Genomic DNA, 104,335 nt, shown 5'->3' with positions numbered 1-104,335 from the left:
GCCCGATGCGGGGACTTGATCCCAGGACCCCAGGATCATGACCTGAGCCGAAAGCAGTCGCTTAACCAACTGAGCCACCCAGGTGCCTGGAACAGTCCTGATTTTTTTTTTTTTTAAGATTTTATTTATTTATTTATTTGACAGAGAGAGACACAGCGAGAGAGGGAACACAAGCAGGGGGAGTGGGAGAGGAAGAGGCAGGCTTCCCAAGGAGCAGGGAGCCCGTTGTGGGGCTTGATCCGATCGACCTGAGCGGAAGGCAGACGCTTAACTACTGAGCCACCCAGGCACCCCCAGCCCTGATTTTGATGGTGCTTCCTAGTCCTATTTTTTAGTGTAAAGTCATCAGTTTCCAAAGATATTTGAAGCCACACTCCTTTTCCTCTAGCCGGTATTTAATTCCTATTCCTTCTTTCCATACCTACCGTAATCAGACTTGTATCCCTAGAGCCATTTATCATCATCATTTCCTAGTACCTACCGGAATTCCTGGGACATAGTAGAGCTTGATAAATAGTTGTTGAGTTAATGACCCTATCTGCTCTACCCACCATTAAACTTTTCCAAAAACTCCACCAAAATAGGGTTTCCTCGTTTCTTTTTTTTTTTTTTTTTAAGATTTTATTTATTTGTTGGACAGAGAGAGACAGCGAGAGAGGGAACACAAGCAGGGGGAAGGGGAGAGAGAGAAGCAGGCTTCCTGCTGAGCACGGAGCCCCCTGGGATCAAGACCTGAGCCAAAGGCAGATGCTTAACTTAACGACTGAGCCATCCAGGCGCCCCAGGGTTTCCTCTTTTCTACTTACCCATTGCTCTTACTGCCTCTTGTACATTTGCACAGTTGGTCACATTTTGTGTAGTCCTTTTTTTTTGTACACCGTCCTGCCTATTCTCTGTTATGTGTATAATTTCCTGGTTTTAAGTCTACGCTCCCCAAATGGATGCTTTAAATTTTTCTTGTGTCCTCCCCACCCCCAAGCAATTGCCAACCCAGTGCTCCCCACAACACCAAATGTTTGCTGCCTCAACTCTGTGGAGGCTGGTGATGGATGTTCAAGGAAGAAACTACTCATCCATCTTAATTCAGTACTTACACTGCTTGTTCTTCAATTGCACATCATCACTTGATTCAAAAGCAGTGATTATTCATTCATGGAGCATTTACTGAGCTTTCACTATGAGCAAGTCACTTTGCTAGGTACTCTAGGGGATATACAAAGATGTATAAGACGCCTCCTCTGATTTCTTTAGGAATTACTGGTGTACGATTCATTCAGCAATTAATCATGTACTGCCTTGTGATGTCTCTTAGACTGGCTATAAAGTATTGTGCAAATCCTCTATGCAGTTTGACTATTCACTTATTAATGTCTTCCTTCATTCACTGAGCAAATAGTTTGAATGTCTATGATGTGATGAACGCTATTCCAGCAGCTGGGACAGATACAAAGATGAACAAATGATAGTCCTTGCCATCATAAAAGGTCAGAATGTAGGGGCGCCTAGCTGGCTCAGTCGGTTGAGTGTCTGCCTTCGGCTCAGGTCATGATCCTAGGGTCCTGGGATGGAGCGCCCACATCGGGTTCTCTGCTCAGAGGGGAGCCTGCTTCTCCCTCTCGCTCTTCCGCTCCCCCTGCTTGTACTCTCTCTCTCAGATAATAAAATCTTTTAAAAAACAATAAATACACGTCCCTGAAAACTCTACTGGATTAATAATTGTTGAAGTTTGTTTGTTTGTACTACATTCTGTCCTAAAAAATAGGATTATTTTAAAATAGGACAGAATGTAGTACAGAAGAGGAGATGAAAAGTGGTAACTGTGGCATGACATACTGAATGCTTTTGGAACCCCAAAGAAGGGATGTTCAACTTCCTGTTTCACAGAAGAGGTGATAATTCACTTAGGCCTGGAAGGAGAGTATCTAATAGTTGTCCGCTTATTTGCATTCTAGGCAAAGGCACACAAGTATAAAAAACATGGTATATTTGGGAAATATAGGGATGGAGCCAGGACGAAGAGATTGGTGGGAGGTAAAGCTGGAGTCTGATAAATTGGGGTCTGATCGTGCAGCTGCCTGTTAACAGGGCTGTCCTTTAGCAAGAAACTTTGCCCCCTGATTACATACATAGCACATGGTCATTGTAAAAAACATCCAAATATTTACAGGTATGTACAAAGAAGAAACTTACCTGGTGTTAATGGTTTGCATCATAATCTTTCAGATTGTTTTCTCTGGGTAGACTAATATAGGACCATTTTAAAGGGGATTATATTCCAGGCACCAGGTGGCTCAGTCGGTTAAGCATCTGACTCTTGATTTCGGCTCAGGTAGTGATCTCAGGGTCTTGAGATCAAGTCCTGCATCGGGCTCCATACTCAGCATGGAGTCTGCTTCAGATTCTCTCTCTTTCCCTCTGCCCCTCCCCCTGCTCATGTTTTCTCTCTCTCTCTCTCAAAATAAGTAAATAAAAATCTTAAAAAAAATAAAATGTTATTATATTCTATTTTGTCAGCATTTTTCATTTAAAAGTATCTTTTACTTTTGGGGCACCTGGGTGGACAGTTAGTGTCTGACTCTTGGTTTAGGCTCAGGTCATGATCTCAGGGTCGTTTGGAGCCCCGAGTTGGGCTCCGTGCTCAGCACAGAATCTGCTTCAGATTCTCTCTCCCTCTCCCTCTCTTGTTCATGCACATGCTCTCTCTCTCAAATAATCTTAAAAAAAAAAAATTATCTCTTAATATCACTGCATGCCAGTACATATAAGTCTATTTCATTTTAAAAAATGGTTGTACAGATGGAGGTCCATTTAGTAGTAAGAAAGACTGATTTTGGAACCAGACTGCTTGGGACTGACTTCTCTTTCAGCAAGCCACTTAACCTCTCTGTGCTTTAGTTATCATACCTGTAAAATGAACATACATAGGGTTTTTGTGAGGATTGAATGAGTCAACAGGTGTAAAGGGCTCAGAATAGTGCTTGGCAGATGAAAATCTTAGCTGTGATTCCATGACTTATTTAAACAAAATTCAAGGAATTGTTTTTAAAATAATTTTAAAATAATTTTTAAATTTTATTTAATTTTAATTAATTTAATTTTATTTATTTAATTTTATTTTAAATTTTAAAATAATTTTTAAAAAGATTTGTTTATTTATTTATTGAGAGAGGGAGAGGGTGCACGAGCAGTGGGAGGGGCAGAGGCAGAGGGAGAGAATCTCCAGTAGACTCCCCCGGATCGAGGAGCTGGATGCCGGCTGAATCCCACCACCCTCAGATTATGACCCCAGATGAAATCAAGAGTAGGATGCTTAACCGACTGAGCCACCCAGCCACCCTCAAGGAGTGTTTTAAACAAGGGAGTGATATAACCAGGTTTCTTTTTAGAAAGATCATTCACACAGTTGTTGGGGAGGATAAACAGGGAAGATTGGTGGCAGGGAAGACTGTTTCAGTATGTAGTGAGATGGAGACTGTTACTGGCAGAAGAGAGGAAAAATAAATTTTTGAGGCATTTCTAAGTGACCAAATGCAACCACTTGTCGACTGCTCATGGTTGAAAGAGACCGTCCGACTGCAAGTTCCAGCTTTTTGGCTTAGAGGACTGTGTAGATGGTGGTGCCATATTTACACGACGAGCATTTTTTAAGTTCCTACTACGGGCCTGGCACTGTTCTAGGCACAGGAAATAATGGCAGTGCAAAGGATCTCTGCTTAGGAGGGGAGCTCAGATTCCAAGAGGTGTTTATGTCTGTGGACAGGAGACCAACAATATAATTGAACAGATAAATGAATAAGAATTTCAACAAGATCGACTAGTAGGGGCCCGATAAATAGTCAAGTGACTCTAAAACACAACCACTCCAGTACGGGTCTAACCAATCTCCCATGATCAGAGGCGCGCGTGACTGATTCATGGCGGTGGCCGGGAGCCTGCAAAGGGTTATCTGATCTGATTCCCCACGCTCCAGAGGCTGCAGGTCCCACCCCATTTCACAGCCGAGGAAAATGAGGCCAGGAAAACTTAAACGGTTTGGCCAAGGTCACACAGCTCCCAGCGCCCGGACGCGGCCCGAAGCGCGCACAGGTCAGGCACCCGCGCAAGGCTCCAGGCCGAGGCCGTGGGTGCGCGCCGCCGCTCCCGAGGCCCAGGGGCGGCCGGCCGGGAGGCCCCAGCGGGCCAGGCGGGCGACCGGGCGGCGCGTGGGGCGGCCGGAGCAGAGCCCCTCGGCGGCCACGGCTCGCGGCTCCCGGGTGGGGCGGCCGGCGGCCGTTGCGGCCCCGCGTCGCGAGGCACTTCCGGCGTGTGCCGGGGTGGCGGGATGACGTGGCTGAGTCAGAGGAAGAGGCTGAGAGGCGCCGGGGGGCGGGGGAGGCTCGGGAGCGGGCGGTGACGGCGGCGGCGCGGAGGAGCCAGCGGCTGGGCCCGGGCCCCGTGCGTCTGTCCGTGCCCCGTGGATGCGAATCAGCCGCGGCGGCGGCGGCGGCGGCGGCGGAGGAGGAGGAGGAGTCGGTGGGCCGGCGCCGTGCCGGTGGGAGCGCGGAGGATGAGGCCGCTGCCGGGCGCTCCTGGCGTGGCGGCGGCCGCCGCGCTGTTGCTGCTGGTGCTGCCCCGGGCCCGGGCGGACGAGCACGAGCACACGGTGAGAGGCACCCCCCGGCCGGCGCGGCCGCCCGCGGCCCGCCGCCCGGTCCGGCACGGTGCGGCCTGGAGGGCTGGGCGGCCCGGCGGAGCCCCGCGGCCGCCGTGGACGCCTTCCGGTTGGGCCTGGCGGAGCAGGAACCCCGGGAGCTGGGAGGAGGCGTTTGTGTGCGCTCCGGGGGCAGGACTCCGCTCCCGAGCGCCTGGGCCTCCTTGTCCAACCCGCACCTAAATGGCGCCACGCTCCAAGGGCTGGGGGGCCGGGGCGGGAGCGTGGTGAGGGTCGGCGCTCACTCCCCCCGGGAGGGGCCGCGGGCAGCCGGGCTTGGGGCTGATGCCCCCAGGGAGGAGAGCTGCCCTCTGGCAACTGGGGGCTGCGACACAGCGGAAGATGGATGCATCACGATTACCCGTCATACACTAACCAGGAAATATCCGCCACTTCTTGGTCCTCACCGGCCTTTATTGTCTGTCCTGCCCAAACCGGATCAAACCCCTGGCGTGGGGACAGCATTGATAAACTTGGGGTGAAGAGCAGGTTACACGTGTACATGCATGCACTCAGTCTACACGCACTCAGTTCTGGGCCTTTCTTGTAACTTTCTGCTCACCCTTTCTAGCCCTTAGATGAGGCTCCCATCCCAGTGGTCTCCGTGCATCTTCTGGCTGTAAGGGGTCTTGAGGTTCCCAGTATTTCTGTAGACCGAGAACAGTCCCTTTTGCGTTTGGCTTAAAATTGATTGGCTGTTTATTTAATTGGCATTTTCACATCAAAGCGTGGATGTTAACGACTCTTCAGTGTTTTTCATTTAGGGCTGTAACTCGATGGTTTTCGGAGTGGTAGATGTGAGCCAGGCAGGGAAGTCTTGTAAATTGAGATGTTGCTTAGCGAGTAATTTTTTTTTTTTAATATCGTAACTCATTAATGACGTGATTTTTCGTGAGAGATTGTGTACGTACTAGATCTGAAAGATTTGGGGGAGTCTTCTGTAATTCCTGATAGGTGAGGAATTGAAGCGATCGTCCTTATTTATTCAGTGGACCCTACTTTAGATTTTATTTGTAATTAACCAGACTTCTTTTCTCTAATTCTGGGTTGGCTGGGCTTTTATTTTAGCTAATGGAGCTCTAAGCTTTTGGCTATTTTACCTTCAGTCACAGCCAGAAACTTCTTCCGTGTGTGTGTGTGTGTATGTGTGTGTGTGTGTGTGTGTGTGTGTATTTGGAGACACGAATCTGAAATCAGTGACATGTTTTTGTGCTGTATTTGTGACTTCACCTTAAGATAATTTTGTTCACAGTTTAAACAGTTAAATTAAAAAAACTCTTTCCTGTTGTTTTCTCTGACAGGTAAAATCTAAAAGTGTAAGAACTGTTCATTTGCAGTGCGCATCCTTTTAGTCAGTTGTATTGTCACTAATATTTTTCCAGTTTTTTGAATACTTAGGGAAAGTAACAAAACTCATAGCTCTCTCTTACCATACAGGCATACAAATTTAAGATTAATATTCTTTTTGATCTTGTGTTTTATATAAACTGCTATAGGTAGGGAAAACTATTAATATTTCACAAATTGGAGGTATATAAAAAGGCCTGAGTTTAATTTATAGATTAACAATGTAAATACAGATTTCACTGAAATTTTATTGCCGGGAACATTTCAATTTTTTATACCAGTAATAGAATGTAAAATATATGAGAAACGCTTTTTGAGAGGATGTAGTAGTGTGTGGGGGGTAATTGCTGGGCAGAAAGATTTAGAATCCATTTCATTTTATTCATGTCTACATTGAACTGGTCTCAGCTTGGTTACCTGTTATTAATATACATTATTTAAAAAGCAAAACGTTATAGGAAGAATAACATTAAGCCGTAAGTATAAAATTTAAATGTGTCATTTTTTTTTTTTTTGGCTATTAGCCAAAATTTTTACTTTCCCCAAGTTTTTAAAAAATATTTCTTGAAAACTGGGCACTTACCTTAGCCAGATAAAAGTACTGAAAAGGTTATGGTCAAGTGAATTTTTTTCCTACCAAGAGGATGGAAATAGCTAGTGAAGAGAGAATGATACTGAAGGAGGAGAAAAATTGCCAAGGGAAGGGTGTTGAGTAGGTGTGTAATAAAAACCTGTAGGATTGAATTATTAATTAAAGAACAATTTTCAGAAGTTAGTTTGCCCTTTAGATTAACTTTCTGTGAAGAGAGTTTCCAGATAGAAATAATAACTAATATGACTTTTGTTGGCAACATGTGCTAGGCACTGTTCTAAGTACTTTACATATATTAACTCTTATTTTAAATATAAATAACCTTGTGAGGGAGATAATATTATACCTTTTTATAGATGAGGAAACCAGTGCTACAGAGGTTGTTACTTGTCTGAGGCCACACAGCCAGTGGGGATGAGGTAGGATTTGAGCTCAGACAGTCTGAATTAATAGTCTTTTACACTTTCATAGGATACGCTCTACAGCCCTTTATTCTAAAAATAGGACAGTAAAACACTTAGTATTAAATTGAGTAGTTCTCTGTATTGATATTCTCTTTTATGTGCTTAAAGAAATTTTTGGTTAAGTCTAACTCCATTAATGGGTTGTTACTGAGGAGATGTTTGGATTTGCATTAAAGAGGGATAGGGCCCACTTAATGGGCATTTGACCTGTGCAGTCACACAATGTGTGCAAGCATGTGGATACTGTGTTTGTTTTGATGCTCTGCTGTCACCATCTAGAAATTTTTAATAAGTTTTCTTTTTTTTTAAGCTCTACATCCATCGTGGGCCTTGAACTTATGACCCTGAGATCAAGAGTTGCATGCTCCCCTGTTTGAGCCAGCCAGGAACCCCTTAATAAGTTTTGAACAAGGAGACCTGCATTTTTATTTTGGACTGGGTCCCACAACTTATATAGCTGGTCTTAAGAAGGGATAACTAGTTTATGTAGTTTCACAAAGCCCCTTATTTCTCTTATTTTACCTACTGAATTAGGATTCAGCTGACCATTTGACATGGTATTTTTTATGCTTTTTTTTTTTTTTTAAGATTTTATTTATTTGTCAGACAGAGAGAGAGCACAAGCAGGGGCAGTGGCAGGCAGAGGGAGAAGCAGGCTCCCTGCTGAGCAAGGAGCCCAATGAGGGACTCTATCCCAGGACCCCGAGATCGTGACCTGAGCCGAAGGCAGATGCTTAACCAACTGAGCCACCCAAGGGTCCCTTTTATGTGCTTTTAAATGCAGAGCTCTTTTAATATTCTCATAAGGATAAATGAGAAGGAAATACGCTGTTGACTTCTAGAGTATATACTCTATATAGGGTATATATCTAGAATATATAAAGATATGTCCTTTCACCTTTCTAAGGTTGAATCAGACATGGATTGCAGGACATACTGTTTGGAATAAAAAAAAATAGCCCTTTTATGAAAGACAAGCCCTTAATATGTGATTAAGGGTCATAAAAAAGACATTTTAGAGTGAGTGAAGGATATAGAAGGTGTGGTTTATGCTTATTTGGTTTTCTGAAACTCAGAGAACTTGGAAACATCTATAGTTAGATTACCATGTCTCCCAAGATTCCAAAGGACTCTGTTAAAAAGATTTCAAATTGAGAATCAGAATTTTAGAACTCGGAAGTCTTGAGATCATTTAATCCAACACACTCATTTTCCTAATGACCTGAAGAGGCCTAGTGACTCTCTGGTCCTTGCTTTTTCTAACTTGTCTTGTAGGTATCATTTCCATAGTAATACTATGTAAAGATGTCAGCACCAAAAACCAGTAATGAAGGGCACCAGAATCTTAATACATTTTATAGTTTGTACTTGAAGTTTTATGGGTTCTGTTTCCTCAGGATCACAGTCAATTTTTTTTTTTTTTTTTTGGTCTATTAACATACCCAGGTTCGGTGCTCGGCACAGTGGTATTTAATCAGGGCTTGTTGAGTGACTTGAGTAATTAGGGAGCTACTAGGGACAAGAATATGCAGTGTTGGAAGCGTGAAACCCTGTTGCTTAAAGCACAGTGAACAAATCCAGACCACTGTTCATTTAAGATGCATAGTCTTTGGGATGCCTATTGTGATTTAGGGCCCTAATTAGGCTAAACTCCCATTTCTTCATGGCCCATTGTACCTCTGGTAGGTAATGTAAGAAGGACCTGATCTGTTCCTAGGGTAGCTTATAGTCAGCCTCTGCTATAAACAGTTATACCACTGAGTGATTTTAGGAATAGTTTGTTTGCTTTCCTTTGGCAAATAGCAGCCTTTTTTCTTTGTCTTTAAGAGTATAGGAACTCTTGGGGCACCTGGGTGGCTCAGTCCTTAAGCGTCTGCTTTCAGCTCAGGTCAAGATCCCAGAGTCCTGGGATGGGGCCCCGCGTCAGGCTACCTGCTCCGCGGGGAGCCTGCTTCTCCCTCTCCCACTCCCCCTGCTTGTGTTCCCTCTCTTGCTGTCTTTCTCTATGTCAAATAAATAAATAAATAAATAAAAATCTTAAAAAAAAAAAGTATAGGAACTCTTTAAAACTTACTTGAAGATTTATAAAGAGAACAAACTCTTTACTATAGGTGAATTTGTGAGTACTTTAATATAGATCAGTTTTAGGAAATACCATAATTCATTGTCCTATTTTCAGCTGTACTCTATGGTAGACTAAAAGTTTATTTAGGTACAAAGCTATTTTGAGAGAGAGGGAGAGAGAGAGCACAGTTATCTCAAGAGACTATCCAAAAATACACTTCTATATTTTATAATTTGTATTAAAATTCTGATGTGTTTTAAATAAACAAAAAGCATTGAAATTATGATTTCTGAAACACTTTCAGAACTAGATTTTGCTTTCTCAGATACGTATTTTAAAACAAACCTGTATCTTTTTTTTTTAAGATTTTATTTATTTATTTGACAGAGAGAGACACGGCGAGAGAGGGAATACAAGCAGGGGGAGTGGGAGAGGGAGAAGCAGGCTTCCCGCGGAGCAGGGAGCCCGATGCGGGGCTCGATCCCAGGACCTGGAATCATGACCTGAGCTGAAGGCAGTCGCTCAACCGACTGAGCCACCCAGGCGCCCCCAAACCTGTATCTTTTACTTCATCCCATGAAAGTGGTAGCATTTGGGTGCTTATTCTGAACCGTTAGTCCTTTGCCTGTATATACAAATTCTCATTTTTTAATTCAGATTTTACATGAGTACAACAGTAACACTATCTCCTAAAGTGTTCCTCCTAAGAAAAAGTAATTCATGGTCTCTATCAAGAAGGGAAACTTCTTTGTCTCCTCTTTCCCAGCACATAAACAGTATTTAAGTAAGAGAGGCCTAACATTGGTGACATCTTGAGAATAAAGGTCATGCCTTTGGAAATTAGAACACAAGTAGCTTCTTAGGAAGGTTTTTTTCTTTAGGGCAGATTAAAGGTTCAAATGGAAAAGTTGTTCGCTATTCAGTACTGTCTTTAGTTGCTTTGTACAACTGTACTTTTTTTCATATTTTCTTCATTTAGTTTTTGCTCTTTAGTTAATGAAACTGACTAGGGATTAGAAAAAGTGTAGTTCCAAGTTTGTAAGCATGATACTAATTAGTTGTATGATCTTGGACAAATTATTTAACATCTCTGTTCTTTAGTTTGTTTAATGTGTAAAATGGGGAAATAATAAGACCTATCTTATAAAATTTTGCAAGGATTAAATATTCATGTAAAGACCATAGAACTATGCCTAGCACATAGTAGGTGCTTATTAAGTGTTAGCTAATAATACTGTCAGAAAAGATGGTGAGATTGATCTGTTAAGGCTTTACCTGAGGATTGGAGGGTTTGAGAAAGGAGGATTTGAGTAGTTTTGAAGGATAAGTAGAAACTGGCTAAGTGGAGAGAAGGAGGGCATTATAGATTTGCGGGAATGGCATGAGAAACAAGGTAGAAAAGGGAAGGAAGGGAAGACCGTATTATAAGCCGTTTTGGCTGGAGTGGACAGCTGAGAAATTCAGTGTAACAGTGAAACTCTTCTGAGAACTAGAAAATGAATGGAACCATGAGGTGAAGAATGCAGGCAGTCTGAATTGGCCTCTTCTCATTTGGCTACTTCCCAGGAAGGCCTTGTGGAAGGAGCTACCGCCATGCTCCGGGATCCCCTGATTCACTGCTGTGCTTCCTTGACTTTTTTCCTCCCCTTCTGCTTACACTCTGCAGGGAAGTTATAAAACTCCATCTTTCTCAGTGTCATTGGCCAACTCAGAGTTTTTCCAAGGAAAGGATTTAAAAAGAGCTTGCTAGGACTTCATGGAATGTTTTGAAAGTGAATTAGGGTAGCCTTTTGGCCACGGGGAAAGAGAAGAGCCTTACCTGTTGCTCTCTTCCCACAGACTGGTGGAGATAGGGACTTTCTTGGCAGCTTTAGGGAAAGGAAAGGCTTTTTTTTCTTTTTAAAAAGTTGTGTGAAGTCTTCCTTTTGATATTTTCTAATTTCAAGATATTTTTTTTTTTTTTTTTTTTAAAGATTTTATTTATTTATTTGACAGAGAGAGAGATAGCGAGAGCAGGAACACAAGCAGGGGGAGTGGGAGAGTGAGAAGCAGGCTTCCTGCCGAGCAGGGAGCCCGATGTGGGACTCGATCCCAGGACCCTGGGATCATGACCTGAGCCGAAGGCAGACGCTTAACGACTGAGCCACCCAGGCGCCCTAATTTCAAGATATTTTTAAGACACATTTTCTCTCTTGAAAAAGAACTCTTGTCCTGGGAGCACTTACTCTCAGAGATAAGCAAGAACTGCAATGAAAGTAACATTTTAAGTTCATTATATTGACCATGGTCTGCATAAGGAGTGATGTAAAAGAGAAGAAGCATTTTGCCTTAATATTCACCCTAACCACACCCGTGTATATGTGTGTGTGTGTATGTATATGTATGAAGGTGTGTGTATATTACATATGTATATATATTTCTAATTATTATTTCAGGCCTCTTCCCAGAAGGACTCTGTGGCTACAGAATGGTGTAGGTTTTGGGCGCCTGGGTGGCTCAGTCGTTAAGCGTCTGCCTTCGGCTCAGGTCATGATCCCAGGGTCCTGGGATTGAGTCCTGCATCGGGCTCCCTGCTCGGCGGGAAGCCTGCTTCTCCCTCTCCCACTCCCCCTGCCTGTGTTCCTGCTCTCGCTAGGTCTCTCTCTGTCAAAAAAATAAATAAAATCTTAAAAAAAAAAAAAAAAAAAAGAATGGTGTAGGTTTTGTGACCATGCAGTTTCCATCATGTCATCACAAGTCTCCTGCCCTGTTCAGGTTTCATGAATGGCTAAAATAAGTGACTTTAGAATGTGTAGATTAACATACACTGTGACCCTTCGGTTATTTTAGTCTTATGTTTCAGTTTATATAAAATAAACTGTTTTTATGTTCAAGTTTTGGTCTATTTTTAAAGGAATTATGAGTATTGGAATTTATAGAAAGAGTGTTCTTGTGCTTATTTCCACAAGTAACATTTAAACATCGCTGCGGACTCAGCAGGATTAATGACAAGGTCCTCATTGATAGGTCCTCTTACTCATTCTAATCTTAAGTGGGTGTATTTTGTTACATCCCCTTTCTTTTTTCTCTAAGAGGGTACTATTGGAATCAGTGCACATATCAGTCAATACACATACTTCAAGCCTTTTTTCTAGTAAGTTGCTAATGAACTTCACATTTCAGCATTTTTCAGTGTTTTCCCATCATATTTATTAAATACTTTTTGTGTACATTATGCTATGCAGAGAGCTTTCTGCTTAGCAAGCAGGTTTCGTTTCTAATACCAAATCTAGTCAGTTGATAATTGATTGGTTTAGCTCACTGCTTTGAGAATTCTTATGCCAAAACCATCTCTGTATGTTTAGCAGAAAGGAGTACCTTGATTGATTAGTGCTAAGTGACCATGAGCATTGGATGGAAGAGTGGTGGCATACATAGCTTTGTCAACTGAATGGGGATGTATGGATATATTCAGACCTTTGATTCACTTCTTCATACGCGAAGATTATCTACAATTGTTTTCTGAATTTACTTGAAACAGCTTATGATTTTTATATTGTTATTCATTCTGACTCTTCTCTACCAAGGCAGAACTAATCATTCCTTTATTATTGCTACAATAGCCCTTTATTACCTTAATTTTAACACTTATTCATCATTAATCATTTACTTGTCTGGCTTCACTATGGATTGTGAACTTCTTAAAGGAAAGGACAGTATTTTATTTATCTGTACATTGACCCTTGAACAACATGGGTTTGAACTGCGTTAGGTTCACTTACATGCAGGTTTTTTTCCATAAATACAGTACAGTATGATAAAATGTATTTTCTCCTTTAATTTTCTTAACATTTTCTCTTTTCTAGCTTATCTTATTGTAAGAATATACTATATGATACATATAACATACAAAATGTGTTAATCGACTGTTTATGTTGCCGGTAAGGCTTCTGGTCAACAGTAGGCTATTAGTGGTTAAGTTTTTGAGGAGTCAAAAGTTACATAATGGATTTTTGACACTGGGGTGGGTTGGTAACACTAACCCTGCATTGTTCAAGGGTCAACTGTGTATCCTTAATACCACTATGCTTGGTATGTGTCTCATATATTCAAAAAGTAAGATAGTTTATTACTTTCTAAATGACCTGGATGATGTCTTACATGAACAGTGAGATTTATTATATTTGAAGATGTGGTGATTAGATCTAAGTCATAGGGTGCTGGTGGTGTGAATCAAAAGGAAGAGGCAGATGCTCTGGGTAAGAGTAGACAAGTCACTGTTTTTTGGAATACAGAGGGACTTGGGGTTTGAGTCTCCTGTCTGAGAGAATGGTGGTACCATTAGAAAAAGATCAAAGAAAGGCTAGATTTGGGTGGGGTGAGTATGTTTTTGGAAAGCTTGGATTTTAATCAAAAAAGTTTGTATATTTTAGATGGAGGACTGGAGGTAAGAATTTGGTACTTTGGTTAGTTGGAGAGCTTCCTCTGTTACATGCTCCATAGCACCTTACTTTATTATAATTGTTCAGTGTCCATCTTTCCCTTTAGGCTCTGAGCTCCAGTAGGGCAGGGAACATGTTTTGTTCAAAGCTGTATCCTCAGTTACAAACATAATTATTGATACGTGGCAGGCACTAGTTTTAAAATTATTTGGGTAATTGCTTTTCATAGAATCATTGGAATTTTAAACTTGAGATCTTAGAAATCTTTGGCACATCCCCTAGTTGGATGCTGGAAAGGTGGTCACCTATCCAAAGTCATTGGACCACACTCCAGATTTAGCTACATACAGTATATACTGATGGGGAGAGCCATAGTTATTTATTCAAAGAAACATGCATACAGTGTATGTCTTTCAGGCTAATAAAGGGGGGAGGATAGAATGATGGCTTGAATGGACTGTGGAGATTTCATAATGTGGCTTTCTCTTCCTCTTGTTTAGTCATTTCTCTCCTTTCTAGTACTTTGACCAGTGGCTATGGAAAAGATTAGAAAGTAGATGAAATTTTATTTGTGCTTTCTGGCAACATTAGATTTTTTAGTTTCTAATGATTAACATGAGTTTCTGGGTAAGCTGTTGATTTTCTTTCCTCCTTCCATGTCCATATTAGCATGGTGAATAATGTTGTTTCTGGGTCATCATTATTTGATGTGGTATTGGACTTTTGTATGCTACTGGACTTTGTTTATACAATACCTTCTATAAAACAAAGTTTAAGAAAAGGTGGATCTGCCTGAGGCCACAATCAGAAGATAAAATTTTAAAATTCACAAAGTGTTGGGGTGCCTGGGCAGCTCAGTTGGTTAAGCAACCGACTCTTGAGCTCAGCTCAGGTCTTGATCTCAGGGTCTTGATCTCTAATTTTGACTTCATTGTCTACAAGTGTAAAATTTACCAAGTGTCTTTTTTAAGGTGTGGACATTGATCATCAGATTAAAATAAACTTCCAGTATTTTATTTTATAGGTTCCCAAACAGAGGCAGTACACTTTTGTTTAGAACAAATAACAAATATTCCCTTAATTTGAATTAGATTTTTTAAAAAACGTATTGTAATTTGCTTTTTTGTTTCAGTATCAAGATAAAGAGGAAGTTGTCTTATGGATGAATACTGTTGGGCCCTACCATAATCGCCAAGAGACATATAAGTACTTTTCACTTCCATTCTGTGTGGGGTCAAAAAAAAGTATCAGTCATTACCATGAAACTCTGGGAGAAGCACTTCAAGGAGTTGAATTGGAATTTAGTGGTCTGGATATTAAATTCAAAGGTAAGTGAACCTTAATAGTCCTTATAATACAAGTTAGATTGTAGACCAAGGTTTCTGAGTTTTGGCACTGTTGACATTGGAGCCAGATAATTCTTTTTTATGGGAGGCTGACCTGTACACTGTTGGATGTTTAGCGGAGTTCTTGGCTTCCATCCAGTAGATGCCGGTAGTGACAACCAGAACTGTCCTCGGATATTGCTGATTCAGCTTAGAGAACCATGGCTCTAGACTCTAAAAAATGTTTTAATCCACAAGTTAAGTGTAGTGCTTTTAGAAAAGTATGTTAGTTACAAAGATTTATTTGGAATATTTGTAAAATAATAAAATAAATAATTGTTAATAAAATTCTACTTCCCTAACCTATTTCTTTCTGAAAAGTGATTTCTGGTAAACCCTCTAGTCATTGGATACATGTGGTTGGGAAGGCTTTCATAGATTCATAATTTCTGGAGGTGCAGGGATGTAACGGGGTATATGGGGTATTTAAAAATGTGTAAAGCCTCAAATCCAAACTTGTACCATTGGCTCAGAATGTATTAATCAGTGTGTATTAATTTACTCTCTCAATTCCTGTAGGGTAGTGTGGTTTTAAATTTTAAGTCAGGGACACCTGGGTGGCTCAGTTGGTTAAGTGTCTGACTTCGGCTCAGGTCATGATCCCAGGGTCCTGGGATCGAGTCCCCCATTGGGCTCCCTGCTTAGCGGGGAGTCTGCTTCTCTCTCTGCCTGCCGCTCCCCCTGCTTGTGCTCTCTCTCTCTCTGATAAATAAATGAAATCTTAAAAAAAAAATTTAAGTCAAAGACTTACTAAAATTGGAAAAAATCCTCATCTGTTTATTATGCTGGTATCGATTTTATCAGGCCCTTTAAGTATGTTTAAACTTTTAATTTTCCTCTGTGAAATTTGTCAGAGAGTGTATTTCCTGCATAGACATTTTTAACTCAGTGAGCAGAAGCCTGAGTAATTGAATTTTTACAGGATCTTTGATTAGGCATCTTGATTTTTGAATAGAGCTTGGATCTTGTAATCAGGAGCTTTGAATTTTAATCCTATTTCTTTTACTGTATTGATTTTACTGAAGTTCTTTACTCTAATTTTGACTTCATTGTCTACAAGCGTAAAATGAACATAACTGACTTCTGGTATTTTTGCACTTTTGAGAGGAAGATGTGATTGAGAGATTTTATTTATTTATGTATTTATGTATTTATGTATTTATGTATTTATTTAAGAGAGAGCGCGCCAGCAAGGGAGTGAGTGTGGCGGGAGCGGGGGGGTGGGGTGGGGGGAGAAGCAGACTCCCTGCTAAGCAGGGAGACCAGTGCGGGGCTCGATCCCAGAACCCCAGGACCACCGACCTGAGCCTAAGGCAGAGGCTTGACTGACTGAGCCACCCAGCCTCCCTGAATTGAGATATTTTAAAATAATATTTTAAAGATAATATTTAATTTTGATTGGTTAAATTTTATTCTTGTGTTTAGAGTATTTTTTGTTACTCTTGTTGAAAATTGGTATACGTATTTGCATTCTTCTCCCCCATTCCACTCCACCACTATATTCTTTGAGGCTTAATTATAAAATTAAGTTGTAAATTTAAACCACAGTGGCCTGTCCTGTAACTTTATAAATTATTGTAAACATGCTCTGAGGCTTGTGTTTTAATTTAATCAGGTAACCTAAATATTTAATTGCAAGTAGGGAGAAAACTTAGAGTGTGGGATCTTTGAAAACCTCAATCTGCATTTTTTCACATAACTTTCTCCTTTTTCATGTTTGGTGCACGTTTCTAGTTTACTAAAGAGGAACCAGAGAGAGCAAATAGGTGAAAACTCTGAGTCCTACTTTGCTACACCATGGACAGATTTCATCACTTTTTTAAATCCTCACCCTGTTTTACTAAAGAAGAGTAATCATTCAGCTGTCTTCACCTTTCTTCTTTTATTAGTTCCTTGAGGCTGAGATGGAAAGATTGTTTAGATAGAGGGAAACAGTTTTCATGGGCTATAAAAGTGGGGTTTACTTTCATTTCCGACTGAGTACCTTTAGATGAAAAGAACAAGAACTGGCCAGGTGTTATTCCCCAAGAGTTGGCGGTTTCTTGGAGTCTTGTCAGCTCTGCATCTCCAATGCGGATATGCTGCTTAAGGGAGCTGCTAAATCAAGTGGTCCAGATGAAAAAGTAAATGCTGATTAGATTTCTTTTTCTACTGTAGTCCCTTGCTTGTCTTGTACAAAGACATAGTTGATCATGCTTTGAAAATGTTTTATGAGGTTTCCTGGTTATTTGTACTGTCATAGAATTTTCAAAGGTTCGGTGCACCTTAGAGATTGTGTTATCTGATTTCCCTTTAGTGAGGCCCAGAGATGAAATGATTTACCCAAGGCATATCACAGCATATTAATAATGCCACAGAAACTAGAACCTTCTGTCCCTATGTGAATTATAGAAATATTTATATTGTTAATCTTTTCACTTCTCAAGTATTTGATTTTTAAAGGTTCTTCTGAAGGTATAAGAAAATAAAATTTTGGAAATATTTTGAAACTAGAAAATACTATATATATGTATACATCACACATGTGCACATAGATACATACACACATGGTATTTTTTAAATTTAGTAGATTCTATCAGGCTAAATGGATTGGTATTTCATAAAATGAAGGTCACTAAATAGACTTTTAGGGAACTAGTCAATAGTTTTAAGTCAATGTAGGATGCCTCTTACTTGAGATTTTATGCACAACTTTTTTCCCTGTAATAATGTTATATATACTACCACTAGACAAAATACTAAATTGAGAACATTTAGAGAAAATTAAAAAGAAAAGGGCAGAATTAAATGGGGTATCTTTGAACCAGGCCTGAATTCATTATCCTCTGATTTTAGAGGATACCTCTTGGAACCTGACCGTTGTGGATTGGAAAAAACAAGTCAGACTTGATGTATCCCAGCACCGCCTCTGCCTACTTGTGTAGTCATGGACAAATTATCCCACCTCTTTGATCTCATTGTCCTCACCTGTGAAATGAGGGAAATAATATCTATTTAATAGAATTGTTGTTTAAGTGAGGTAATTTATGTAGAGCATTTATCAAAGTTCCTGATACATAGTTTCCATTTAAAAAATGGTCATTGATAGGTATACTAATAGCACATAATGTAGGTTTCTAGTTCCAACTTAATTTGGTACTAGCAATTCTGAAATGTTAAATTAGTTTACTGATTATAGGATTTGATTTATCTCAGGCTGTTGCACTAGCCTGCTGGGTACTTTAGTTAGTTCTGCTAGGGCAGAGACAGTGGCATTCTTGCTCACTCTTGCATCCTTAGCTATTAAGACATTGTAAGCTCTCAATTAATTGTGTAGCACCTGAGCAGTCTGTGCCTCTCTGTTCTTTAGATAATTGGTCCACTATGATCTTTGGATGATCTGGAATAGTAGTTCCTAACCAGGGGCGGTCACTGTCCACTTCCCTTCCCCTTCATTTGCAAACGCTTGCAGTATAATGAAGGATATTATTGAAAAATTGATGGCTTCTAAAGGATTCTTTCCTCCCATTTGTTTTATTGATCTTCTTTTGAATTTTCTTTTCCTTGAATATCCCAACTTAATAGAGGGATGAAATTGTTTCATAAGTATTTCTTCTGCTTCTCTGGAGTGAAATGATAAGTTGAGAGTACTACAGGTAGAGAGAAATGCCAAGGGCTGGTTGGAATCCTATGTATTTCAAATTCAGTGATTCTCATTCTTCACGATTTTCTTCCTCCATGTTATGAGGTGTATTATCCTTATTTTTCAGGTGAGGAGTTGGGGCCCTGAGGTTAAGTAACTTGTCCAAGGATTCACAGATGGAAAATGGCAGAGTAAGGATTTGAGCACAGTGCTAGAGTTTGAGCTTTTAACCACTATGCAGCGTGTCCCTCCAGATACCTGTCTGGTGGTAAAGGCCTGATTGCCAAAGAGTGGGGAAAGGGCTGGGAAAGTGGCAGGTCCTTTCATTCAACCTAAAGATTTTTACTTAACTTAATCCCCCCACCCTGTTTTCAGTCCCTGGATTCTACTCTCCTTGCAGTCCCTAATTCTGCAGCTTTTATGGTGGAGTTCTCTAGGGGAAGATGCCTCTGGTCTACTGTAGGGAGGAGTTGAGGTTGTTCATCTAGCTTTGTAATGGGTGGAGAAGGGGCCTTGGGCATCCAAGCCTTCCATAAACATATTTTTATGCAATTCCCCTATGTGTTTAGCCCTATATCTGTTCCCTACTTTTCGATGTGTGAATGTCTCAAGTGTCTCTTGTGTTTGGTGACACCAACCCCCTTTTGTTCTGTTATGGTTTTCTCTGCTTTGCCATCTTCTATTCATTTTCAATTTTCCAAAAATATGTTGAGATTTTTTCTTAATGTCTTCTTTTTGTCCTTGTGTACTACATCCTTTTTATTCCTTTATTGACATTTTAATGGAGTTTCGGGAGGGAAAAGACATACTTGTGGTTAGCCTGCCTTGTTTAATTGGAAGTCTGGGCACTCAGTGCCATATTTTGTGCTCCTGGTTTCACCCAAAGTGTTTTAGCCAGACCAAATAATTTGAATCTTGTATTGAATCTTGAATCTAGGTATTTTGAATTCTTGGTGTTAGCAGTTCCTTAAGCCTTGTGCTAACTGCAAATTTGAATAGCATGGGCTTTTTATAAATTCTTATTCAAGCCGTTGATAACATTGTTCTACTCCAGATTGATATCTGTCTTTTTTTTTCCCAAAAGGATATATATGTATATATTTTTTTCTGATTTTGATGTAATGATATAAGATCACTGTACAAAATTTAGAAACTACAGAGAAATATAAAGAAGAAAATAAAAATCATCTGGATGTAATTACCATTAACATTTTCTTCCATTTTTACTTCTTTCTTTACATTCATCCACATTATTTAGAGTTTTTAAAAATTGGGTTCATGTTATATATATATGATTTCAAAAAATTTGTGTAACATACAGAGCTTAGTATTTGTCAGATACTACTTACTAACTGTTAATAAGTTACATATAAATTAGTTTTTACTCTAACATCTATGAGGTTGTCTTCATATTGTTAATTTTTAAATGTGTTTATGTAGTATTCTGTAACTTGGATATTGTAATTTTCCCTATTTCCCAGTTATAAGATATTCTGATTATTTTTCTCTCTTCTCTTCCCTCCCTTCCCTTCTCTTCCCTTTTCCTTTTCCTTTCCTCCCTTCATTCCTTGCTTTTTTTTTGCCTTTTTTTCCTATTGGAAATAATGCATTTGGCTACCCTAGCACATAAGTATTTTAATGTGTCTCTGAGTCTTTTATTAGGATAAATTCTTGGAAGTGGAATTACTGAATCAAAGGATATCAACATTTTTAAGGCAGTTTTTGATGCATATTGCCAATTAGTCATCTAGAAAAAATTGTACAGTTAATATTGCAGATAGGTTGGCCAGTTAATCAATACTCATATATATGCTTAACATGACTATATCAGCAGTGTGGTAGGCTTGGATATACAAAGTTGAACCAGAAGCTCTGGCTTCAGGGGTCCATGCGTTCTCTGAAATTGTACACTTAGTTTTGTGTGAATGTGCATTTTGGGGGGGGGCAAGGGAGATACTACTTTCATTAGATTCTCAGACTTCTGTGGTGCAAGGAAACTTAACATGGTCTGTGAATGTACTGACACTTTTAATCCTTAAAACAACTCTGGGAAGGAGATAGCATAGATGTTATCTCTGTTTTATGGCCGAGGGATCTGAGCTTCACAGAAGCTAAATGATTTTTTTTTTTATTCACATAGCTAATAAATAGTAGAACCCAGACTAAAACTCAAGTTTCTGACTATTTTTTTAATAAATTTGTCTATAGTGACTTCATGATAAATTGCTGAGTGCTGTTGAACTTGAGGTAGAGCATTTGTGATTTCCAATTTGGTAATGCTATCAAGAGAAAGCTAATAAAGCTAGGCATAATATGTTCTTAGAGAACTCAAATAATTACCACATTCTTTTTTCAATATTTTCACTGTTCAGTTATTAGTCTGGAGTGTTATTGTGAAATGATGACAGACTTGGTAGGTGTTTTGCAGGAACTACTCTTGCTTTCTGCTTGAAAAATCAGTATTAACAGTTGCCACTTAGTACCTTTGGTTTTGTTTGTTCCCCCCCCCCCCCCGTGTAATATATTTACATTGGTGAAATCTTAATTGTATCCTCTTCAGAATTCATAGGTGTGTATTTCATCTGAGAAATGTATGTCCTTTTATAATGTTAAAGCAGTGATTTATGGTGATAGATTTTTCAGATTGTTTTCCAGTTCTATAGAATGCTGAATAATGATTTGGCATATTCAGGCACATTACATTAGTTATCTTCAAAGCGGCTCCCTCCTGAGAAAAGTGCTGTTTTAGTTGAGCAACCAGACTCTTCAATTATTTGTGATGTTTGTATTTGCCCACATGCCTGCAAGAGGAATTTCATTAAAATATGATCAACCAAGGTCCTTTTTATAGCCTGCCATAAAGATAGGTTATTCCCTTTGACCACATTTCTTTACTAGATTTTACATCAGTGAAAGATACTCTTCAAGACCTCTTTGTGAATCATTCTGAGATAACTCAGCTAAAAAATTTCATTTGTTTATATTGGCATTTTCTCCTATACACAAACACACACAGACACCCTAATCATACACAGATGCATGTATATGTACATACTGTAATATACTTTGTGTTTTTCTTTGCCGAATAAATGGAAAATCATGCTCTTAAAATTTGCTAAAATTTTTTATTTGTTTAGTGCCTGTTCTGTTCAGGGTACTGAAACAGGCATAGCCGGGGGTAAAAAAGATGTAATCAGTATAGACATAGCTCTCAATACATGATGGTCTTTTGAGGAACTAAGATACTGGTATGAGGTTATAAGTGGTATAGACCTAGGTACCGTAGGGAAGTGTGGAGAGAAAGCCATGGGACTTCAGAGGAAGGGACAGGCTGTGGGGTTTGAGAAGTGTGAGGGGTGGGGAATGAAGGATTACTCTGTGGAGGAGAGGGTAAGGGGATGGGAAGTATTTTAGGATGGACATTTGTGGTGGACTTTCCAGCATAGGCCAAAAAGTCCAGAGGCCAAGAGAGCACAAGATGTGTGGGAACTGCAGGTAGTTGAGTTTGGCTGGAGTTAGGGAGAGAGGACGATAGATAGTTGGGCAAGAGAGAGCTGAACACAGTTCACACAGTGAGGAATCTGAAAAGCTTCATGCAGGTCAATGCCACATTGTAGATCTCAGAACTTCATACATAAAACCGCCACATTGTTAATGGCGATTGTCAGTGACTGTCTGATTTTAACAGCAAGGGATTTGGTGGCTTTGCAGTGTTTTGCTCTGAGGTCTCCCACAGCCGTTTGTTGCTACCCAAGCCTGGACCTTCCTGTGGTTCTCTTTCTCCCCTTGTTGCTGTAGTTGCCTGCTGCCCTTTGTGCATTATTGCACTCCACGGAAATCCTGTTTGGGGACCTCTTGCTACTAGTTCTCTAGCTCCTGCTGGAGGAACCCTTTGTAGCCACCTCATGGCCTAACCTTCCCTCCCTTCTCTGCTCAGCCTCAGTGTTTGTCATTATGAAAATCCTAAATTCCTCGCTGCCTATAAGGGCCTTGATAGAAAGGAAATTTGTATGGGACCATTGTTGTTGGAGACAACAAAGCAGTTACCTTCTCCTACTTTGGGAGTAGGAGTATTTCCCTATCCCTCCTTTATGGGACTTCAGTGTTTCCTGCCATCTTTGGTGGTGTGGTTTTGGGGTACCCACTCTGGGCTGAGCTATAATAAGGGGAAGCTATTCTCTCTTGTTGAGGGTTGAGGAGACAAGTTGCTAGTGTCTGGAGTTATAACTCAGATTGCCATTTCTCATGGAAATAATATTGTAGCTGGCCACTAATCATGGTTCAGCTGCAGTTTATGTTTAAGAAGTTTTAATCAACATTTAAGAAATTTAACATTGTTTCTGGTGGGGAATTGTATTTCAGGTTCTAAATAACCAATAATACAGTACAGGAGAACTTAAACAACTGTGCTTTCTTTTTTTGTTGTTAAGATTTATCTTTTATTCTAATTGTGTAAGTAATATACAAAAACAATTTAATAATTTCAGTGGACATCTAGCGTGTTTGCAGGTTTTTTGGGTTTTGTTGTGTTTAGAAACTAATGACCATAAGCACATTTTTCTCCAGTTTTATTGAGAAATAATGACATATATGACTGTATGAGCTTAAGGCATATAGTATGACGGTTTGATTTACATATTGTGAAATGATTACCACAAACAGAAAGAAAAGAAGAATGAAGAAAAAAATTTTCTCCTTGTGATGAGAACTCTTAGGATTTACTCTTAAAGACCTTCCTATATGTCATGCAGCAGTATTAGCTATAGTCATCATGTTGTACATTGCATCCCTAGTACTTATTTATAAGCACATTTTGAAAGCACATATTTGAAAGGTTTATAGGTTAGAGACCATCTGAACAATATTTGTGGTAGCAGTATTTTTGAAAGCAGTCAAGAGTGGGAATGACTCATCTCTAGGAGACCTTTGGGTAATTTATAAACAGTGACACCTGCTAGATAGAGGTTTGTTATTTTAATCTTTCTGATTATGAAGAGTCACTGGGATTCCTCATAGAATCTATGGCCTCTAGTCACTTGCATTTCCAAGAATGTTAAAATGAATATTTATTTCAGAGATCTTACAGCTAGAAGTTGTTCTATTTAGGATCATATTTTTGAGTTTTTGTGTATGTTAAATGAAAACTTACGTGTTTTAAGCTTTTTTTTGTTTTGTTTTTTAAAGCAAATTATTCATTTAAAATTATTTTATAAGTGTTCTTATATAATTTTCTTTATATAAAGGACAATTTTTTTCATGTAATAAGATAATCTTTGAAAGTGAAGATGGTTAGATTCTTTTATTTTGAAAAAAATCTTAAAACATAAATAAAAAGGGAAAGAATTATATACTGAACCCTCATATACTTATCACCTAGATCCAATGATTATGAATACAAATTTTAATTTCAGGAAATGTTGGCTTTTTCTTGTGTTATTTTTCCTATAACTAATTTATAAACCAATGTGCTAATTTGCAATTTTTATCTTATGCAGATGATGTGATGCCAGCCACTTACTGTGAAATTGACTTAGATAAAGAAAAGAGAGATGCATTTGTGTATGCTATCAAAAATCACTACTGGTACCAGATGTACATAGATGACTTACCAATATGGGGTAGGTATTGTATGTTATATTTAAAATTTGGGAATATTTGCATAATAAGCATGACTTATATAATGAGTTTTAAGGGGATTGATTGTGAATCAGGAAATATGTTTTCAGTATTTTCCACAGAATGATTTTAACACCAATTTTATGGTTTTCTGTTACTTGAAGCGGTTTTAATGTTGTCAAGCCTTATATGAAACTCCCTCAAAATACAACTTTTACATAGTATAACTTTTCAGGTTCAAGGAATTAAAAGGTATTTTGAACAATCTGAAATTCCTCCCTTCCCCCATTTTTTTCATATCTTATTTTGACTTATTCTATCAAATATAATCAAAGGAACTAAATAGGATTTTGAAGTTTTATTTTGGCTTTCTCTCACGTGGAACTGGTAGTATGGTTTTTAGATAAGACAGTCTCCTGAATTACTTGTTTCACTAGTTCCTATGTTATTTTCCAAAACACTGTATGTTTAAATTTTTTTTCATGTTTTTTTTTTTTAAGATTTTTATCTTTAAGTAATTTCTACACTCAACATGGGGTCAGACTTACAACCCCAAAATCAAGAGTCGCATGCCCTACTGAAAGGCACCCTTAAAAATTGTTAATGTTGGGCGCCTGGGTGGCTCAGTCGTTAAGCGTCTGCCTTCAGCTCAGGTCATGATCCCAGGGTCCTGGGATCGAGTCCTGCATCGGGCTCCCTGCTCGGCGGGAAGCCTGCTTCTCCCTCTCCCACTCCCCCTGCTTGTGTTCCCTCTCTCGCTGTGTCCCTCTCTGTCAAATAAATAAATAAAATCTTTAAAAAATTTTTTTAATGTTTTAGCTCTTATTTATCTGTGTTAGTGGAGAGGAGCTATGGCATAGTTAATACAAACCCATGCAAAATCCAGACTTTATTTGTGTTGGACTTGATTTTAGTTGCTTGTTTTTTTGTTTTTTTTTTTTTAAAGGATATATTTATATGTAGCTTCAGGAGAACACTATTAGGTAAAGGAATTATATCTATGTACTGTTGAAATGAGTTAGTTTATATCACGTCAGTATAAAGTAAGTGAATATTCTAAAAAGGGGTGAAAAAAAACCTGGGTAGTTGCCTACTTATTGCAATTGGCAGGGCGTTTGGGGACCACAGCTGCTCTTTGTCCCTTTGTTTCTCATATGGGTGACAGCTTGCAAGGCACAGAGCTCTGCCAGATGTATATGAGTGACTGGGTAGGGAGAGTCATATAGCTGGATTGGCTGCATGAAGATGGCGAACTTGTTAAGAATCTGATTAAATTACTTTAAATGCAAAGCACAGCCAGCTATCAGCCAGCATGTTTGATCCTATTAGTCTCTTAGTTTGTTTTTTTTTTTTTTTCCTTTGGACACCTGTTCTTATATATAATGAATATTCTAATTGTGAAAATTGTTAGCAGACTACTATATTCATGAGCAGCAAACTGAAATACTGAAAATATCAGACCAGAGTTTAATGTAGTGCTAAGATGAAATTTGTAAGAAAGTCAATCTCAAGATATAATTGTATGCATCATTGCTGCTCTGTTGCATGTTAATTAGGTATAAATAGTAAGCATTTCATATAATGACTATAATTAGTATTACATTAACTCAGACATTTCTGTGATCAGCTCCGAGGGTAGCAAGAAGATGTGCTGAATATTCACTCAAGATTTCTGAGCCTGTGGTTCAGGAGAACCCATTAGTTAGGGTTTCCTCTTTTTTTGGTGAAAGAGCAGGTTCCCCCCTTGTTCTTTTCCTTTGCTTTTGGGTTTATTGTCTGGAACCTTAGGGTTTTTTCAGTCATTTCTGTGGGTCTCCTTAACAACATGGCAACTGTGCTTTCCTGTCCTAAAATAAATCTTTTTTAGCCCTGGGATTCTAGGGTCTGCCATGTTTAGGAGAGTACATTTGGGTGTTCAAGAATGTCTGAACTATGGGAATTCTTGTCAGAAAAAAATTCTTATTTGACTTTTTTTGGGGTAAGTGTTTCAGCATCTTTTAAAAGCCCTGTAGAGAATAGCTTCTTATTTGGTATAATTGTGTCTCCACCCCCAGAGTTTTCAGTGTAGATAGGTAAATAAACCTTGATGAAATTGTTAGAAGGATTTCATTATCCCTCTGCGACCCCAAACACAATGAAACATATTCCTTGAATTTGTATCAGTTTGAGAGAACAACTTTGGTTAATAAGCAAATAATCCTTAATAAGAAATGATCTTATTTTCCCCTAATACTGTCATGAGATGCATTGACCAAAGAGGGAAGGCCCTAAGGAGTCAGTTTTAGTGGATAAGGCTCTTAGGAAGTCTATAGGTTTGAGTAGGGAACATAGATAAATAGCTGACATTATGAGGGCACAAGAGGTAGATTCTCAGCTACCACCTGTTGTCCTGACACTGTTTGGGTCTTCTTTCAGTATCCCACACTATGGTCAAAATGATCATTTTAGGGGCGCCTAGATCGCTCAGTCAGTTAAAATGTCTTCCTTCAGCTCAGGTCATGATTCCAGGGTCCTGGGATCAAGCCCTGCGTCGTGCTCCCTGCTCAGCCGTAAGTCTGCTCCTTCCTCTCCCTCTGCTCCTCCTCCCTGCTTGTGCACACGCACTCTCTCTCTCTCTCTCATATGAATAAATAAAAAATCTTAAAAAAAAAAAAAACCCAAAATGATCATTTTAAACTAGTGCCCCATTAACATTTATCTTCAACACTTCTTTCATTTTGATGATTTACCAAGGATAGGTCCACTACGTGAAGCATAAAGAGGAGACATTTTAAGTTTTGGTACTGATAACACACATATGTGCAGCTTACTTAGGAATGTGTAGATCTTAGGTTATTAGAGAAAGTACTGGATTGGGACTCTGGAGAACTTGGTTTTAATTTTAGCTTGACTACTACTAACTGGGTGACCGTACCAGATGGTGACCATACTTCCCTGAAATTTTCAGGTATTAGGAAGTATACACATATAAGGTGATAATTATTACAATGAAGGTGATACTACTCATGACAAAGCATGAACTTTGATGATCAAATTAGTGATAGATTATGCTGAGCTATTCATGGTATAACCATGGTTTATGTTTGCCAAGTAGTTAACAAAGAGTAGAAGTCCAGCCTGTACTTTTATCCTTTTCTAACCATGAAGAATAATTGTAACATTGCTTGTTTATAAAAACTTTTTAAATGGGCTTTTACCTTCTAACATATTTTAAACATTAAGTGATATTACCTTGTATAAAGTGCTATTTTCTTTGTAGGTATTGTTGGTGAAGCAGATGAAAATGGAGAAGATTACTATCTTTGGACGTATAAAAAACTCGAAATAGGTTTTAATGGAAATCGAATTGTTGATGTTAATTTGACTAGTGAAGGAAAGGTGAAACTGGTTCCCAATACTAAAATCCAGATGTCATATTCAGTAAGTATTAAAATAATTGTATATAGGAAGAAGTGTTTGTGACCTAATAGCAACAGTTAAGTGTGTTTTACTACTTTAGTAAAGGAAAATAGGGTGCAACAGAATATTATTAAAACTGTATTCCCTTAATGTATATAAGTAAGCCTCCTAAAAGCAGGGAGATTTGCTTCAGGTCTGTATTAAATACAGTTTACACATTTGCAGGACTTACCATTGGCTACAGCAAAGTTTACCATTATAACTGAGCAGTTAGAACCAGCCATGTCTTTTCATGGTTACATTTTTAGATTGCAGTATACCTTGTTGTTTCTCTTCCCTTTTCACTGTTGCATATAGAGATGAAGCTGTTTTGAAAATTGCTGGTTGGGTATAGTTTACCATGTTTTGCTTTATCAGTTGGAATAAGATACTCCTGCAGAGTAAGAGCTTGTCAGAGCTCTTTGCAACTGTCAAGTTAATTCTGTTCCATTAGGATTAAAAATAGTGGAAAGAAGAAAAATCTGATATAGGTAGCCTCTCTCTTTGCCAGTTTTTTTCCTGATAACTGGAATGAATCCATTGCTAGGAGCCAGTTTTTGAAAGATTTTTTTAAAGCTTAGGCATATGTAACTAGTGCAAATGATATTTATGTAACTGAACTTACAAAGAAGTTTGATAATTGTAATAAAACTAATGCAATCTAAAGTCAAAGATGGACGGATTCTTATTTTAACTGGCCTAGCTAATTCAGTTCCTAACCACATTTATCAGGTCAGAGTATATAAGTCAGCAATAGTTAATAGTCCTTGAAAACTGAAATGATCCTTCTACGTAAAGTTGGAAGTTTTGTTAATACAGAGAGAGGACAGTTGGTTAGTTTTTTATCTTACATGTTTCAGCTTCTCAAATTGGCAGTAACTTTCCACCATTTCTCTAGCTTCTTGTTCTAAGTGTGTAAATCTTTCCTAATTTTGCTCAGGGCTTTGTTATCAGCTTATTAATTTGTTTACTGGCCTTTATTTTTAAGTGAAAAAATTTTTTTCAGGTGAAATGGAAAAAGTCAGATGTAAAATTTGAAGATCGATTTGACAAATATCTCGATCCATCCTTTTTTCAACACAGGGTAGGTAAATTGTGTATTTTAAGACACTCATTATGTGCTCAATTTCACAAACATTAACGAGCATCTGCCATATGCGGGGCACTGTGCTAAGGCCGTGGAGTTCAAACATTGAGCTTGTGGTGATTTCACCTGTGAGCTTAGAGTCCTAGGGTGATAGAGGGTTTTAGGCGAGCAATCAAAAGCCACCTTCATCATGCCTGTGCTTTAAACCAATCTTTGAGTAAAGATACAGCAAACCAAAAGCCAGAATGTTACTTTTATTATTAATGATGCTACTATTGAAAAATGTGACTTATGTCTGTGGACAGGTGGCCTTAATATTGAAACTCAGAATTAGACCAACTTCTCACATTCAGTGCTGGACTGTTTCAAGCTTCTATATATGAGCACCTGCCCTTGAGAAACTTAAAGTGTGGAGAAACAGAGCAGATGTGTGCATCCTCTAGGAAGGAAGGGATGAGAGTGGAGTGAGACCAGAAACTTTTGCTGGTGGAAATCTTTCCACATAAAAAGGAACATCAGGACTAGGAAGAGATGCCCCCACTTCCCACCAGCAGATACAAGATGGAGCTCAGATCATAAGTCCACTGGCATTGTTGCTGGTTTTGTCCAGGTGGTAGTTTTGGTTCTTTATGGGAAAAAATAGATTTTATTTTAATGGCTCCCTCCTTCAAGGATGGAGATGAAGGGACAGCGGGGTATTAGGGGATATATCCATTCTTCTGACTTTCTTCCTGACTTGCCTCTTCTATCTTTTGATCTTTTAGACTGGAATTCTGAAGTTTATTGGTAATCTAAGTTTTTGTGGTCTCATGTTTGTATCATTGCTGCCAGACTTCACCAGAACCTGTCACTACTTCTAATCTTCCTCTGGGTCCTAGCGTGTTACTCCTGGAGCTAAAATTTCCTCCAGTACCTCCACTTCCCCTACCCCCAGTGTGTTCTCTTCAGATGTAGTGTTCACGCAGTCTTGAACATGGTGGAGGTATAGGCACAGATAACTTAAATAGATAATAGATACTATTTAGATAATATTCGAATATATGAGGGCTCTCAACTGACATTTCCTACTGGAACACCTGAGCCTGCCTTGCTTCTCGTGCCGTTGGGTATTGATAACTAGGGGGAAGGACGGCCATTTGGCACTTTCACTAGTAGAGCAGTGTACCATATTTCTCCTTTATTAAATGAGCACCTGCTATGTGTCAAGCACAGTACTGAGTAAGTGGAATACATTAGAGAATGAAAGTCAAAGATCTGCGTGCTCTTGGAGCTTACCCTTCTAGTAGGGGGACACATGTAATAGACATAGAAGTTGAGGGTGTAGTGTGTTCGAAGATACGAAGATACGTCCTTCAAGAAAGAGCAGCAGAGCAGGAGGGCCACAGACGAGGCTAGTTGTAGTTTAAATATGGTGCTCAGGGTAAGCCTCTGAGGTGGACTTCTGAGTAAAAACTTGAAGGAGTTGAAGGAAATAAGGAGTATGGGTATGGGGGCAGGGGAAGAGTTTTCCAGGCAGGGGCAACCCCTTGGAAAAGCCTGTTCCGGTGGGAATGTGTTCGCTGTGCTTGAGGACTAGCAAGGAGGCCGGTGGGGCTGGAGCAGGGTGAGGGGAGGAGTAGTGGATGAAGTCAGAGGGTAGCAGGAGCCAGATCATCCCTGGCTGTTGAGACTGAATGCAAAGAGGGGCGGTAGTGTTTTCCACAGGGTCATGAGAAATCTGACTTCTGTTTTCAAAGGATCTTTCAGGTTATTGTGTTGAAAAGAGGCCGTGGGGGGGGGAGGGGAGAAGCAGGGAGATGAGAGGCTGTTAGTGGCTCAGGCCAAGGTGCAGCGGGGGGCCGGGGGAGGGCTGAGAAGGTGTCACCTTGTGGGCATATTGTGCAGGGGAGAGCCGGCAGGATTTCCTGATGGATAGCAAGATAAAGCAAGGTGGACAAGAACTCTACAGAGTTTCTGGCCCGAGCAACTGTTAGAAGGAGCTGCCATCACTGAGGCAGAGAGTCTGTATTTGGAGGAGGCGTGGGGGGGAAGCTCAGAGTACAGTGTGGGACATGCTGGTTTTGAAGTGTCTTAAGACATCCAAATGGAGATACGTAGCACCTAGTTCAATATATGAGTCTGGGGTTCAGGAGAGAGGTCTGGGCTAGAGATACAGATTTTGCAGCCGTTGGCATATAGAAGGTGTTTAAAGCCATGGGACTGGATGCAATTACCGAGGAAGAGTATGTAGAAGTAGAGGAGGATCAAGGACTGAGCCCTGGGGGCAGTAAGAAAAGATCAGGGAGTGTAGGAGAAACCAGCTCAGGCCCTGAGGAGATCCTAGTAAGGTAGAGGGGAAAAGCTTGTGTGGTGTTCTGGAAGCCAAATGAAGAAAGTATCATGGAGGAGAGAGAGGTTAGTTCTGGATTGTTGCTGCTGGGTCAGGTAAGGTGAACGTGACTGTCGGATTCATTTGGAGTCATCAGTAAACTTGACAGAGAGTGGTTTGGGGGTAGTGGTGGGGCAGAATCCGAGTAGAGCTGGTATAAGAGCACAGAGGAGAGGAATTGGAGACCGCAAGTTTAACAGCTAAAGGGAGCAAAGAAATGAAGTGGTAGTCAGAAGGAAGGATGGAGTCAGGAGATTTTATTTTGAGATACAAGAAACATGTTTATACATGGAAGCGTTCAGCAGCGAGTGCAAAACTGACAATGCAGACAAGAGGGGGGAGAATTACTGCAGCCTGTTCCTTAAATAGGCGGGAGGGGCAGGGTCTCCTGCCTAGCAGTAGGGATTGTTTCTAATACTACAAACACAGGCTTAGGAGCTCGGGCTGGACACACACTCTGTCTCTGCCACCCACCATAACCGTGGTCACATCGCTCAGTTCCTCAGCTTCTGCAGCTTCTGTCTCCTTCATAGTGAAGCAAGGACTGTAATACTGGGCAGTGTTGTGATATTCCATTTGATGGTGTATATAAAGTACTTAGTTCAGTGTTTGACACGTAACAGGTGCTTAGTAGTGGCACACTTGGGTATCTATTTCTCTCCAATGTTCTAAAATTTATGACGAAGCTGGGGTGCTGCTTTGGGGTCAGCAACACTAGGGGGTGCTGGAGTCAGCAGTTCATAGGATTAGTAACCCCTTTGTGACATCTGGTTTCTTTATTGTTTTTAAGAAATATTTCCATTGCTATAATAATTTCAAAATTGTAACAGCATTTTGTAATTTTGGGAATAAAAGGATATTACAAAATGGGTTAATGGTAGTACATTATAACGGGTATTGGTTTAAAGTTTATATCTTAGATTAGAAAACGGCAGGGAGCTTTGTTAGAAAGTTTTGCATTTGAGGTGTATCTTTCTTATTACTAAATAGTAACTATATAGAACTTCTTTTCTCTTCAAAAATTTGATAAATTGACCGAGAGAAGATAAGAAACATATATATAATTTTTTCTCTCATCCTTTTTTTGGGTCATTAATTTCTCAGGGTAAGAAAAAAAAATCAAATCTTTGGAAAAGTCTATAATTACAGACTGCTTTTATAAATCTTGAATGCTACTTTAATGATAAACTTAAATCTGTGTAACCCTTTTTTGCAAATATTTCCAAATATAATGCATTTATCATTTCCTTTATAATTTCACTAGGTATTCAATAAATAAGTTATTAAATGAAGGAAAAAATGATTTTTATAGAGAGGCAGAGGCAATTGGCTATCTCCTGTTTTTCAGGGAGAGCCACAGAGTTTGTCCCTTTCCTGAAGCCTCAGGGTGGGTAACAGAGCTGGGGCTGCCTTCATCCTAGTGCACATACTTAGCAGCCCAAGTTAAAATCTGGCCTGATTGTACAAGACAGTTCATGTTAAATATTCTGTGTATGTATCTGTGGAAGTTTAGAGCACATCTATGAATAAGGGAATATGTAGAAGAGAGGTTTTATGGAGGAGAGGGTTTTCGAGTTGGGCTTTAAACAGTAGATAGAATTTACAGAGGTGGATAGAAGTAGATCCCATGTGAGAAGAAATTATGAGAAGGATACAGGTGGAAAGGAGCGTGCTGTATTTGTGAGTCACTGAAGAAGGATAGGCCCGACTGGAATATAGGACACAATGGAAAGAAAGGTTGGCTAGATAAGGTAGGTGGCCATAGAACCAGGGGTACAGAATATTAGGGAAAATAGTTTAGATTTGATATGTGAAAAAGTAGGGAATGTCACTGTAAGTTTTAGAGTAGAGAAGTGATACATGAACATGAGGTTTCAGAAAGATTTGCTGGGTAACTTTTTATAGGCTAGATTGGAAGGAAGGACAGGGAACAGAAATAAAGAAGGCTAAGTAGGAGGCTGTTAGGGATTCCTCAAGGTGTGGAGGATGGCATGGGAGTGGAGACGAAGGGATAGATACAAGAGATACATTAAAGGAAAACAGATTTAATAATTATTATATAGGAAGGATTAAGGAGAAGGAAAAGCCAGAGATAATTCTAAATTTTCAAAGCCATATGTTAGTACCATTAGCAGCAGTTAGAAATCAGAAGCGAGTTATATGTGAGGCAAAAGATTATGACTTTACTTTAGGGCACTCTAAGTCTGAAATTCCAGAAAGACATTCAAGTGGAAATGATCATATTTAGCACAAGTGCGAAACATGAATGAGCAAGAGAGCTAGAGATTTGGGGCAGGGTAGGGGTTGGAGGTGAGGGTGTTACCATCATCACTGGAACACTAGGGTAGAAGTCCTGAGAGCCTCAAGAAGTCACAGTAGAGCACCAAGCCTGGCGCCTTTGGAAGAGTCGCGCAGGGAGGGAGGAGCAGGCACCGAAGATGAAGGAGTTGAAGCAGCAGGCCGGCGGGGAGGGTGGTGTAGTGGCGGCGGAGGTGAGATGTGGCGGGAGAGCAAGGACAGTGGACAGATAATTGCCGATTCGGTTTAAAAGTTCATTGCAGGGCGCCTGGGTGGCTCAGTTGGTTAAGCGACTGCCTTCGGCTCAGGTCATGATCCTGGAGTCCCGGGATCGAGTCCTGCATCGGGCTCCCTGCTCAGCGGGGGGTCTGCTTCTCCCTCTGACCCTTCCCCCCTCATGCTCTCTCTCTCATTCTCTCTCTCTCTCTCTCTCAAATAAATAAATAAAAAAAATCTTTAAAAAAAAAAAAGGGGCGCCTGGGTGGCTCAGTTGGTTAAGCGGCTGCCTTCGGTTCAGGTCATGATCCTGGAGTCCCTGGATCGAGTCCCGCATCGGGCTCCCTGCTCGGCGGGGAGCCTGCTTCTCCCTCTGACCCTCCCCCCTCTCATGTGCTCTCTCTCTCTCTCTCTCTCTCTCATTCTCTCTGTCTCAAATAAATAAATAAAAAAAAAATCTAAAAGTTCATTGCAGGCCTTTCAGAGAAATTTTGTGGGGCAAAGTGAGATTGTATCGTTTTTAGGACTAAGTGGGGGAGGACGCAGAATGTGTTGTTTCCTCATTTGAAAAGTATTGGCATTGAAAGGAGAGGGAGATAAGAAGAGGAAGAATGAGGGGACAAAAGATCATGTAAACACTTTGAAAGATATTAATGGAAATAACAACTTGTAAATTTTTTGAGTGTTTTACTATGAGCCTAGGCTCTAAGCCATATGCTTTACATTTATTATCTTGTTTGAGCCATATAACCACCCCAGGGAGCAGATACCACTGTAGATGGGGACCTTTGGTGATTACTGATGCTGGAGAAAGGTGCAAATTTAGGGGTGCAAAGTGAGAGGGGGGAAAGCACCTCAAGGAAAGAAAGAGATGTAGAGCCTAGTAGAAAGATTGATTTAAGAAGGGAACAACTTCTAGGAGATTGACAGAAGGAATGAAAGGCTAGGAGGAAAATGCAGAAAAATAAATGAAATTGGGGCCTTGGTGAGAGAAGAGAAAGTTTGGAACTATCCTTTAGGAACTTTTGGGAATTAAAATATAAAGGAATTTGAGAGGTGCCTGGGTGGCTCAGCCGGTTAAGCGTCTGCCTTCGGCTCAGGTCATGATCCCAGGGTCCCGGGATTGAGCCCCACATCGGGCTCCCTGCTCAGCGGGGATCCTGCTTCTCCCTCTCCCTCTGCTGCTCCCCCCTGCTTATGCTTTCTCTCTCTCACTCTCTCTCTGTCAAATAAATAAATAAAATCTTTAAAAAAATAAAATATAAAGGAATTTGAAGTCAGAGGCACTGAGTTCTGAGATGCACTTAGAGATACAGTGTACCTTGTGATTATGAACCACAATCTGGACCTAATTCTGACATATGTGTGAGTGAAATCAAAGTCAAGAGCCTTGGGAACATTGGGACACGACGGGGTACCTCATTGTTCTCTGTACCATGGAGAGCTCAGTTAGAAGGGAGCGAATAAGGATGGTGACCGGGTGGAGAAGATGAACTGCAGCAAGTGAAGCATCCTTCCGGTGGGTGGCCCAGATCCGTGGCAGTCAACTATGATGGTTCAGTCTTTGGAATTTTAACAAGGTTTCCAGGTTGTTGCTCACTTAGAGGGAAGGGAAGCCATATAAACCAGGATAGTATTATTGTCTTCCTTTTTGATATAGGAAAGCTGGGGTCACATAGCTAGAAATTGGCAGAGTCTGGGTTAAAACCCAGGTCTGTTTGACTCCAGATCCCGTGTTCTTTCTGTGTGATGCTAAATACCGTATGCCGTGTGGTCCAATTGTACTTTATTTGTACAATAAAATTGATTGTGAAAAGCTACGTATACGAGATCATGTTTTTAATGCATCTGAGGTTTACTGTAAAGAAAGCCAGTCTCTTTGCATAGTGAATACTCACCCCATTGTGTCTTAAGTTTGGATTTTTATGTAAAAGTTTAAAAAAAAAACAAACTGTTTTTTTTTTTGCACTACCATGCTACTCTCATCACGAAACCTATGAATTTTGTGACTGATACTTCATGTCGGTGATATTTTATTTTCTGTTATTTTAGATTCATTGGTTTTCAATTTTCAACTCTTTCATGATGGTTATCTTCTTGGTGGGCTTAGTTTCAATGATTTTAATGAGAACTCTAAGAAAAGATTATGCCCGGTACAGTAAAGAAGAAGAAATGGATGATATGGTAAGCAAACATTCTACGTTGTATTTATAAAAGTGATTTAACTCAGTGTTATTTTGAATGTTGGAATGTAGGTTACATGAGTTTTAGAATTCAGAATTTTCAGGTTTAAGAAAGGTGTAAAACTCCCAAAGGGGTCTCTAATATTTATATTTATATTAATATTTTTACATGCTCTGATTACCTGTCCCATAATAAAATATATTTATTTTTTTTTCAGCAAAACATATGAATGTTCACCTTAAGTGAGATAAACAGTACAAATAACCTCTTCAACTCTCAAGTCTTGCCACCAAATAAGAACGTGTCAGACTTCCGAAATAAACTTTCAGTTTTCAGAGCTTTTGATTTCAGAATTGTAGCAAAGAAGTTGTAGACTTGTACTGACATCTTTCTAATACTGTTAAATACTGCATAAAATTCAGGGAGTGGGTGAAAGGATTAATTTACATTTAGTTTAGTAGGTTCAGAGGGGAGGGAGGTTTGTTTTCTAAATTCTTTTACTGTATTATACACAATGTGTGTGTTCTGTAGGCTATTAATGGCTGTTCTGTGTAGATATGCTCTGTCATTAAGTTTGGAAAGGAGTTAAACAGATTAAAATTTTAATATGCAGATGTGCATTGTGAAGTATCACAAGGTAGATAAAATATTTGGTGCTTCTCAAACACATCTGACCAGGATCACCCCCAGCCCCTAAAAAGCCAGATTATCTTAAGGGACTGGTATTTCTTATGAAGTACTATTTTAGATACTTGCTTATTCAGGTTGAAAAGGAAAAATTGAATACTTTTTAAAAATGCTATAGACAAATAATATTTAATAGATAATATATAACTGTTTGATATTTTCCTCATATATTTTCTTAGATTCCAGGATATAAAGGACATTTCTGCATTTTTAGGGCATCTAGTACTGGTTTCAATCTTCTTTTTCTCTTTTGTTCTCCACCTGGCCTCTCATTATATTTGAGCCACAGGTGTGATATAAATGGCAAGAATAGGAATGTTCAGAGAGCCAGTGTGCTCTTCTCTCATTTTGACTATTTCTTTTTGCTCCTAGACCTTTTCTTTTTTCCATTCTTTGATACTCTCTGAGCACAACTGGGAGCCACCTTCTTGAGCCTCAGTAAATGCCATAATACTTTAACATTATAAATTATTAAGGCAGTGATTATTTTAAATTTGAAATGTCTTTTCTAGATATTTTGAAATCTTTTAGATAGCTACAAGTTTGGAGGGAGGGAACTTTCAACTGGAATTGTAATTTTTCACCTACTTTATGTATTTTAATTTCATTCTGAATGACTTTCTTTTCTCTTTACGTATATATGTATATAGGATAGAGACCTAGGAGATGAGTATGGATGGAAGCAGGTGCATGGAGATGTATTTAGACCATCAAGTCACCCACTGATATTTTCTTCTCTCATTGGTTCTGGATGTCAGATATTTGCTGTGTCTCTTATTGTTATTATTGTTGCAATGATAGAAGATTTATATACGGAGTAAGTATCTGTATTTAACTTTGTTTTTTCTTGTTCTTAAACATTTTAAATCAATCATAATTAAATATTTGCTTATTTCAATTATCTTAGAATTTAAATAGCATAAATGTTATTATTACAGATAAATAATGGACAACAATCTTCAGCTAGAAGTATATTTTTCTGTTATATTTTAAAACTTACTAGCCTTACTGAACATTTTGGTTGGTTACAAAGGTTATGTTCCATTAGAGGTACGAGCAAAGTTACTTATAAGCTAGTGCTGTTTGAGAAAATGAATAGCATTTTTTTGAAAGCTGAAGATACAATTAGATCTTTATAAGAAGCACTAGGATTTCACAGTTATTGAATTAGTACTTCATATTTATCTTCCAAACCGGAAACTCTTTACAGAACAGAAGAGAAATAATAAATAATATTTAAGAAAAATTTAATATTTATTACATTTATTAATTTTAATATTTATTAAGTAATAATTAATAGTAAAAAGAGTAGTAGAAAAGGCACATGAGGTTAGAAAAATAAATGGATGATTTATCTTACCTTTACATGGTTTCTGGTACATTTTTTTCTTTGAGAACAAAATCGGTTGCAAGAAGTGTTTGGATCATTAGAAGAAGTTGTACATTTACGAAGACCTCTGTCCCTACTGAGTGGTCCTATAACCTGTGCTCAGAGAGCCACAATCTCAATGAAGCAGACACACTCTGGGCCTAGGTGTCAGGGGTTATAATTCAGGTACTTTAGATACTGCCCCATGAAGTTCTCTATCAGAATGACACTTGTTTCCAGTTAGATTTCATACCTCTATTTCAGTTCATAATGCATTCTTTCTTATATATGCCTGGCATTTGGTGGACAAACAAATTGTTGCTGAAAGAATGGCTCCTGATTTTTATGTTAAATATTTAATGATAATAAATTACTGTTGCTTCACCTAGACCAGAAGCTCCTCGAGAGCAAGGACTAGGTCTTAATTTATCTTTGAATTCTCAAAACACCTATGTAAACACGTGGAAGGTACTCAGTGCTTGTAAGCTGAAGTGGCTGTATTAATCAATAAGGCTCTTTCTCTGTAGTTTCTGTTATATTTCTTTAATATAACCTTTGCAACTTATTTACCGTATAAGCTTTAAAATAATTGTCCAAAACCTAAACTTTTAGTGTTCTGGTGGGTAGTTCATTTTTTAGGATACAGTATATTTCAGAGGAACTAAATCCCACGTACAAGAAAGACATTTCAAATCTGCCACAAAGGCATCCTTTGCCTTAAATACTGGATTAAATTTGTCACTCCTAAATTGGCATTGACTGCACAGTCACAGTCTTTGGAGTTACCAGTGGGCAGCCTCTCCTAGAATTCAAGTTTCTGCCTTGTTCCTTCTCAGATGTTAGGGTTACAGTTTTGGCAGTTCATTTTTTAATGCAGAAGCTCTTTTGCTTATAGAACTTCAACTTTAGAAATAAGAAACTTTATAGTAAATGGTATTAGCAGGCAAGTCATGCACTGTTATTTTAGCCTGTCATTATTAATGGTTTTTCTATGTTGTGCTTATTTGAAGTGAACATACTTAATTATATCATTAATATTAAAGCTGTATTATTTTGATATCAAAGTGACTTAACATTATTGAGGTTCCATTAGGTGCTTCATACACATTAGCTGTTTTAATTTTCATGCCCATTCTGTGGAGGGACTATTATTCTCTCCATTCTCCACATGAGAAAAGTAAAGTTCAGAGAGGTTAAGTAATTTGACTGAGATCATACAACTGTTTTTAGGGGTGTTAGTAAGCTGGGATTTGAACCTAGGCACTCACTCTCACTCCACAATTCGTCTCTTAATTTGCTCTGCTACGGAAATGAAAATAGAGATAATAAAAATACAAAGTAGTGAGAAAATGAAAAACCTTGCACATGACATTTGTAAGACTCACTCCAGAGTCAGAATGATTCTAAAACATAAAAAGGAGATAATGTAACATGTGAACATTATTTTGTGTTGGTGATTGACCATAGCAATCAGAGAAGAAATAATAATTAGATAAATAGAGGATCAGTATCATTGTGGATGCCTATGAGTGTGATATTAACTCCTGAGAAGGCATAGTGTGGGAGAAACTGTGGGTAAGTCTGGAAAAATACTGCTGCTCTATAACTTTGGGTGGACAGTGGTGAGCTGGCAAGTGTAAGCAGCTCCTTAAATGTTTCCCGCCTCGAGTTTTGGAGAAATGAACAAGTAGGCCGTTCCCTATGTCAGCATATTTTTCAGTGTAGATGAAGATGGTGTATTTTGGGTGGAAAATGCCCATAGAATATATATGAACGAAGAGATGAAGGGTATGTCTGATTTTTAAAACTGTGACTGACACTTCATTTAGTGCAGTGTCTCTAGGGATTGCAAACTTAAATCCCTGGTAGGCATTTTGGACTCTCAGTCACATGAGCATTCCTTTTGAACCCTCTCTGCTAATATTAAAAGCTTCTGACTGGTAGTAGACTGGTCTTAGACTAAAGCAGCCTTTCAGCTTTCAGCATGGCTAGACCTGTGTCAGTCTTCACACACCCAGTTACAAACAGAGAATGAGTCAGGTTTTTTTTTTAAGATTTTATTATTTATTTGACACAGAGAGAGAGATAGCAAGAGCAGGAACACAAGCAGTGGGAGAGGGAGAAGCAGGCTTCCCACCGAGCAGGGAGCCCGATGGTGGGGCTCGATCCCAGGACCCTGGGATCATGACCTGAGCTGAAGGCAGACGCTTAATGACTGAGCCACCCATGCGCCCCTAGGTCAGATTTTTTAATGATAATCTGAAAGGAAACAGTATTTGGAGTGTTTGAGTTGTTGAAAAAACAAATTTTGATTCTAAAAACTTTGAAACCCACAATCTTTTAATTTTTTTTTTTTTTTAAGTAAGCTCTGCACCCAACATGGGGTTCAAACTCATGACCTTCAGATCCAGAGTCACCTGTTCTACTGACTGAGTCAGCTAAGTGCCCTGAGACTCACGATCTTTGAAACATGGGAATGACATATTCTTATATTACTACCACATTTATATTTAGCTATATATTGATGGAAATTAAATACTGTAATGTTTTGACTATTATGTATCCACTTTAAGAAGTTGAGCATAGGTGTTTGGGCAGAGGAGTGCTACATATTTCAAGACTATATGATACCTTTGTATTCTACATAGGTGTACAATGAAATATAATAATTATTACCCAGAAGGTGGTTAATTTATGAATTATCTTCCCAGTACACACATTAGTGTGATGTTCTTGTAAATTCTTTTTAAAAGAATATTCTTTAGCTCAAACTGAGAAGGTTATATGTTCTATCTACAGACTTTATTTTACCTTCCTAGTTATGATAAGTTTCAAAAATAGTCTTTATTGTTAGTGGCTTAAGTACATTTCTGTATTATGGCAAATGATACTGTCATTTATCATCTTAATATTTCTCATTGCAATTAGGCATTTAAAATATTTTGTTCAGTTTTATTCAACAGGAGAGTTGGTCTGAATTCTCTAGATATCATTAGTGGAAGAAGAGGTTAGAAATTGTTGATCTGAGGGGCGCCTGGGTGGCTCAGTTGGTTAAGTGTCCAACTCTTGATTTCAGCTCAGATTATGATCTCAGGGTCATGAAATTGAGCCCCACATTGGGCTCTGCCCTGTGTGTGGAGCCTGCTTAAGATTCTCTCTCTCCCTCTGCCCCTTCCCTCCCTTCTTTCCCCCTCTCTAAAAAAAAAAAAAAAGAAAAGAAAGAAAGAAAAAGAAATTGTTGATCTGGGTTAATGTTGATTTGTGGACCTAATGGATTTTTAAAAAATAATTTTTACTAGTATAAGGAAAACGAAATAGGAAAAGTCTCAGTGTTACACCATTTGAAGTAATATCACTAATATAGATGATATTACTTCCACTTTATTTTTTATATCAGTGGGCAAGAATCTTAAGCAATTAAATTAAAAAGAGGAATATTCTAATTATTTTTCTGAACATGAATATCCTTATCCATATGATGTGATTGGTTTACAGGGTTGCAAAACAATTTTAGTGCCAGCTTCTAATGTTTTTGCCAAAGAAATGTGAAATATTTGTTTAGAATATATTATGAAATTTAACTGCAGATTAAAAAAATTAGTATCAGCCTGTGCAATTTTAACTAGAAATTAATTCACTAGGCAACTTTTTGAGATCCCTTACAGTCCAGGATGATATTTTTTGTGTTCCTGTTATATTTATCTTTGAAATTAAACTAATGTTAATGTGATAGACTCTGATATTTTCTTTAAATTGTTGGCTTTAACTTATCACATACATATGTTGTTTCGCCTTTTTTTAGGAGGGGATCAATGCTCAGTACAGCCATATTTGTCTATGCTGCTACATCTCCAGTGAATGGTTATTTTGGAGGCAGTCTGTATGCCAGACAAGGAGGTAACTTACAAGTTATCACTTTGTATTTTTAATTACAGATGCTACTATTTTACCATGAGGTATTTGGAATTTCAAAGGGATAGTACAGCCATTGTAAAATACTTTGTTATCCTATTTCACATAATCTCCACCAAACCTGTTATGTGGTCTATTTTGCTTTTATGGAATCTTTGCATTTTATTTCTGAAAATTATGAATAATTAATAAGTTTATCTCCATTGTCCACTGTGAAGTTAGCCCTGAGGAACATGTAGGAAAGAGTGTGTATATATATATATATATTTTTTTTTTTTTTTTTAAGATTTTATTTATTTATTCATGAGAGACAGAGAGAGAGAGGCAGAGTGAGAAGCAGGCTCCCCAAGGAGCAGGGAGCCCGATGCGGGACTCGATCCCAGGACCCTGGGATCATGACCTGAGCTGAAGGCAGACGCTTAACCATCTGAGCCACCCAGGTGCCCTGGAAAGAGTATATTTAAGTTATTATGATATTATTTTGCTTTGAGGTACCTTACTCCCTAGATGTGCTCCATGGGAGGCCTCCACATAGAGTATTTAGTGTTACAGCTGAATATAAAGGCGTGTTTTATGGCTTATGGACAAAGTGTCTGGACTGGAAGGAGAATAGGAAGGAGAGCTCTTTATTTCTATTGACTCTTGAATATTTATCAAAGGACCCTGCAAAAGATTTCTGTTATTCTGTGTCACAATCTTGTTAAGGGCACTTCATCTTAAATTCCCCCGCCCTGCTTCTTTACTGTTGTGATCTGCAAATGATGGGGGATACATAGATGATACAAAGGTACTGCTCCTTGGTGTTTCTTTCTTTGATGGCACTCAAGGGTCTTCAAGTTTTTTTGTTTTCCCTGTAATTGGGGTCAGAAAAGTACGGAAAATAGTAGTTTTGCATTGGGAGTGAAGGGTTATTGAAAGACCTTAAAATTATATTCCTAAGGATAGAGACTTTCTCATGTGATTTTCCCAGCTCATCCTAAGCAATGTCAGCGTTAAGGAATCCTGCCTTTTTAGTCAACTAGACTTACAGGTTATTGGCACTCAGAGCATACATAGGATCATTTAAAATTCCTCCAGGATATTCTGGTTTACCATTGCCTTTTTTTTATTGGTCCTATTAGACTTAATGTGATCTGTACCTTCAGTATAAATAATTCTTTGGATTGCCTGAGGGAGTATCATTATCCATAATTATTTTAGTTATTTGTTCAGTGTCTATATTTTACCTTCAGATATGGAAAACAAGTCTTACATGGGGCTACCATCCTTAGGAACGAAGGATGCCTAAGTTAACTTCTGCTTTGAATTTGACCTGGAAACTAGTTAGGCTATGACCTCCAGAAAAATCTCCACAGCAGAAACAAATTATTTAAAACAGGAAATTTATTCGTACTTGGACATAAATTTGCTTTTAGTTTGATTACAAGTTAAGAACACCAGCCAAACTTTACTATACTTAATTCTTTTTTTTTTTTTTTTTTTTTGAGAGAGAGAAAGAGAGCACACAGGTTGGGAGGGGCTGGGGGAGGGGCAGAGGGAGAAGGAGAGAGAGACTCTTAAGCAGGCTCCACACCCAGAGTGGAGCCCACCTCGGGCCTCGATCTCATGACTCTGAGATCATGACCTGAGCTGAAATCTAGAGTTGGACGCTTAACCGACTAGCCACCCAGGTGCCCCTAAAGGTTATTTTCTGATTGACAGTGCCTTGAGAAGGTCTAATCATGTCCTGATATTTTGTCTGAGCGATCCCTAAAAACCAGGTTAATGTAAGAGGTCAACCCAGAAAATTGAGAATTTTTCAGAGTTATCCCAGGATTTGAACTACAATGAAGCTCAAGGTCTGTACATTGCCCTCAAGGTACTGGATAGTCCTCCAGACCCAATTTGAAGCTAGGGGTGGCCTGGAACTTGACCAAAATCTCTAAGGGTGTGGTCAGCAGCAGGAAGCACAATGCAGATTTGTGGGCTACTGATTGCACCCAGTGGAATGTGTGATTCTTTTTGATTTTGGAGGGAAAGGGAGTAATAGAATTGAATATGGAATTTATGAATATATGTCTGAATCTGAGAAGATAATGAAAAGTTTAGGAAAAGAGTGCTAGGAAAGAGTTAGAATTAAATAGGAAAAATAATACTTTAATTGCCACTCTTTTGTGTTCAAATGCTGAATCTTAGTGTGGAAAGGAGGGGCTCTTGAAAGTTACCTGAGAAAGACATAAAATAGAGGTGAAAGTTCAGAATCAAGGAGTTTTTCTGGAGGAATGTTAAGATTTGGGGTAGTAATTCTATAAGATAGATGTTTAAAAGAGCTTTACATAGAACAAAACAGAAGTTAGGGTATTGCTTGTTTTGCTTATCATACTTCCTGCTTAGGTCCATATTGCTTTTGGTTGTGGGGTTGAATTTTAATAATGATCCACTATGAAATCCTTGTGTTTTGTTGCTGAGCAGTGTGCAGACGTTCCCTCTGTAGTGCTCTTGCTTGTATACGCTGCTGTATTAGAAAGATAGCTCCACGCTCCTGATCAATATGAACATGAGTTAGAATTTTTGGTGACATAGTTTAAAATTGACATAGTTTCCTTCGATTATCTAAATAACAGATGCTCACCTCACAGAATTTTGGCAGTACAAAGAGATACAAAGAAATAGTGAAACGGGTGCCTGAGTGGCTCATTCGGTTAAGTGTCCAGCTCTTGGTCTCAGTTCAGGTCTTGATCTCAGGGTCATGAATTCAAGACCCGAATTTTAAAAAAGAAGGAAAGAAAAGAAATAGTGAAACTCCCAAGTCTGTAGTTCTGATTGCTGAGAGAGAGCTCATGAGATGCACTGTGTTTTTCCCTTTTGAAACAAATAAATCTAAATATTTGTTTATAATCATAACTACAGCTAAAAGTAAATTTAGGGACCCCTTTCACCAGGGGTTTTTTAACTTTTTTTTTTTTTTTAAAGCTTACATGAAGCTCCCAATATTTTTTTTTTAATTATGATTTTTTTTTTTTAAGATTTTATTTATTTTTTGACAGAGAGAGACACAGAGAGAGAGAGGGAACACAAGCAGGGGGAGCAGGAGAGGGAGAAGCAGGCTTCCCGCGGAGCAAGGAGCCCGATGTGGGACTCGATCCCAGGACCCTGGGATTATGACCTGAGCCGAAGGCAGACGCTTAACGACTAAGCCACCCAGGCACCCAAACTCCCAATATTTTTTAAAACTGTTGAAAATGGACTTGTTCTGGTTGAAGCAGGGCTTGGGGCTCTTCCTTCACCAGTGACTTCATGGGCATCTCTAGGAAGCTCCCAAACTCCAAGTGCTAGTTTGAAAACACCTATCTAGGCCAACTTGTAACCCTGCAAGATTGAGTGACTTACCAAAGTTCACAGCAGTTCAGTGGCAGGGTCAGGACAGAACACTGGAATATTTTACTATAGTCCATTGCTCTTTTCCAGTACAGGTTTTCATTAGACATACTTACATAGCCGGACTGGTCTTTATTAGCTGTTGTCCTGAAACAATTATTAGAATGGCAAATTTTAAGATCTTTACATTAGAATTTTACATAAATAACTTGGTGCTAAATAAAGAATAGTTTGGTACCTTATGAACATTAATATAGCCCCCCCCCACCTCTGATTTTCATTGTTTCCTTTCTCTTTCAGGAAGGAGATGGATAAAGCAGATGTTTATTGGGGCATTTCTTATCCCAGCTATGGTGTGTGGCACTGCCTTCTTCATCAATTTTATAGCCATTTATTACCATGCTTCAAGAGCCATTCCCTTTGGGACAATGGTAGGTTGCTTGAACCTTACTTTGAAGCTGGAAAAATAGAAGCATTCCAGTATGAGGCCTGCTATCTCTCTGAAGTACCTCTTAGTAAGAAGGGGTTTGGTATTTGCAGCCAGTCCCTACCCAGTCCTAGAAATCTAGGTGAAGAAAATTTTTTCTTGATTCAGTGAGCCAGTAAAGTGAAAGTCCAACTTATAAGTATGACAAGAGAATACTATACTTTTTATCAGAGATGGGAAAAACTGGTGACTGTATTGTAGAAGAATAAAGAAATGAGGGTGTTTTAAGGTGATAGGTGGGTGCATTGGTTGTGGTAGGTAGTGAAGCTTGTCCAGAACACATTTTCTTTTTTCAGTAGCGGTGTACTTATTTTTAGAATCTCATTAAACATTTATATTGATAATATGTGTTACTTTGGACATTAAAATCCTATCTCATATTTTACCTGTAATCACAGACTTAGGAATATTTTGGATTTTTTAGCTACATTAAAACTAAAATACAGATATATACCAGTGCTCTACAGAGGTAACCCACAGTTTCCAAATTTTTGCTGTTGTTACCTTTTTACTAGAAACAGTTTTAGGCCTGGAGTAGACTTAGTCTTAATGTACACTTATGCAAACGTGTGCACGCTCATATGCACATGTATGCAAGGTGTAGGATGGTTACTGTTCTTCACAGAGGCTGTGTAACTTGGTCAAGGTCATACAGATCGTGGCAGAACTTTAACTGGACTCTTTCTGAATTTTAATCTTATTTTGGTTTTCTTTCAGTTATATGAGAGTTATCAAATGGTTTCACAAAAACTCCAGATGATTTTATTTATTTATTTTTTTTTAAAGATTGTATTTAGTTTTCGACAGAGAGAGACACAGCGAGAGAGGGAACACAAGCAGGGGGAGTGGGAGAGGGAGAAACAGGCTTCCCATGGAGCAGGGAGCCTGATGCGGGGCTTGATCCCAGGACCCTGAGATCATGACCTGAGCCAAAGGCAGACACTTAATGACTGAGCCCCCCAGGCACCCCAATTTTGTTTTATATTTATTAATTTTTTTTAAAGATTGTATTTATTTATTTGAGAGAGAGAGAACGAGAGACAGAGAGCAGGAGAGGGAGGAGGGTCAGAAGGAGGAGAAGCAGACTCCCTGCCGAGCAGGGAGCCCGATGCGGGACTCGATCCTGGGACTCCAGGATCATGACCTGAGCCGAAGGCAGACGCTTAACCATCTGAGCCACCCAGGCGCCCCCCCCAATTTTGTTTTATAATCCAGGTTTTTCAAAGACATTGCATATACAGTTTTACTAAGTCTTTGGTACTTTTTAGTTATTGATACTATTTAGTTATATATTTCGTTTTTGAAAATTGCTTCAAAATTGAAGTTTTTTTGTTTTGTTTTTTGTTTTTATTTTTGTTTTTTGCAAACCAAGGCAAGTGATAATAGTTAGGAAAGGGTAAAGTAATTAATCTCATTCAGAACTGGAAAAGAATTTGCTTTATAGTAGTTCCAGGCCATCAGAAAGTATCTATACAGAGTCAAGGACTTCTTAAAGATCATCTGCTGAATTAATTATTTTCATGGTACTTTAAAAATGAAAATTCAGATTCTGCTCTAATTTTCCTCATAAAATTTTGAATTGATGTGAAAATTATATTTTAAAGTTGCTTTGTTTCCCTAAAATTATAAATTTTACCACTCGTAAATGGGGTTTTTAAATGTTAATATTCAATGTAATTTGCCTTTAGATAATTTAATAATTAATAACTACTAGAATACAGTTTCAGTATTACAGTATTTCAGTATTAGAGTTCAATACTGAGCCAGAGCAGGTTTATAAAATTGATCTTTGGTATGTAAAGACTGGCTGTTGGTGTTTAGCAGGCACCTATAATATCATGTTCTTAATTTGCATTCTAATTTGGAGTGAAGGAATGCTGAGTGAAAGACATTCCATTGCCCTCAAGTTTTAATCAGCTGTGTGGTCTAACATTTTTTTTCTCCTTTTAAAAGTATCAAAATTTGTTTAGAACATGAAATTTAAGAACTTGAGTGAATGTTTGACCTTGTGTTCATTAAGTGTTTTAACTACTGAAATTTATATTTTTAGTTATTGGACTTGTTGACATTATGAAAGAAGTGGTTATATAGTCTCATAAACTCCAAGGCATGTTCTCAACCCTGGGTACACATTAGAATCCTTGGGAATTTGAATAATTTCAGTACTCATGGTTTCATCCTACGCCAATGAAAAATTAAATTTTTTTTTTAAATGTTTTATTTATTTTTTCATGAGAGTCAGAGAGAGAGAGAGAGAGGCAGAGGCAGAGGGAGAAGCAGGCTCCCCGCCTAGCAGGGAGCCCGATGCGGGACTCGATCCCAGGACCCTGGGATCATGACCTGAGCCCAAGGCAGACGCTTAACCATCTGAGCCACCCAGGTGCCCGAAAAATTAAATTTTTTAATTTTTTAAAGGTTTGCTCTAAATCAGGTCTTTACCTCATTCTAGTTCCCAGCATTTGGGGATGGATCTGTCAGCTGAAAGTCTCCCAAAGCATATGTTTCTGAGAAGTTGGATGCCCCTACTTAACTGAACACCCTAGTTTGAAAATCAGAGTCTTCAGATACTCCTGTATGTTCTTCCCCAGACCTTAGCTGTTTCTGTCCCCATTCCTTTGATCTCTTGGACATTGAGCCCTTTCTCTGGGTGATCTTGTCTCTAGTACTCTGTTTTCTCAGACATTTCACAATGAGGGTTTAAGCCATCCTTGGTAAAAGTGACTTCAGGCTTCTGTCTTGCCCTGTCGAGGCACCTGAATAATAGGGATTTTGCCCACTAGGGATCTGGAATTTTGTCAGAATACTGCTGTTATCACCAGGACTAGCCCAAGATAAGATTGAAAGTGGGCAAGGTTTGTCTTCGGACTCCCAACTTCTCTGCTCAAGTGTACCTAATTACACATAAAAGCCATTAAATCCGTGTCAGATTAAACTTGTTGAACAATTTTCAATCTTCTTAGCGTAATAAAAATAAACATAAGTAGAGGGTGGTGGTAATGATCTGAGCTGATATCTAGTGTCCTAGGTTTAAGGGATGGTGCCTAAAGTCAAGAGAGTATTACAAGAAGACTAAAGAGAGCATTTAAATAAAATTTAGGGTCATGGACTGTCCAGAGACAAACATACCTGTTCCTGAGGTTGGAGTGTTCTGACCAGAGGTCTATTCTGGCTATAAGGAAAGGGAGAGAGTGTACTTGAAATCAGATTGATTCTGGGAAGATAAAAACTTTTTCTTTTGGGAATTTGTTCAAGAATGATTTAGGTGTTAATACCCAGAGTTTTTGGTCCTGTGAGCTTTTTAGGAATGAGGAAGGATTTCTCAGGATGTTCTGAAAACAGGCTTTAGGCATGAAGTCTTCTGTGGGCTGTAAATCTCGAATCCTACATTTGATGTTATTGTAGGCTTTCAGGGGACAAAAAACCAGTTGCAGAGTTTTAAAACTCAGAGTTGCAAAGTAGCATAGAAACTAATAACCTCTCTAGTCTAATAATAAGCTCAGCATGTACTGATAAATCCTTGACTTATTATACTTTATTGTTTTGTCTCTCAGTGGGTAGAATAGTTGGTGGAAAAGAAACAGGAGTCATGGGTGAACCATGTTGTATTTGTCATCTTCAGGTCTATTTTAGTTTGGGGGGGGCGACATCTTGAACATTATCAGAAATATGCCGTAAGTTTATTTATTTATTTATTTTTAAAGATTTTATTTATTTATTTGTCAGAGAGAGAGCACAAGCAGGAGGAGCGGCATGCAGAGGGAGAAGCAGGCTCCCTGCTGAGCAAGGAGCCCGATGCGGGACTTGATCCCAGGACCCTGGGGTCATGACCTGAGCCGAAGGCAGACGCTTAACTGACTGAGCCACCCAGGCGTCCCAGAAATATGCCATAGGCTTTAGGAAATCAGATTTCAAAACTATTTAGGGAAATCCTCTCTCATGATCCAAGTCTTGGACTGTAACTGGGAAAATGGCTTAACAATTGGAGGCTCTCAAAAATGAAATTCATGATATGTGATCAGAAATTACCACAGTGAGGAAAAAATGGCAGCCAAGATTAAGGGACAGGTACTATTTTATGATCTCTCAAAAGTTGTGAGAAGAATACAGTATACCTAAATGTAAAAGAATAATAAAGATCTATAAAAATAGTGTTAGAAAAACTCTATTAGCCAACCTGAACTTTTGACAAATGCTAAGGCAAGTAAGAATTTGTAAGGATATTTTCATAGCAAGACCATAGGCTGAAAAAAGAATGGCTCTACCCCATTCTTTCTCTTTTTATTCATTAAATAAAATAACCCTTAAAACAAGAAAAAACAAGAGGAAAATAATCCCTGATAAGGGGGAAGTAAAGCCTAAAATAGGTAAGAGGATTGATAGTACAGGAGTACCTAGCCACCTTAGCTGTTAAGTTTGCTGCTTATGTAAGTAACCTTTTAGACATACTGAGAGATCATGCTGGTAAGTTATGTTTGAATAACTGTGTAAGGGAACAGAAGCATTGTAAAACTGGATATAAGCAGATTTACTTTTCCAGAAGGGAAAGGAAGAAAGTGGATTCTACCTTACAAAATGTGGTGAACTTGATAAAGCACAAGATTTTAGAATGTTATTAAAATTTATTTTTTAAATCACAGAAATAATGAACATTAGGAGCTATTATGGATTTATTAAAACAAAAATGCTAGAACAACTTCATTTCCCCTTTTTGGTAGGTTTTAGTAGACAAGAAGAATAAAGGAATGTGAAGTATTTATCTTATTGGACAGGGTAGAGAAATGTAGGTGGAATAGTACAGTCAGGTAGATGTATAATTAAATAATTACAGAATTAAAGAATTGGGATCATATTACTGGTAATATGTCACATACTCTCTTTCAGTAGATCTTGACTTTGGCCAATTCAAATAATTGTTAATGATTTGTATGAAGGCATAGTGATTTGATGATTAAATTGAAAAAGGATGTGAGATTGGGGAGGAAATTAGTAATATGGAATGATGAAGACAGCATCTTAAATAATCTCACCTGACTGAAATGATGTGCCAAATTTGACAAGATGAATTATAATAAGGACACAGACATTTGTGTAGCATTTTGTAGTTTACAAAGCTCTTTCATACCCCTTATCTTACCTGGTTTCAGAAGAACCCAAAGAGGTAGGCAGAGCTAGTGATGATATACATTATCCCTGTTTTACAGGAGCAGAAACCCAGCACTCTTGCAGGGTAATTGACTCAAATCACATTTTGTTTGGTGTGGTGCTGCTGGCGGTGATGATTTGTTTTTATTTCTTTATTTATTTCCTTCTTTTCTGCCAAGAGAAATTTTAGCTTTATTCTGAGAGTGGTGAATGTAGAATGTTTTATGTCTTCTTTTGGTCTGTATATTTTTATAGCCTAATGAGGTATAATTAATATATGATAAATTGTGTGTATTTAAAGTATAATGAGTTTTGATATATGTACATGTTTGGGAAACCATCACCACAATCAAAAAAAGAATGTATTTATTTATTTATTTATTTATTTATTTAATTTTTTTTTTAATAAAGATTTTATTTATTATTTGACAGAGAATGAGAGAGAGCACATGAGAGGGGGGAGGGTCAGAGGGAGAAGCAGACTCCCTGCCGAGCAGGGAGCCCGATGCGGGACTCGATCCCGGGACTCCAGGATCATGACCTGAGCCGAAGGCAGTCGCTTAACCGACTGAGCCACCCAGGCGCCCAAGAATGTATTTATGAAGTCCAGAAGTTTCGATGTGTACCTTTGTAATTCACCCCTTTTATCCTCCTCCTTCCTACCCTCCCTCCTTCTCAGGTAACCACCAATCTGCTCTCTGTCATCATAGATTAGTTTGTGTTACCTACAATTTCACCTAAATAGAATCACAGAGTATGTTCTTTTTTGTCCTTTTCCACTCAGAAAATTACTTTAAGATTTATTGATGCATGTATTAATAGCTTGTTTCTCTGTATTGCTTAGTAATATTCCATATATTCCATGGGTATACCACAGTTGTTTACCCATTTACCCAGTAATGGGTTATTTCCAGTTTTTGGCTATTATAAACAAGCTGTTATGAGTATTCATATAGAAGTCTTTGTGTTGGATATATATTTGATTGTCTTGGACAAATAACTACAGTGGAATGACTGAGTCATATGATATTCTCATATTTCCAGAAACTGCTAAAGTATAACATTGTATGTCAGCTATAGTTAAAAAAAAAAAAAAAGATAAAGAAAAGAAGAAACCACTAAACTTTTCCACAGTGGTTTTGTCATTTTACATTCCCACTATTATTGTATAAGAGTTCCAGTTGCTCCACATCATCTCCAGCACTTGATGTGGTCAGTCTTTTTAATTTTAGCCATTCTAATGGATACATACTGGTGTCTCATTGTGGTTTTAATTTGCATTTCCCTAATAACTAATCATGTTGGAGATATTTTTGTGTGCTTATTTGCCATCCCTATATTTTTTAAATGCATGTTCTAATCTTTGGCCTCTTTTTTATAGGTTGTTATCTTTGTTGAGTGGAAGAGTTCTTTGTGTATTGTAGATACTAGTCCTTTGTCCTATACTTATTTTGGAAGTATATTCTTTCATTTTGTGGCTTGACTTTTCATTCTCTTAAGAGTATCTTTTGAAGAGCAAAAGCAATTAAGTTTAATTTATTGATTTTTTTTCCTTATAAAGTCTGTGCTTTTCTGTCCTTTTGCCAAAGCAGAGATCAGTAAGCTTTTCTCCTGTGTTTTCTTCTAGAAATTTTATAGTTTGGGCTCTTAAATATCATCCATTTAAGATCAATGATTCATTTTTGGTTAATTTTGTTTATTGTATGAGTTAAGGGTCAGGGTTTTATTTTGTTTTTGCTTATGGCTGTTTAGTTGTTCCAACACCATTTGTTGAAAAAGTTATGTTTTCCTCACTGAATTGCCTTAGCATTTTTGTTGATCATCAACTGATCATTTAATGTGGATCTATTTTTGGACTTTGTGTTCTCTTTCATTGATTAATTTGTCATGTTTTTATGCCAGTGTCACACTGTCTTGATTACTGTGGCATTACAATAAGTTTTGAAATCAGTTCTTTTTCAACGTTGTTTTGGTATTTTTCGGTTCTTTGCATTTCCATATAAAGTTTAGAATGACCTTGTCAGTTTCTACAAAAAAACCTGCTGAGATTTTGATTGTATTGAACCTGTAGATCAATTTGGAAAGAATTGACATCTAACAATATTGAGTCTTTTAATTATAGAACACAGTATAGCTCTTGACTTATTTAGGTATCTGTAATTTTTTTCTGCAACATTTTGTAGATTTTAGCATTTAAATTTCGTACATCTTTTATTGAGTTTACCCCTAAGTATTTTCTATCTTTTATGCTATTCGTAAATGGTATTTTTAAAATTTCAAATTTGGATTGTTTGTTAATAGTGTATTAAAAAACAATTGACTTTTGTATATTGGCTTTGCATCCTGCAATGTTGCAAAAGTCACTTATTCTCTTATTTTCTTTTTTTGTAGAATCCTAAAGATTTTTTTTTTTTTTAAAGATTTTATTTATTTATTTGAGAGAGAGAATGAGATAGAGAGAGCATGAGAGTGGGGAGGGTCAGGGGGAGAAGCAGACTCCCTGCTGAGCAGGGAGCCCGATGTGGGACTCGATCCCAGGACTCCAGGATCATGACCTGAGCTGAAGGCAGTCGCTTAACCAACTGAGCCACCCAGGCGCCCGAATCCTAAAGATTTTTTACATAGATTATCATGTTATCTGTGAATAAAGATACTTGTATTTCTACCTTTCTAATCTGTATATCTTTTCTTTCTTTTTCTTGCCACATTGCACTGGCCAGAACCTCCAGTGCAGTGTTGAGCAGAAGCAGTGAGAGCAGACTTTCTTGTCTTGTTCCCCCTGTTAGAGGGAAAGTATCCAGTCTTACGCAATCAAGTAAAGTGTTACCTATATTTATTTTGAAGATGCCCTTCATCAAGTTGATGAAGCCCTTCTGCTCCTAGTTTGCTGAGAGTTTTTCATTTTGAATGGAGGTTGGATTTTGCAGTGGCCTTTTCTGCATCTTTTGAGATAATCCATGGTTTTCATTTTTTAGTCTGGTAATATGGTCACTTATATTGATTGATTTTTGAATCTTAAACTCATTTTTCATTCCTTTGATAAACCTCAGTTTGTTATGATGTATTTATCTATTTTATATGTCGCTGGATTCCATTTGCTAAAATTTACTGGGTTTTGCATCTGTATGTATGTATGAAAGATACTGGTTTGTAGTTTTCTTTTTTTCCTAGTTTTGGTATCAGGATGGTGCTAGGTTCACCAGATATGTTTTTAACTTCAAATCCAGTGTTTCTTCTGTTAGAGTACTGAAGTCCAAAAAGGCAGAGGGAGAAGCTACTTATTAGCATATTGAGAATGATCTCATAAAATAGATAGACTTCTTATGGGCATTTGTGTTTGAGTTGGCAATGCCCTGATTAGTAGATCCTATTGTTGAAATGCTTAAACTGAAGCTCATAATTTGTGTATAGATTTAAAGGTATAAAATGTATGAGGTAGAAAATAAGTAATAAAAATTGCCTAGTCTGAGCAGGTGTTGAAGAAATACATGAACATAGTGACTGATAAGAAAGTATATTTCCTGAGAATCACTTTACCTAAAAGCAATTACTTATCTATCACCATAAATAAAATTTATATTCTTTAGCATTAAGCTAAAATAGCCCATCTCAGAATGCATTTTCCCTTTCCATTTCATTCACACCATGGATTTCATAAAAGGCCAGTCTGGAAGCAGAGCTAGAATAAGTACTAGCCAAATTCTTGATTTGTGACTGAGATTGAGAAGAGCTGACCAGTTGGTACGTCTTTGGGGTATTAAGTACTGATAGGCAGTACTTGTTTCTAACTTGCTTTTATTGGAGATAGTGGAGGCCCTCAACCTGGAGTCAGTCTTTCCTCCCCCCACTGTCTATTTTTGCTGTTGGTCCAGGAACAGTGGCTAGGAGGCTAGGGGAGGGCCCTATATTGGTTTGAATTCCAGAGTTTTCACAGTGTATTAGACTAATGGTTTTTTTTGTTTTTGTTTTTAACTTTTAGCTGCTAAATTTCATTTTAAAATGAAACTTTGTGGAAGCCCAATAGAGAAAATAGAAGCATGAATCTTCTAGTATAAATAAATTTTGCAAATTCAATATCTTAACATTCTCAATGAGAAGCAATAAAGTTGTGATGAATACAGATCTAATATAAAGGGGTATAAATAAGAGTTCAGTTATATCTTCTTCAGTAACCAATTTATTCGGTTGAATGTCAGTCTTGAGAAAAATCCCGACATCACGGATGATTTAGTTCATGTGACTTTTTTTTTTCTTTTAACAGCTTGCCTTACAATCTCAAGAGTAATTCTTCAAGTAAACTCATCCAGAACTTGAACATAAAAGAATAGGAAATTGGTTTCACAGTTCAGTCTCTAACAGTTTCTAACAAACTGCTCACATTTTTTTTATCATGTATAAGAAAACAGACAAAAGGGGAAAAAATTAGACAAATACCAAACAGTTGATAATGGCTTGATGAGACATTTTATAGTTTCCTTCATTGATTATTGTTTTGCTTTGAATGAGCACACAGGCAATATATGCCCTCCCATCACTTGCCACTTACTCGCCTGTCACACACATGCTGTAGTGCATTTGCTTGTACGACGTTGAGTGAACAAATGTGTGCAGGCCAGAATTGGAGCGGTGGGAGGGAAGGGAGAACAAAGGACCAGTGTAGCCTCCTGAACCTTCCTAATCAATGACACATTTACAAGAAGTCCAACTCTGTACACAGAGTTGTTAACAGGAGAAACTATTCTCAGGTCTGTATGCAAATGAGTTAACCTGCTTATGGTAGCTTCAGTGTATTAATATTTGGTACAGAACTCATTTGAATCTGTGTATTTTTTTCTATCACACTTTAAAATATTTTTTAAAAACACTGTTTTCAAAAGAAGATTCAGATTAAATGCTTGTGGAATTCCTGAAGCTCTTCAGCAGGACCTGAGGGGTTTGTGGAACAATTTGAAAACCACTCTCCTAGAGCATGTCATTCCTCATAGGAATATTTTCTTCAGTTTTTCTTCATTTCTTATTTGAAATTAGAGTTCTGGTAAATTAAGAGGGGAATACATAGGTCTCTGTTACAATGTATTTATTTACGGGGTCTTGTATACTTAATGATAGCAAATCTCAATAATAAAGCGGTCAACAGCAAAAATTGAGACCGAACCCATCCCCCGGGTATGTATGAGACAATGTATAATTTGCAATATTTTCTGATGATTAATATATCTTAACAGCTTATTTTCATGTTTCACATATTCTTGTTATATGAGCATAAATTCGTATTATTAATAGGTCTAAACTGAGATACCAATAATTTGAGTTCCTAAGCCTGATCTTTAAAATGGAATTCCAGGACACTCTTAGCTCTCATATGTTTATACAAGTTTTATCTGGAAGAAAGATGGTAACCTTTGGCTTGTTTAAAACACACAAACACACACACAAGGATATAATGAAGATGTGGTTTCACTAATGTTGCTTCAAAATAGACTCTTCTTCTCTTGTAATAACTGGATTTTCTACCCCATGCCTCTTCATTTCTCTCAGTTTCTTCACAATTTTCTTTCAACTTTTCTCACTTTTACTTTTTATTAGAACCCTAATATGTATAATTGAAAGTAATCTTAGAGGCAATTCAGTCCTCCCATTTTATAGGAGTTCAGAGTGAAGTGGTGGTCTTAACCAGATGCTGGCTGGAAAGGAGCTTGAGCGTGTGTCCTAGAATACCCAGATTTATATAAAGAAAAAAGTCATAGAAATAATTATTTTCCTAACTGACCGCTTTGGTTCTAGAATCTCTATATGGTCTTCCCTATAACTTTAGACTTTGAACTGCTGATGGGCAGAAAAATACTCCTTCCGTTTTAGTAATGACCCATCTGTGTGTAAATAGAGATGCACTTGTTAAAATCCTGAGGCAGTATGGAATAGAAAAGAGCAGGGTCTCTGTCTGAGACAGGGAGATCAGAACCTAGGTTTTGGTCTGGCTGCCTCCTAGCTTTGTGGGTATGGGAGGTTATTTAGCCTCCCTTAAGTCTCATTTTCTTCATCTATAAAATAGGGAAATAACATGCAAAGCTCCCTGAGCTCAATAAAACACAGTGAAGTAAATAAGTTGGTTATAACGAGAAAAGATAAAGGATATGTTAGAAGCATGACAGCTGAAAGTGACATCAGGAGAGAAAAAAGGGATGCAGCAGAGAGCACATGGGAGAACGGGGAACATGAGCAACTGCAGGAGGTGGGAAGCAATTTGACTTGTATTTAGTTCAGTTCTAATATTTTAAGACACATTCTTTGCCTCTTTTCATTAGCGTATATCTTATACAATTTTAGCCTATATTGAACTTAAACATTTTATTTTGTGGTCAAATTGTGTTTAAATTTTTAAGTGTCCCCTTTATTTTTATTAATGTTATTCTGAGTAATCATACACATTTTAATTTAATTTACAGGTCGCCGTTTGTTGCATCTGTTTTTTTGTTATTCTTCCTCTAAATCTTGTTGGTACAATACTTGGCCGAAATCTGTCTGGTCAGCCCAACTTTCCTTGTCGTGTCAATGCTGTGCCTCGTCCCATACCGGAGAAAAAATGGTAAAGAGAATGCTAAATCTATGTCATTGTTCCTCACAATATAGAAATTCTTAAGGCTATTATGTATATATAACTTTTAGAATTGGCATGTATTTATAAGTATGTCTTAAGTTGGAACTTAAGAATTTGTCTTTTTACTTTTGCCTCCAGCCTATATTGTTAGGAGTAGTAATCAATTATATCCTTATTTCACTTTATGAATCTTGGTGCCATTTACAGATAAACTAAATGCTTTGATAAGTACATTAGTGCATCTCTGTGGGTGGGACGGTTTTATTATTGTATACAGGACAGAATTGACCTGCTGCCTATTTTTGAAAGAGACGTTCTGTTGGAACATATCTATGCCTGTTCGTTCACATATTATCGATGATTGCTTTCACACTACCGCGACAGATAGAGACGGTATCGCCTTCAAAACCTCAACTATTTACTATCTGAGAAAGTTTGACAACCCTTGGCTTATAATTTCATTTTCCTTTCCAGATATTTTATTATTCTAAATAATAACACATTTATAGCCACATATGTCGTACCAGTTGAGAGATGAATTAGGACTAAGACCAGTTAATAATTTACTGACTTAATATTCTTTGTCCTCACTTCTGGGATAGTATAGAATCTCTCAAATACATTCTGTCACATTTTATGCACAAAATGTGTTCTTGAGGACCTCCCAGAATTCAAGATTAATCTTGACAAAGGATGATGAATATTTCTGTTAAACAGCCGAGGAGATTCTTTAATTGCAGCAGTATACACACAGTTTACAGTTTATTTGACTGATCATTGAAAGTTCATTTTTTAACTTGAGATAATTTGTATTTTTTCAAATTCCAGACATAAAATGGGATGTCATTAATATGTTATATTTCTAAGTTTTGTAATTCAAATTTGAATAAAATGTGAACTCGTATAAATATATTGCCTTTTAAAATTTGTAAATTAAATGTTTTAGTCCGAATTATGCTATTCTGCATACTTCATTTTCCTAATTCTTACTAGCGGACAAAAATAGAGCAGTCTTACCATATATACGTTTATTACATTCTCCATCTCATAAGAATAGCTATACATTAGACTCTACATATTCATAATAAGGGATATATATTGAAAAGCCTCTGTTTCTAGATATTTTACCTTATTAATAGACATAATTTATATTCAGATACTTACATATATGGTCTTTTGTAGACTTGGAGGTCATTTATAGAAATGGAGGCTGAGTAAAAACAGCACTTACAGTTTAAATTAAGAGGGTGATCTGTTCTAGTCTTAGGATTGTCCATGTTCCCTTTTCTCTTAGATTGGTGATTGTGAGATCTTGTGTACTTTGTTTTTTAAAGTCCATTTTCTCTTTCAAATCAAGAATAGACTCTAGGTCACTAGGGCTGGTGAAGGGGAGGAAGGAACAACACGTGACCTTGCAAACCATGGGTCACAGTTAGTTGGAGGAAGGCTCATGTGTATCTTTATTTTCCATATATAGTTACATGGGATCTAAAATCTGAATACTAGATCTGGCTCTGATTGATTGTGTTATCTTGTGCAGATCATTTTTAACCTCTACGGGTCTTGGATTCCTATAAAAGGAGGAAAGATAACTAGATTAAATGGTTTTTAAGGTTTTTTTTTTTTTTCCAGCTTTCAAACTCCAATTTCTTCTCAGTTTTGTTTTGTTTTGTTTTAGAGAGAGTGTGTGTGTGTGTCTGCATATGCACGCACGTGGAGGGGGGATGAGCAGAGGAAAAGGGAGAGAGAGAATCTTAAGCAGTCCCAGCATTGGGCCTGACTTGGGGCTTGATCTCACGACCCTGAGATCATAATCTGAGCCGAAACCAAGAGTCAGATGCTTAACCGACTGAGCCACCCAGGCGCTCCCCTCTTCTTGGTTTTTTTAGTTTGTTTATCCCAGAGATTCTTAGTTTGTTTATACTAGAGATAGTAGTTTAGTATCTTTTATGTGTCAGATACTGTGCTGGGCATTGGGAATACCTAGATGAATAGCTTCTGCCTGCCATAGTTTATAGTCTAACGAGGTACGCTATGTATGTAATTGCACAGTTCCAGATATGGTAAGTGCTGCCACAGAGTTATGTTCAAGAGGCAGTGCAGGCCTGGGGGAAAGACCCACCTCTTTCTGGGAGACTTGGGAAGGACTTTACAGGGAGAACGCTGGAGCCAGGGCTTGCGGGAGAAGTAGGACGAGAAAAGGCATTCCAGGTGGAGAATTAATAGTTGCATCAGTATATGTTTTTTGAGTGAATGAATGAGGTTTGAATTTTATTTTTTTATTCACACTTTGGCTCCAGGGTAACGCAGAACTTATAATACCTTGATTGTATAATTCACAGGAAAAGAAATTAGTGAACCAAGGAAAGCATGAACAAAGAGATGGCAAGGCCACAATTTGGGAAACATTATTTCAGATAGGGCTCTCAAGACTTTTCTTTTCCTATGGCTTTCTATAAATAAATGCCTGTAAAGTTTTTAGAAGTTGTTGAGAGATGTAGAACAGAAGCAAATACTTAAGAGTTTTTCCTGAGTTCTGTCGGTATCAAGAATTTCTATTCCCCGAATTCTTATCTTGGCCTCTTATGCCAGAAAGAACGTTGACTATAACCTATGGCTAATTTGAAGGCCTACCTCTGTATTGTAACCTCTTTGAATTTTTGTTTTTCTTTTTACTGGTATGTTTCTATCCCTTAGATTATTTTTAAGTACCAAGCATCTGCTTTCTATTTGGGTTTATATATTAAAATGTGAAAATCATACTAGACGTTTATTGCTAATTTTAATATTTTCCAGGTTCATGGAGCCTGCAGTTATTGTTTGCCTGGGAGGAATTTTACCTTTTGGGTCAATCTTTATTGAAATGTAAGTTGTGGCAATGCATTTATGTTTTGAGGGATGTAATTGTAATAAGAGAATTTAGGAGTTAGAGTAGGTGTAGAATCATCAGATGGGAAGGCATCTAACAGAGTTAATCTGCTAATTTCATGACTCCCAGAAAGGGATCTAACATAATCTACCTGAAAGCAGTTTTCTGCTGTGGTCTCAAATACTCAGGTGAAATTTGTGTTTTGTATTATGTTCTAGACCCTTCTCACCTAACAGGAGATCTTAGAAATGAAAGAATGCATGCTAAAGAGTACTAGACCAGCTTTGATCACATGCATGATAGAAGGAATTACTGGTTTTTATTATATTTTTAAAGTATTTCTGAGGGTCTGGGCAACTAGGTAAACTATTACCTACCAGTCTGTCTAGATCTTGACATCTTCGGATACATATATTCCCAGTCTCCTTCCATAGAGGCTTACAGGAGTGCTGGGAAATGTGAATGTGTTTGGGGGTGGAAGGTATGCCCGCTGGTGCCCAGGTACTGTGCTTCATACCTGCATCCTTGGTCACCACTGCAAAATACGAGTCTTTCTTTTCTCAGCTTGTAGTCCAGCGTTCCTTGATGGGAATGCTCTGGCATTTTAATCAAGACACTTCTTTGTATGGGACTTTCTCAAGAACTGCAGTCATATACCTCTGGTTCTTGCCCACAGAATGCCAGTCATTGTGACTACTCAGAACTCCCTTACACATTTCCAGATGCCCCACTGCTGATTCTCTCCCATACAGTGGACACCTCCTTAACGGACACGATTGGATCTGATAGTTGGTTAATTGAAAGTTGGCTCATGTAAGAGAATTATTAAAAAAAAAAAGATTCATACATAACATTTTATTTTAACTTAAAAAACTAAAGGTACATCTTTCACTCATTTTTTAAAAATATAGAGCCAAAGTCTTTGATTTATATCTAGTCAGTGTTTCCATCATTTTCCCTTTGACATTCATAATGTATCTTCTGTGTTTCCAGCGTTTTTAAAGTGGAACAAGAACATTAAGACCTGTCTCAAGCATTCTAAGTGCAGAATCCTTCTAGATTTATACATTTCTCCCCCAGACTTCCATAGTTGTCTCACCCACACCTAATTTCATATTGGTTTTTTTTTAAGTGATTCACCTTAATAAATTTCTACAAAACATTCAACATAATGTTCATAGAAATCATGCATCCTTTTTGCTGTCATGTTTATTGGTGTATATCATATTCAATTACAATATCTAATTACACTAACAGGCACAATTGACATAGATTTGGGCCACCCCTGGTGGTCACCTACCAGCTGTGAGTGTGCTGTGGGTATTAGTCGGTACCATAGAGGGACTGGAATGTGTGTCACTCTAGCTTGTGTTTTAATAAAGCCAGTTCATGAACCTCTTTGGTACTTCTAGGCTTATATACTGCTTTGTATCCTCACCCTGACTTGACCTCTATTTTTCTGCCCTACCCTTGTTCCCAGTACCTTCTGGATCACATCTCTTCCTACTTTCTCAAGTACTGCATTCCATTAGATAGCCTCTCTGCTGTATCCTTAAGTTCTTTTCTGTTTTGACCACCCTCAAGCCCATTCTCCTCTCAGTAGCCACAGTGATCATTTTAAGGTGTTAATCTGATGACATCACTTCTTTACTAAAGACTTTTCTTCATTTTCATTGAGGTAAGGTCCCAATCCCATAACATAGCCAGTAAGGACCTTCATAACGTAGGATCTGGCCTCATTCGCTTCTCCATCCACATCTCTTAGCTCTCACCCCTTCACTTGAAGTTCTAGCCATAGAACATTTCTAAATACAGTGAATTCCCTTATTTGTAAGCTTTGCCTTTGCTGTTCCTATTCTGGCTCCCCTTACCCCCCACATGCCTTATTTGATTCTTCTCACTACCCCTTCTCCCCAGAGCCCCACCTAACCAAACCGGTAAGATGCCCCTCTTAGGTACATTGATAAAGCACATGTCATGGAGCGTCATGACTGCCTCCTTACTGGTGATCCCCTCTTTACAGTAAGTCCTTGAGGGTGGAGGAGAGACTGTGTCATCTTCACAGTTCTGTTCTCACGCTTCTCTGACATGTGGTAGGGCCTCTAAATAGCTGTTGAAAGAATGAGTGACAATAAGTGAGCTAAACGGAAGAGAACAAGAAGAGAGGCCAAAAGACCCTTTTCTACTGATGACTTGCGGAATGGAATTAGAGTGAGGGTCTTGTTCTTTGTATAAAATGTTAATGCCATCTCTTACTGTTCTCCAAAACAGCAGGAAGCTTCTTTAGGCTTTCTTTTTCTAATTATTTTTATTTTCCTAATTTTATACAGTATTATTCTATCAAACCTACTTTCTAAAATTTACTAGGGTGTTTTATAAACTATACATTGCTTGAATAGTGTTGTATCTAGAAGAAAAGTGAAACAATGAAGGAATTGCCTTTATTTTACAGATACGAATTTTTAACTCTTTTCACTTTTCTTTGCCACATTTTACTCCTTTAAGCTTCTAATTTATTCAGTTTGCTTAGAGATGAATGCCCTACTAAAAAATCTGTTCTTGAAAGATTATCCAAGAAAATATATTTGAGAGATTTTTGGAGGATTTAATAGATTAAAAAGGGTAAGAGAGTTGGAAGTTACTTGAAAGAAAATAATTGAGATTTAAGTATGACGAAAGTGAGAACTAAGATGTGAGATTTAGCAAAAGCGGGGTGAGCTTCAAGAATAAAGACTAGAAACTCTGTCTTTATTGCCTTTTATTTAGGTATTTCATCTTCACATCTTTCTGGGCATATAAGATCTATTATGTCTATGGCTTCATGATGCTGGTGCTGGTCATCCTGTGCATTGTGACCGTCTGTGTGACCATTGTGTGCACATACTTTCTACTAAATGCAGAGGATTATAGGTGGTAAGTACTTACATTGGGGAGGAACCTCAGGGGACTATCATATTGTCAAGGAAGATGCCATTTGAAGTGTATTAAGTAAAAGATCTGTATAGAAATTTTGTTCCTTAAGATAGTATAGGAATTTTTTTTAGTTATAAAAATAATGAAGATTTTAGAGGAAAAGTAGTATCAGCCAAAAAAAAGTTTTTGTACTCATAATGGTCACTGTGTTATATATTTTTACAAAGTGCTTGATGTGGGAAGAACTTTATGAGAAAGCATTGATCCATTTTGAACAAAAGGAGGTAGTTCTGAAAAAGGAAGTGGTTTAAGGTCACTTATAATAGGGCATCTGACAAAATTCAGGATCTCTCCTTCCAAATCTTAGGCTTTCTCCTTGTTGATATAATTAAATGCCATCTACATGCATTTTTTTTTTTAAAGATTTATTTGTTTTACGGAGAGAAAGAGAGCAAGCTTGAGTGCAGGGTGCGGGAGGGGCAGAGGGAGAGAAAGAATCTTAAGCAGGCTCCACACCCAGCGCAGAGCCCCACACAGGGTTCTATCTCATGACCTTGAGATCATGACCTGAGTTGAAATCAAGAGTTGGCTGCTTAACCATCTGTGCCACCCAGACGCCCTTACATGCATTTGTTTTTAAGTATACAGAATTTTCAAGGATGTTTTTATAAAATTCTTTGGTTTAAAATCTGTTTCAGTGCCATTTATTCAAAAGAGTTACCTTTTATTCCAGGCAATGGACAAGTTTTCTCTCTGCTGCATCAACTGCGATCTATGTTTACATGTATTCCTTTTACTACTATTTTTTCAAAACAAAGTAAGTGGAGACGTTTTCTCATTTTGTATTTAGGAAACTAAAGTTGTCATTTAAATACCAGAATTTAGGAATAAAAGATCGAGCATAGGGAATATAGTCAGTGGTATCGTCAGCATTGTATGGTGACAGATGGTCGCTACACTTGTGGTGAGCACAGCAAAAATCAAAAGTTGTCCAGTCGCTGTGTGTACACCTGCAACTAATGTAACATTGTGTATCAGCTAACTGTACTCCAATTTTTAAAAATAAATAAATAAATAGAATTTAAGGCCCTATGTTGAAAGTAAAAATGGATATACTACATATATTTTTTTGTCTTATTTCAGGATGTATGGCTTATTTCAAACATCATTTTACTTTGGATATATGGCGGTATTTAGCACAGCCTTGGGGATAATGTGTGGTAAGTTCTGAAGTTTTTGGAATATCATGAGTAAATCTTTGAGATTTTTAGAATCAGAAAAATATAGTAATTGGAAATTACATTTTGTTGCTTGATCAGAAACAACAAAATAAAAAGAGTCTGATTTCAGTTCTTTTGACTATTCCTCAAAAATTCATCATTGATTCTTTTTTAATGTTCTGTTCCTAATAATTCTGTATTGCACTCTTTTCTGTACCACAATTAGTTTCTTTTTCATGTTGAAATTTAGCCTTTTTTTTTAGTTTAGTCTCTTTGGAAACAATAATGATGTAAACAGGTTAAGGTATTTGCTGAATGATTCCTGTTTGGAAGTTTCTAAGACTGTTCATGGAGATAACTGTGTCCAAGAGGCAGTGTCCGGGTTATAAGTGCACACTTGGGTGTCTGCAGACTGGGTTTAAGTTCTGGCTGTGCCACATGTATGTTCTGTACCTTGATCCAGTTCTCCAAACTATGTAAAATGAGGATAATACCACTGTTTTTTGGGTTTATCACAGTTAAATAGAAGTAATAGTTATCACCACACGATAGAGTCTCTAGCATGTGTGAAATACGTAGAAAATAAAGAAAGAAGTATTGGAAGCAACCTGATAAAGGGAAAGGTCATGGACTTGAGAGCCAGATCAAATCTCTGTGCTGCTTTTTTGTGGCCATGGGAAGTCATATTGAGCTCTCTAAATCTCATTTTCTCATCTGTAAAATGGGCATATTTTTCAGAGTAGTTATTTGTCATAGTATCATGTGTAAAGTGCAAGAGTAATGCAGGTCTGTTATCAGGTGTTTCGAGAGACTCAGTTTTGTGGGAGACATGGTGGGGAATGGGAAGAGCTGGGGCTTTTGGGGTCACTTAGTCCTAGGTGCGAATCCTGGTGCCCCTACTTAATAGCCATGTTACTCTGGCCAAATTATTTAACCTTTCTTCCTCAACATTCACATTTGCAAAACAGAAGTAACACCTACCTCACAGGGTTGTGTTAAGGCTTCAGTGACTGGATGTGGGTAAACAGGTAGATGGCAGGCAGATGCTCTGTGAACTGTGTCTGCGCTGTTCCCCCACTGACGAGGGCTAATAATCCCTTGATCCGGTTCTCCAAACTATGTAAAATGAGGATAATGCCACTGTTTTTTGGGTTGCTTCTGTTCTGGGATTGTGTCTCTGGGTCTGTAGTTTGTTTCTACACCTTGTGTTTTCACCTTAGAACAACCTCATGAGTTTAAGCAGAGGTACCTTAAGGGAAATGCATTCAAGTGACTTACTTTTCTTCTGGTTCCGGTTTTCACTTGATAAGTGAGGCTGATTCCCCCATGGGAATAATGCAAGGCTTAAGGACTAATCACCATGAAAACATTTCCAGGTAGTTTATAATTCAGACCCTTCTCATTTCTCTGTTATTTGCCATTGACTTTTTTTTTTTTTTTTTTTGGTAGTTCCATCTTTAGCTATAGGGTAGGCAGTAGAATAAGGAAGATATGATAATTTTGTTAAAAGCTAGGTTCTGGTATGACATTTGTGGCCCTTTGGGGTACCAAGGTTGCTTTTTTCCTCCATCGAAAGAATACATTCCATAGATTGGTGGTTACCAGAGGTGGGGGGATTAGGAGTGTGGGCAAAATGGGTGAAGGTGGTTAAAAGTTTCAAACTTCCAGTTATAAGATGAATAAGTTCTAGGCATGTATGGTGACTGCAGTTAACAGTATTGTATATTTGGAAGTTGCTAAGAGATTAGATCTTAAAAGTTCTCATCACAAGAAAAAAAATCTTAACTATGTACTATGTGAGGTGATGGATGTTAATTAAATTTATTGTGGTGGTCATTTCACAATATACACGTATATCAAATTATTATGTTGTACACCTTGAACTAAAACAAATGTTGTATGTCAGTTAAAATCTGTCCCATTTATATATACCATGTACTTGATCATGTGCATGTGCGCGGGCGCACACACACACACATGACATTGTAAAGTAGTAAAACTAATTCCACAAGCTATAAGGAGAGACAGTTCTCTATATTATGATCACATATTTTATTTGTAGCTGCTGTGATAACCTTTCCCTGTGATAATTAGTTAACCAACTTTGAGGGAAAGAGGACTAGGATTAAAACTAGATTTGTATCACATGGGAACCACCTTGTGTATCTCTAGGCAATCAGAAGTTTCCTTTAGTATTATTATTAGCCTACCTTCCTTAAGAATGTTGCTCCTCAAACCCCTCTTTATTTAATCTGAGATCTTTCTTGATTATCACCAGCATTCAGTGATGTATAGAATCATGAGATTATGCAGAGGGTTAAATCTTTTTTTCTTGACTCAACATGTGATCTTAGGAAGACCTAGAGAGATAATATCTTGACATTTACAAAGAAAATGGAATGAATCTAGCTAATTTTTTAGTGCTTTTCCTGTTGAAATTTCATGTTGCTGCCTGAAAATCTTGGCACACTTACAGTTGCCTGCTGTTATGGCAGCATCCCAGCATTTATTCTGTCATGGGTGTATGTGCCTTCAGTGCTAGTCTGTTTTGGCGGGGTTGGGGGGGGCGGGCGCGGAGAAACAGTTCGGATGAACTGATTAAAATGTCATCATAATACAAAAATTGCACCTCATCAGGTTATATTGCTAAAATGCTTTTTTTAGTCAGTAATTGAAAGAAAAATACTGATTTTTTTGAAAAAGAAATGTGTTAAGGTGGAAATAATTAGATTGTTAGAGTTTTCATATTTTGATTGTAGCATTTTAGTTTTAAGGAAATTAAGTTTAAAAGTATATTTCTGGGGCGCCTGGGTGGCTCAGTCCTTAAGTGTCTGCCTTCGGCTCAGGTCATGATCCCAGGGTCCTGGGATCGAGCCCCGCATCGGCCTCCCTGCTCTGCGGGAAGCCTAAGCTTCTCCCTCTCCCACTCCCCCTGCTTGTGTTCCCTCTCTCGCTGTGTCTCTCTCTGTCGAATAAATAAAATCTTTAAAAAAAAAATAAAAGGGATAAGAAAAACCTAGATGTCTCCAATAGATTAAATGTTTCCATATTCGGAATTAGGAGCAGCCAATTCAGTAGATTCAAATCACAGTTAAGTTTGGTTTATGCATATCCGATTGCAAATGCCAAAGGAAAAAAGACAGAAAGGTGATTCAACTCTATGATTCCCCCGCAATGAGTGCATGTCACAGACAATGCAGACTTGGCATGGCTTTGTTTTCAAGAAACAAACTGTAGGGGCACCTGGGTGGCTCAGTCGTTAAGTGTCTGCGTCAGCTCAGGTCATGATCCCGGGGTCCTGGGATTGAGCCCCGCATTGGGCTCTCTGCTTAGCGGGAAGCCTGCTTCTCCCTCTCCCACTCCCCACTGCTTGTGTTCCCTCTCTCACTGTGTCTCTGTCAAATAAATAAATAAAATCTTAAAAAAAAAAAGTGTATCTCTATTATTCTCAAGACGTTTATATTTCTAGAGAGCGTATTTAGTATCTTCCTTTTATAAAGTCCTATTTTTATACACTTACTCTTGAGATACTCGTAAGATTAGGAAAAATGACTCTCTAGGTTGATACTCTTTTGCTTTTAAGCATATCTCTGCTCAGAGGGGAACACTGTTTTATAAGTCTGGAATATTAGATTTGGTTATTAGATTGGTATGATATTAGGCCAGTTAAATTTTTGATTCTAGTTAAAATTTTATAGATTTTTTTTTTATGTTCTAAGAATTTAGGTTTCTATTTACAAATTAAATGGTCTTTTTCCTTACTTTGTAAGGACTTCTTTTATAACTATTTCAGAATGAATTATCACTATTTCTAAGTGTAATTGTTAATATAACTACTTCATATTATAATAAATATCTATTAATTGCAAAAGTAATTGGAAATAGGTTTGCTTTGTTGCTTGGTGGGTTTTAAGAATACTTTTAGGGGCACCTGGGTGGCTCAGTCAGTTGGGTGTCTGCCTTCGGCTCAGGTCATGATCCCAGGGTCCTGGGATTGAGCCCTGCATGGGGTTCCCTGCTCAGCAGGGAGCCTGCTTCTCCCCTGCCTTTGCCTGCAGCTCCCCCTGCTTGTGCTCTCTCTCTCTTCTCTTCTCTGTCATATAAATAAATAAAATCTTTTTTTTTAAAAAGAGGATACTTTTAGTATTTAATTATGGGAAATTTTCAAATATATGCAAAAAGAGGGACAATTATTTATATATATATATAATGAAAAATACGTATATATACTGAGTCCCTATGTATCATCTAATATCAGTAATTATCAACACATGGCCAGTCTTGTCTTATTCATAATCCCACCTTATCCCTCATTTTATTCTGATACGAATCTCAGACCTCACGTCATTTTTAACTGTAAATATTTCAGTAAATATATATGTATATATATAACTATATAATATATAATATACATATATAACTATATATAATTGTATAATAATTATATACTTATAATAGTATTTAAAATGATATATAGTTATATAATAATTATATTTCAGTATATACATATATATAATTCCTTCATATGCTCAAATATTCAGTTAGTATTCACATTTACCCCACTCATCCCCATGTCTTTTTTTTTTTTTTTTAAAGATTTTATTTATTTATTTGAGAGAGAGAGAATGAGAGAGAGCACATGAGAGTGGGGAGGGTGAGAGGGAGAAGCAGACTCCCTGCCGAGCAGGGAGCCCGATGCGGGACTCGATCCCGGGACTCCAGGATCATGACCTGAGCCGAAGGCAGTCGCTTAACCAACTGAGCCACCCAGGCGCCCTCCCCATGTCTTTTTTAATACAGTTTGTTTGCATCAGGATCTAATGAAGGTCCATGTAAAATGTTGGGTTTTTTTTAAGTAGGCTCCATGCCTTTCATGGAGCCCAACATGGGGCTTGAACTCACAACCCTGAGATCAAGAGTCAGATGCTAACCAACTGAGCCACACAACCCCCTGGTTAAAATGTTTCTTAGGGCTCTTTTAATCTACTGATGTTCTCTCTCTTTTCCCTCGCAATTATGTAAGAAACTGAGTTTTTGTTTGTTTTAATTTCTGTAGAGTTTTCCACTCTGAATTTTGCTGAGGTGTCATTTAATATTTTTCCATGGGTTTCTCCCCAATTTCCTCTAAAGGGGTAGTTAGAGCTATAGGCCTGATCATACTCAGGAATACTTGTCTAGCAGTACTTAGTAGGGGTTTATAAACTTATCAGGAGGCACTGGTTCTCTCTGTGAAGATAGCAGCTATTGATAATTATTGCCTAGTTCAAATAATGCATTGGTGGTTGTAATATTCTAATTCTTTTGTTCCTTTTATATTTCTGGGGTACTTCTGTAAGGAGAAACTTCTTTTCATCAACCATTTGGTACCTTGAGGTACAGTTCATATATAGGAAAGGCAGAGTAGACTTACTTCTTTCCTTATATACACTAGTTGGGTGAATAGAAGTTAGTTCAAAGGTGACTAATTAGGGGTGTGTGTGTGTGTATCATTATTTACTTATGGAAGATTTACTTTTGGGCTCAGATGGTAAATTTCTAAATCCAATGGAGAATCTTCTCTATGACTTGATTGACTAGCTGTCTTGTTCTGAAGATCCCTTAGTATAATTTGCAGTGAAGAGCTATCCAGTTCATTCATTCATTCAACAAATATTTATTGAGTACCTAATCATGTGCCAAGTACTCTCTAAGGTATATACCTAATTTAAAAAAACAGAAATCCCTTGCTTTCTGGTGTTTTGAGCCTCATTTGAGGCTAATTATTCAAAACACTTCACAACTCCTGACCTACTTACCTGTCTCTCTCATCTACTTTCTTGAATATGTCTTCCTTTTTACCAACCACAGAGCTTCTGTAATGTAAAGATAAAAATTCCACCAGAAAATGCCTCTAATTGGGCCACAGTTCTCAGTCCTTTTCTGAGAGAATCCCATCACTTATTTCCATTAGGTAGCATATGATTTGGGGAACATGTTAAAATGGTTTAAATGACCTAGCATAATTTATGTTCAAATTTTAAAAATACATGTTTTTTTCATTTAACAAATTTTTATCATTATCAAATTATTCTTGCTTTGTAAGTGATGTATTTTAATTCATATAGTTATTATACATGTAATAACTATTACCTAATTCTAAAAATATCACATCACGTCTAACTTGGTATATGACAGCGTGACAGTAATAGGTGATTTGCAAAACAAATGATGCAATTTTAATAAGTTCAGAACAAATACTAACATAAAAGATGTTATCTTGAAAAAAGAATAACTTTCCAGAGCAGCGAGCATTTAGTATTTGTAAACTATGGGTACTGCCCTATACGTATTTGTTTCAAAACATCTTATTTTATCTTTGCAGGAGCAATTGGTTACATGGGAACAAGTGCCTTTGTCCGAAAAATCTATACTAATGTGAAAATTGATTAGAGACCCAAGAAAACCTGGAACTTCGGATCAATTTCTCTTTCATAGGGGTGGAACTTCACAGCAAAAAAAAAGAAAAGCGCAAGAAGAGATTTGGGCTTTCACACTGGGTACTCTGTGGGTCTCTCTTTCGTGGATGGCTTAAAGTAACATCTATTTCCATTGATCCTAGGTTCTTACTGACTGCTTTCTCCAACTGTTCACAGCAAATGCTTGGATTTTATGCAGTAGGCATTACTACAGTACATGGCTAATCTTCCCAAAAACTAGCTTATTAAAGATGAAATAGACCAGCTCTCTTCAGTGAAGAGGACAAATAGTTTATTTAAAGCATTTGTTCCAATAAAATAAATAGAGGGAAACTTGGATGCTAAAATTACATGAATAGAATCTTCCTGGCACTTAGTGTTTCTACATTATTGAAAAATGATGTTCCAGAAAGATTACTCTTTGCTCTTTATTTTTACTGCCATCGTCAACCTATTATGGGACATTTTTATATATTGAATCTGGGTTCTTTTTGACCTTTTTTTTTTTTTTCCCCCAATCCGACTGCATCCTTTTTTTTTTAAAGAGAGAATTAAAAAATAATTAAATCCTGCATGTAATATATCTGCTGTCATCTTAGTTGGACCAGCTTCCCATTTATTTATCTTAAAACTATTCAGTTCCATCTTAATTCCATCCAAAGAAGATACAGTCTGAAGATAGAGGTGTACTCTCTACAATGCAATTTACTGTACAGTTAGAAAGCAAAGTGTTAAATGGAGAAGATATTTGTTTTTATTAAACATTTTGAGATTTAGATAAACTACATTTTAACTGAATGTCTAAAGTGATTATCTTTTTCCTTCCCCCAGGTTAGTCTTACATCTTTTTTGGGTTTGAATGAAGGTTTTACATAAGAAATTATTAAAAACAAGGGGGGTGGGTAATAAATGTATATAACATTAAATAATGTAACGTAGGTGTAGATTCTCAAATGCATTTGGATGTACAGATTGACTACGGAGTACTTTTTTCTGATGATGATTGGTGTAGAAATGTGTGAATTTGGGTGGCTTTTTACATCTTGCCTACCACTGCATGAAACATTGGGGTTTCTTCAAAATGTGTGTGTCATACTTCCTTTGGGAGGGGGGGATTGTTTTCTTCTGTTTCTTTTCTGAGACTCCTACAGGAGCTAAATTTGTAATTTAGAAACATTTAATTTTGTTAATCCTGTCTGGGGCACTTAAGTAACATCTAAAGCATAGTGCTTTAGAATGTTAAAATAAACTTTCCTGACCAAATTGTTTTGTGAAAATAGATGTGTTTGCAATTTGAAGATATCTTTTCAAAAGGCAATATTACTGAATGCAATTTTTTAAATATACTGTAAACTATGCTTTTCTAATACAGGAGACCCACACCTTAAAATCCCCAAACTTGCTTACATCTAGATTATCCAATATAGTCACAAAGTAAATGATAAGCCCTTCAAATTAGATTGTGGCACAAAATCTGTTCAGGTTGGTGTACTGTGTAAAGTGGGGATGGGGTAAAAGTGGTTAGCTTACTATTGGATGAGCAAATAAAGGTTACAGTTTTTTAAGAGAAGTGATTTAATTTTGAATACATCTTTCTGGAACTATCCATAATGTGAAGTTTTCCTAGAACCATTGAGTTTCTAGTTTAATAGTTTGCTATGCAAATGACCACCTAAAACAATACTGTATATTGGTATTTTTAGAAAGACTCAAAACCGCTGTATGTAATCTTTAATGTGAAACTTATGCCATTTATAGTTACGTAAGCTGTTTTCATTACAAAATATGTTTCTATAAATTGACTCTGCATCCTATAATGTGGTATGTAAGGACTATAAAGAGTGAAAAGTTTGATTTCTTACCACTTAAGTATGGCTGACAGGAACAAACAGGAGTTTGATCTGAAGCTGTAGGTAAATCCTTCTTCAAGCCAAAATGTTGTATTAAATGCAATCTACTGGTTCTTCCATTTTCTCTTCCTTCAAGATCTTATAAGTAAAGAAACTGAACGTCAATATTTAGTGGCTTATATAATGTAACTTTTTAATTACATGTAAAGTAATTACAACAACTATAGTCTATCTGATGGAGTATCAGTTGGACAGCAAGCTTTTGTCTTAGTAAAATGAAATCTGTTTCTCATGAATCTTCCAGGTAAGATGTAGGGTTTTAAAAAATGAGTCCTTTAGCTGCTTTCAGCTATACCAATTCCTTTTACTAAATTGAGCTCTATTTCAAGTCCTTTGGAATTTTCAATGAAAAAGGGTTTTCTAACTTTCAAATATATTAAGTGTCATATTAAAATGAATATAAAATGCCTTGAAAGTCCTTTAGAAAGTATATATTGGTTTATGCCTTCATGGAGGGTCTGACCATGTGTGTGTCTTGAAGAAGACGTAATCCACAAACAGTTTAGCTCCCTAACTCTGGGTTATAGAGTAGTAAAATGAAATATTTAAGTTAATTAAAGAGTGAGGTTCTTCCACTCCATTAATGCTGTTTATCTGTCTTCCATTTGTTAACATTATTTGCTCAACTTGATGCTTTGAACACTATCAAAAACTAAGGATAAACGTTCTCATATCTGTAAGCATGCTTCTCCTGAAATTTAGCTACAGTACTAATTGGCATCGTTATTCATCTATCCTAGTACAATGGTAGGATAAAGTGGAAATGGAACGGCTGGAACTATGGTAAAGCACTCTTTGGTATATCATGCTGGGCTCCTAATTTGCATGAAGTTTGACCACAAATCAAGCCCCATCCTCTTAGAATTCATTATACCGTGCTGGTATCTGAACCTAGTGAATGATATGATTGGGTGTTTTCCATTGACAGTGCATGGATCTCTTTATAAGGGTGGTTGCTGCAAATTCCAGTTTTTCCAAAATCCATTTTATTTAGGGTTTATCCACAAATTGTGTTCAGTTTGTTAAAACTTTTGTTTCCTAAATGTCTACAAACCACCTTATGCCAAATGTCTTGCAAATAATACTCCTTTAAGATTTCCTTGAATTTTTACAAATGTAAAGCAAATAAATGTATTAATGTAATTCGTTGAGGAAAAGCTACATACTGAAGGGCTTCTGTATATAAATTCTGGGAAAGAAAAGCCTATTTATAATCTATACACTGCAGTTCCATCTGGGTTTTAAGTTTAGATTTCAGCATGTCTTAGTGCTTCAGTCTATTGATTTATTGGAACGAGTCATAAATAGGAGCAGTGATGTATGAAAATGCAAATATTCATTAATGTTTTATATCTTCATAAAAATTCCATGGTTATGAAGCTGTATTTTAGCAATCAAGATGTTAGAGATCAGAGCAGTGAAAATTTATAAAGATAGTTTGGTAGTGTGTACAGAAATAGACTAGATTTAGAGGTAGGGTAGGTCAGAAAGTGAACATAAAGCTGCAGAGATTTTATAAGATTTAAATTCAGTATGAGGAATAACTCTAATTCTGTCTTACGAGCCTTTTCTGAAAGCCGTCTGAGTTGACATTCTTATTGGAGCTGTAGGCTGAATTGTGCAAAGATAAAGTAAAAATTAAGTTTTTATTTTACTGTATCAGGGAATGGAAACAGAAACTGGTGTGAAAGCTGCTCATGTGTACTGGTGAACTAGGCATGCAGACAATTGATGGACAAGGCCGTATTTTGTGTGTTTACCCCAGTTCCTCAGTTTAGGTCATTTGAAAGTTATAAATGTTCTAAGTAAGATCTTAAGGCAAGGAATTCTGTTTTGAAGGGCAAGAGAGTATACGCAGAAAAGCAGTCCCAGTCGGGCTTTTCATCTGTGTCAAATTTGAACCTATATAAATCCCCACAGAGCACGGGCAGTCGATACCAGTGGGAAGGAAAACAGTCATTGCTTGATGATTACTTCTGTTTTGTACCCACCTTCGGTTTGTGTAGGTCATATTCCAACTGGCTTTTTAGTAATAGATATCCAGTATATACTGTATCAAATACATTTGAGGTTCTAATCTAGTCTGTTAATCTAACTAAAGTTGGATTTTTAAAATAATAAAAAGTTAAATGTACTTTCCTTGAATGCTTTATTTCTTTCCTTTTTGAAACAAGTGAACCAGGCTTAAGGGATAACCCATTATTACTGGTATGCATATGAAGCGTTTACTGATACGATAGCCTTCCACAGTTAAACAGGAATCCGCAGACTTTTGCTGTAAAGGGCAGATAGGAAATAGTTGAGGCTTTGAGTGCCAGATGCAACTACTCTACCTTTGTAGCACAACAGCCATAGTAGATAGGACACAAACCAGCGAGCATGGCAGTTTTCCAATCCGACAACAACAAAAATGGCCAATGGGCTACAGTTTGCTGACCCCTGAAATGAAGGATTTAAAATTTAAGATTTGATTTTTCCCCCAACTTCTTGTTTTGAAAAAAAAAAAAAAAAATTAAATATACAGAAAGTTGAAAGGATGGTACAATGAATAAGGTTTGTCTTTACAAAATTATTTTTCTCTTTTATTATCATTCTTTTGACTTCTGTGTACAAGCTCTGATTCCTACACTCAAACCCCACTACCCCCATGCCTATCGTTCTGACTGATCATACGTTGTCTAGGCAAAGCAGTGCCACCCATGTTCCCTCACAACCATTCTGTGAAGCTGATAGGGTAGACCAGTGCATATTCTAGAAAAGAAGCTAGAGCAACCAAAGAGTATATTATTTTAAGCTGAAAGTAACCAAGATTAGATTAGGGTCCTCTTGACCACTGTCACTGTTAAAATGGGGATACCACCTCTCTAGTCTGTGGAGCAGATAATATAGGGTAAAGATCATATTGAAAATGAGTGTTTTATACCAACGGAAGGGGTTATTTTTATTGTGCTACATCAAAATCAGTAATTTCTCCAGGTCTATTGGTACTTCTGTTTTTCGTCTCCAGTTTTAACTAGTTATTGAAATCCTTGTCAACCTTCTTAGTCCTTTTCTTCCCCTGATTTTATTAGCTGCCTCAGTCAATACCTATACTTGACAATTCCTGTTGGCCTTATAGTTTAAGTTAGTGTAAATTTGGATTACTTCTGATCTCTAATGAACAGTTTTTGTGTGGCTGGAAATTTTAAATATTTATTTGACACAGAGCAAGAGAGAGAGCAGAAGCAGGGGGAACAGCAGGCTCCCTGCTCGGCGGGAAGCCTGCTTCTCCCTCTCCCACTCCCCCTGCTTGTGTTCCCTCTCTCACTATGTGTCTTTCTGTCAAATAAATCTTTTAAAAAAAAAGGGAATGTGCCTCCACTGGGACATATGGAGTCAATGGTAATATAGTCTACAAATGTATTTTAAATCATTTTAAAAACTGCATGTTTAAGGTGATAAAAGTTTCGGCTCAGTTGGTTAAGCGACTGCCTTCGGCTCAGGTCATGATCCTGGAGTCCCGGGATCGAGTCCCGCATCGGGCTCCCTGCTCGGCAGGGAGTCTGCTTCTCCCTCTGACCCTCCTCCCTCTCATGCTCTCTGTCTCTCATTCTCTCTGTCTCAAATAAATAAATAAAATCTTAAAAAAAAAAAAAAGTTTCAGATTTACAAAGTGCAGGAGATGGTTGTAGGGAGAGGTTGTTGTAAGTCATTTTAACTGGCCAATGTCCTGGTTATTCATAGTGGCTCAGTCTAAGCTACTAAGATTCTGGGACTTAACCTTGAAGGTCATTGACGGGAAGGGAGGGTCTAGAGAGTGAAATATGGAAGGTGGCTCCAAGTTGGGGTTATCAGTCGGGTAGCGCAGACATACATAGGTAAGTGTCATAAGTGTGGTAAGCTATTATAATAGGTTTTAGCATGAGGATGCAAGCTGTGTGGTTATCAAGTTGTACCCAGCAGAGACATGGAGTGTGAAGCAGCAAGACTCTGTTAGGGTGACTGCAAGGTGTTCAATGCAACAAGAGTGGAGAGTGGACAGAGGTGGAAGGAGCCAAGGCTAGAAGTGTGAACGGAAGGCCTGATGGTAGATCGTAAGTTCTGGTGTGTTGGAGCTCGGATAAAGGTTTTGGAGAAGAGCTACAAGGGGTTTTGAACAGCTGTTAAAGATTGTAACTTAAATATTTTAATAACCTTCTCTAAGGAACTCAAAGTGCCTTCTCAGTGGTAATGTAAACAAAGGAATGAGCCAGCAGATGAGAGTGTCTGCTTTATTCTACAGGTTCTGCTCCCTGCGTTGGAGGAGATGATGATGATGTGTAGTGGCCTGGAATGGCAAAATGAGAAAGTGGCCTGTGTGGAGTAGTTGAGGATAAAACTTAGGGGTTGTGCAGGGGTTTGAGAGCTGCTGCAAGAGAACTGGTCTGCTCTGGGTATACGGAAATAGATGGAATGAGTTGGGTGGAGGACAGACATCTGACTAAACGGGGGGGGGGGGGGAAGCTTGTATACTTGGCAGGCTTTCCACAGGACCATGAGCTATGGGGGAGGAAACCCACAAAAATTATGAATAATCATGGATGTAATGGAACTACGATGAGCAGCTTTAGAGCATAAAGCCTTTTATTCTACCTCTAGTTTTCCCATGGGATTTAAATTTAAAAATGCATATTTTAAAAATTATGTGAACCCAGATAAGAGTTTAATATATAAAAGTAATTTATGAAATCAGGAACTATGGAGCTGATAAAAATTATTAACCATCCCTTTTCAGCTGTTCCTATCTAATCTCTCAATACTGTGATCCAAATGTTTTGTTGGTATTTGTTGACTGAGAGCCAAAGTAGCAGCAAAACAAGGCTTCTGACATAAAACTGCAGCTTGCTCATTCAGGAACACCACTGTCTTCTAAATATTTGGACAAAGACTGTTGGTGAGAAGACCTGGCAGCTACTCACCAGGTGGGGCTTAGAGGCAATAAAAGCTCACAACCTCAGGGCTTGTATAAGAGGTCTCCTGTAATGTCCTACTTTCCAGAGGAATTCCCTGCTAATGAGGAAGCCAGTTGGCTCTTTGCCTAGTGCCATCTGGAGACCTGGAGGTGTCACAGAAGTTTGTTAGGCTTTTTAGATGTTGACTTTGTGGACTTGGTGACCTTCATTGGGTTCAATGCAGGGAACTATGGCGTTGGGTTTGACTCCTTCCAGCATTCAGGCAGAAATGCCATTCAACCCCTTCCCACACCTATCGCCTGTTTAATGGCCACTTGGCCTCTTCCCTGCCATTTGGTGACATCCATTCCCCCCAGATTTCTTTCTCCCACTTAGGAGTTCCAAATCAGATCGTCTTGCCCAATCTGGGTCCATTCTGTATGTGCCCATTCAATGATGAAACAGGGTCAATTTGGATTTCTTTTTAAGGGTGAAGACAAAATACCCTAAAAGCCACCTTCCAGTGGTTAAGTTTTGAACCATTACTGATTTGAAGGACTTGTTATCTTAGTTAATAGGTAAGACAGATTACCATAATGCAAGAAATTAGAGTCCTGTATATAAAGTCCAGCTCTGGGCTCCCTGTCAGCTAGTTTGTCATTAGTGGCTGTGAAATCATGTGGAAACCCAAAAGGAAGTTTAGTTCATTTTTTGCTTGCAGTTTAAATGAAAAAAGATTCTACTGGGTGTGATGCTGAACAATCTCTACACATTGGTGTGTTTTACTCCTTGATTAGGGCAATTTTGCTTGCATAAAAAGATCTTTGAAATGCCTCATGGTAATAGTACTTTTTATGTCTATAAAAATGGCTCAGCTCTGACAATTTTTACATTTAAGGTACAGCGTGGGAGTGGGTTTCAAATATCTCTTGATTATTCTTCTAAATTATTTGGGCATATGTTTTTAATTGGCAAAAAATAACCAGACTTCAGAAATTGGTCATTTTTATTCCATCAAGTTAATGGTGAATGGCTTATTTAATAAAAACATGTCTGTAATGTAACACAAATAGCACGTACAGCTGTTCATTTGTCAATCTTTTTGCCTGTATGAGGCATCTTAAACAGTTTTGCTAAAGGATAGGGTCACCAAGAGGGGAAATCTGTCATTTTAAATAATTCTTCCCCTAAGGCACCGTATCACCAGCCACCAACGTTGGATGAGGTGGGTGCTGCAGCAAGCGTCCTTCGTGGCTGGACGAGGGATGTTGAGAAAGCTGAGAGAATCGTAATCTTTTATTTTTTTCTGAGCTGAAAGCTACCAGCGAGAAGATTAACTTCATTCCTCAGGAGAAACGATTGTCCGAAAGCACAGAGCCAGTCGGTTAACGACGCGGACCGCGCACACCCGGCTCCTGGTCCTGAGCTCGGAGCCGCCGCCACTGCTGCCTGCCTTCGTCCACGTGTGCATCAGGGAGTTGTAAAGTGAGTTACGCCAACAAATAAGCGGGAAGTCCAGCCTTGATCTTCAGGAGCAACGTTCTCGGGGGGCCAGAGGCCGAAGTGGCGCCGACAGAAGGGCGCCCTGGGCTCCGTGGGAGCTCCGCGGGTCCTTGCCTTCAGCATCTTCACCTCTCTCCCCTTCCTCCGAAGTTGCGGAGGTGCCTGGAAGAGGAGGGGCCTCGCCTCGGGCGCCCGAGTGATTGGCTGCCCGGGGCCCCCGGCGAGGGCTGTGTGGTCCAGCCCGGGTGGAGAGGGGCGGAGCGGCCACTGCTCCAACCACCGCCACCACCGCCACAGCCGCAGCCGCCGCAGCCTCGGGCGCCGGGCAAGAAGCTCCGAGCGGCGGCTTCCCGGGCGCCCCGACGCGGACCGGGGCGCCGCGCTCTGCTCGCTCCGCGCCCGAGCCATGCCGGGCAGCCGTGCGTAATCGCCGCGCCGCCGCCGACCTGCCCCTGTGCGCGGTCCCTGGTCCCAGCGGAGCTTTCCGTGCTCACATCTCCCTCGTTCTCCGTCGGCCCCTCGCAACCATGCCCCGGGCGACTGCTCTAGGGGTCCCGGTGCCCCTGCTGCTGCCTGTCCTGCTGCTGCTGCTACCGCCGCTGCGCCGCGGCGCCGGGGGGCTGGCGGAGCTCTCGGACGCCGCCCCGGACTATTCGGCGCTGGAAGGCGAGGAGGGCGCGGAGCAGCAGCTGGAGCATTACCACGACCCGTGCAAAGCCGGTAGGTGCCGCCGCCGCCGCCGCCGCCGGGGAAGTCCGGCAGAAGTTTGCCTTTGAAATGCAAATGAGTGGTGGGCAAGCCTGTGCGGCCGTCTGTGGGGCGGGTCTCCCTCCCCTCCCCCGAGATCGCCCGGCTCCCCGGGAAAACAATGCCACTCCGGCTGGGACGTCCCGGCCGCGGGCCTGCGGCGCGCCCCGGGTGGCAGCCTCGGGAGTGTTCCCACAGCCGAGGAGGGCGGGCGCCCGGGCCGCCTGACAGCCAGGTGCTCCGCACGAGCGGCCGCCGACGCGCGGGGCTGGGCGCGCAGCTCCCGGGCTCGGAGGGAGCCCTGGCCCCGGTTTCCCCGCGTTTGCAAGTTGTGCGCAAAGTTTCCCGAGATCTCGTGCCTGCTCTTGGGAAGAGAAGAACAAAACCCGAAAAGCTGCACGGCGGGCACAGGGAAAGTGGTAGCTGAGGGAGAATGCGCGTGACCCGCGTTGCCGCCAAGTTCCCTGTAGCCCCCTCAGCGTGGTCCGGGTCTGGGGGGCGCGGAGATGGAAGCCGGCACGCGCTCTAATCCCTCAGGAAGCGGCGCCCCGGGACGCGCGGGTCTTTCTGGCGCACATCGGGCCGGGGCGCCGCGGCTCCCTTCCCGGAGCCACCAGCCGGCTCGTGGGTCCCCAGGGGCGTGGCCTCCGAGCCCGAGCGCTCCGGGCGGCAGCGCCGCCGGGCCCCGGGCGCAGGTTCCCGAGAGCCCACGAGTCTGGGGAGCTCCGGCCGGGACGGCTCCTGGCCGGCGGCCGGCGGCCCGCAGAGATGAACACACGGAGCGGAGAGCGCGGCCTCCCTCCTTTCCCCGTGCTGTGGTCGGCCCGGGCTGGGGGAGCGCCGTGGCCAGGGGCCCCACTTCTTCACTCCCTGGAGACGTCTGGTAGTCTCAGTTGCCTCATCTCTAAACTGGGCGCAGTATTATAGGAGGTCTCATGATGTATGGGAAAATTCTCTGCAAATGGAGTAATGAGATGGTCCTGTAATAACCTGTATTGTTACTGCAGCGGCTATGGGCTAGGTTGGGGGTCGGACAGATCAGAACTGGGCGAAGTCTGGGGGAAGACCAGGTCACTAGGAGGCGGGAGGACCCAGAGGCTGTGAGACCTGAGTATCTTGTGAAGGTTGAAGACCAGGCTTGAGGGGCCTGGTCTTACCTTGCAGGAGTAGTCCTCCAGAATACCCACCTATTGCTGTACCTGGTGGGGCTTCTGAGTTAAGAAGGTGGGCAGAAATGTTGGTTCCTGGGTAATTTGAGAAAATGTCAGCAGATAGCATGTCCCGACCGAGGTATCTCAGTTTGTCATGGGACCCAGCCCATGATCAGGGAGAAGTCTCTGGAGCACTGTTGGAATGGTGGTGACCTTGCCGGGAAAGAGACTGAGGCTGTGAAAATGGGGCGGGGTCTAAAGGAGATGAATCAACCATCCCGTGAGCCTGTCAGATCCTGGACTCTACTGGATGTGTGCTGGGGCCTCTGGGCCCCGATGTGGGCAGCTGGGGCCTCGACTCGGGAAGCCATCAGTCTGTTCAGGGATGTACTGAGCACCTCTGGTATGCTGGGTGCTGCAAATCCTGGTGAAAGAGGCACAGGTCTGTCTGGGAGAGCCCTCCAGCTCCCAGTCGCAGCCTTGTGGAATAACGGTAAGGCAGGTTTGCCTCCAATAATTTTGTAGAAAATGCTAGATAACCAGGGCATGCGAGTTCTGTGACTCTTCGCACACAGGATGGGATGGGCGGGCCGGGCTGGAGAGTAGAGGATCTTGGGAGCTTGGTTTCAGCCCGCTCCAGGCAAGCTCCACAGCCATCCTTGATCTTCAGTCGCCTTGGCCTCTCCTTAAGCTGTGCTCATTCTAAGAGTGGCCAGAAGAGGGCGATGGCAAGGGAAACCTGGGGAAAAGGTCACATCTCAGTCTGTCGATGCTTCTGGAAATTCCCAGAGCTAGGAAAAGCCTTCTGGAAGGACAAAAAGCAGTTCACCAGGGCACTGAGATCTCAATGGAAGGACATGTGTCGAGGCTGAGGGGGAACCCTGCATTTCCTGGTTCCACATTTAAACCAAATGTTTAGGGGCAGCCTCTCATCCTATCCCAGTCAATCCCAACTTCTGACTCCTCTGCCAAGAAGGAGGGCTTCAGGGCTTTGAATCTAAAACACCTCCCACCTGCCCTTTCTTGAGTGGGACACAGTGCATTATGCTGCAGACACAGTGCAGGGAGGAGAGTCGGGGATCTGGTCCTGGCCTCTTGGAGCTGTGTTACCTCGGACAAGTCCCCTCCTCTTGGGGTCTCAGTTGCTCATCTGCAGGATAAGGTGGTTAGACTTGTTAGGGTTGCAAACTGACAGGCCCAGAGAGCTGGTTCTCTTGGTCCACATCTGTCAGCTGTCTTGCCCTGTGCCCACTTCACACCTTGTGGGTGTTTGAATTTGCGCCCCTGGCTCCTTCCTACTTAGTGTTCTGTGGTTCTATGACCTTTGCTTCCAGCTCAGCCTCTCAGAGGCTGACCAAACTGGTAAGTGTTTCACTGTTTACTATTTTACTATTTACCATTTCACCGCTTTTACCATTTTGAAAACCATTTTTTTTTTTACCATTTTACCATTTATGAATTTTATCATTTCCTCTGCTGTTTACATTCTGTGTGACCTTGGGCAATACACTTAATGTCTCTGTGCCTTAGTGTCCTTGTTTATAAATGAGGATGATTCCAAATAGATTAAAGTGCTTAAAACAGCACCTGCTATCTATGTAGGTTCTTTACAAACAGGTTTTCTAGAAACTTGTTAAAGGAACATCTTCATGTGGACCTTTGAAGCAAGTTTTAAAGTGTAACATTTAAACTTACTAATGAACAATCTACTTAATGCTGTAAAAAGGGATGCTTTTCAAGTCAGATGCTGGTGGAGTGGGAGTGAATGTGTGCGGTCCTCCTGGCCTGGGGCTGGTGAGGTACACTGGACTTTCTGGGCACGGTCTCTGCCTAGCAGTCCACAGCTCTCTCTGCTGGTTTTTTTTTTTTTTTTTTTCATCTAATACTGTAAGTGCAGCCAAGGGTTCAATTGATAGTGAATTATAAGATATCCTCCCAACCACCATGCCTCTGAGAGCGGCCTTTGCAAAGCTTCTGAGGGCTTCTCCTGCCTATTTGCTCTCATCCACAATTCTTTAGCTGGATTCAGGACCAGAGGCCTGGGTCCTTATTCCTTTTACTCCCTGTGTGGCCTTGAGCAAGTCACTTCACCTCTTCATGCCTCAGTCTTTTCATCTGCAAAATGGGGATGAGAATAAACCACTTGCCTTATAGGGCGGGCCTGTGGCTAGTTGTAGCTAGATTCCTCAGACAAGGACTTGTGTGTCGATAGTTCATTTGGGAGGTGATCCCAAGAAGCAGGAAGAGTAGAACAGAGAAGGAGGAAATCCAACGAAGGGAGTGAATTGAAGTAGCTGCTTTTGTTGATGGAGTCTTGCACCCACCAGGACCTCTGCAAAGCTTCCAGAAACTCTCGTAGAATTCCTTGCCCATACAATAGGGGACTGGAGCATTTCTCCAAAGAAATGCTGTCCTTCATTATTTGCTCCCTGTTCTTTTGATTTCTGTGTAAAAAACCACCCAAACTCGGTGGTGTAGAACAACAACCATTTTATTGTTTTGGTGATTCTGCAGGAGTTTGGAAAGGGCACTACAGAGGTGATTTGTCTCTGCTCTGCAGTGTCTGAGCCTCTCCTGGGAAGATTTGCAGACGGTGGTGATGGAGGTGGGTGTGACTTGACAGCTGGGGCTGGAATCATCTGGAGCTTCATTTAGGAGCCTACAAATGGCTTCTCTGTGGTCTCTCCATGCGGGCTAGTTGGGCTTCCTCACAGCATGGCAGCTTGATTCTAAGTGCTCACATCCCAAGAGAACTAGATGGAAGCTGTATTGCCTCGGGAGCTGCATATCATCATTTCCACCGTGGTCCCAAGCCTTACCAGATTCCAGGGAAGGAACCTAAACCCAGCTCTCCACGGGAGGAGTATCAAAGTCACATTGTTAAAAGAGTTTGTGGAATAGGGGATATTGCCTCAGTCAGTTTGGGAAAATAGGACCTGCCATGCTCCTCCAGGCATTATTTCTGGTACATGCAGCCTGCATCTGTGTGTTCAGGCACCATGGTCGCTAACAGATTCAGAAAAAGTTCTTAAGCAGAAAAGTGGGGAGACATGCAGCGCTGCATGGAACGGCCCAGAGTTAAGTTGAGGATGTGTGACTTAGATCACCAAAATTGTCTACATGAAGCTCAAATGATGCAAAAGCACTTTGTAAACTGTAAAGTGCTGTGCAGCCTTCTGGATTTACTAAACCCAAGGAAACTAGCCGACAGTCAACTTCCCTTTCCAGCTGGCGGCTTGATAAATCCCAGGGCCTTCCTCACTACTCCATGTTCACCTCTGATAAAAACATGTATTGCTACATAAATGAATATAGTCAGTGCTCCCTGATGGCTGATGGCATATGGCTTAGGAGCCAGTGGTGAGGGTGCTGGTCTGGAAGCTACTCTTCCCTTCCCACACTTTCAGACCTTACTTCTGCCTGAAATGTGGGGCCCTACTCTACCTTGTCAGGCTCTCCCAGACACAGTGACCTCACCCATCAGCTCCTGATTTTCAGAGCCCCCCAGAGCCCTCAAGGACAGTACTCTCTGGGGCAGCCAGCAGCCCTCACATTACCAATGCAAGGCTGGAATGTCCTAGTCTGTGAGGTCGGGGATGTTTGTCTGTTTCGGTCACTGCTCTAAGCCCAGTGCCTAGGGCGGTGCCTGGAACGTTGTGGGGTACTCATCAGTATTTGCTGAAGGAGGGAATGATGACTTTGGCCCTGTGTGGATTGGGTCTACGGCCGAAGGGATCTCCATGCTCACTGTCAGCCTGGAAAGTAGTGATGCAGACCTGGCCCAGTGGGCTGCAGCCCTCCTAAGAGCACTCCAAGTTGGGGGGTCCTGGGGTCCTGGGAAGTGCCCCCCCCGGGGGTTTCCATCCTCATGGCAGGAGCAGGTGCCCTGGTTTCTTATGCACAGCTGTGAGGTTTCCATGGGGCCTCCTAGAGGCCTGTCTCCACGGACCCCTACTGCTCTCTCCTGTCAGACTCCCACCCCCACGGGCCACACTCAGGACAGGGCAGCTGGCATTTTACAACTTTATTTTCATTCCTACTTGTCATGGTGTCCTTGCTGATGGGCAGGTGCTGATCTGACGGAGTCAAAATATTTCAGGGCTGTATGGAAATGGAAGTTTATTTTCCCACTTCTCCAGGCAGGAGCAGCATCTAGTTCATCTCTCTTTCTAACCTGTCACCCCCTGAAGTGCACTAGGGCAAGGCCTGAGGTGGGGAAGAGCACAGGCTTTGACACCTGACAGACCTGGATTCAAAACCTGCTGCCTGTGCAGGGCTTTGTGACCTGGAGTAAGTTACTTAACCTCTGAGCCTCCGTTTCCTCCACTTGGCAAGAACTGCTAATAGTCACCGTTCAGGATTATTGAAAGGATTACGTGATTCAAGCACAGCTTCTGGCTTGGGCAAGCGTTCAGTGTCTGATGTGTACATCATTAGAACACAGAGCAGGTACTCACAGCCCCTTCTTGAGCTCTTTGTTGACATGCTATAGAGGAATTTGAATTCTTTTAGTAAATGAACAACTGATTTCATGTAGTGTAGTTAGGGATTCTTACATTCAGACCTGAAAATTATTGGTAAACAGTGTCTCCTAAGTAGTTGAAGGATGAATGTTATGGTATGTGAGTTATAGCTCAATAAAGATTAAAAAAAAAAAAAAGTAAGTGAAGGTGAGGATGGGCCAGGGCTGAGTTGGGTGAGGAAATACATGGTCTTGGCCCCTCAGTAACTGTCATACAAAGACACAGCAAGCAACTCAAGCAAGCAGAGCCAGCGTGGCCCTCAGATGCCCAAGAGAACCCAGAGGTCCCAACAGTGGGCAAGACTCACACTGGGGTGGGCAGTGTCTGGGAGAGGAGAGGCCTGGAAGGGGCACACCTTGACCCCCTTCGGATGAGCATAGTCCAAGAGCCGAGTGAGAGCAGGAACTCCATCCCATTGATCCTGACCCAGCCCCAGGAGTAAACAGGCAGCTCTGTCAGTTCCCATTTTGCACATGGGGAAACTGAGCTTCATGCCCAGACCTTCTGCCTGACATTGATGGTCCTGTGACTTCTGACGTTGTCTTTGTAGACGGAGCTCAGGTTCTGAAGACAAAGTCCTCAATGGTATCATCCAACGTGGATCCCCGACTCTGACATCAGTGGAGCCCACTGTTCTCTTCTTTCCCTTCGCCAGCCCTGCAGTGATCAGTGTCTCACACCCTCTTCTGGGAGTGGCATGTATGTTGGGAGCAAATCCTTTAATCCCCTGCTCAGTGAAACAGAGAGGAGGGCGGGAGCTGAACCACAGAGCCATCCACAGCAGCCCTGGATCTGCAGGGCACCCACCACGCTCAGGGCTGAACGTGACCTTCTCAGCAAGAAGATGCTGCTGATAGAAGCGGGTGTAGACAGGCCAGCAGCTTGTCCCATTCAGCAGCACCTCCTGTGGTGAGTTGGGGACCTTCTGCTTCTTGCTGCTTCTCTAGCCACTCTCAGGACACGAACCAGACTGGGCAGCCTCCTCCCCAGCCTGCTGGTTCTGCACCCAGGCTTTGGAGTAAATGGAATCCTTCAATAAATGTGAAATATTGCAGTAATCCCGTGGCCCTGGAAGAACCCGTCATGCGCAAAAAGTATGTGGCTTAAATTGAGTCCCCTGAACAGCACCACCTTGCATGATGTGAGACACCTGGGGGCTAAGTGGGCAGACTCTAGAGACAAAGTGCCCGAGTTCAGATCCTGGCTGTACCACTTAGTGGCTGTGGGACCCTAAGCAACCTGCTTCAGCCCTCTGAATCTCAGTTTACTCGACTAGAAAATGTGGATACTAATATCTACCACGTAGGGTTATTATGAAGATTACACGAGTTAGTATAGACAAAGCCTTTGAATAGTGCCTGGAACATGGTCAATATTCAGTAAATATTTTTGTTTTTATTACTATCATCTCACAAAAATTCAACAAGGTTTCCAAGTGGCAGGAAACCAAGTATCTGAACAACAGAAGCCAGATGATGTTTCCAGAGCTTTATGTTTCCTGACGACACTGCTGCTCATAGCTCTTCTATATCCAGAGACCTTGGTGTGAAAATAAATGTGCCACGAATGTCATTGGCTTCCTTGATATTATCCTGAGGTAGGGGCAGAGGGGTGGTTCCGCACCCTGCAAGCCAACCAGCTGTGTAGGCCCCACTGAGAAGCCAGCCCCTGACTATTTGGAGATACGTGAATGGTGTTGGGCCTGAGCCTCCATTCAGCCAATGCCCCCCCACCCCCCCCGACCCCCAGCCACTCTTATTTTTAAAAGCGTTCATTCCTCAGGGCACCTGGGTGACTCAGTTGGTAACTGTCTGCCTTTGGCTCAGGTCATGATCCTGGGGCCCTGGGATCGAGCCCCGCGTCGGGCTCCCTGCTCAGCAGGGAGTCTGCTTCTCCCACTCCTTCTGCTCCTCTCCACCCCCAACTCATGCTCTTTTTCTCTCTCTCTCAAATAATTAAATAAAATCTTTAAAAAATAAAAAATAAATAAAAGCATACATTCCCCCAAGTTGCAAATAGCTGAGGTGCAAGCAGGATTTGGGCCCACATCATGTTTGGTGGTGGCACAGTCCTTCTGCTATGGACACCTAGTTAAGTAATCTGAATAGAGGATGTAACTTCATTGATCCCCAAACATTTGCCTTCTCACCCCTCAGCATGCTTTTCAAAAGGAGAATTACGATATTAACCTTCACGGTGGTTACAGCATTGCCTTAGAGCTTGGGGCCATGCCTGATGGTTTTCAAAGCTCTTTTCCTTCTCCTCTCTCCACTGGTCTCTCAAATAGCCAGGAGATGATCTGAGCACTCATGGGAGATGGTCTGGACTCTTATGATCTGTGGGCACTGGGAGATATGGTCCAGGTGCACACAGGGGAGAAGCTGGGCTGGGGCGTGTGTGGAACACTGAACTCATACGTGGTGAGACAAGGACCTCCAACCCCTGTTGTCTTCCCTAAGCACATGGCCTCTCCAAACCCGGAGCCACTTTCCTTCTCCTGGATCCCTCCACGCCGTCAACAAGCACCTCTGTGCTGTCCACTCTGAAGGTCATGTTGGTATACTTGCTCCCCAGAGCACCATAGCCCACTGCCTCCTCCCTGCCTTTTTCTCTATCCTTGGCTAGGACTCCAACAAGGATAAGACACTTCTGGCCTTCAAAGTACTCTCAGTCCCAAAGCATCGGGGAGAAATGATACAAAGTGTTGAATGTCATCTGTCCCCTCTCTGTTCCTCCATCCCTTTCCCTGAAGGCCTGGGGCAGTGCCTGGTGTCAGGCTGGTTGAGGATGATGGGTCCAGTCACTCTCTTCATCCCGGAGGGAGAGGACTTAGATGGGTGAGTGGCCGTTGGGAGACAGAGCAGATCAGTGAAATGTCATGTTTAAGAGACTGTTTTTGGCCTCTGGCAGCCCATGGCATGAAGCCTGCCTCTGTCCTCAGTCCGTGTGTGGTTTTGACTAAGTTTCTTTACCTCTTTGAACTCGTTTCCTCATTTGGAAAATGGGAATGGTACGAAAACCCATCCAAATAGGTTTGCTGGAGGATTAAATGAGGCAGTGAACAGAAGTGTTTAGTGAGCAGTTATTAATTGTTGGCTCTTCTCTTTGTGACGGTTACTATTACTCCTGTTATTGTTCCCCATTTAAGAATTTCTAAGTGACAATCTCTCTTTGGCCTGTGTATGCTTATCTCTCCCTCTCAGGGCTACAAAGAGTTCTCTTGGGATCCATAGCATGTGGCAAGTGATAATTTATTGCTCCACAGCTCTCTCGCTCTCATCCATGAAGCAGAGGGAGGATGACAGATAAACCAAATGCATATAAGCAGGTTTCTCATGGTATCCTCTTAGCCTGCTCATAATACAGTTCTGCCTGGATGCAAACATAGCAACAGAAACCGAGCTTTCCTGCTGATTGGTTACAGACCTATCTATGATCACGCCACCCTCTAACCACTTCTGTCAATTACCAATAAATATTCTCAAGCTCGTCTGCATGAGCACTTGAGTGTTGACGTTCAGCCCCGAGTCTTTGCCCGCTCCGCCAGCTGGGCCACTTATCTCCAAGCTCATCCTGCAATTTGCACCAAGCCTCCTCCCCTTCCTCCCACCTGGGTTACTGGCCTTGAGCTGATGTGAGTCCTGCCTGAGCCAGTTTCCCACAGGAGCCAACTACCTTCCACCCTAACTCTTTTTCACGTTCCTGGGTCCGTTCTCCTCGCTGAACTGGCACTGGCCTCCCATCCTCTCACCCTGGGCTCAGACTCAGCTTGATTCCCGAAGGCTGGGCTCCGTGGCGGCAGGTACCACGTGGTACCAGAGTCCACCCAGGTGCTTCAACCAGAAACTCCGGTGTCATCCCGGATAGCTGTCTCTTCTTTTCCCTCTCGTGCAGTCCAGCCCAAGTCCTGCCAGTCCCCCTCCTCCATCTCCACTGCCACTGTTTGGCCAGAGGTGGGCTCCCCGCTGGGCTGATTGCGACAGTGCCTGACCCCCCCTCCCTGCTGCCCCACTTGCTTCCTGCAGTCTCTTTTCCATGGCGTAGGCAGAGTGCTCTTTTTGAAACTCACTTTTGATCATATTTACAAAATCAGATCTGCTTAGGACCCTCAGCTTACATATCGTCGCCCCCCTACCCCCGACCCTCCGAGGCCTTCCTAGGCCCTGTTCTCCATCAGGACTCCTCTCTTAAATCTCTCATCACCTTTGTTTCCTTGAATGGCAACTTTCACTGTCCGTTACTGGGCATAGTCAATGGTGTGATTATTTGCTCAATGTCTGTCTACATATGAGACAGTGAGCTCCAAGGCATAGAAACTAGACTCATTTGGTTTCCAGGTCAGCAGTACAGTGCCTGGCACATAGTGGGGGTTCAAGCAGTATTTGTGAAATGAAAACCTGAGCAAATGAGATACCAGAGGGATTTGGAAAAGGTAACAATCACCATAAGAAAATCATGGAAGCCTTCCTGGTAAGTGGGGTTGGTAAGCCCTGATCTTGGCCTAGAAGGATGGATGGGATTCGAGGAAGCTGGGGTGCACATTAGGAACTGAGTCAAGGTGAGGTAGCAGGAGTGTTTTTGATGTGTCTGGAGCTGGGGGATTGCTCTGGTTTACTTTGCAGAGTAGCAGAGACAAGACTGAGAGAAGCTTGGAACAGTGGATGTCAAGCTGAGACATTTGAAACATGTCCCTTAGGAAATGGGGAGCTATTGATGTTTCTTGAGCAGAGGACTATTATAATGAAGACATATAATGCTTAGGATCTGTAGAAGCAGGAAATAGGAGGACCACCAGAAGGTCTAGGCCTGGGAGCAGGAGGACCAGACTTGGGCTACGGCCTCGGGAATGGAAAGGAAGGGAAGATAGGAGGGAGATCGTGGGTCTACGTGTGGGAGAGATCCCAAGCTGAGCTGCATCTCGAGATCAGAGTTGAAACATGAGTGAGTTCATCAAGGTATGCTCAGTAAGCATTGGGGTGTCCTTGAGGTGGGCAGGAAAGGGAGATTACTTTTTAACATAAAACAGTTTTCTTAATTACACAGCTAATACACATCCACTGAAGAACATTTAGAAAATATAAAGAGCAAGCAAGAGTAAAAATTTCCAGTAATTCCATAGCCTATAGAAGTAATTGTTAACATTTGGTTGTATATTCTTCCAAAAAGTTCTTATGTGTGTTTATGTTTTTTCTTTAAATGCTGTACATTCTGCTTTGAGCCTGCTGGTGTTTCATTTTCACTTAGTAGCGTGACCTTCTTTGCATGATAGTAAAGCTACTTGCGTAATAAATGTACTTCTATAACGTTGATTTAAGTTGCTTTGTACATCATTGTACAGATGCTCTATAATTTGTTTAATCAATCCCCTATTGTTGGCCATAGAGATTTTCCCTAATCTTTTCTTTTGCTTTTATACACAGTGACACTGGAGTCATCCTTGTTGCTAGATTTTTATGTGCATTTAGCATTAGTTCTTTAGAAAAAATTCCTACATGTGGAATTGCTGAGGCGAAAGTGTAGATGCTTTTAGATTCTTCTTTTCAAACTGCCCTTCACATTTTTTCATTCCTTTGAATTTCCATTAAGATTAACGTTCTGTACCCCTGAAACAAATAATACATCATATGTTAATTTAAAAAAAGATTAACATTCTGTATTCTAGTTTTAAAAATCTTTGCTGGTTTGATAAGAGAAGAATAATTTGCTGTTTCCTCAGTTTGCATTTATATTGTAATTGTATGTCCTTTACAAATGATTTTGAACCTTTAACAGCTTATTTTGACCATTTGTATATCTTTTGCTATGTGCATTTCCTGCTTATGCTGTTTATTTCATGTTGTTTTCTTCTTATTTATGAGCTTTTTTTCCCCTTCTCTTCATGCTCATTTTTCTAATTGTATGGTCATTTTTTTAACATTTTGTAGAAACTGTTAAATTTTAGGAACTTCAACCTTTTATCTGTCACGTTTGTCACAAATAATTTTTGGAGAGAAGATCTCTAAAAAGCAGAGAGTTTATTCTGTACCATATCATTCACTTCTTTCGTGGCGATGATTGTGTGGCTGTATCAGTTAAGATTTTGGGTTTGCTAGTAATGGACCCACATTAATTGGCTATGTCTGTCGAGGTCCAGTTGGGAGACTGAAATCACACCAGTAATTGGAGAAACTAATTCAAAAATTTAATATAAAGGATTATAAACTAGCAAAACGGAAGTGGCTACTGGAGAACTCTAAGGAAAACAGAACGAGCAGACACGCGGAGCAATTACTAGGGAAGGAGTAAACTTGAGAGAGGCCGCCCTCCCCACCCAGACTGAACTTCTGACTTCATAGGACAGGGTGTGGCTGTGGCTCGCTGGAAGTTGGAGAAGCTCACTGAGGTGCTACAGGAAGAGACTGCTGAGTGGGGAGTCGCCCACTGGAGTATGGGCCAAACTCTGAAGGGTGGACACCCGAGGGTCTCCTGAACACTGCTGGCAGCCACTCCATAGGAACAAGAAAGATGAGACGCCTGGAACCGGGAAGAAAAATCCCTTCCTCTGGCACTCTCCCTCTAGTGCCCTCTAGTGATAAAGCCTCATGCCATGCCAGGTGGCAAAGGAGGAAGGGTTCGAGGGTCCAGCTCATGCACCACAAAGCAGGACACGAAAGTGTAGATTTAGAGCTGAGAAACAATATATTGGTAGCTGGAACATCAGTTACCCAAGCTAGAAGTTTCTTTCTCACATCCAAGTCTGGAGGTTCTGCAATGCAGGCCCAGCCAGTATGTCTTCTGCTCCGGGAAATCCTCCGGGATACAGTCTCTTTACAGATTGCCCCTCTGTTCTCCCGAGGTTGAGGCCTGTGTCCTCATGGCCCAAGATGGTAGCCAGAGCTCAAACCATCACAAACACAGTCTAGTCATGGGAGACATGGAAAAGAAAGAGGGACCAAGAATGTGTGAGAAGAAGGTTTGCAGGAGATGCCATTTGCCCCGTCAGCATCTACTATCTCATTGGTCATGTGGCCACAGATAGCTACAGGGGAGTCAGGGGGATGTTTCTTTGGGAAGGCCTGGAACTGAAAATCAGAGGTTCCATTCTTAGGGAAGAAGGGAGAAAAGGTATTGGTGGACCATAAGTGATCTCTGCCACAATAGACTAAACTTGCTGGACCTTTATGAAGAAAATTTAGTCACAATGATGATAAGCTCATTACTATTACTGATATACAAGGTAAGATCTCAGAGTAAAATCCTGTAGAATGTCAGAGCTAGAAGGAACCACTGGGATTATTTATTCTAAGTTTTTCACATTTCCCGTGAGAACCCTGAGGGCCTGGGGAGGCGGGGCAGTAACTTGTCCAAGGTCACATGGACCGCTGTGGGCAGCTCTGGCCTGGAGGTGGATGCCTGGTCTCCTTTACCCTCTGCCTGCATATCTTTCTACTCTCTGCACTACTTAGGGTCTCGAATGGGCCTTTGTCTTCAGAATGAGTCCTGCATAATTGCGCTGGTAACTTGTGGCTCTATGCAAGATCATTCCACAGTGGAGATATTAGGGCTTATGAGATATGCCTGGTCCTGGAATCAGGCACATAAGATGAAAAATTACAGCCCAAGAAGCTTCTGGCTCTTAGGACCTAAACTGCACCCTTCTCTTCAATACTGAGTGGAGGCCTGTGAGCTCGGGCTGTGGGAACACAGCGCGTGTGAGAGAGCAGTAAGTCATATTCTGCTGGAATGAAGCAGCGAAAGTGTGCTCTTAGGCCAAAGTAGCCAATCCCCTTATCAGTCTGAATGCCATTGTCCTGTTCAGCTGTGGAAATAACAGAAGGATTTTTCTTAGAACAGTGTGAGCCAGGGTCTCGGCAGGAAACAGACTTTACCCCAGATGTTTCAATCGAAGAGACCTCCATGAAGAGACTACTTACAGAGGCAGGGTTAAGGGACAAAGAAGAGCATGAAGCACCCAGAGGCCAGCAAGCCACCCCTGTGGCTGAAGGGACGGGGACGGGGCAGTGTTATAGGAGCTGGAACCAAGCACAAGGGGAAGTGGCTGAGGGATGCACCTGCTGCGAGAGACAGAGCACCAAGCTGGGGGAGAAAGGAGGGAAGAAATGCCTGGATCTTTCCCTCCTCTTCCATCTCATCTGCCAGGGTCTCCTCCTGCTTGAATGCCCCCAGAAGCCAGAGAGCCGGGGGCCGTGGAGGATGCAGGCAGGCCACAGGATCAGCCTTCCTGGGCAGGGCAGAGAGGGTGGAGAGTAAGTACAGGAAGAATAACTTTAATCATAGCTCAGGATCTGCTGCAGATATTCTTTTACATGGATGGAAATACTTTTAGTATCTTTAAAAGGTACATTTGTAAATGGCCAATGTGTGGCAGGTAGGATGCCGCTTCTCCCCCGTGACAAAGGCAGACATGGCTAATTGCCCATGGTGCTCTTTTCTATGAGCCCAAGAAGTCACCTCGAGGTGCTCCAAGAAACATGACCAATTGAGTGGGCTTGGTGCATGAGATGAAACCTATTTGGAGCTAAAACTTAAATAACCTGGCCAATATGGCCTACCTTCCTGCTCTTGCCAATCTAGTGGATAATCCTTTCTTTCTGGGAGATAGCCAAGCAGGTATTTCTTAAGCCAAGCGAGCCCTGCGTGGAAAGCACAGATGCGGCATGGCTCCTTAAGGCGCTGGCGTGGCCATAGTGTGATGGAGAAGCAGGGGCGAGGCAGGAGGCCATATCTGCCTCGAGCAAGGTGGCCACCAGCCCAGGCACCAGCCGGATGCCCTTGGCTCATCTGTAAAATAGGATGATGCCAAGCAAGACAGAAGGCCGGGCTGGGCGCGCTCCTGAGGTGGAACCAGCCTTCGGAGCTCAGCCATCTGTGTGTGGTGCTCTCCTCGGTCCTGACTGACCTTTAACATAGGGAGGACCCTATGGATTCTAAGGCCTGGGGGTGTTTCTTCTGCGTGCTCTCAGATTGCTGAGTTCAGGCTGTAAGTGACTTTGAATAGGAAACCCTTAGCTGGAACCAGTGGATAATAGGTTATGAACATTGCCAGCATGGTGTAGGGTGTAGATAGCAAATAGGGCCCAGCTCCTGTGCCATCTCTATCAATTCATGCTGGCCCTCTGAAGCACTGTGTTAGGATGGACAGGAGGGCCGTGATTAGGGATATCTGCCCTGAGGGGAGGGGAGCACATGTTTGTCTCATATTTGCCATCCCTGGTGTAAATGGAAAGAGCACTTGTTGAGAGTCGGCAGACATGGCTTCTGAATGTGATATTTTGAGCACATCATCTAACCTTCCAGGACCTGTTTCCTCACATGGAAAAGAAGGACATTGCTTAGATGACTTTTAAACTCTCTCTAGCTTATAAATTCCATGATTCAGACTAGTTTTTTTTAAAGCATGTGAAACTTGCAATGAATCGGATCCAATTAAAATATTTCCAACTCCCCACTCCTCTCAGCCATATGCTTGAGTAACTAAGCTATCTGTCCCTCGTGGGGGCCATTTCCAAGCTTGAGCAGCTGGACACCCTGAGACAGGAGGCCTCCCATACTAAACAGACCCTACTTTTTAATCTCGACCAAAAGATCCAGGAGGCGTGATTCACATCTCGCCCTGTTTCCTCTCCTCTGTCCTCCGAGAGCCCGAACCTCTCCCCTCGTGCTCTGCAAATGCGCCTGAATGCAGAGTCCTGAAATTTAGGTTCATGGTTTCAAAGTTCATGGTCCTGAGAATAAACAAAAAAACTATTGTGGTTGCATAGAGCTGTGGACCCCATTAACACCGCCCCATGAATATTTATAGCGTGAAACTACAAAAGAACATAGAGGCCATATTGTATTTCCTAGAACTTTCTTTCCATGGGGTCCTTTCTCTGTGGGTCACTTTAATGTAGGCTTTGCTTATTTAGTTGCACACTTTAAGCCGATTAACTTTTTACTAAAAAAAAAAAAAAAAACCCTCCCTGTTTGTTTGTACATACACTCCCTTGACAAAGATTCACAGAAAACTGCTTTAAACCTGTTAAATCCCTCTGCTGGAAACTTGAAGTGAACTAAATGTGTCTCTGGGTAGGATTTCCCTGTAACTGTCCCCGCCTCGGGCCCACGCACCCTACCTCAGCCTGTTTGCTGAGAGGAATTCCCATGTCAGAATGCACCGTATTTAGTTCCTCTGATCATCTCGGCTTCTCTCTAGGCGACTCTTAAACAGAGCATTAGCGCCATCTCCTTCCTTCATGGCTTGTCATCGGGATGACAAAGGGCGGGCCCTGGGTGGGGGGGATACAGAAATTGTAGGGAAATCAAACCTTAGCGCTGGAGGGATCTCAGAGGCGGTGGACTCCCCTGGTCTCCAAACTAAAGTGAGCATGAGTCACCTGAAGGGGGTGGGGTGGGGGCATGAGTTTTAAATGTATATTCCTGGAGATTCTGTCCCCAGAGATTCTGATTTCATAGGCCTGGGTTGGGGCCTGGGGATTAGTGTCATATACACGTATGCATACGCTCTCCTTAGACACTTCGAACCCAAGTGGTTTGTGGACCATGACTTGGGAAGCACCGAGCTGGTTCAGCTGTCTCCTTGTATGGGTGAAGAAAACGTCACCAAAGGGAAAAGTTATTTGTCCAGCGTCACACACAGCAACCAGACTCCCTCTTTCTGAGTATAGATGATGTCCGTGGCTCCACACTGCTTTAATCTGGGCTGGCGTGTCCTGAGATGCAGCTCTACGGTGGAACATGTGCGATGAGGTCCCTGTGAGGGAAGCTGATTGAAAACTAGACCACCTCTTAGCTCAGGCCCAAGTTGTAAGTGTAGATATGAAGGTGAGGAAATGGCCTGGTTGGTAGAGGGGAGGGAGAGATAAGCACCTGTGGAAGTCACTCCCATGGGATAACAGATCCAGGTCTCTTCGGGTTTTGGAGTGGGCCCCAGGGTGGACTGGGAAGGTGGGGGTATCCCTAAGCTGTGTCAGTCCCCCTGGGCTTCCCACTCTCAGGGCACCAGGAAACAGAATCCTAGGGAGGGTACGGTTGGTGACAGGGTGATGGCAGAGTCAAAGGGGTCTCCCCCTGACTGGCTGGGCTTCTGCCTGGCTCACGGGCTTCCCAGCTCTGTAGGCCTCAACCCAAGGACTATTATAACACCCGCAGGATCCCCCCCAACCAGACTTTCAGAATCTCAGGTGGGAAGGGGTGTGCAGATTACCCTGGCCCACCCCTCCTGCACTCTGTCCCCTGGAAGCACCCTGGCTGGGCTGTTGCAGCCTTTGTCAGGCCAGCAGCTTCTCTGGAAACAGGGCTCTTATTGCTGACCTTGAGATCAGCCCCCATCTGGAGTCCCAATTCAAGAAACGGGGTCCTGTGCAAAGCAGTGAGCTGAGCTCCAAGTTTAGAGCCAAAAGGTCTGATTTCAAGGCCCATCCACTTTTCACAGGTTGTAAATGTGGGCTAGTTGTTAACTCCCCTAAGCCTTACTTTCCCCCATAAAATGGGGCTCACGGTTCTGGCTAAGCTTTCCCCTGTGACACGGGGATCGTACCTGCCCTCAGTTGTCACGAACACGTTCTGAAGGCCCAGAACATGGCAGGCTCTGAGCTAGGGTCTGGGGTGAGTGGTGGGGAGGGGTGAGTGGTGGAAAGGGTCTGGGGTGAATGGTGGGGAGGAGAGGAGAGTCACAGGGAACTGTAAAGGGCTGAACCAAAGTGGGGGGCTCCTTGTGACCAGCTCCACCGTGGGTGCTCTAACAGCCCCGGATTCTGTTCCTAGTGTCTGGACCTTTCTTACCCCTTGCACAGCCCCTCAGTTCCTGTGGCCTCACATCCTCCCTTGCTCTTGCTGTCATTGGCAGTCCACATGAGTGGGTCCCCCACATCAACCAGGCTGCCCTCATTGGGCCCCTTCTGCTCCTGTCCTGACACTGCTTTGCTGCTTCTCACCACGGGCCCTTTGCTCTTGCTGTCCACTTGACAAACTTCTGCTTGTAATTCATCCTTCTACTCAAGTGTCACCCCCTCTGTGAGGCCTTTCCTGATTCTACCCCCCAGGCTAAATTAGTCCCTCCTCTGTAGGCTTCCCTCCCTCACTGAGCAGCCTGGATCATTTCAAGGCAAAGATGGATGGCAGTTGAGAGTGGACTTGAGAGGTGGCCCAGAGCAAATTGCCCAATCACCTGAGCCTGCTTTTCTCATCCGAAAAATGAGTGTGATGATGTGTATTGCACGGAGTTGCCGTCGGCAGGGTTAGAGGAGTGTAAGAGCTTGGCATCTGGCTGGTGCTTAAGGGGATCAATCCCTTTCTCTTCTGTGCCTTGCTCCTGAGAGAAGAACTGAAACATCAGATTCGGGAGAAAAAGAGCTGATCCAAGATAAAGGGGATGCGTTGGAAGGGTGTGAGCTCTGTGTCACTGGAAGTGTGTGAGAAGAGGCCATTCAGGCATGAGTGGGTGGGTTGGACCCGGGGACCAGTAGGGCCCTTTCTAGGCCTCAGAGTCTATAATTCCTGGAGGATTGCTGAGCAGTGCAACAGCCTCCAAAAGGTGTTCCTTAGATCAGGATTCAGTGAAAAGAGAACCCAGGGCAAACCACATTGGGAAAGGCTGCATTCTCTTTCTCTTAGAGACTCATGATATTTGTTAGGGTTGTAAAGGCTCTGAGAAGTCCTGCAGTAAGGAAAGCTATTTAATGCCACATTTCTTATTAGAATGCGAAACTTTGGGAAGAGTGGCTTGGTCAGGGAGAAATCTGGCTTGGGAATCCGGGAGGCCTCGGTTAGCTTAAAACGTCTGTGAAGCCTCTTCCTGATTGCATGACCTTGGCCAAGTCTTATCTCCTCTCTGGCCCTTCATTTGAGGTTGATGTATAGAATGCATTTGGCCTGGTATCTGAGACAGAGTGCTGTATGCTTCTGTTGTAGATGGGAAAAGACAGACAGGGCAAGATGCTGTGAGAATCCTGGGATGGGAGCCTTTCCCTGCAAGGCTGACTCATGGTCATCTTTTGAAGCCTTGAGGGCCAGGCACACACATGGGATCAGATGGGGAACATAACATTATGGCTACTCATCATTATTATTACAGTAGTCTGCTGGAGCTGGTTCTCACCCGCAAGCTTGTGAGAGCCCATGGTACGCTCCTTTTCCCAACACCATGTTCTGGCACCTCGAAATCAGCCACTGTGGGAGTTACACCAGGGAAATCAGCAAACACTACAAACCAGGCTCTCCCCTCCCCTAGCCAATTGTTAATTATCAGCACATCACTGATTAGATATCATTAGAAAGTATTTCTTTAAAATTAGTCTCCTTTTATATTTGCAAATTTCTTATTTAAAACTGGACCTGACTACTTTAAAGATTTCTATTTTGGGATTCTGAAAAGCATTTTTCCTATTGTATTTCATAATCTATTCCCGACAGAGTTACTAGCCAGAGCTTCCTAACAAAACACCACCTTGTGACAACTCCCTAAATTGCAGGTTGGAGTTCAGTGGGGTCAGCCGAGACTGAAGCCCATGCCATTTTCACTGATGGGCATTTTAGATGCTTCCTCTGGCCTATCCTTTCAAGTTCTCTGTGTGCCCCTAGGGGCATGGTTGATGGAGGCAAAATCTCTGGCGCCTTGGGTCTGTGCTTCTCAGACTTCAGTGTGCACGCGCTCTCCCCGGGAATCTTGTTCACATGCAGCTTCTGATTCAACAGGTCTGGTGTGGGTCCTGCGATCTTGTATTTCTGTGGAGCTCTGAGATGCTGCTGCTTGTCTGTGAATTACACTTTAGTAGCCGGGGTTGGTGGGGGAAAGAGAAAGGAACCCTCCCAGAGCTTCTCTTAGGAGATTGCCAGGGGCCATGTTTTGCCTTTTGGTAAGAATTCAATAGCTGTGTGTTTTGAATCCATAGACTTATTAGCTCATTTGATTCTAAATATTGTTCTGCCAACTTGTTGATTTAATTTTTAAATTTTAATATATTTTTTACTTATTTGGAATTTATTCTGGTGTAGTGTAAGTTCAAAGCCAACCTGATTTTTCCTCGAATTGCTAACCTATTCGTCTCAACATAATTCATTGATTAGTCCCCCTCTTTCCACAAATTTGTGAGACCTCCTCATATATGAATTTTCTTTTTTTTTTTTTAAAGATTTTATTTATTTATTTGAGAGAGAGAGAATGAGAGAGAGCACATGAGAGGGGGGAGGGTCAGAGGGAGAAGCAGACTCCCTGCCGAGCAGGGAGCCCGATGCGGGACTCGATCCAGGGACTCCAGGATCATGGCCTGAGCCGAAGGCAGTCGCTTAACCAACTGAGCCACCCAGGTGCCCTCATATATGAATTTTCTTATATAGCCTAGGGATTGCTTCCAGACTATTTTATGTTGCAGGGTTGTTGTAGCTTTATAACATATTTATAACATGTATGTTATAACATGTAACATATTAATTAGTCCAATGAAGCCAGTCTTCCTTTAGTACTTTTTCTTGAGTGTTATCACCTAATCATGCAGATGAACTTTAATATCATTTTGTCAATAATAAAAGCATTATTGGGATTTTGATTGAAGTATATTAAACCTACACATTAATTTGAAAAGAATGAACGTTTCAGGAACATAGTATGTTTTTCTTTTCATGTCAGTCACTTGTTATAGCTTTTAGTAGAATTTTACGTTCTTGACATAGTATCACACTTTTTGTATCAAGGTTATTCCTAGATATGTGTTGCTTTTTGCTGCTATTTTAAATATAATTTATTATTTTATTTTATATTATATTATGTTATGTATACCATATACAATTTTAGTTTATATTGTTTATATTGTATTCATAATATAGCCATTAGCCACATGTAGCAATTTAAATTTTAATTGCAATAAAATAAAACGTAAAATTCAGTTCCTCTGTTACACCAGCCACATTTCGAGTGCCCAGTAACCACATGTAGTTATTGGCTACCATATTGCAGAAATGGCTACCACCATTGCAGAAAATACTATTGCACAGTGGTGTAGTGCTAATCATTGATCCATCATTTTTTCTTATGTGTTGTGACAGTATCTTATTTTATTTGGGAACACTTTTCAATTTGTTCTTTTCGATTTCTAAGGAGAGCAATTGCTTTTATATCAGACCTCTGATTTCTTTTCTACAGCAGTATCACCCTGATTCTCTTCCTAAAGATGAAAGCAGGGACCTCGAACACACCCTGGAGGGTTGCCACTCCCACACTTGCCCACGGCAGACATCACTAACCAATCCCAGCACTCTTTGCTGTTCCCTGAACTATTCTTGTTTTTGAAACTTACATCTTAGAGCTCTGCTCTTCTCTGGCTCCAGAGATGGACTAGGATGCAGTGGCAGGCCACAAGGTGTCTTCCCCATGTGTGCTCTCCAGGGGAGGGCTCTGATTCCACCTCCTGTGAGTAGTTCTCCGATCATCTTTCCAACATGGCCCTCCATGGTGCCATTGTGGGGGGGTCCTGTCTTTTCTTTTCTGTTATTCTCATTGGCTGTATCTGAAGAGGACATCTTTTTCAGCCCACTTCCTTCCCCATAGAAGCTTGGGGGCCCAAGAATCATTTGGGGTCATTTTAAGTCTCAAAGAGTTGCAGTCTCCTGCAGGCCGTTCTAGTGGCTCTTCTGACACATGCTTTTCTGAAATGTTAGTCGTCTTCCTGTTTGATTCAGCTGCAGGTGGGGGGGGCCACACCACGGTTGTTTTCTAGACATGCCTCTCTCTCTCTGGACTTAGTTGCTGGCACCTGGCATTTGCTAGGCCTCTCTGAGGGAACCTTGCTTTTGGTCTCCTGTCCCTCCCCATTCTTCTCCCACTGAAAGCATGTATTGGGCACCATCTTGACTGGTCCTTGCAATAAGGTTGAGTGGTTTATTTTTTCTCACACAGATTTCTTGTATAATTTACATACTGTATAATTCACCATTGTAAGTGTACAATTCAGTGATTTTAGTAAATTCATAGTTGTGCAACCATCACCACAATTAAATTATAGAACATTTCCACCACCGGGAAGAGCTCCCTTGTGCTCATTGATAGCCAAATCTCAGTCCTGCCCCCAACCCTAGCAATCACTAATCTTTCTAGCTCTATAAATTAGCCTTTTCTAGACATTTAATATAAATGGAATCATGTAATATGTAGTCTATCGCATCTAGCCTCTTTCACTTAGCATGATGTTTTTGAGACTCATACATGTTGTAGTCAATACATATATGTGTCATACATGTACCAATAGTTTGTTCTTTTTAATTGCTAAATAGTTGACTATTTTATAGATATACCACATTTTGTTTATGTGTTCAACAGCTGATAGACATTTGTGTTGTTTTCAAGTTTGGGGCTATTATGAATAAGGTTGCTATAAACATTTGAGTTTATGTCTTTGTGTGAACATATCTTTTCATTTCTCTTGGGAAGATTTCCTAGGAGTGGAATTGCTGGATCATATGATTATATTTAACTTTTTAGGAAACTTTCAGATTTTAAGATTATGTTTTTAAGATCATGTTCAACTTTTTAGGAAACTGCCAAATGATTTTCCATAGGTAGTATACCATCTTATCTTCCAACTAGCAATGGGTGAGAGTTCCCATTTCTCTTCACCACAAAGCTAAGTTTTAATTAGCCTCTGTTACTCAAAGGCCCTCTCAGTTTTTCTTTTATTGCTTAGTGATGAGAATAGGTTAGCTCTTCTTGAATTTCTGGACTCTCTCCACGCCTTGTCATTCCCACTATAAATTGCCCAATTCTCTATGAAACCCTTTTCTTTCTTGTAGCACCTTATCAAACACAGCTAATAGCAACTAAGGCGTGCTATTAACATTCTGACTCTCAATCTCTTCACTTAAAGCCATAGCTCATTCGGTTTATCATCTGCTTTCCAAGTGAATATAGGCCAATATTTTTACCAGGTACCCCATCACTGCATAACATAGTTCACCTCCTTCCAGGCTTCAGTAACAGTTTCCTTGACACTCACTGCCTTGCCCAAACACAATGGATTTTTGTTATAGCAGCATACTACTTCTGATAGCAATTTCCGTATTTGTCAGGATAAACACATTTGTCTGTGTTCTAGTAACAAATAGCCCCAAATCTCAGAGACTTGTAAAACTAGCAGGTTTTATTCTCCTCATTCATGCTACATATCCATCCTGGTCAGCCATACCTTTGCTCCCCATCCTATTTACCCTAGAACTCAGAGTGAGAGAGTCGCCCCTATCTAGAACATTGCTTGTCTTTTGGGAAAGGGAAAAGAGGACATGTGAATCGTGCACTAACTCTTAAAGCTTTCTCTCACATTTATTTATCAGAGCAGGTGAAGTGGCCGATTCTGACATTAATGGGGCAAAGAAATATAATCTTCCCCCAGGGAAGGGCAGCAAATATTGTGAACAGTAGTATCATTTATCACATTATGCTTTTCTTTTATATCCTGGGGACTCTGGAGAAGAAAGAAACAGCTATCTCTATGTGGTGGTTTTGCCCAGAGCTGCTTACAGCTCGAGTAAGACAGGGTGCCCTTTCAAAATACCTTACAGACCTAGGCCTTGATCATCATGGTGGTTGGCTCCAGCCCTGTGGCTCTGGTACACAGAACTATTATACGCCATTCTTCTGTCTCTACCAGCCTGATGTGTTAGGTTCAGGGAGAGATTTGATTGAATGGATTGTCATTTCTAGAGTTTGCTACCCAACATCTAATGTCCTCCGGGGCATTAATAAATCCATCTTTTTCCCTGATCTCCAGCCTAAATGGATCCATTTATGTTTTTTTTCTCTGCAGCTGTCTTTTGGGGAGACATTGCCTTAGATGAAGAGGACCTGAAGTTATTTCACATCAACAAAGCCGGAGACTGGATCAAGCGGTCAGCAGAGGAAGGGGAACATAGCACAGGTAAGGACTGTGTCCCCCATTTTTCTTTCTCTGGGGGGGAGGGGTCAGGGACTCCGGCAAGTGTGGCTGTGGACCACGAGACATCAGTGTTTGACCTGTCGGTCTGTGGAAAACCAGAGGCCTCACTCTTTCTGCACTGCAGGCTGCGGAGCTGGAGCGTCCAGGGTTGCCGATCCTTGTAAGAAAATCTCCATTTGCCTCTTTTTTTTTTTTAAAGATTTTATTTATTTATTTGAGAGAGAGCACATGAGAGGGGGGAGGGTCAGAGGGAGAAGGAGACTCCCTGCCGAGCAGGGAGCCCGATGCGGGACTCGTCCCTGCGGGACCCGATCCGGCGACTCCAGGATCATGACCTGAGCCGAAGGCAGTCGCTCAACCGACTGAGCCACCCAGGCGCCCTCCATTTGCCTCTTTATCTGAAGGTTCAGGCTGCAACTCAGAAGGTTCAGACTTGAGCTCAGCGTGGGTTCTCAGGACGTTGGCCCCTGGGTGGGCCCCGCACGTCCCAGACTAGAGAGAATTCCTCCGTGGGCTCCCTCTCGGGCATGTCTGTCGATGATGCTAAGAACGCTCAGCACTGGGAAAGATGTCTGCTCCTGGGGCGCTGTGCACTGCTTTTGCAGTCAAACCAGGAAACACGATGGGGCTTCAGACTTTGATTCCTCTTCTCCCTCCTTGCCTCCTCCTGGGGGGCATAGTAGTGGGACTAGTCTCTTGAGTTCTCCGCCCCCGCCCCGCCGCGGGCTCAGACGCCTCAGCTCTGGGGAATCCCTATTCTTAGCAGCAGCAAAGGGGCTGCCCTGTGAGGCGGCTGGCTATTTGGTGACCAGGGCTCACATGTGCCCGAGGCTACACTGCCCCTGCTACCTGCCGCCCCTCCCCACAC

The 104,335-nt window shown here is 40.6% G+C and overlaps 2 protein-coding genes across 2 annotated transcripts in view; both read left to right on the top strand.

The window, feature by feature from the left end:
- Positions 1-4,358: 4,358 nt before the first annotated feature.
- TM9SF3 (transmembrane 9 superfamily member 3) lies at positions 4,359-74,855 on the top strand. The gene is made up of 15 exons (XM_021699500.1): positions 4,359-4,642; positions 14,712-14,907; positions 24,082-24,204; positions 27,462-27,622; positions 28,647-28,724; positions 35,662-35,793; positions 37,131-37,297; positions 41,652-41,746; positions 45,419-45,549; positions 57,194-57,333; positions 60,142-60,210; positions 62,981-63,127; positions 63,861-63,944; positions 64,271-64,347; positions 70,709-74,855. Exons 1-15 carry the CDS (start codon positions 4,547-4,549, stop codon positions 70,774-70,776), a joined length of 1,764 nt encoding a protein of 587 aa, XP_021555175.1. The 5' UTR covers positions 4,359-4,546; the 3' UTR covers positions 70,777-74,855.
- A 4,797-nt stretch (positions 74,856-79,652) lies between these two features.
- TLL2 (tolloid like 2) overlaps positions 79,653-104,335 on the top strand; it is a 117,951-nt gene continuing 93,268 nt past the window's right edge. The window contains exons 1-2 of the mRNA XM_021699869.1: positions 79,653-79,845; positions 103,339-103,449. Coding sequence (XP_021555544.1) covers positions 79,653-79,845; positions 103,339-103,449 — 304 coding nt within the window. The remainder of the gene's footprint in view (positions 79,846-103,338; positions 103,450-104,335) is intronic.

Source organism: Neomonachus schauinslandi, chromosome 6 (assembly GCF_002201575.2).
Source record: "Neomonachus schauinslandi chromosome 6, ASM220157v2, whole genome shotgun sequence".
Classification (NCBI taxonomy): Eukaryota; Metazoa; Chordata; class Mammalia; order Carnivora; family Phocidae; genus Neomonachus; species Neomonachus schauinslandi.
The sequence above is the reverse complement of the archived record's forward strand: the minus strand, read 5'-3'. Positions and strand labels throughout refer to the sequence as shown.

What these genes read in the sequence shown, in the direction of transcription:
- TM9SF3 (XM_021699500.1), top strand. Translation starts at nt 4,547, where the DNA reads ATGAGGCCGCTGCCGGGCGCTCCTGGCGTGGCGGCGGCCGCCGCGCTG. An exon ending in AAATCCAGATGTCATATTCA is followed by an intron (nt 27,623 to 28,646) that starts GTAAGTATTAAA and finishes AATTTTTTTCAG; the next exon opens with GTGAAATGGAAAAAGTCAGA. An exon ending in CATCCTTTTTTCAACACAGG is followed by an intron (nt 28,725 to 35,661) that starts GTAGGTAAATTG and finishes CTGTTATTTTAG; the next exon opens with ATTCATTGGTTTTCAATTTT.